This window comes from Anomalospiza imberbis, chromosome 1 (genome assembly GCF_031753505.1).
Source record: "Anomalospiza imberbis isolate Cuckoo-Finch-1a 21T00152 chromosome 1, ASM3175350v1, whole genome shotgun sequence".
NCBI lineage: Eukaryota > Metazoa > Chordata > Aves > Passeriformes > Viduidae > Anomalospiza > Anomalospiza imberbis.
In genome coordinates, this window is record NC_089681.1 from 86,868,561 (window position 1) to 86,983,610 (window position 115,050).

General features: G+C 37.4%; 1 protein-coding gene and 2 long non-coding RNA genes across 9 annotated transcripts; 2 read left to right on the plus strand and 1 right to left on the minus strand.

The window, feature by feature from the left end:
* The first annotated feature begins 4,623 nt into the window (after positions 1 to 4,623).
* LOC137479034 (uncharacterized) lies at positions 4,624 to 8,091 on the plus strand. Of its 2 annotated transcripts, XR_011001942.1 has the most exons (4): positions 4,624 to 4,714; positions 4,851 to 4,971; positions 6,033 to 6,102; positions 6,592 to 8,091. It is a non-coding gene; the product is annotated as an uncharacterized lncRNA (long non-coding RNA). The 2 variants fall into 2 exon arrangements; XR_011001943.1 differs by lacking the exon at positions 4,851 to 4,971.
* A 9,199-nt stretch (positions 8,092 to 17,290) lies between these two features.
* LOC137479039 (uncharacterized) lies at positions 17,291 to 21,135 on the plus strand. The gene is made up of 4 exons (XR_011001947.1): positions 17,291 to 17,336; positions 18,408 to 18,537; positions 19,214 to 19,381; positions 20,165 to 21,135. It is a non-coding gene; the product is annotated as an uncharacterized lncRNA (long non-coding RNA).
* A 5,881-nt stretch (positions 21,136 to 27,016) lies between these two features.
* On the minus strand, positions 27,017 to 63,025 carry SLC35B3 (solute carrier family 35 member B3). Of its 6 annotated transcripts, none has more exons than XM_068199268.1 (11): positions 62,902 to 62,959; positions 61,961 to 62,081; positions 59,131 to 59,409; positions 57,734 to 57,855; positions 55,718 to 55,872; positions 54,106 to 54,213; positions 51,920 to 52,017; positions 49,454 to 49,546; positions 48,935 to 49,046; positions 45,960 to 46,029; positions 27,017 to 27,580 (listed from the first exon to the last, which is right to left on the minus strand). In XM_068199268.1, the coding sequence occupies exons 3-11, from the start codon at positions 59,329 to 59,331 to the stop codon at positions 27,418 to 27,420; spliced, it is 1,122 nt and encodes a 373-aa protein (XP_068055369.1). In that variant the 5' UTR covers positions 59,332 to 59,409; positions 61,961 to 62,081; positions 62,902 to 62,959; the 3' UTR covers positions 27,017 to 27,417. The 6 variants fall into 6 exon arrangements, with proteins under 6 accessions (XP_068055369.1, XP_068055375.1, XP_068055386.1 ...); XM_068199274.1 differs by lacking the exon at positions 62,902 to 62,959 and adding an exon at positions 62,774 to 62,833; XM_068199285.1 differs by lacking the exon at positions 61,961 to 62,081 and having other exon boundaries at positions 62,902 to 63,025.
* Positions 63,026 to 115,050: the final 52,025 nt, after the last annotated feature.

Here is a 115,050-nt window from a genome sequence, read left to right on the forward strand (position 1 = left end):
AAAAGTGTGTGCCTATAGGCAATTTCTGAAAGCATGCATTCTATCGACAATAATAAAATATTATATCTTTTATTTTGTTACTGGAAATGGCCTGATAAGGAGAAGAGCATTTTAAAGATTTCTAATACCTCTTATTTGATAATGTCAGTTAGCTTTCTTCCAAGTTTAGATTGTGCATTCTTTTGAATCTTTAATTTGAATCATGTTTGAATTGGGCAAAACAGATTTGTCTGTTTGGCAACTCCATTTTGTGTAAAAACTGCAATAACATTGTGATATAAATTAACACTACAATTTCATCTATCACTTGTTTGTCATTTAGCCAGTTACTGAAAAAAACATTTCTAACTTTAAGAACACACATTGTCCCTATAAAATTTACATAAAGACAAGGTAATGGATTTGATTTGACAGAGGTCATTGACCGAGCAATCTCAGTGCACTACACTTAAAGAAGAACTCTGAAAGAAGAGACAAACATGACTATTCATACTACTTTGTGCTAGCAGCTTCTCAAGTGGGCCTGGAACAAACAAACAAAAAAGACTAAAAAATAAAATAGAGTAATAAAAATCCCAAACTGTCTAGAAAAGACAGTCCAAGGTAGTCTAGTCTTCTACAGGACACCTCAGCAATGGGATGCCTTTATTATCTGCTTCTAATTTGTGATGTCATTTTGCTATAAAATTAATATAAGCCATATTTTAATAAGTGAAGGACTGCAAAAAGTCACATAAGGAAGGAGAAACAGGGCTTAGGAGTTATTTAAATGACCATATTTCTCTCAATTTCATCATTCAGATAAGTAATTAAGTATGTGCAGCCATCACATTCTATTTGAACAGTACCTGCACGTTGCCTCAGCACTTACTGAATTCTTTACTGCGGATGTCCAAGCATGTGAGTAACAGGGCCAGGAATATGGGTTATTTCAACCTTCATGACCACTTGGAAGGCAACCGGTATTCCTTGTAAGTTTTGGTTGTCTTCCCTAGAACCACCGACTTCAAAGACTACTGAGCAGCTACGAGGGACACAGCCAGATGCTCCCTGCAGTTATGAATGACAGACTGGCAAGAATATGTTTCCATAATCTCTGTTTCCAGCTCTTTCACTTCCAGATGAGAGGAGCGGGGGGTGATCAATGATTTGAATAGCCTTTTTGTCCGTGCCCCATCACAAATAACCTTACTTGGAATCCTGCAGTCTAATCAGGCGTGTGTGGGAGGTTAGTGTTAGTTTTGCCATCTGTAAAATTAGGATGTTAATATTTCACAATAACCCCATTTTATAATGATGAAACAAGCAGTTCTTGAAACATTTTTAAAGGGAATAAAGAGGTTATAAAAGTATTAATTGCTGTTACTAAACAAGGATTCTGAGGTGAGCAACTTCCATCGGTATAATTTCAAAAACATTTAGCAACAACTTCTCTATGGGAGCTGGAAGAATATAATTCATAAAAAAGGTGTGGAAATACTACAGCTAACTAAGAGAGACTCCAAAAAGCTGTTTTACTTTGGGAAGAACTGCAAGCCATCAGTGATAAAAAGGATCTTTTAAGTTGTCAAGTAAGGCCAGAAAGGTATTGCAGGGAAATAAGAGCCATCCTGGAAATGGTTCAGAAAAGAGAATGTGGAATCTCCCACCTGTAAAGGGACAAACAAAGCAAGTAATGGAAAAATGAGAGCTGACATGTGTGTCATATGTGAAGAAGACAGAGTGGATAACAAGAACTGACATGTGGGAAGATGCCTTTGTCAAATTGCCAGAAGTTCCAGAGCTGTGACACCTTGCTGAAGGCAGATGAGGTTGGGAAAGATGAATGCACCAAGCCACCTTTCAAAGGTCAAGACTTTGCAACGGCATTGATGAAACACTGCCGCGGCTGCCACACAATCTAGGTAGGGAAAGAAAGCTTTCATTCCTTCCTGCAACACAAAAATTGAAGGGAAATCTAATAATTAGCCTATTACAGGATAGTCAATCATTTAACTACTGAAAATCAGGGGAGACATATTCTAATCTCATTTCACTTGAGAAATCCTGTTGCCTTTATTGGCAGAATTCGTGCCACTGATGGGAAATCTCTCATTCTGACTTCAAGAGCAGTTGTTCTCTGGCGACCTGATTCATTAAGTTAATGGGACACTTTCTCTTGAGTCCTCTGAGAATAAGATCTGTGCACTGATAAATTTCAGTAGTTTCAAAAGTTCATCTAATCAAAGGTGGTCTGAATGTCTTCCATCCAATTACTGCACCAAAGACAATCAGTTTCATAATACTTCCAGATACTGCTCTTTCAGCTGGGCCCATCAAGCCAGGAAAACCAGTTCCTTGCACTTTACTGTACACCTGTATCCTTGCCTGTAGCTCCTGACAACCCAGAGAAAAAAAGGGCAGGATATGGGGAAGGGGAACAGTGGAACAGTCTCTGTTATGCCAGCACAAAGAAGTGGGGTTAAGAGTTTAGGAAAGATTTGGAATCTGATGTCATTTTGTTTAAACCACTACAATCATTCCTGGATTTTGAACCACAAAATGCATAATCCTTTTCTGTGAAAATTCCATATTTTCTTGTCTCCCACGGCATCTTTGTCTCAGACACTGGTTCGGTGCTTACTTGTCACTCTTTCCTCACATTTTTTACCTTCCTATCCTTGGTGTCCACTTGTTTTTCCTAAGTTACTAATATATGGAGTTTATTCCAAACAGTTTCTTTGTTGATTTTCTTCTATTATCAGGGATGTTGTCTCTTTTGTGCACCTACACTATCCACGACTGCTGCATTTAGACAGCTACACACGTCTGAGGCACCCTCTCCTGATTGCCAAAATGTCAAAGTGATCTTTGCTTCTAATACATGATAATTCATTGTCCTTACATTCCAAACTATGACCAAGACACTACGTTTTGGTATGACTTTTATGATGTCTAATATACTCACATGATATACAGGAAAGGTCTTGCAATAAAAGCAGTAATCCCCATTTCACCAATGGAAACTCAATCAGCAAAACCCACCTGCTTTGTACTTCCCTAGCATTGGTGATTAGATTATGTTAATGGCAGTGTAGGGGAGAATAGGTTATCTGAAACTGATATGTAAGCAGTCTCACTGTTTGTAGGAACCCAGTGCAGACTTCATGGCTCCTTGTCATACTGCTTCAAGTTGCTTGTCTTTGTCTGCGGCACTGGGCAGCTCTGATTTTCTTGAGAGGCACTGGAAACTAGGCAGAGCACATTGGAAACTACTGCTGCACAAAAACAAAGGGAAGGTGCTTTGCTAGTCAAATTTGGCTGTTCAGATTGCTAAGTGCTGGTGGGCGTGAAGATGGCTGTACAAAAGATGGGATAAAAAACCATCATACTGCATTGGTCTTCTTCAGCACTGACTGACTGCTAATCTTTCCCATTTCAGTGCACCTGATGGAGATGAGAGATGGAACAGCTAAACTGCTCTCAGTTACAATGGGTGACCTCACTGGGGTCATGTGCTTGGTCTGAGTAATTGTCTACGTGTTAACAAGACCTGTATTTAAAGGAACAGAGAACAAAAGGGGTAAATTGCCAAAATTTATCTGCCTATACTATCCATTCTTGCTAGGGACCAGCTAGAGCAAATGTTCCTAATTCCATCAAGGGCATTTCTTCCGTTTAATGAGCACATAGGAAAGAGAGGCATTGTTCAAGTACAAGGGTTCAGTTTGCAGCAAGCCACAAATCACATTTCATTTATCAGGCCTACAGATGACAGGATATCATCAAATCCCCTGAGAGTCATATTCATTAAAAAGAAATCTTAAGTAATTACAACAATTAATTGACTTGAAACAGTTTCGGGTGGAGAAGGTTTACATAATTCATTTGCCAGACAAAACAAGCCTTATGAAGTCGGGGCAACATATTATTTAGAAGCATCCTCCCCTTCCTGTCGTCTTGAAAAGCACAGGATAACACCAAACACCTGGAGACAACTGAAATAGGCAAACAAACAAGCAGAAGACAGGAAAAGAACCTGAACTTTTATAACTTTATCAAAGGGATAATGTTTCATTGACCTGCTCTGATCATTACTTAGAAATTGGAGAATAAAACATTCTCCCATTTCTCCTTGTTTATTCTAAATAGGCAGAGGATTTCTAAGGATTAATTATGTAATAATAAAATTGGAAAACTGCACAAATTAAATCACTTCACACAGCCTCTGTACAATGCAAACATAATGTGTGTCTAGTTGCAAATTTATGCTGAATCTTCCTCCTGGTTGTGAAATGTGCAGACTTATTTTGCTGCTTCCTGTTGATTGATCCTGAATTTCTAGACATCAGAATGCCATTCTCATGCCCATACTATGAATAAAAAGAAATATTCCTCAGATGAAACCTATTATGCTATCCACTATTTTCTTGTGTCCCCTAACCTGCCTGTTTCCCAGTTTTACTTCTTGCTTTATATTCATTTTACACAGAGATTTTTCCTTTTCCATGTGTGTTTAGGCTCTAATACTCATGGATTAATGGTATCAATCCATGAGTAGGGCTTTTAGGTATTACAGCAAACAGGCATAGCACTGAGATTTCCACAGTAACTCCAACTTCTTGTCCTGGATCCTGGATCCTGTCCATGGCAGCAGCCAGGATTTGGGCTGCCTTAGCTGGTGGGACAGGGCTCTTCCTCACAGCCACCACCGTGCTCTGCCCCTCACAAATAGGTATGGGGACCTGGGCAAGCTGCAGCTCTCTGATGAAGGGAGCTTCTTTCTCTCCAAAGCCCTTGAGGGAGACGGATCATTGTTAAAGAACTATACTGATTTTTTAATATGTACTTTGCTTTGTTTAATAAAAAAGGAGGCAGTGTCCTAACTGGTGTGATCCAGCCTCTTCAGTCACACAGGTGGAGATCAAATGAAGTCCAGAGCAGCGAAGGCCTTTGCTTTGTCTAAGTGGTTATTGCTGGACGATGCTGCTGGTAAGTGTTCATCTACACTGCCTGTGAAAAGAATAAAATCCATTTTGTGTCTGTATAATTCCATTCATCAGGTACTGTTTGATTTCAGGAGACAGTCCTTCTATAGCCTTCTGTACTTCTTTTTCTTCTCAATTCTTTTAAGGCATTCACAAATTAAAATGAAGAAAACCACAACAGCACTTCTTTGGAGGCTTCAGTTTTAAAACAGAACAAAAGAGAAAAAAGGCCTGGAACAGAAAACATCTTTATTTTTGCAGAGAAAACTCAAGGTCAGCAGCCATTCCAGAAGGTTTATGGAAAAACACTGCAATTCTAGACTGTGGGTTCAGAAGTAGTTTAACTCCCATTGAAAGGGTGTGGGACAAATTCCTCCCTTGCTGAGAAGACAAAGAGGTTTAAGAAATGTATGTAAGTCAAAGAACACATAAAATCAAAGTAATACAAAAAGAGAAAAAGGACTGCTTGGTGTAATTCACCTTTGCCAAGTATAACCCTGACAGAAGAGGCAGCTTTTCAAGTGGTGTAAACCATTGTCACTCTGCTGACCTCAGTAAAGTTGCTCTGTCAGGGGATATGACCCTCTTGGTAGTTCTCAAGGCATAACAATAATAACTAAAAATGTAGAAAATTACCTAGAGTTATTCACATTTTTAATATTGTGCTTCATAAATCCAAAATCCATGGAACTCAATAGGAGATTTTAATTTAATCTATCAGTTTTGCATTGCCACGTTCAAACTAAGCATGAGTCTACAGTCATGTTACAAACCCTAAAAAAATAGTGTTTGCAATGGAATTGCTAACAGATCCTTAACCATAGTGGTGCTAGGGAGTCACTATAATATTGTAAATAAGGTGAATAGGTTCTTATCTCATTTCACAGCTGAGCAGTGTATTGCCAGATAAATCAAATCAGGGTAAACGGTTTCATCTAATAAACTGGGTCAACATATAATGTATTTTTCAGGTTTGCACTTTCATTGATTCTCATTTGATTTAAGAAGAGATATTTCAGTTTGTGTTTACAACATTTTAAAATATCTCTTTTGCCCCTTCTCTAGAGAACAAGTAAACAAGAGAGAGACTATGCAAGCTGGTAGCATCACAATACTGTCAAGTTTTCTCTTTTCTGTAAGTTCTGCTTTACATTTTTATGCATCTGGGAGAGAGTGGGGGTATGGAATGAGGGAGTTACTATCTCATATCTGCATTTTCTCAATAATGTTTTAGTGATGTTTGCTAATGTATCATTCATTAACCATCAGCCACTATAAAAAACATAATCTATCTCACAAAGTGGACATTATTATCGCATTAAATCATTTCACAATATACCTGAACGGTTCCACATGAGGGGCCTGGCCTGACTGAGCTCAAATGCCTTGGGGGCAAACTCTTCAGTAGTAATGAGATACGAGGTCTGTCTGTGATGAATATGATATTACTCGTGTCAGTGGCTGTGGACTGCACCCAGAATATTTTTTCTTACAGGTTTTTTTTTTTTTCCCTATTGCAAAGGAACTCAGGCAAAGCACTATTAACCCAGTAAATGAAGCTCTAAAGATCACAGAGTGTGCCCATTAGTCGACAAGATTGTGACTAATCCAATTTTTCTTGCAGGGAGCAATTCGAATGCTTCTGTAACATCTGGGGATGGCAGGGCTTGCATTACTGATGAAGCTGGATATTTTTTCTTCTACCTTTTTCTTCATAGAAGAACAATTATTGCACTTACTTATTCCACTGCTTCTCCCCACTCCTCCACATTTTCCCTCTGACTGCTTCTGCCCTGATGACCTCTTTGAAGATGGGTAAAATAATATTCCAGGCTTGACAGAAGAACCAGAAAGGGTGACTGTGAATGAGGCTAAAAAATATATCCCTTGTGTTTATTGGACTGTGGGCAGAAAATGTGCTTGTTTAATGAAGAAAAAAAAAAAGAATTAGGTTCCCTCAAAACAAGAATAAAAAGGACCTAGAACACTTATCATTCACCACTAATGACATGCTGTCTTAAATTGTCCCAGAACTGAAAGAGAATGTCATCTTGCTTCTACTTTGGTAAAACCATTGACTATTACTCTTTGAGTGACAGCATTAAACATCAGGAACAGGAAAATTCTGCTTTTCTGAATTATTTATTGCCAGTTATGGAATTTTATTCTAATATATAGTGCCACTGAGGACAGGCTGGAGCAATTTTGATTCAATATAACGTCAAAAAATGTTTTACAATAATAAAAAAACCTATCAAATTCTGATGGCTAACATATATAGATTTTAGAGGTTGATTTTCCTGTGTTCAGAAATCTTCACCTGATCAAAGATGGAAAATATCCTAAATATCAAAAGAGTACTGTTCTTACCGGTAGGATGGAAGAGGAAGGACGGTTTAAGGCCAGTTGGCTGTAGCTTCATTTACAGAGTTGCAACATAGGGAAGAAGTTCAGGGATAGAAAATAAGTCAGGGAATTCTGCACCTAACTGCTTAGATCTTTGATTGAAGAAAGTTATTGTTCTCAAAATCAGCTGCAAGCCTGTGAATTTTAGTAGTGGTTATATTCGGTGTTTCATGCTGAATATCTCTTGTGTATCTCCCCTGTAAAACTATTTTGTTGAGTTCCACACTGAGAATTAAAGTTTGTCCAACATTCAGAGCAGCTGAGCTAGAGCTCTACTTCTCTCATCAGCTGCTATTTCATTTTTGTTATTTTATTACAGTACCACACACTGTGGCTGTATCTCTGCGGGAAGTATTGTCTCCAACATATCACAGGTAGTCCAGATTCTGGAAGCAGAAACACATTTTTCACAACATATTTCTTCTTCTAACTGAAACCAGAATCCAGAGTTGTACATAAACAAAAAAGAACGATAAAAGGTTTCAGACTATGTCTTTTCTTCTCTTTTCTAGAGTCACAGGGTGTGATGAGGACTCTGTCAGCTGTCAGTAACAATTCTACTGTGGCTCACAGCATTAAATATCTGGAGAATATCACCAAATTATTTGATCAAGAGTCCTTGAAGAGCTGGTGCTAATGAACATGAGGAGATTCATAAAGGAAGTGAGAGACTAAGATCAGCATTTGCTAGTATTTGTAACAGTGTAAGTATAGCAAATAGAAAAGGGTAGAATATTTGAAGGTATGCTAGCCACCTAGATGTCTGGGCCATTATGGCATGTTAATTTAGATAAACAGAATAAAGTTAGAGATGCAAAGAATCACAGAAAAAGTAAAAAAAAAAACAGATGGGGGAGTATTTCTTATTTAGAAGAGTTGAGACAAAGGAAAGGTTCAAGGCATGAAATATCTTTGATGCTATCAGTCCAGCTGAAATACTAAAACCTGGCAATGCAGACAGTGACTTTCATCAAGAGGAAATGGAGAGAAAAGCAACACAAAAAGGAAATGCCGTTACTGTCTTTAGGAAGCTGTAGTTTAGTTTCGCAGAGAAAAATCACATTTAATTTGAGGCACTATTTATCATTCAACAAGAAGGCAAACCATGAAGTCTGCAGTATTTTGTTATGCAGTTAAGAAAGAATGTAGCAAAATATGCATTTTGTTACAATCCCCCTGTCAGGGCTTAGCCTAAGTAAATTACATATATTTTGAACTCTTCTTTAATTACCTGTGTAGTCTGGAAAATCTGTTTCTCCGGTTTGAGATTACAGGGAAGCTTAAGGTAGGTACTGCTGAGATGCATACATTATGTATAACCAATACTGGTAGCTGAAGTTAGAGTGAAGCCCTCCAAGTCCACTCCAAACCAGCAACAAAACGGCTCTTGGACCCACTGAGCAGAGATTTCACAGGCAGATTCATTTTGGCACTTGTCAATGTGCCCATCTATTTCTGTTGCTCTTGGGTGTTCCCTGAAACAACCAAAACAGAACCCACCCAGTGGTGTGACAGGATGATACACAGAATGAGGCTATTGCCATGCCACTTTCCAGAACAGATTAGCCAGGAACTTGGCCAAATGTGTCTTACATGCCTTTCCTGACAGATGCATGCATGTAGTATTGAAAAGGAGTCTGCAAGACAGGGAACGCTTGTGCTTGTGACTGAAGTGATTAAGTATGCAGGTGTTTGTTGGATTAGGCCTTTAAAGCAGATCTTGCCTAACGGCCCTAAGTGTTATAGATGTAACTCATGAATCAAATGGAATTAGTAGATGTATGATCATGTTACAGCACTGGCAGAAGAGAGGTACTTATTTTTGCCTTTGAAGCGATAACAAACACCATAAATTTTAATGTCAACTTTAGCTATTATTATCTCAGCAATTTAATTTTATTTAAATAGTTTAATTTTTTTTTGGTTGGTTATTTGTCAAAAGTTACCTTTGACTTTCTTTGGAATAGCTGAATCTGGTAAGCTGTCAGCTAGCTTGTATGAGGCCATAGCAAAACTGCTGTTGACTTCAATGGTATCAGGTTTTCACTCACAGCTTCCAGCATGGTTTGAACTGACATGCAAATCCAAATTCAGCTATAAGATGACAGAAGTAGGATTTTTTCAGCCTACAGATTGCTAAACTGCCCGAAGCGTGCTACTTTCTTATGTATATGTCTATAAAAACATTTTGAGAACCTTTGTTGTGCCTGGGTAATTCCAGCAGTGATAGAACTGGAGAATAGTCCTTGTAGACAGTGTTTATTACAATATATGTAATTGAAAATCAAAGCCTTAAAAGCTGTTTTGGTGGTGGGTCATCAAAAATTGACCAATGGTATAATTCAATAATTGTGAAGTTTATTTTTTCCACTGGTATTTATCATCATATTTTATAATTGACACCTGGTACACTTTTGCTGTATCAAAACCTATTGGGTTTTCTTTTTTAAGTTTCAAGAGAACAGTTGCAACTCACTTTGGTATTGACTCCAAAGCATAATTTTACATTTTTCATGTCCAAGCCTTGAAATACTTTCTTGATAGTTAAATTGGCAATAACTGCAGCCACTGCAGGGTCCTGAACAGAACCTAAGGGGTCACTGCACTACTAAATATGCTTAGACATTAAACTAGTAGTTACTGAATTTTACTGCTAACAATTTTATCACTGCAGAATGTTATTTTAATGCTTCTAAAAAAACCACAAGTATTTGGGAATAAACTGTGTCCCAGCTATTGAGGTACAAGAGTATTCCTAAAGATGGTTCTTAGGCAAACTTGGCAGCATGGAGCTGGGAATAAAAGCTGGGCGGCACCAAGGCTAAATAGCTCCATCTGCCACCATGCATCTCAACTAACATTTTTCAGGTGACCCTGTTAGGGCACCCATCCTAGAAATAAAGTGCTGCATAGGCAATAGGAACCTTTCATGCTTTTTTTGAATTGGCCTGGTAACAGTATAGCTACACTTACTGCTACAGGTAAGTGGGTGTGTGGAATTGCTGTGCTTTAGCCTCAGCAGCGTAAAGTAATCTATTTCAAAAGCTACAGTTAAGAATAAGCACAAAACTAGCATATTTCCCACTTGACTTCAGTGGGAACCTTTTTCTTCTTCCCTTGAAAAAAAAAAAAAAGACACACTGTATTTTGTTACCTAATATTGAAAAATGTTCTTCTCTTCAGTTAGAGGCATTGGAAGTTAGAACAGGAGTCACAGGACAGCAGGTGGAAGGGAATATTTAGGAGCGCTGTTATCCAGAGTTACAGGCAAATGGCTTTTCAGATGTTGTGGCATCAGTGTAAAGCAGCAACCCACATGAAAATGATCATAAAGGAATGATCACAAGAGATATGCAAGAGGAAAGCAGTTAGACTTATGGGATGCAGTTGTGCTAAACTAATGGGAGCTTCACCCCTTTTTTCAGGAATAACTACAGTTCTCTCAGTGTTATCTCAAAAAAATGATTGAGTGAAGTTTGTACCTGATTCTGACAGGGCTAATGGGAAAAGAGGCAAGCAACATATTTTTAAATGATAGTACAGTAAATGGAAGTGGATCTGCTCCTGTAGTAATGCTCTATTAATTAAGATCATCAGGAGGCATGAGGAAGGAGAAGTAGAAGAGACGGAAATGTTTAAAAAAATTATTCAAGGTATTATTTATGAGTTCTATTTCTAGGACTGCTGCTAGTGTGGTACCTCTCTCAAAAATAAATGATGGAGACTGGTGCTGCATAATGGAACAATTTACAAATAGAAATGAAAGAAATGTTTATAATTTTGACCTCAGCGACTCCAGTAAGATCAGTCCTTTGCTGGTTTAATATTGTTTCACAGTTTGTGCTGTTAAATCAAAAGGTTATCTATAATACATCTGGCACTATTAATGCAAAGGATCGGGGGTATTCAACAGACATTTATTCATTATTAATATAGATAATAAAGGATCATTTATGAGGTTACAGATGAGATTTTTATCATCAAAAGCTTAAAAAGGGAAATGTATTTTTGCTCTAGGACAGAGATGAAAAGAGTCAGTAATGGGAAATGTAAAAGTCAACATGAAACTGTCAAATTCATTCTTTTCCTGAAGACAGCTAGGACTTGATGGCAATGAATGAAAAACAAAATAAAATTAAATGTTTTTGCTGTAAAACTGCTTTATTGACAGGGAGGGGCTTTCAGTGGCAGTGTGGTTTGCTTTGTTTTTATCCTTTAGCAAGACAGTTGTGATGTTTTTCCCTCATACAGCTGAACTTCCCAATGCTTTTTAAGAAGACCTAGAGTGGTAAAACATACCTGTGTCTCAAGAACTTCTGGAAGCTGTTTGAAATTGAACTTGACAAGAGTGGAAGTCAGAGCTCTAAGGGTCCTTCATTTTTGGGTACAGACATCCCACTTGTATGTGTTGTGTTGTAGATGTGTAAATCTGTGCCTTCAGGTGGTACAATTGCAGTTAGTAGTAGAAGGATATGCATTTGTGAAACAGGAGTAACAAGAAGGGAAAAATATTGAATTTTTTGCTGTCTTGTAGTTGCTGGTATTACAGAGGTAGAACTACCCCCTGGTGCTATTGAGGTGGCTTATGAAGTGACAGAACTTGATTCATTGAGCCAGTGGAGATTTCTTAATATCACAGGACTCATAACATTAGTGGAGACTGCCCCCTGCATTCCCAAGGCTGTAGTTGCCTAGTGAAGTATTGCCTGTATGAATGGTGAATGCAGGGATATTCAGAGTTAAGGCTAAAATTCTCTCCTCGTTTCACCTATCAGGCTTATCTAGGGCAGTTGCTTGAATCGGCTTCTAGGGTTCTCAGAACATTCAATTATCTTGTTTCCCATATGATCTGCAATACCCAAGGGTGGATTTGGAATCTGATGAAGTTGTTTCTGATCTGAGGGTATGGACTGACCAGTCTGCTTGAGATGACCTCAAATCCTCACTAGGAACAGCGGTATTAGTAAAATAGAAATAGTTGCATCGGAAAATTAATTTCATTACTTAGATAATTTGTGTTGTCTAGAGTTTGGGTACAATTCTGAAAATCCTCATTTGCGATCCCCTTTTCCCTTGTTTGCTTAGGCCTTTTCCATGCCAAAAAAAAAAAAAAAAAAAAAAAAAAAAAAAAAAAAAAAAGAGTCTGTATTCCCCTTGGTATTTGTGAGATCTTGCAGAAATTGTGTAGCCTTTTCTCAATCTTGGCAGGCATTACAGAAATGAGCTAGTATGAGTTATGTGATCCAAAGGGTTTTGTTTGTTTGTTTTTAAGTTTCTGCCTTTTTGCTCACAATCTCATTGAAAAAAATATTCGAAGGATGTGGAAAACCAGCCCTTTTTTGAAACTTGATGCAATCGAGAAAAAACAGCATCATTATCTGGATGTGAAAACTGGATCCACTTTCCCCTTCCTCCAAACCAAATAGGGTTTGAATGTTTTACATTTGAAAATGTGAATAACACTTGAACATAAAATAAATATTTTATAAGCAAACAAATTAATTTTCCCTGAAGGTGAAGAAGGGAGAATAATCCCTGGATGAGTTTGAGAACTCAGATTCTTCATCACTTGTCAGAATTTGTTGCAACATGACGTATCACAGGGCGTCAATGAGAAATGGAGCAGGCACAATGGGAATTTCCTTGTCGAACTTACTTTCTTTTAGTTGGCATTCCAGCCTCTAACTCAAACATGATGACAGGTAAGCCCTGACTAATCTAGCAGAACCTTACAAGTTACCTCCCCAGCTTCCATTTCAGCATTTTATAGATATTACTGTTACCATGAGTTGGCAGGATTTAATTTGCATGTGTCTCACTCAGCTGCTTTTCCGCAAAATCCACTAAACTGAGTTACTCATCTGAGTTACTGGAAAAGCAGCTGTAGGGTGACCACTCTTCAGGCTCTGATGTGGGATTTTTAATCCTTACACAACTTGTAAAATCTTGTAAAATTGATCTTCCTTGAATATATGACACAGAACAGAAATGTTTGTAAACAAACATTTGGCTGCAGAACTTCCCTGGTATTGCAGATGAGTTTTAACTTTCGATTAACCATTAGTTTATATAGACAACAGAGCATTTTGAATAACATTTATTTAGACAGTTCATCAAGATTTATAAGTTCCTTCTTTCTCACCTCAAGTCTTTAACAGCAATAGATTAATATATTACAGAAAGTCATTGTTAATCCCAGGTGCAGCATATTCTGCCAATGAACAGCTACATATCTAATTAAAGAAATCACCTTAGCAACATCTGTAGTCACTCCTGGATGCTGATGGAGACCTGTGAACATGCACAGATGACCTCCAAGCTGCAGAAGCCATGAGAGGGCATCAGAAAGACAAAGAAGCAAAGCAGCTGGCAAGTTTAAGAATGTGCGCTTATGTTTTAGCTGGGCAGTGCCCTGTATTTCAGTCACAAAACATTAAATCCTACATGACATGAAATACAGGTGCCAAGGTCTTTTCTATCAAAGGAGCTTCTTAAAATTCATGAGAAGCAATCAGAAAGACTTTATATGTGTAGAAAGTGAGGAGAAAGTGATTGATACATCAGGCAAATACATACCTGCCCAAGTCATTAACATCAGGGAGGGAGAAAGGATACCATGGTTCACAGAGAAAATGCAGTTTATAGAAATACCTCTGAAAGCATTCAGCTAATTAAAGGTCTGGCACATGAAAGTATTACTCACATGAGTAGTCAAAATGGTAATCAAACCACCACTGTAAGGACAACTCATGAGTAAAGGTTTGCTGTCAAGGCCTGAATGAAGCAAATGCATGAAAAGCCTGCACTGATGATTAAATCCTGTGCTTGTTAAAACGTAATAATTCCAGTGACAGGGAAGAGATTTGATTAGTGTACTTGGACAGGAAGGCATTATTATGGAGGAGTGATTTATAGTATAGAGAGGTACAAAATTTGCAGATTTTTTTGTACATATTTAAACATAATCCAAGGGTATTCTTTTTTTACAAAGTAAGGCCTTGTGCAATTGAAAGCATTCTTTGATTTTACTGAAGAGGATAGAAATTTCTACAGGTTTCTAGTAAAAAAAAAAAAAAAAAAACTTTCTAGCTTGTAAATGTTGGGTTGGTGGTTTGATCGATTTATTTTCCATATTAAAGAAAGTTCAAAAGGAATTTGCTCTTGAATAATTGAGACTCCATGCAGATAGGTGGCATAAGATCTGTGCCAGAGTGACTTCTTGTGCTGTAGATTATGAGGAATAATACTACCTGATAATTGAGTGTAAATTTCATTAAAAAGTCAAATGTAGTCCACTTAAATCTCTGGGAATCTTTCTGCTGGTGCAGTGGACTTTTCTTCAAGTCAGCAGATCTACTAGATCTTTGGAGAGTATTTTCTTCTACATTTAAATGCAAATTAATAAGGATTTACTCTGTTATGGGGTCACAGAGAAAAAGAAATAGAGTTTCTGTGACTGGCTTTAGAATGCTCCCATGGCTTGGGCAGCACATCACCTTCTCAGATAATATAAATTTGCATGCTTCCATAGCCTTGAATATAGCTGTGATAATAATACCAGATGAGGCTCAGGGTCTGCTGTGCTCTTGGAAACTGGCCTCCAGTTACTTCATCCAGTGAGCCAATAACTTTTTCTTTCTGTTCTCATTCCATGCCTGCTCACTAACAACAAATATAAAACTTTTGTCTAGGGGTCTGGGGGCCCTGGGACACTACTTGAAAATAAAAATAATGTCCCTATAATTACCCATGAGACTGCATTTTGAGCACTGTGTTCAGTTTTGGTCTTCCCACTATAAAAAGGACATTGTCATACTGACACGAGTTCAGTGCAGGGCCAATGAGATGGTTGGAGGTGGAAACACAGGATATATGAGGGGTGGCTGAGGAGCTCACTAGGTGATTTCATTTGGAAAGAGGCTGTTTTAGGTGAGATTTCATTTCTGTCTTCTACCATCCAAGAAAGCATAAGGATTGTTCATACTTAAAGGATTACGGGCAGTAGGACCAAGCTGCAATGAGAAAAATTCTGTTTAGATATTAGAAAACAAATTTTCACAATGAAAACAGTCAAATATTGGAACACATTGCCAGAGAAGCTACACACCCTTCATATTTGGTCATATTCCAAACTTGCCAGGCCAAGTCTCTGAGCACCTAGTTGGACCTGCTTTGTGCTAGGGTTAAACCATGCCACCACATAGGTCCTTTCTAGTCTAAATTATTCTATAGTTCTGTGTCTTTTTAATCTCACAAGCAGAGATTTGTTACAACTGAAATACCACTTCCATATATATCATGCATTAGAAGAACATCATATGTTCATCTCTGGGTTTTCACTAAACTCAAGTTCTGTTTGTGCAGAATGAAAGTTAAAACCATAGACAGGTTTGTTCATCTTCCAATACAACAGCTATTGGGATATTAAAATAATAGGAACAAATTGAAAGCAAAGGAAAAAGGGTTTTTCATAGCAATTCTTTCTGTACTATGGAAGCTTGAGGTTCACATCGAGTCCAGGACTGGACAAGCTTATTGAGGGGAAATCTGGTGGTGATTTTATAAACATAAACTACCTCTGACTCCAGAAATCCCAGAGCTGCAAATTTTCAGAAAACTGAAGTATATTCTAGGCTACTATTGTTTCATACTTACTTTATTTTTATACTTTTCCTTATGCATCTACTATTTATCGCCTTCAGAAAAAAGGTATTGGATTAGATGATCTTTTGATCTGACTTAATATAGCTGTTCTTTTGTTCTTTTCCCCTTTTCTGATATGTTGAGATAATTTTTTTCCTTCTCCCCTGGAGCTCTTGGCTAAAGAATGCCCAGCCCTCTGGGAGCAGTGCATGTGCACCTTGCTCATTGCGTGGGGCCGCTTAATGCAGTCAGGCTCTTCAGAGATTTCAGCTGTCAAAATCTTTCCAATTCTTGACAGCAGACTTCACAGAGGGTTTATAGAGATTTGAGATTTGATCAAATTTGTGCTAAAGGCATATATCTAGTATGTTCTTCCCACTTTCCAACTTTTGCACTAGAGCATAAAATGTGGGGCATATAATCAACGAATAACTGCAAGATTCGTTTATTAGAACCAGAAAACCACATTTTCTCTCAAAAATATTTATCCTTTTTTGCTTTAAAATTATTAGTGAGACAGATTCTTTCCCTGAAAAATTATTTCACTGCAATTACTTAATTAATTAAATGAAAAAAGGTGATGAGCAAATGAAAAATATGGTTTCATACTGGAAGGTGTTGGACAGGTTTAATATCATATATCACGTATACCAATACTTTGAGTTATGCTGGTTTCTAAACCATACAAGTTAGTCTGGACTTCCAGGGCTCACAGTCTGTAGAACAGTGCAGTTTAAATGCCATTTAGTTTAGTAAACAAGATGCAGAACTGGGATTAAGAAGCTACAGACTGAAAACAAACTAAAATAAGGAGAACAGGCCTTTAAGCTTGTGCTGTTCATGACCATCCAATATTTTGAATAATGTTCAGCTTCAGATTCATCAAGTAGGGTTACAAGAGAGGCACACCCATGTTAGTTCTACGTAATAATTTCTGGGGGGGCTGGGTTGAGGGAAGAAGAGACTTCATGAACCTTCTGAAGCCATTTTTGGTGACTACATGGTCATGAGAGATTGGACACTTTGCAGGCTATCCAGAAACAGCAACCACAAACCAATTTTGCCACGCAGAATCTTTGGTCTGGCCAGCCAGCCCACAGTCCACAGGTCCACAGCCCACCAGCCTGCCGACCAGGCAACAAGAGGTTGTGATGCAGGTATGACAGCCACACTACGGGACACGGTGCCATAGAAAGCCAGGCCTTTTCACAGCTGCAGATTGTGTAACTTCTGACTGTTCACACACCTCAGTGGAGCCCTGTAGTCTAGGGTTAAGTCCCTGTCGATTTGAGAGGGATTCTGAGTTTATAGCATATTATAGTTTATAGTAAGAAGGCTAGTAATAAATTTCTCCTAGTCCTTCTCTTTGTAGAGCTAGCCTAGGTTTTGGTGGGAACTATTTCTTAATGGGTATTAATGTAGTGTAGGTCCCATTATGGTTATGATTTCATGTGAGGCCAGAAATGCAAGTAAACTAGTAAGTTTACAAGTAAAATAAAGTTTGCAAGTAAATATGATGCTACTAATATGTTATGGGTAGTTGAGAAGAAGACATATAAAATATACTGACCTGATATCATTTATTCAAACATTTTTCATGGGAAAATATCTCTTGATGTGCATCCTCTGTGGCCTAATCTAACCTGTTTTTTGTGAAATGCTGTTAAAATAAACGATGGTTCAATCAGCTTCATGTAGGCAAACAGGTGGCAGAGCCCAGTGCAGTTATATACTGTTTATAACAGAAAAGAAAATCAGCTGTGTGGAGAAAAAAAATTTCATTTTGTTTATTTTTTGATTTTTTTTAAAGTTCTGATAACAGATAAAACAAGAACTTGTTTTGTAAAATATTGTAGTGCCCTACTGAGGTATATGCTAAATTGAGGGAAAACCAGTCATTCAGTTTATTCAGTCCTCTTTTCCTTTTAACTCTGGATCCCAGTTTCCAATTTCAAAGGAGCTCATTTTGGTCCACAAGCCAAACAGAATTTGGACATTATATCACACTGGAATAACCCTTTGTGACAAAGAGGTATTCAAAGCTCAGTGAAGTGAGAAGTATATTAAAACTGGTATATCCAACATATCCATGTGTATTCCTGACATATATATCTATATATTTTTTATTACTAATACTAATAAAGGCAGGGCACGGGTGCAGCAGGCCTTAGTTTCTGTCTTTGGGGACTTTCATCTTTAATATAGTCTCTTAAAAATACATGCATTGCTACATTTTTCATTACCCTTAATTTTTTCATCAATCACGTTAATTTATACAGGGGGCACTTAATAATAGCTAATTAACACTTATGACTTTTTAAATTAAAAGACCTTTGGAGAGATTACTGCTGATTGCAAAAAGGTTTTTGTTCCTCCCATTAAAAGAGAAAGAAAGAAAAACTGAAGATCTGGTTTGGGTGTATGAGGGGAACTTCTCTCTTGCTTCATTGATCATAGAACAAATGAAAACAGCAAAGGCCTGTGCAAAGGCAATACTGCTATTAGCCTACACTCCTGAAAGGTGCCTTTATTTTAACTGATTATTAAGCAGCATATATATTATTCAGAGTGACCTTTAAATAGCTGAAAATTAAATTATAATTTACTGGAGAGATATCTAAACCCATGTAGCTATTATTACAAAAGAAAAAAAAAATCCATGATGTCATACAATGTCCTGAAAAAATATTTATATTATTACCAAATGAAGTGAAGAGAGAAAAAGCATTGAATTTTGATGGTGGATTTGACAGTGGATTATTGCAATCTCATAGATTGCAATAATATTTTTAATAACTCCCCTATTATTTCAGTGGAATTATAGACCATGTTTAGTTTTTGACTGCAATCACTTTTGGATATATCAGGGAGCTCTTGGGATTCACACCACTTTCCTTCTCTAGTAAGGACAGTATGATTCCTTCCTTTTAATAAACACTTGTGTCCCTGAAAATTGAGCATATATGTTAAACACTTCCAGTGTTCTCTAAATATCAATGATCTTGCTAGAAAACCTTGTTTGTAAGCATCAGTGAGGACTCTTTTTTTCTTTTTTTGTGGTTGCCGGTGTCATTGTTATAATAACTATTACTATAATAACAGCAATATTTTATGAGGATAATGATCATGATGAAGATGATGAAGAAGATGATGATGATGATTATATCCCACCAATTGGTGTCTCCATTCCCTGAAAGAGCCCACAGAAATACTCGGTGTCTGGAACACCTGTAAGATTCTACCTCAGTCTGGTGATGACAGGAGGGAATCCAGTCTAGAAGGACAATATTCCATCCCTGGGGTGACCTCTGACCACCTCCCTTGTAATGGCTTCCCTTCAGCTGCCCAGGGCCTGAGGGAAGGCTGTCTAACACAAACAATGCTTCCTACCAAATTCACTCTGGGTCACGATGCTTTTACTCTTTACAGGTGAGCATATCTAGCTGCCAGTAACAGCTACTGTTTTATTAATAACTTTTCTTGATAAGATGAAAGCAGGCTCATGCAGTATAAAAAGACCAACATCATCCCTGTTTGGGAATGTCATTCCTTTTTTCAGGCACATAGCAAAAAGTGCCACCTTGGTGGCAGCAGCATTCTGTAGGCCACATCTCAGAGTAAGGCCTGCGTTTTGCACGGTCTGCCTATCAGGAATTAAATCAGACATGATGGTGTGCTGCTGCACCTCAGACTCAATGAAAATGGAAGCCAATTGAAATGACTTCAGTTGCTCCTTGTAAGGCTTTCCCTCCAGATCCTTCACCATCTTTGTAACCCTCCTTTGGACCCTCTCTAACAGCTTCATATCCTTTTACATTGTGGCACCCAAAACTGCCCCCAGCACTCGAGGTGAGGCCGCCCCAGCTCAGAGCAGAGCAGGACAATGCCCTCCCTTGCCCAGCTGGCCATGCTGTGCCTGATGCCCCCCAGGGCAGGCTTGGCCCTCCTGGCTGCCAGGGCACTGCTGACTCATGTTCAACTTGCCACTGACCAGGACCCCCAGGGCCCTTTCCATGGGGCTGCTTTCCAGCCTCTCATTCCCCAGTCTGTCTGTACATCCAGTTGTTCTGCCCCAGGTGCAGAATCTGTCACCTTCCCTTGTGGAATTTCATACAGCTGGGGATTGCCCAGTCCTCTATTTTGTCGAGGTGTCTTTGCAGGACCTCCCTGCCCTTGAGGAAGTTGACAGCTCCTCCAATTTAGTGTTATCTGCAAACTTAGTATTTCTTCAGGTCCCACATCCAAGTTGTTTATGAAGACATCAAAGAGCACAGGGCTGAGGATGGACGCCTGCAGAATCCCACTAGGGACTGTGCTACACAAGGTGATGTCTAAGCTCTCTCACAGCTCCAAAGTGGAGAAAGGAGACAGCCAACAGGCGTGCCAGTTCAGAACACTGAATGCCTGTTCTCCTCATTCAGTCAAGATTTTCTGCGGTAAAGGAGTACCAAGTCACCAAAAAAATTATGGGAAAATTATTCGCAGATGCCAAGATAGTCTTAGAGCTGGGCCAGCAGGAGTCAGCAGCAGTGTTATGAGAGGGAACATGTACCAGCCCAGCTGAGCGATGGGACTTGAAGTATGGTGGGGGCATTTGCTCACTTCTCATCTGAGGAAGGAGGCCAGCCTGTATCAGGAATCAAAGCAGTGTAACAGAAGAAACTCCTGCGAGAGGGTAGCAAGGCAGTGCAGCATGGCTCTGAAATTGCCTAACATCTTGATGAACTGGAGCAGGATTTACATATAAATGATGTCAAACAAACATATTCTCTGTAATGCTTTGCTAGTAACCACCTTAACATTATTCATTTTGATATCATTCCATGCTGTGAAAACATGCATAAGCAAGAAGAGCTTTACTGTGTTCTACAAGGTAGAAAAAACAATTATAAATAAAACCAAAAAGAAAACAGTCATTATTATATATTGGCAATTTACTTGATAATGACCCACATAGTTACAACCAACATCCCTTATGTCAGAATTTCATGCCACAAGTGCCCTCACAGTTTAAAATAGAACTGATCTGGTATGTTCTGTTGAATTACCAAATAACTGAATTAAAATAATTAAAAAGGAATTTGAAAAAACTAAGTTTCAATTTGCAATGATTTGCAATTGAACACTGAAATTTTTAAATCTCTCAGGCTCTTTAAGCTATATTTCCAGAAGGTTCCTGATTTTTTCTCTCCCTACAAACACACAAACATTTTTGCATCATTATCAGTAACAGCGCCAGTGATTCATACTTACTTTACTCTCCCAGAAAGTCTCAAATGCTCTGCAGATGGAAGTGTATGAAATTCTGACACTGCATATAACACCGGGCAGTGGAAACATTATCTGTTAAAGATCAGGAAGAGGGACATATGTTTAATCTCTTGATTTTCTACAGAGAGGAAGGTTATAGCAATACTTAACACAGCTTGAGACAACAAGGGAAGATGGAATTCATGGTAATTGGTATTGTGTTCTCAAAGAATGGATTTTTTTTCCCATACTGTCTTCATAAGTAAAGAGCAAAGACACTTTACCAACTAATTCATCTCTCTGCTTATCTGTTCAACAATTTAAAATCATGAGCCACTGTTTTTTTATATGACAGCAATAGACAAGGTGAAAGTCCTGGTGGATTTCATTAAGTCTTTGGCAAATCTTCCCTTTTTAGGATTAAATCTCTTCTTTGTCTCTTTTTGGGAAGTGGATGAACATTTAAGGCTTACAGTGAGTAGGCAGTTAAGCTTCAGGGGCTTAAACTACATGTATGGCTCAAAGTGGAGTTTCTCAGAAGGCTTGGCTGTTTTCCCTGGAGACTGAGCATCTGTTTGATCTCTACTGGAAGACCACGCACTGTGAGATCCCCTTAACTGAAGATGTCCCCACCATTTATATGCTGCTTCTGGGGCTTTGTGAACTGCCTTGTCCCCAGGAAGCACTGCTATCATGGCAGTGCATAAATCAGAACTGGAACTTTGATGTAAATGGGGCTGAATCCATTAATTGCTTTAAAAGTCTTTGTGATTTGCATTGTCCCAGAGGATATGCAGTTATAGTGATTCAAAGATCATACCACACTTTGATGTTGCCAGGGCTGGATTCATTATTGCCTGAAATTGTAAGAACAAAGCTTTACATGGACACTGGAAATTAGCTGGGAGCCAGTGCAAGGATGGGAACCATGCTATTTCCTTCTCCAGGCTTAATGAGCCTTGGAAGACCCCAACACTTTCCTGGTACACAGGAGTTTAGTTTCTTTTCTGGATTGCTGTCAGCCTAGTTTGTGAAGTATCAGGATAACAGCCTGTGCACAAGTCTGCCTTATTGCACACATGAGGCGGTCTCTCTGAACATCTTTTAGCTGTAAATCACCTTTCAACTCTGTGCTTAGAGTCTCCAAAAGCTGTAGAGATATCTTTGCTCATAGATAGATCCTTAAACTCCATAGTTCAAGTCCCATTTTTCAGAAATTGTAGTCAGACTTCAGAGCCCAAAGTTGTACTGTATGTGCAAATTTAAGTTTAGCTCTGTGGACCAGAAAAACAAGTCTATTACTTTCCCAGGATTCAGATAATTCATTATACTGTGTAGAAAGCTGACACACATGTAAGAAAGAAATCAGATTGATTTTGTAGCCTGTCTAGAAATAATTTTAAAATATACACATAGAATGGAAAAATGGGCAACAAAATAACAGTAATCAAATCAATAACAATAATAGTAATTAGCAATTCCTTTCAGTTTTCCAGACTGGGCAAAGAAGGGTTAAAACAGTTTGTACCAATTATTGACTACAAGATCTGCAAATGATTGCATAAAATTTCCAAAATATGCCTGCAAGCTTCTATTATTGATGTTGTGCCCCAGGACATGCACATATGGATTTAATTGTCTAAAGTGTTTTATTAATTAAATTGCTATGATTTACCTCTCCCATGTTAGCATTTACAGTTTATGAAACAGCTCGTAATTAGGAAATAACTATACTGATGTTGCTTGTTTACTTTGCAAGCAATACATAATAGTGCCACATTCTTCTTTTTAAACCCACCCTCCCAGGCTACCTTTTTTTCTAGCCCGATTAATAGGCAACTGCTGCTGGTGCGTTAAATTGCTTTTTGGATATATTTAGGGGCGAAGATAACTGCCAGGGCTACTACTGCTGTTGGTGTGCACAGCAGCATCCTTCCTCCTAGACTGGAAGCTTCACCCAGAGCTCAGTGAAGTTGAAGGGCCTCTTACGTTGGTGTGTTTTGGATCTGTCCCAACAAGCAAAAATTAGTCTTTTTTTCCCCTAAATACAGTATCATGTTGATTGTGGAACATCCTGAATACTCTAACCAGATACATACTGCTTTATTCTCAGAGACAAGGTTTTGTGTTTTCTTTACTGGCTCTCAGATTTTCTAAGATACTCATAAATAAATGCCCTGAAGTTGTACAATTGAATTCATCCAAATGAAAGAGAGGCTATAAGTTTAATGTGGAAGAATATTTGCAAATGAATAGATCAAAGGTGCATCAAAAGGTTACTTAGCTGATGAAATGGATAATCCATCTCTGTCTGGAAGTTAGTATAATTAAATTTATAATTAAATTCTATAGTCTCAAATTTTGCACATTTTTTGTTTACTTGGAGAATGCAGACACCATATAAATGACTCATATGTATATGTGGAGGAAGAGAGAGAAGAATGGAGTGTTATTATAGCAGGCAGTTGGACTTGATGATTATTGTGAGTCCCTTCCAAATGAAATTTCTATTCTATTCTATTCTATTCTATTCTATTCTAGTCTAGTCTAGTCTAGTCTAGTCTAGTGTATGTGTTAAGACCAGAAAGGAAGAGAATGATCTCTTGAGAAAAATTTGCTACAAAATATCACTTGCTAGTGTATATAAATATTCCTATTATTTTTCCATTCTCCTTCTCTTCAAACTGGGGTAAGATCTTACATAGGCATGGCCTCTTGTGCTCCCATAAATTCCAAAAACCCTTACAATCCTTGCTGATGCCAAACAAATCAGTACTCTGCTCTCACCAGCCTCCTACTGAGTTCAGGGAGAGTAGGGATGGGCACAATGCAATTGATGGCATTAGTTCAACTTAAATGTATGCTGGCTCATTTGTTGTGCAAGATAAAACTCACATGCATCTTTGGTTAAAAGTTGCATTTTAAAAAATATATTTTGCAAAGGAAAGAAGATATGAGGGGTGAGAAACAGGACTTGATATGTTCATATAAAAATTGGTGCTTTCCTCTGAAAGTGAATTTAACCCTTCATATGAAACAAAATTCTTGCCCTGCTTAAGATTTTGTGTTATGAGTCTAGCAGTGCAGTAGATATCTGGATAGTGTCAGAGCTTGGATTCCCCTGCCAATGTAATGTTTAATAGAGGCCTTTCATCAGACACCAGAATATAAAGTGATCTTTCAACTAGCTACTGTCATTGTTCTTAGCAGCCTTGGACTGTTTTAGCGGTTTTGGTAGAACATGAAGTTCTCTTAGAAATTTTTGCTACCCCAATGGCTTATTGTGCCTTTGGTGTGCACTGAATTATATCTCAAAGTGGTACATTAATAAAGGAGCTTTTGTGAGAGACCATTAAATGGGATTTACTGATTCCGTTGTCTCGACTTTGGTTCTGTTTGATGAATGAGTGAGGTCATGCTCATCTTCAGCTCGGCTGATAAGTTAGTTTCTTCCTCCTTCTTTGCTATCTCTCTAATAGGAATGGAAAATTTCTGTGATCAGACAATGCACTAGAAGAGAGTTAAAATCAGATAAATAGGGAGTTTTCAGGTGGAGCCTTATTTAATGTCTCTCATTTAGTATCTCAAAATGTTCATCAAAGCCTATTCTGCTAAGTCCTATGAAGCCTGCTAGGCAGGCAACATCTTTCATAACCAGATGCTCATTGTAGGTGCAAAAACCCTGAGAATGCTGACCAAAATACCACTGTTCCCTCAGAGGCAGACTCCCATGTGACACAAATATTCCTTATTCCAGGCCAAGGTTTTCAAACGTTAACAAATTAGTCTCATTCTGGTTTACTCTTGTAAGTACACTAGTACTCTTATTGGTACAATCACAGTTATGGAAATAGCGATTTCATATGAGTCAGGATAGATCCTCCTGCATAAAACCACTGGCAGAAAAATAAAAAGTCTAATCTTTTTCTGCCATTGCCAAAGTTGCAGTGGACGGACATACCCTAGACTTACCTATCTTTAGGGAATGAAAAATGGTGGTTATTATTCTACACTTGCAGGAGTACCCAAGCCATACTGATTTAGTGTTAGCTGTTATCCCTTATTCCTCTTTGATTGATGGAGAGTGACAGGAAGGTCATTTGGAGGAAAAGCCTGATCTGGGTCTAGGTTATTGCTGTTAAGCCCTGGAAAATTCTCCTGTGTACTGAGCTGGGTACAGGCTATGTTCTGTATCAGCTTTTCATTCCATCTGAAAATCAGCCATGCACATCTACTTGGTGCTCCAGCTTTCCTAAGGGTAAACACATGAATGAAAGCCAAAGAGTCCCATCGCATCTCACAGGGTCCTTACCTGTAGCCACTGCTGCTTCTTGGAGGAATGTCTCTTTTCCCACCCACTGCTGAGAAAACCTAGAAAGATGTACTGGAAAGCTCAGATTACTGCTCTTGGAGTGGCAAAGTTTGCTTTCCCCACAGCTGGGAAGCTTTGAGTAGACTGCTCCTAAACCATGTCAAAGGCTGTTATCTTTGTGAATGCTAATGCACAGAGTCACCTCCTTCGCCATCACGTACATGCTTCAGGCATCCCACACCTTCACAAGGTGATTTCATTAGGATTCCAATTAAAAGCCTGCGAAGAAATATCTCTATTGCTTTTTTCCCTGTAAATATTGTAACTTCGGTTTGCTGCTGGAATTTCAAAGCCTGTATCTGTGCAATTAAAGTACCAATTAACTGCTTTTCAGTTTCATTTTCTCATTCACTTCTGGGTAAAGTCCCTTACTATAGCTAATAATAATAAAAAAAATGAACTAATCAGAAAAAGAAAAAAAGAAATGCATGAATCCTCAAAGATATGATCTAACCTTTATGGGACTCAGAAAACCACTTAGTACCACCACTTGTTGTAATGTTTAGCTCCATGAGGGCAGCACCAGTATACCTACTACTGCAATGGTTTTGCCTCTTTAGAATATTAATTGATTGAATTTAAAATGGCAACATCAGTGTCAGCGTGACATCTTGAAATCCCTGCCATGATTTTCGGTGTGTGTACAGAGCATTTCTGGCTGGAGCAGCATGTGGACAGCCTCTGGCTGGTGCAGAGCTTTGCTTGATCTCTCTGCTTGGCTGCTGGAAGCCCTAAAGTGTTTTCTTCCCCTTATGGAACAACTCACCTTTGCTATAATGGACAATGTAGCAAGCAACAAGCACGGGATATGGGTAATGCTGCCATGACTCCTGCACCCTGTTGAAGCTGTTTGCTTCTCAACTAAAAATGACAGAGGAAAATTAATCTAGTATGTTTTAACAGAAGACTGTTTTTAAAGGCATGCATACATATCTTGCCACAAAACAACTTTTTTTTTTTTTTCACCAAAAAATGTCATTCCTAACTGAGGTCTTGTTACAAAGCCCAAGAGAATCAAGGAGAGTGATTTCTGCTTATTTCCTTAGGCTATGGATGAAGCTCTTCAAGCAAATATTTTTTTCTCTCATCCACAACTCATGTAAGTGACATGTAGAATCCCTGATCCAAAAAAATATTCCGTAAATTGTGCTTTATAAGAAATAAGGAGCAGAAGTTTTTCCCATGTTTTGTTACATCTAAAATATACCTGAAGCTGTGAAGTCCTGCATATTACTGTGGCCATAAATGTAAAAATATCTCATCTGTTTATAGGCAGGACCAGATGTTCAGAAATGCTCATCTTGCACAGGAGGACCAAATTAAGTAGCCAGAGCTGTGAGACCAGTCCTTGGATGAGTGGTTGTAGCAGTCCTGTGGTGGCCTTAGGGCAGGATATGATGGCTGTGGATCCATCCCATGGCTTCTAGCATCCATCACCACATTAGTCCATATTTACTATGGTCTCTTTTCTAAGCCACAGATAAAGGTTGTCATTTCAGGTGCCCAGAAGCAGAAGTTAAGTCCTTTTTTCTTTTGAGCCTTCACTTGAAAATTTAGCCTCATATATGCCTCTGCCAGGCAGCCGTGAATAAATGCTACAGTAACAGGAAGGCTCCAGCACAAGTGGAAGCCACATTTGGCACCCAGGAAAAGATAAATCTATGTCATTTTCCTTTTCCATTTTATCTCTTGCGACAATATTCATCAGCCCCAAGTGACATATTTTATGGTGCTCTTTTTTTATTAAGCACTAAGCAAAACCTGTATTTCTCCAGAGCACTAAGGGGCCACCAGTGTGAATATCATTAACATACTAAAGAGTTCTGCTTCCAGAATAGTGTGACCTGTTCGTTTGTATGTTAATGTATGCTCATGTCTAGAAAGATTGGAAGGCAGTCTTCCACCAGGCATAAGCTGCTCCTGAGAACAGTGGACAGGGCTCCTGTGAAATAACAACAGCAATAATAATAAAGTCGGTACCTTTCTCCTTCTATAGCACCTTTCATTCAAACAACTCCAAGCACCCTGAAAATTAATTAGGCCTGACAGCAATTCTGGTACATTGCATTCCCAACAATCTGTTGTGGGATCTGAGAGAGTGTAGGTGGGAAAAGAGTGAGATTTGCCCTAAACTCCAAGGGAAGTCAATGGGAGAGCACCATAAAATATGTCACTTGGGGTTGATGAAGTCCCAATTCATAATTCCCCAAAGTCAGACTATAAGGCAACTTTGTCTATACAGTGCAAAGAACACAGGGAGTTTAGAAGATGCAGAAAGAAATGTCTCAGAAATAAAAGATTCATATCAGTTATTAATTTTCAGCTTATATAGAAGCTGAAAACAGCTTCTATATAAACACATAAATAAAACTGCCCTGCTTTTCAGTGACACTGAGCATACACAGCTAGATCTCAGTTTAGGTCTAGGCATCTCAGTATGAATTTAAACTTCTTGTTGAAAGGATCTGGGATTCAAACTGGTGACAATTCAGCATCAAAGCTAATGGAATCTGGTTATTTTCTTGATGTACAACTGACCTGTCTGTGTTGTGGTTAAGGTGCAACATGTATGTGTTAGAGTAATAGAACCATAGGTCTATAATAGGTCTATTTTACTCATAGGACCAGGTTATGCTGCAAAGACATTTGGCTGACAGGCAGAACGACTGCTGAGAGCTCCAAGTCCTGTGCAGCTTCAGTGGCATTACCTGAGTGCAGGAGTGACAAAAGTCTGTGGAACTTTTTCTCATACTGACCCAGGAACCCAAATCCTTCTATAAGCACAAATCCATCCCCTTTTCGTGTGGGTACATTTCTCCTGTAGCTTATCCCCTGTAGGGTTTAAATGGATATTAAATACTTTTGAAATTAACTCAGAAGACTCACTGCAGAGAATGGAAAAGGTTGTCTCTGCTTCTTACCCCAGTTTGTTACGTAGATAGAATTAAGGGGAAGGATCAAATAAATTGTTCTTCCTTTGATCCAGATTTAAAAATACGCCTCCTCAGGAAAGCTGTGAATTGCACACTCCCAGCTCAGTACTGGCTCTAGATAGATTTTGTATCACACAAGCAGTGTAAATGGGCTAACTGAAATTTAGTAGGGCAGGGCAGCAAAGTTCAAGTTTTGCTCTGTCTCCAGATTTGCATGTTTTGTAACTTAAGATATCCTTGATTTTCCTTGTCAGTCATTCATGGGAACTGATAAACAGAACAAAGCAGGTGCTTCTGTGTAGCAGCAAAAGTTACATCTTTAATCAGAAGGAGATTATGTGGCTCAGCTCTGTACCTGTGCTCATTTGTGCACTTGCTGTTGTGTTGACAGTGGATGCAGAGCAGACCATGAAACCAACAGCATCTTTGCCCTGAAGAGCATTTAATCTGAGGGACAAGGAGAAGCAACAAGTCTTACAAATAACTACTTCACCATAGGAATAAGGTGGCTTCATCTGGCTGATTACAAGGATATGTATCTAAATGAAGAATTTAGGGTAAAAAAGTAATTGCTTTACTGAAATAATGGCAGGTACCTGGGAAGAGATGCATAAAATAGACTAAAAATGGTTCAATAGGCAGGAATCAGAAGAGACCTCAAACACACACAAAGGATTTTCTCACTGCATTCAGATGAAGCCAAAAGTTGGCACTGTATAATTACAAGTTTTCTTTTTTTAATTCAGATGGAAAGTGTCTAAAACTGCTGCATAATCTGCACTTTTGGTTCTCATCCATGCCATGGTCTAGCCACATTGTGTAGAAATTCTTCCTGTTTTTCAAGAATTTCCTATTTTATGCTAAGGATTAATGTTGTCTGTCACTCAACAACATATCAAATGACCTAATTTACCCAGCAAGGTAAATATTAGACAATGACCAGAAATACCATTTGATAAAGTAACAGTAGAGTCTAATAACAGGGGACTTTATCAAAAGAAAAAAAAGGAACATTGGGTAATTTCCACTTGATTCCCTTTAAGGCTGGAATGGGTTGAATTCAAGTTTACTTGAATTCAAGGAAATAAAATCAACTGAATCATACTCTGTCTGTGGGAATTGAAATCCATTATGTCTAACAATAAAGGGAAAGTTTTGAGAACCCAAGAGATGTGAAAGAAAAAAGCATAATGATAAAAAAAAAAAAAAAGAAAAAACAAGCAGAATGGAGGAGACCTAAAATAGGGAAACTGCAAGAGAACACAACATTTTGGAGAGGGCTTTATGTAAACAAAATTTTTTAGATACATCTTTACTTCCATACATGTTCACATCTTACAGAGTTCATTCAGGCCAATTGAACCTAGAATGTTTTTAAACGTTATTTTGCTAATTATTATATTCAGAGCTTCCCATCAGCCATGCAAGGCTATGCCACTTTAGGCCATTTGATATATCTCAGCCTACTGGTAAAACTAGCAATAAAATTTACTTAACTGATAGAGTCATATCAAAACCAGCAACGCATTGCTAATTGCAACAATCCAATTTAGAAGTGACAAACCAGCTAAGGAAAAGTTAGCATCAGCACATGATAGCATTTTTGACCTTCTTCCAAAGGGCAACGACACAGCATTTTGGTAAAAGAATTAATGTGAGTTAGATTAGGGTTACAAATTGCTCTGAGAATTACCTGTCAACTAGAAGTAGAAGAAATGATGCCTGAAGTCCAGAGATGTAAATTTTGTTGCAGGTTGTGTTAAATGGTATCCCTAGGTATTTTTTAACTTGAGAAACAAACATTTTTACATTTTTACATTATTTAAAGAGCATATAACTATGTAGCCAGGTTTCCATCTTGTTTAAGAGGGCAAAACCCCTCCAAAAGCTCCTGCATGAGCTTGTCTCAAAGGGTGACATAGGAGCACAGTATGCGGGGGTGGAAAAAAAAAAAAAGGAAAAAACAGAAAATGTTTAACATTCAGAATTTGTCCACAGCTGATAATTTATTGGAACTCATCTGTAACAAGGTCTGGCACTGATTTATAAGTTGATTTGAAAAATAAATAAAAGTGATAGAAACCTGCATTTGGTTTTAATGATAGACTGTTGCAGCATGAAAAGTAAGGATATGAAACATTGCAAGGAAATTAGATATTATGCCCTGAAGACAACTGCAGCTACCAGCCCATTAATTGTTAGATATTTATTATTAAAAATTTCTTTTCATGAGTGACTGCAGAATATTTGCACTCTTAAAGTTGTTGAGTTCTGACATGAATGAAGCATATGAAGCTCAATTTTTCTTCCCTCTCTGTGTGTCCATGTGCATGTGTTTGTGGAACTGACAAGGTAGCTGACCCAAGAATGTGATGAATCTTTCCTGCACAAACCAAACACACAAGTGCTGCTTCTGAATTGAGACTGAATAGAATAATGAATACTGGGGAGTTTGCTACTGTTCTGAATTTCAATAGCAAGGGGCCTGGCAGTGCTTGGAAAAAAGTCTTTCTGAAAGTAGAGAGGGCCCCACTCTGTTTCCAGTGAGATGAACAGCATCCCCCAAAAGCTCTGACAATAAGCATGGATAGTGTATCATCTCCTGTGTGTTCCCAGAGCTGAAGCAATTATACACCAAGTGCTGCAGAAAGGGGGAGACAGGTAATGAGTCAAAACCAGCAGTGTATATTTAAAAAGCCAAAAAGAATGGAAATAAAATATCTCTTTAAAAGTCTTCTAAAGTTCTTTGCAAACTGAGGTATTATATCATGCCTTAAAAGTACAGAGGAAATTCAATGAAATTAACTCTGAAACAAACCAAGTTCATGGAAAGACAAGACTTTCTAACACATCCTCCAGCATCTCCATTCCCACATTAGTAAACAGCCAGCACTGATGGCCTTGTGACAAAGCAGTATCTAAGGAAAAGAGCACACACAGGAGGCACAGGAGGTGTGTGAGTGTTAATTGCCACATTGACCTGCTGACTGACTGTAGGTTCTGACCTGCCTGTAGGAATACAGATACTAACATGCCCTTTCTTTTAAAAGCATTTTGACGACAACTAAGGAAAATGGGAAAGGCACAGGGAGAGAAAAACATAAAGTTTTATTATTACATGGTTGTTAGATTGTATTAACATCTAGACTCACAAAACATTGCCCAAATACATAAAGAGAAATGGTCCCTATTTCAATCTGTCTATGATTTTACCTCAGAATTTGCTATGAATTATTAATAGCAGTTATAATAATTAGGTATGCTAATAATGTGACGACAGAGGCTAGGTGGAGGAAGAAAGGATTTAAAATCCTTGCTACTTAGATTGTCTGAGGCAAACCATGATGAGCCTGTACAGCATTTGGATCATAGGAGGTAGCTATTGACTCTCACTAGGAAGCAGTACATGCCTCCTTGTTCCTCTTTTCCCTTCAAGGTTGTATAAACAGTTTATCTGCATTTCTCCATCCTCATTTCACTTTGAAAACTTTAAGATTTCATGCTCAACACAACAGGACTTCTGAAAGCAGGGATGTGTTCAACTCATTTCTTTCTCCATAATGAAATATAACTTACAGTTTACATTACTATTCTTTCTTTGCTGATATGTCTGAGTTGTTTCTATTGAAGATAAAATCAGAGAGGCCAATACTTCCTTTCAGAACACTGATTTAAAAACAGAGGAACATTTTATGCAGTGCAAAAAAAGACAGGCAGCTATTAAAGAAGATTCACAGTTATAGGCAAATATATTAGTAGTGGGGTTAGCTCTTGAAATGAGAATTTATAACATGCCTTAACCTAATCCCTCATTAAGATAATTTATTCCCACCCTCAAGGTCTCACATAACAGCTAGCACTAGGCAAATAATTAGTAACAAACAATTCATTTGATCAATTTCAACTCCTCTTTTAAAATTAATTGCTAGCCAGTGCAGTACAGTTTTCTCAAATATATTTATAATTCAACATTATTTTCCATTTCTTGTGACGTATTTGTAGTGTGGTGTTTATCCAGGAAGAGTTGAGTGCTTGATGGTAGCTAGTCAAGGCATTTTGAATTTTACTTGCTGAACACTCATGCTTTCAAGATTCAAATATTATTTCCCTTAAATTAAGTTGAGTACATGAACCTTTTAATCCAAAACTCACAGATGACAATGGGAGCTCTTTGCTCTGAGGTCACATTGTCCAAGAGACTCACAGCTTCCTTTGTAGTAAGGTGAGAGGGAGACCTGTTTTTATCCTGCTGCTGAGAGAGCATCCTTGCATAGTGAAGTTGCAAGCCTAGGTGCTAATTAAGGTAGCCTTAGGAAGTTACTGCACCAGAAGCATTTCCTGATGAAACTCCATCAAGTATCCAAACACTTGCTGAAGTACTGACTACGCTTCTTGCTCATCTGCCCTTCTGCCTGCTGTGGAGAAACCTGTGGGAGTCTAGTTGGTACACGTGGCATCCAGAGGACTGAGAGGCTGTGAAATGAATTGGGGTCCCTGACACAGCCCTATCTGGGCCACCACAACAGCCCTGGAAGGTATTTTCAAACTACATTTTTTCATGTTATATCAGTCAGAATGAGAGCAGTTATCAAGCTATTGAAACTGATAAAATAAATAATTAATAAGACAAAGGAGAGCAATACAGAAGTTATGGTACAAAGGCACCAGGCTGGGATCCAGCAGGTCCACATTAGCGTCACTCTCTTTTCTTTTCCTCTGAAGTGGGGAGAAATATATTGTCATTCTTCACGTGTGGCTGACTGCCTGTTGGTTTGGTTTGCTTCCCATGACAAAGGTAACTTTGCACCACAGGGCTGTTTGCAAAGCAGAGCTGGGTATGTGTTACCCCAACACAAACAACCAAAGCTACGTGGTTCAAATAATCTCCTTAAGACAGGTACTATAAATCCAGAAAATTCAATTAAAGTTACACTTATGAAACTATGGAGAACAAAGCAGAGAATGTAACTAAAGCCCTCAGCCTCTCCTCAGCCTGCAGAGACATGAAGCTGACAGACAGGCATTCAGTGACAGACAGGCATTTTAAATCTTCAAATTAAAGACTTTTAAAACAACAGGATACATTTTCTCTTCAGTGTTTTACCCTTTGCATGCCTGGATGCAAAGCAGGGAAAAGGTGTGGGGTGTTTGGGATAAGAGGGTAGGTAGGTGGGTAAAGTGATAAACTGGGTTGTTCTGGTTGAGATAGTTATAACCTCCCCACAAAATTTGTATTATGTGCATTTACATTATCAAAATGTGAACTTAAATTTAATTTAGCTCAAGACTCCTTAGGATAAACTATTAAAAACCTGTTATATTAATGCCAATTATGAAACTCTACTAAGTACTAGCACTTAATATTCCTAATGAAGGCACCATTAAAAATTAAAAATCCTGAACTCTCATGCAGACCTTTACTCCAAAAAAAAAAAAAAAAAGCTAGAGCAAAATCAAAGGAAAACAAGTATGCATTTTGACAATTTTTTGTCCCATTTACTTGCTGTTTTAGAAGACTTTCAGAGTGGCAAGATCTTGAAAGGACAGGTAAAACAAAACCCTGGTATTTCTCCACATTGAGAATACACTCTGAATCCCCTGCTAAACTGCCATGTCAGCCTTAATTTGGAGGAGTAACAGAAATGTGAAGATCAGATTCCCAGGTGTTGATGCTCCAACTATAATGCTAGTAAAATACAAAGAATAAAATTGGAAAGAATATTTTGTGCTGATTCTATTTTGTTCTGTAAAACTGGTAAGATACAATGTACCTTTAATATAAGACCTACATAGAAGACCTAATTCTTTTATTTCAGTTCTCTCCTAGCTACAAAACTGCCCAAGTAAATTATGTTCCACAATGTGGTGGGAAAGTGCCCATCTTTTCATCCTCTTATTTAAACCTCCTCTACGAACTTGTAACATTACAGCCTTCTCAAGTAAAAGGGTCTGAAAGAGACTCCAGGAGCCAGGATGACTGGTGTGGTAACTCATATCACTGGATAAAGATCTATTCCAGCACTTAACTAAAAATGTAACATCTTGTCTTAGATCAAACACTATTTCCAGTAAGTCTGAACTGTTCTTCCTTGGCTTGTCTTTTCTACCACCAAAATATTCCCTGCACTTTCCCTAAGGATGAAATTTGTCCTCAGCCCAAGCCAAATCATACACATGATTACTCCAGTTTGGCTGTTGAGTTTGAAGGAGTTTAAATTGCTTAAACTCAGCCTCAGGGATGAGCTGGTTGATCTCATTTTGTGGTAATGTGTACATTTTTGCTTTTCTTCAAGAATTTCTTCAAGTCTCATTTTTTATTCATGGTTTCTTTAAAAATCATTAATTGTTGTTCATTATTCTGCAAAACCCCACTAATTTCATGCATATTAAACAAATGAGCTCATACAAGTGTGCTGTCCTCCATTTACAAGGCAAGGTCTCAAAAACTTTCTTTTTCTTTAGGAAAAATGTTATTTTTTGGCAGAACACAAGCACTAATTCCGCTTCAGCAGGAGATCTCAATGATATGAGATTCTGTTCTCTTCTGAAATGTAAGTAGCAGTTACAGTCTTCTTGCAGTGAAATAACAATAGATCTGCAGTCCATGCAGCTCATATGTGCCAACAAGCTTCATAGGACACTATGCAATGCACTACATTCAATAGAATTTGGACAAATTTGTAGTTAATACACTTCTTGCAAACTAACAATACAGATTTTCACAGTTAGCTGTGGAGAAACAGGGAGTTGTGTCTGAACAGAACTTTATTAATACATTGAATAAAAAATAAGATGCGGTAGTGCCAGACACAGACTTCTGAGCAACAAATACAAGTAAATCACTTGGTTTGCTTTTGGATACCAGAATTCCAGAGGCAAAGAGATGAAATTAAGTTAGACTCATAAGTGTCAGTTATTTCACTGTCAAAAAAATCTGCAATTGACTATATGGTAGTTAAGAGAGTCAGGATGTAGCTTACACTTTAATGGAAATTAAATTACACCTGATTGAAAAATGTGTTGGTTTTATTTATTGGCAGGATAATATAACACGTATAAATTCAGACTTAATATTAACTGGTTTAGCAGAGAGGGAAAATGTTCATCCCTACAGCAGTGAGCAACTCACAGGCTACCGGTACTGCTGTTTTGATAGCTGGACATTAAAAGATCGCAAGCAGTGGGCTTTGCTGTGATTTTTCACCATCTTTTCTGCTAAAGAGACTGCTGAGGTTATGAGGCTACATATATATTCAAGGAAGTATTATCTGCATCCCTCTGCTTACTCCCAGATATTCTCCAGCTTTTTGCAAAGTGTAACTGAGTGCAGTTCACAGACACATCAAAGCTGTTGCAAGGTATGGAAGAATGTGATTTTATACTGTCAGCTATTCCACAGTAACATCCTATGTGCTCAATACATATGAGAAAATTTATGGGTTTTTCCAGTGAGAAGTGTGCACACATGGGCAGTTCCTACTGCGTGGAATTTTTCTGAGTCTCACATCACAGGAATTTGTGGACACAAACTCTTTGCTGTCTGTCATCCATTTTAAGGAGCAAAACATTTACATACTTTTGAGGATCTGGTCCTTATTTTTAATAATTCAAGACCTTTGCACAAAGAAATAATCCATGTATCTTTTGCTCAAAAGGAGAACAAAATGAACGTTCAATGAAGGCATAGTTGTCATGGTGAAAGGAATACAAAACTATAAAAAAAATCTTGCACAGTACAAAATTAGTAACTAGGATGCCAGGTTTTTAAATGTATTCTCCAGTTATGAGAAAATGAAAAGTGAAAGGGCAGAGGAGCAAATATGGAGCTAAAGCCACAAGCAATCCAGTGTGGGTTGCACCTCTGACTAAAATAAAACAACATTCTCCCAAAGGCTCATGTCCCCATACAGCTACCTCAGCTCTTTTTCTGTTGCTGCCTTAAAACATCAAAGAGCAGAAAAATCAAGCCTTTTGCAAGAAATAACAGAGGTAATGGATGTACTGCCAGGCCTCCCTGCTGTGGCAGTTTGGAAAGGATGATGCACTATGCCCCATCTTACTTGCTGTTGTGATGAGTTTCAGACATGTACCATTATTTACTGCATGATGCTGAGAAAATAATGCAGGTAACCAATTCTCTTGAAGACAGATTGCAATAATAGAAATGAACATGGACAAGAAGAGATGTAGTTTTTACTGTGAGTCTCAATAAATAAACTAAACAGAGGACAAAAGCCTAATATTGAAAACTACTTATAAATAACCCCCTGCACCATAAAATCCTAATTAGGAAAAATAAATAAAAAAGAATCAATCTGAACTTCCTAAACTGTGCAAAACACAAGTATCTGCATTTTCCAAAAAACACATTTTAACACCCTAAGTCATTAGCAGAAAGAGAACAGTTAATCTGATCAAACAACCACAGCTCCAGAAGAAGAAATCTAGCATATTGAAGAAATTGCACATTAAATCATAAACAGCTCCCTTTGGCCACCTGTGCACCTATCAAACATGGTTCAGTAATTTTCAGTTTTGCACAGATATTCTCAGATTTGGAGGACCTGCACTGAAGATGACCAACAGAAGCCATCCTTTTTCCAATCACAAAGTCTCAGCATACCTACATCAAGCAAGATACACATTTAAGATGAATCTGTCTTCACAGTGGGTCTCCACAGACAGGAAGACAAGTGTTCCACAGAGAGGGGCAGCCTGATGCTCTTCTGTGGTTGTTGAATTTGATATTTTCAGAACAGTATAGTAAAGGCTCAACAGTATTTAAATTGTCTTCAATTCCTTTGAAAAATCCCTGTCCTGAGCCTTAGTTTGATTACTGAAAATTGCTTTGTATCTGTTGCATTCAATATTATGCAATGTAAAAGTAGGATGGCCAAGAATTAGTACTATTGCTGTCCAACACATCTTGATTTTCATTCCTTTCTTTATCCTACCACAGTGCAGAATGCAGAAATATAATCTGGTAAAAGATATCACATTGCACCTTTCTGATACACAGCTACACCTGTTCTCCATACAAATTTAGCTCTCAGTAGGAAGACAGCTCTTCATTAGTGACATTTTTACTGAGAAGCCAAACTATATATCATTTATACACAGCCTGTGCTTCAACTTCCTGGAAAAAACCCCAAACTCTCATCTATCAAAGAACAGATTCTATTGAAGCTGTACTTCAATACAAAATTTACCAAGTCTAAGATGGTCGATTCAAGCAGCCTTTAGTTATGTGCCTGGGGATCCAAAAGCTTCAGGCAATAGTGGTCTCAGACCTGGCAAGCATGCAAGCATGATAGCTTAATCTCAGGCTGTTTTAATCCCAGGAAAGATGAAGTCTGCAAGCCAAGCTTGTACAGCCAGGCAAGAGCCATTTATTAATAAGGAGTCCAGGGAAATCAGGTGTGACTCAAAGTAAGGATTAACTACCTTTAAACCAGTTCTTATCTACAAAGTTACACCGAATTTGTTTTCTTTTATATATTTCCTAACAGCAAGAATACAGTCTTCATTTGAAGAAGCCAAGCACTCACTCAGTTTTTTGTCTATAAACTGCACTGCACAGGATGGTGTAAACTAGGTATATAGCACTACCAGCTATTAGCTTGAACTGCTTATTAAGGGCAACTTCTAGTGTATTTGTCACGAAAAAGATTTTCCAGTACCAAAATTTGGATAGTACATAAAATAAATAATCCTAACTTAAGGCTAAATCAACAAAAGATTAAAGGCATATTAAAGCCTAAAGAGCTTAAATTCTGCTTGCTGCTGCCTGAAGCCTATACAAACTCTTCTTTATGCATTAAAGCCTTCCAGAGGCCTCAAATTGTCTTTGAGAACATATAATACTTTGGTTTAGAAGAGAACTTTAAAGGTCACTTGGTCTAACCCTCTGCAATGAGCAGGAACACCTTAAATGAGATCAGGTGTCTCAGAGTCCTGTCCAACATAACCCTGAATGTTTCCAGGGACAGGGCATCTACCACCTCTCTGGGCAACTGTTCCACTGGTTTGCCACTCTCATTGTAAACAGTTTCTTCCTTATACCCAATTCAAATCTACCCTCTTTTAGTTTAAAACCAGTATCCCAGCACAATAGCCCCCAATAAACAGTTTGTCCATGTTTCTTGCAGACCCCATTATGTACTGGACTTTTCACATGCTCCCATGAATGCCTGTTACTACAGAACTGTATTTAAGAGGAGTTTATACTCAGGTTCTGAACAAGTGAGAGGGCATCTACCACAGCTGTCCATGTTCATGCAGAATGCTCATGAGAAGGCAGCAACCAGCATAGTGGCACTTCCAGCGTATCTGCGGATCAAGTGCCGCACCAGACCAGCAGAGAGCTTTGCAAGATCTAAATGTAGAAAATAAAAAAGCAGCTTTGAACTCCTTCTGTACTGACAGGATCAATTTCATCTACAAGTGTCTTACATTTGCTCAGAGTCACATATCTTGTTTTGTACTGAGCAGCAGTTACCAAATGAAGGTGTCTCCCCACGGGATTGTACTCTGAAGTACTCCCTGTGCAGCCAGAACCACACTATCAGGTTTTTTCAGCATGGCTTTGCCAGCTCCAGCAGTTACTGTAGCCAACTCAGAGATATTTGTTTTAAGTGTATTTATTAACAATTTGTAAACAGAAGAAAAAGTGGAAGATAGACAAAGACAGTAAGATTGAAGATCACACAGTGACTGAGGTTGGAAGGTGCCTTTGGAGGTCATATGGTCTAATCTCTCCTGCTCAAAGCAAAGCCTCCCACAGCCAGCTGCCCAGGACCATATCCAGACAGTTTTTGAATATATCCAATGATGGAGACTTCTCAGCCTCTCTGGACAATCCATGCCAGTGCTCAATCATCTTCACAGTAAGAAAGTATTTCCTCTATTCAGAGGGAACCTCCTGTGTTTCAGTGTGTGCCCACTGCCCCAGTGCTGTCACTCCTGGCTCCCTTATCTTTGTGCCCTCCTTTCAGTGTTTGTACACATTGATGGAATTCTCCCCAGCCTTCTTTTCTCCAGGATGAAAAATCCCAGCTCTCTCAGCCTTTCCTCACAGGTGAGATGGGCAAGCCCATCATCTTCTTGTCACTTTGCTGGACTCTCTCATCGCATCCCATTTCCCTCTTGTGCTGGAGAGCCCAGAACTGGACACGGCACTACAGGTGTAATAAAAATTACAAAGTAAAACTTTACACTTAAAACATAAGTAATAAAAAAAGGAATAAAAAATAAAAAAAGAGAAGAGGAAGCATAAAACTGAGAAATCTAACAAAGAAAACATCTAAATAACCAAAAGTAGTGCCAAGCAATACATTACTAACACATCTCAAAAAACCAGCATAACAGTACAATCCAGGTATAGAGAAGTGTTAAGTCAGCATTGTATTCTAAGCTATTTGTGCATGTATATTCTTTATTGCAATAGTCTTTGCTTCTCTACAAGCAAATGGCAAAGTGATACAGACCCCACAATGCATCATTATGCTTAATTCCTCATGTGGTGACAATTCCTCAGTTTTCCCATGGCAGCAGCTTTTGACTAGTAGCAAGGTGAACCAGTCACCTTAAACTGAAGGATATTATGCTTCTCCTAAAGCTGCTACTGTGTCCGGCTTGCTTCCACAGCACTGCTCACAGAAAACAACAAATCAACAAAAAAATGACAATGCAAAAAGCTTCAAATAAAATGCAGAAAAGCTTTTATGGCTGTCTTATTTTCCCTTTAAATTATACTTGTACAGAACAAGGAACAGAAACAATTTAACATCTCTAATGCTGGGAGTAAATGAAAACTGACCTTACATTGGTACTATTTCATTTAAAGTACAGATGGGCTCTGATGGACTTGGGGCACATTGGACTTAGGGTATTAACATCTATTCCTTGCTCATCAGACTTACCAAGGCAACCTTGGGCAATATACCATTTATGCTACATCTCTGAAATGGAGATAGGGCTTTTCTGCCTCATAGGCAAGACTGAAATTAATCTCTATAAGCTGAAACGTCAGGAGTTTAATATTAAATATTAAAATTAATATAAAGACTTTTAAACAGGTAAAATGTAAAAGAAAACCCCTTCCACCTACAAATTCTGAGCTATTAACTAAACCATATATAAAATCCCTCCAGAAAAAAGGTATTAATCCATTTAATTACTTCCTTAACTTGTGAAGTTTACTTATTATTTCCTGCCCTCCAGAGTCTACATGCAATTTTATACCTCTTTTCAGAACAGTAAACAATTCAAAAAGTTTCCATGATTGAACAAGCAGCAGTCAAACATGAGAGAGGGGCTTGTTTGTGCCTGGGAGCATGGCAGGCAGAAATAAAATAAACAATTAAGACACACCAGGCTAGTGAGGAAGGCACTTAATAAAGGAAAAAAAAAGAGCACTTGAAATAATTTATTTCCCCTTCCTCTAGTTCTCACAGGCAGGCAAGGGAGAAGAGAGATTTTCTTGGAAGATGGAATGAGGTCAAGGAGTTAACTCATATGCGCACTCATCAAGACCTTTCCAAAAATAATGAGAAGTATGAAAGATTTTTTCATGGAGAAAAAAGGATTTACAATAATCACCCAGATGGTTATATATGATATCAAACAAAATCTGGAATGTGACCAACCTGCAACAGTGTGATGTAAGCCCTTAAATGCAGGAAAAAACCTGAAACCATCCACAGGGCATAAAAAGAGCATGTTGAAAAAGGATTTCACACCCAAAAGCAAGAAAGACAAGTAAGGAAGTAAGGAAGACAAGTAGGAATGATATAAAGTCCAAGCTTTAGCTTAAAATGTTTGGTATGTTCAAAGCACAGAAAGCAAGGAGAGGTAAAACAAGATGAAGAAAAACAGTTTAACGCAGGATGAGGAAACACTGTAGGTTTGGAGGGCAGGGCATTAGTTCTTCCACACTTGTATTCCCACAAAGGTACCTGCGTAATCAGTCCTGCTGATACTGAAGTACTAAAACACTGAAGAAATCCACTGGCACAGTCAATTACTTCATTGTTTCATTGTGTGCCAGACAAATGTAAAAATGTAATATGAAAGCAACTGCAAATGCATGCTGATTTAGGAAAACAGAGCTCCCTCAGCTATTCAAAGGAGGCAGAAGTCAGTATCACAGAGGTAGATTGCTGACATCAATGGAGATGCTGGTCAGACTTAAATTTTACTGAGAATTTCAATGCTGTTATAACTAATTCCTACATCATAGACTTTTTTTTTAGAGAGAGGAAAAAGTTGTATAGCACAAGAATAAGAAGCAACTAATTCACATTATATTTAGATAACAAATTTTCTGGTGAGAGAATTGATTGGTTTTTTCCTATAGTTTCACCATGCCTATTGCAGAGCCCAGGAAACAATAAGTATAAAATGCAATATTGTGACCAGCCTTCAACACTGGGAAGGGTTAACCAATATCCCAATAAAAGTGCTCTTACACAATAAATAAATAATTTACAGTTACTTTGTGGACAAGCCCTTATTCATGTTTCACAGACAACACAAAACCAACATACATATACAGTACAGAAGACTCAACCCCAAAATTTTGCAGTAAGAACACTTGCAGGTTTGTAAGGTTTTCTAACTTGCATGCACTATGAAGCTTGTTAAAAAAAACCCACAACCCCACAAACAGCAATTCACTGAAATGAAGGTTTTCTTAAAGAAGGCATGAAACTGCACAGACCATGATGTGTGGCAAATTATTAACTACTCTAACTTGTGTGTGCATTTTCTTTAACATATTGTTGATTGGCAAGTACTAGACTCACACATATGAGAATAAAGGGCTAACTCTTAAATCTATGCCATTAACAGTAAACCTACAATATCCATTTGTATATAAAAATAATTTTGAAGTACACCAGTAACACAAAACATACACTTCTACAGTTAAGAAAATTATTAAAAAAATAAATCAAAACTTCCCCTAATGATAGCTCATTAACTCAGTCCTGTATACAACAGAAAATAAATTAAAAGGTGAATTATTGTGATTACTATTCTCTCCAAAGAGAGACAAAAGAGACAAAACTGGATTATATTAACCCTCCAGAAACATACATACTACATTTGAATTCTAGTCAGAAACTTAGTGATTGACTTCTCATCTATTTAAATAAAACAGACGCCAAATGAATCATATTTACTATGACTTTCTGCATACATTGTTGCTTTTATATAATTTGTTTTCCTGAAGGTTAATAAAATTTAGCAACAGGTAGAGTTTACAGATGGCAGAACGAGGACTGTAAAATTATCTTGACCTCACTGGAAAGACCATTTAGTGAAAAGAATACAAAGGAATGTAAGAGTTGATAAGTATTACAGGGAAAGAAGTGTATCCATCCCCTTGACTTGGTCAAATGCACTCTTATACCAAATTTGAAATTGGAATGCTTTATCATACCTTACCATAAAACTTTGGCTGCAACATGAATATGGACAGCCATGGCAGGCCATCTGGCTCTTTCAAGATGTATCTGGTCATCAAGCTCTCACCTCTCTACCTCATCCAGGACACAATCAATCATGCAGCAGCCGGGAATTTAAAACCTAAAACTGTTCCATGCAATAAATTCTACCAATTTGGCAACAGTGGGTTTGTATGTGTTGAGAGGCTTTGCTGACACCCCAGAGAAGTGTCAGTGCTGGGAACAGTGCAGTTATGACAGCACAGCTCTTCTCTTGGTCATGCCATCGTGTTCAGCTGGCTGTTATTCCATGCTCTATTCCATAACATATTTAACATGGCAGATGCGAGCTACCAAATTAATAAGAAAAATTTAAGGCACATTTTGTGTCTGTGCTTTGATTACAAGCTCCTTTGAACAGCAGTTCTTCCTAAGTGTCTGAAAAACATTTTGTGTATCTCAAATATTTTCATCAACTAGTATTTCTGACAAAAGGCCATCCTGTGAGACTTTAAATTCTTTGTATGTTCTTTCTGACTCTTTATTTTTATTACCTAATTAATTTTTGTCTAAGTTGAAAGAACACACACCAAGATGCATCTAAGGGACACAAAACCAAAAAACCATGACCATGTAAGAACAATGATTTGTAAGGTGATTAGTATTTTTAAAGTGCTGTTGTTAAATATATAAAATGAAAGAGATGGCAAGTGATTCAAAAGCAAGTCGACTATAAAAGAAAGAGCGATAAATGGACTTAGTCTTCCTAAATTCATGATGAAAAAGACAGACTGGTAGCACATTGTCTCCTCCTGTCACAGAAGAAAGAAAACTATAATCTGTACCCTAATCCTCTTAACTTCATCAGAAGCCCACATAGACTGACATAATACATATTCCAATCACATTACCCCAATATTGAAATTGAAGAAATTTGATTTAATTATACAAATTTAAGAACTTCCATGTCTCTTTATACCACTATGATAGAGAGGGCCATAGGCCACTTAAAATTATGTGTTTCACCACAGATTAAGCATATAACAGCTTCTTACCCCACTGTTTCCATCTCACCTCATTTGGGCCTAATTTCCCCCTAGCAAGAGCATAAGTGTTGACTGCACAAACTCAATCTCAGTTTTGTGACTTGCAAGCAATACTCAAAAAGAGTAACACTAGTATTTTAAAAAAATTCAATTATTACAATAAATATCAAGTTCCGTGATGATCTAAACAATAACTTAAACAAACCCCAACATTTTTATTTAAAATGTAAAAGAGTGACAACATACTGTATTCTAAACTTTCCACCTTTAAATTCACAATTTGGTCAATTAGTTGGTGATTAGTACAGTATTACATTTAAATTACCCCACCTAGACAATTAACAAAGAACCACTAATTTCAGATCAGCCATAAGGCCAATATTATTAAAATGCCCAAACTAGTCTTCTACTGTGTCCCACTTGAGTGCAGCTCCTCAGCAGTTTGCCAGGAGCTGCTGTCCTTCATTGCTGATAAAACCATCTGACAATGGTCTACAACACCATTTGTGATGAATTCAAGTGCTCTGAAGAAAGGGCTCAAGAAAGTGTGCATTTACAGCAGTCTGCAAGCAGACAATATGCCTTCAGCTCCTTTGGTTTTAATGACATTCCCTTTGGAAAGTGAATCCGTTGAAGACTCTTCCAATAAAATAGTAAGTCAAAGTCTAGACAAGGCATGAACCACTGTCTATACAGTTTGTGACAACGTCCTTGATTTTCTTTCTTCCACACTTTTTTTCCAAAGACCAAGCAGTGAAGGCAGTTTGATTTTGTCCATATTCTTACTGTAAACATTAAGAAATATACCAAGGACAACCAGTAAGCCTGACCACACGTACCTAGAGGGGAGGCAGAGGGGAGGAAAAAAGTTACCATTAGCATTTTATCTGTAGCAATTACATACCAATATTTGTGGATTAAACAAACCTCATATTAAGAAGAAAAGAGCTGAAGAAAAATCCCCCAAAAATCAATGGGCTCTGAGATATAATTTCTCTGAATCTTTATTATTACTATCCTTCCACCCTTCTTTTTTCCTGTCCTGGCCAGAGAGCTTATTGAAATGCATTTATAAATTAAATAATGACTAAACATTATCTGTTGTTTCTCACATGAATAAAATGGTCCTGAGGGGTTTTAGTATGTTCTTCCTACCTATGGTTGTGAGAGCTATACTATCTGTTACTGGTCCAAAACGTTTTCCCACTCAGTGCCTTATATCTATACTTCCCAGTGTAGGCACATTTTTGTTTCAGCTCTCCATTCTTTTAAGCCTCAATATTTTTAGCTGAGGTAAATTCCATTTGGGATTTGCATGCAAGCTTTTTTCTTAAATCAATTAGTATACAGAAATAAAATAGAATTTTATTTTGTTTCAAACCTGAAGCAATTAAAATCAAAGTAGCAACTTAACTGCATTTTTCAATGTAAGCTCTTCCTTAAAATTTAAAAAAAGGGAATTAACCCAGGCTCAAACATTTGGCAATTTAGTATATCAAGATAAAACAGTTATTTAAAAGGGCTAGCTAAGAATTCAAATCTGAGCTTATAAAAGCAGGAACAATACCATAAAGGAGAAAATCCCTTCCTTTACACCAATTTCCAACACAGAGAAAGTACCCAAACAATTTATAATGTATCATAAGCACTAGATATTATGATTAGTTTTCTTTGTTGTCTTCATTACATTTAGAAAAATGTAAACTCTTTGCTGTAGTATGATTAGCATCAACAAACCAGTCAATATTTACAATAGATTGCCAACATTTGTAGAAGATATAAAAAGACAAGCATTAAACGTCAAATATGATTAATAAGTGTCATTATATTTCCATGATGAAGAATATAATTTTTATAAAATACCTTGTAAACCACTAAGAACTATAAATACTTACTGTAATGTGAATGGCTTTGCAAAGAACAAAAAAGAAAGCACAATGGACATCGCTTTTCTTCCTGTTGTTACTACGGAGGAAAACAAGTATTAACCTCTTTAAGAATTCAGTTACAACAAAAGAACATAACAAAGGCTTAGCAGGTAACCTCATAAAATAATTGTCTCACTAAAATGATGATCACACCCTTGGTGCAAACGCAGACTGCAGGTGCACCAGTGCAGCGCAACACCGCACTGGAACCATGTGATTTTTGGAAACAAGTACACTTTGCCAGTAGTACCATCTCCAGTCACACTACCTGCAGCAAGGAAATTTCCAGAACAAGACTTGCTATTTAATAACTTGATGTTAATCAATCCACAGTCTCTGAGAGCAACATGCAAGTAACTGATGATATAAACTCATCTGTTTAAGCTTGGATGTAGACCAAAAGTCAAATATCTTGCCATTTCCACCTCATGTCATTACAACTCTGTGGTGTTGTGGGCTCTATTTTTGAGTGGAATGGAATTATCCTCTCACCATTTTTTTGAAGTTACTAAAAATTTCCCTAACAGTGCACGGAATTATGATTTTGCTTAGAAGCCTAAGAGACCAAGGATGTCTGACTTCAATCACTGCATTAAGAAGTTTCCCTCAAAACCACTAAGAGACATTCTACATGTGATCTGTTCACTGAAAAGAATCAAGTAATAAGAAGAGTGAAGAACACAATCCTGTTTCCAAAATAGAGACAAACACTTTGGTTGCTCTTAAATTAACTAGAGCTCCAACAATTATTTGAACAATTTCAGTGCTATCTGCAATGAACAAGGATAAAGCATTACTAGCAAATTGTGTACCAGGAAACCTATGTAGTTTATCACTGAAACAAAATCAATAAATGAGTGAAAGTTGTAGGAATTGTTTAAAAACAAAGTAAGAATGGAGACAGACACACAAGTTTAGCTATGGAAGCCAAGGGCCTGAGAAGGTATTATTCTGTATGATGGCACAGGGTTCTCACGTGAGAAAGATCCCAGTACAGGGAGCAGTAGGTCTGCACCTAGAGAATATATATTTTTTATTATCAGAAAATATTTTGCTTACCATGAACTTCCTTTAACTATACCATACTGGGAAGTCCTATTTGCGTAACTACATCCAAATTAGTCTTACTGCAACACAGTGGCAAAAGGAACCAGTGACTACTGATGTATTTCCACAGTGCTTTGGCTAGAAAAGCAAGTTTCATTCTTCCCAACTTTACCCCACTAACAAATATTCACTTAAGAGTGTTTTATAGTAGAAGAAACAGCCTTCACTACTACTACATCTGCCCCAACTTTAACTTCTTAGTAATAATTTTCTTTTTACATTTTAAGAAATTTATGCACATCAAATAAAATTATTTTCTATTACATGAAAAATTAAAGGAGAATGAAAAAGAAAATTGAGTTTTAATTAGAAAACAGTTTACAAATGAATAATTTAAAAAATGGTTAAATTACTTCAGTTTTTCTAATTACAATTATTTCTGTTCTTTCAGTTATTAATTAAAATATTTATGTAACCATTTCCTTCTAAATTAAGTGCCTTTTCTTCTTTTTCCCAATTAAGTCTGATAATTTCTCATTCTGCTAATAGGAATACAATTTTCATTAAACTCTTTCACCCCACTCCCCTCAAGAAGGGGGAGGATGGATGGGGGAGCTGGGAGGGACAGTAATGAATGTGATGTTCTTCCAAGGAACAATAAACATTTTCATATTGCTACAGGCAAGACAGAAAGGGCTCAAGTGGTAGAATTGTCAAGGTCAGACATAAGAAAACTGGGGAAAGGTTTACTATTCTACAGCATTTTTAAACTTTTTTTAGTACAGTAAGACTTTTTTTTTAAAGAGGTACTTCAATACATGAAACAACCCTCTTCTCTGGGTCAATTTCCAGTCAGGAGAGCTACTGAACTTGGTTAAAAGCAAATACGAAACAGATATGCTGCAGAGGAAATAACAGATAGGAAATCAGAGCACGCAACCCTCAGGTCAGAGAACAATGATGTATTTTCCCTTCCACTACTGTGAATGAAGTAGAGCTTCACTTAACAGAAACCAGGGTGCCTTTTAGGGAAGAAGAAAGGAAAGTAGATACATGACATCTTGCTACACCTTCCCCCTATCAGGCCCTTGTGACTAATGTTTGTAGTTTCATGTGCTTAGAAACAACGTCACTGCCAACTATGCCATTCTAGAACATCCTTACTTTTCCTTTTACATTTTAATTGATACACATCTTTTCCTTTCTGTATTTTCCTATGAAGGCAGGCTGAGAGACTTGGGATTGTTCAACCTGGAGAGCCTTCCCAGAAGGCTCTGGGGACACCCTATAGCACCTCACAGTACCTTAAGGGGGCCTGCATGAGGGCTGTAAAGGGACTCTTTACAAGGGCATGTTATTACAGGACAAGGGGGAATGGCTTTAAACTGAAAGAGAGTTGCTTTAGATTAGATATTTTGAAGCAACTCTTCACTGTCAGAGTGGTGAGACACAGATTGTCCAGAGAAGCTGTGTCTGGCTTATCCCTGGAAGCCCCAGTTTGGATGGGGCCTTTGAGCAAACTGGCCTAGTGGAAGGTGTCCCTGTCCACAGCAGGGGAGTTGGAACTACATGGTCTGAAGTTCCTTCCAACCCAAATGATTCTGTGATTCAATTTCAACTCCTTCATTTAGAAGTGTTTGTTTCTGCACTAAAACATAGCACGGACTTTATACACAAGTTTACTTAACAGGCTCTTCACGGTTGAAACTGTGGCACAAAAAGAATCAGGAAAATCTCAGACACATTCAAAACATGTGAAGATCAATGCTACACAAATCAGTCAGCACAAAGAACAAAAAAAAGCCAGAGTAAAAACAATTCTCAAAAGCTCTGTCCTAAATAATAGGATTACTTTGTTTTTATATAAAGGCAGTAAAAATATAATTTGTTCATACCTGTTACAGCGAGAAGGGCACCAAAGATTTTAATCAAAGCTAGAACAAAGGATATACCAAAGTACCCAGTCAGGGAGAAAAGGAATGCATAACCATAAGTCTGAACTGGATGCTGCAACAATAAAAAAAAGCCGGTTAGGAAAATGTAAAACAAACCCTGAGGTATTGCAAAATGACATAAAACTACAGACTTTAATCAACTGCTTGAACAATAATAAGCTGTTCAACAATGCATTCATGCAAAAATCCTTATTTAATTTTAGTTAAATAATGGAAAAATAATAATGAAATTATAAGCTCATAAATCTGGTCCTGTGATTTAGTTGCTTTTCAAAATATTACCTTATCTAACACATCAAAGACTGGAAAAACTTGCTTATTGTATGAATTATATAAGTTAACTTGTTTACATGATGAAAACAGAACTTTAGAGAGAGAAGTGGTAAGATTTTCTGAATCATACAGAGCAAGGTTTTCCAAAGAGGTTCTTCATAGAAAAAGGGAAATCTTTACACTTACCTTTGAGCAAAATGTTACTGCAGGGCTTAATCCACTAGTACATGTTAATCCAAATAAAATATACACAAAACCTATTGAATAGGAATACAAAACCTAGAACAGTGTAAGAGAAAATAATTACTAGATGATACTATACAAAAGGACAAAATCAAATGCTTTCAGATGCTTGGCACTATTAATATGCTTAGCAACTCAGAGCTGAATTTGAAGGGTTTGATGATATTTTTGCTAGTATTTATATAATAGTTGATGTGCAGTGAAAAGACAACATTAAGTGTTAGACACTTTCTTCCTACCTACAATAACATAAAAAGTTTGGAAAGCTAGACAGTTAATTATATCCTGAGGTAAGTGTCAACTGCGGTAAATCCTTCAGGTTCAGGATTTTACAGCCTAAATAAAACTCCCCACAACTATGCAATTTAATAGTCTGAAGAAGACGTTACACATATTTCATTTTCTGCTACTTATCCAGCACAGTAAACACCCCGCACTATATTAAATGTACAAAGGGTAGCACAGAATCACCAGAAGTGTCATATAAGTTTCATCTATGTCACTTCAGTTCACATGCATGGCACACATGCATCATGGTTATAACATGCAGGATTTCCAAATATGACCAGTTTTGGCCTAGTCGAGTGCTCAGAACACTCAAGAAACAGGTAAGCTCTTTATTTTGTCTGCATTCTTACTCAATTCATAGCTGCACTGAGCAACAAAACAATCTTCATCTATCCTTTCCCACACTGAGCCAACAGAGGTAGAAACTGAAACTGTCCATCCATCCATCGGCTTTCAGCTGTTTGGGCAACATTTAGTAGTCTTTTCTTATCAACAGAACTATTCGACACAATATTGGCTAGAATGTGCTGATCTACTATGCTTTCAAAACTCAGTGTCTCGTTATATCTCAGTTATTGAGAAAAGACTATTAAAAATTGTTAGCAATTCCATGAGACAACAGACCACTTATCACTGCTCTATAATAAAGAAGGATGCATACATGTTTAAAGAGCAGACCTGCTTTCAAACACTTAAAAACCAATGACCTGATCCTCAGAACTTTTACTTACACTGTTTATACAAACACAAGTCAGTCCCTAGTTCTTCACTTGCCTCTGCATCCAGCTTGTCTCCCTAAGTACCCAAAGGCTTCTTTTCACAGCCAGGAGTATGCACCACATTGCTATTTCCTTGTTAGGCAGTGTAATATATGTCACTTCCATAAAATGACACATAAGGCAAAAATCAGGTAAAACCTTCCAGAACATTGGTTACTATTTCAGCCACAAAGCATCTTTTATCTTTTCACAATTGCTTAAATCCAGGGCAATTTCCAAATTTGAAAGAGAGACCCCCTGTGGATGACAGGTTCCTTTGTTGTTCAATTTTATTTACAGATCACTGTCCATTAAACATGATCTCCAATTCCAATTCAATTTTTACCCACAGTCTCAAGTATAGAAAATGATTTCCAAAATTCTGCTTGTACTTCTGCACCAAATTCTCTGAACAAAATCCTCAAGTGGAATGTCTAAACCACGAACAAAACCTTTATATACTAAATCATTACACTCATTCCCTACAAATAGCATGAGTATACAGAAATAAGACCAACATTTGTCAGACTAATGCAGAATAAAAAGCAAAGTCCTGGAGACAGCAGGAGTTTTGTAGGTAAGGCAGTAACAACTGTCAAATGCAAAGTGGGCAAGAAAACAGCTACCATGTCAAAAATAGAAAACAAATTGCAGTAACTTTTTACCTGTGGCACATTCATATCATGCCCTTAATAGTAGAAGATTTACTTATTTACTCAACTTCAGAGAAAAATATGCCAAATTCAAACAAGTTTTGTCTAAAAAGAAAAATAACCTCAGACCATATGAATAGATAATCCGCATTCCAAGTAAGTATATTAAAAACATTGGGCAAGACATTTTCACAATTGTATTTCACTGAATCAGGAACAAAAATATTCATCCAGAGTTTTACAGATTTCAAGAGATTTAAAAAAACCTGCCTCCCAAGTGCTAGCACACTCTAGAATATAAAGTATAGCAAGTAAAGTAAACCAACATGTTCCATGCAGCACATGCTCAACTACATCAGAAGAGCACGGTTTATTTTTCAGAGATTAAGCACATGATTATACAAAAAAACACTACATTGATCTCAGGCCTGCAGGGTAGACAACGGAATTGTTGATAGAAATGAGTGTTTCTGTAGCTACAATATACATTTGAAATTGCACATAGAAAGCAGCACCCTTGAAAGGTTAAAAATGAAACAGAAAAATCAGAAGTCCTCAGACAAACAGAAAACCCCAAGAACAGTACACAGTACACCAAGAGCTTTTCCTTCCATAAGCAAGAGAAAAGCACATAAAGTCCCATGCTTTGTCAATGCAGGCCTTGCCTATGATAAAACATGTTCTTTTAAAATTGCAAATGTGGTATTTACCATTTCTGAATTAGAACCATTGTGCAACTTCATAGCTTTTTCCTGTACATTTCCTATAACTGCATCTGCACAGAGGGCAAGGGATATTAGGACCACACCTATTAAAACAAACAAACAAACAAAGCATCTTCAGAATATTCACCAGCAAAATGGTGGCAAAAAGTCCAAGGAATAGAAAAATAATAACCACCTCTCCCCTATAACGTATTCTAAATGTCAGAAAAAATATTTCATGACACCAGTACAAAGAAGTGCCTACCTCCACTCTCTCTCCACCAATTAACCCCTAAGCACTGTGTGACTCTAAGCATGATGGCTTAGATTCACACAGACATTGCTATAAAGAAGCCAGCTGTAGCTTTTGTAGTAGCAAGAGCAACAGAGTATCAGTTACAATCAGTTAACAAAGATAAATAACCAGAGAAAATACTCATTTTGAGTAGTTATTCCAACATTATTTCTTTTCCTGACAAAGGCAAATAGAAACGTTAGATGTAAAGGTAAAACAAATGCAAGAGGATTGACAGTAGAAATCTTCAATTACTGAAACATTGTTTAAAACAAACCCCTACTGTTCAGGTACAAACTCCACGGTTTTAGGTTACCATTTACACTCACAACGAAGTCACTACACAGTCACTACTGTAATCAGCTTTCCAATAACAAAAAACTGATAACTCTAGTCATGGCAGTCACAGTTCATTTTCCGACCTACAAACTTTCATGACTGTTGTATTTAATGATGAACACAGGTTGAAATACCACTTTTCTTACATATACAACATTACAGAAGATACTAATCATCAAAATGCAAGTCAAAACCTGCTCTAGTGCTTGGTTCCTTAAAAGATCATGCAGGGAAGAAACTAGAAGACTAGAAACAAGCAGTGTTTTATTTTCTTAATCCTATGTTCTTACAGTCAGAGGTGGAAGACTTAACATTTTTAAGGCCCATGAAGTTTAAGGTGGTATTTTCTTGGCAAGAACTTTAAACCAGTGTTTTTGGTTTGGGAACCATTTCCTTTCCAAGGCTAGACTTTCTAGGTCTTTTCATCATTCAAGATTATCAGACACTGGAAAGGTATAACTCAGTGGAAAAGACATGATAATATGAATAATATTGGTAATGCTAAAAATATAGATATCTCATCTGCATGGATTCAGCTCTGGTCCAAAGATACAATAACAGCTCCAGCTCAGCAATTTCACTCTGTAAAGTGATGGATCCATGTCTCCATGGGCAATCTCCATCATGATTCATATTCTAGCTGTGCTTAATGGTCCAGGTATACCACTGGACAAATGCATGGTTCAGCACTGGACTGAGATGAAATGGTTACCTGGAACCTGAAGCACCAGTGCACATGGAAAGGGGAAATGTGGGGACAAGAAAAATGTTAATCTTATGCCCATTACACAGTTTGGAGTGTGAGGAGAATTGTTCCACTCATTGTAGCAGTGCTGAGCAGAAGCAGCAGCAGCAAAGCCACAGATAAGACCAGCAGTGTTTTATTGGATGTAAAGCATGAGTAAAAACAACTGGAAAAACTGGACCCCAAATTAGTTCTGAAACAAATCTGCATGGAAACAGTTCTAGGCAAATCATTGAAATGAACTCTGGAATTCACTTACCATTTGTCATTTGACAAAGAAATTCAACTAAGTTTTTAATTCCAAACCGGTTAAATTCCTTGCTTTGCTTCTGATTTTAGTATTATTATTTTAGTATTAAAAGGTTAAAAGGTGAGAACTCCACCTAAAAACTATAGCACATCTGACTGTGATCATCCATTAATATAAAGTAAATGGTTCTGAAATGGAAAAATACTTAAAAATTTAACTAGAAAAGACAACTAATGTTTTTAAGTTTTAAAATGTTCCAACTGGATTTTATCATATTTATTTTAATATATATGTACTGGGGGTAAGTCTTTCTTGAGAATACATGAAACATTTCAACCAAGAGGGTGCAGTTTCTGGAAATTTTAGGAACCTAAGAATTTACGCTTTAAATAAAGGTCTCTTCTGCCACAGACAGAGCTCGGCTAGAGCAAAGCTACAATCAAACTTGCATTTTCAGCAGGATACCTGAAGGCACTCCAGCAAGAACTCAGAACGTCTATGGAATGCTTATTGTAGGAAAACCCAAGCATTTTCTTAAACTCTAAAATACAATATGTCTTTACCTGTCAAGTTGAAGTTTGGTGCAACTGTGCTGTCGGCTAAAGTAAACCATATTAAACCAAGGCTCATACATAGGGCAGCAGACACGTCTACAATATTGTAACGTTTTCCTACAAAATACAAACAGCAAGAATGGACTATTAGCACACTCAAAATTTTGTTTATCCTGTTTAACAGACAAGAAGACAAAGGAAACATTGCTCCCATGTCATTCTTCTACTTAAACAGAAGACTCAATACTCTGGTCTTTTACAACCAGACTTAGATTCTTCTACAGCAGAAATTCCTACCACAGGGGAAGAGGATCCTAATGGGAAATACCTGATTCTTGTAATCAGCTTTGGTTTGAATTCACAGTTACAGCACTGACATAAAGCACATCCTCTTTGACAAAGCATTCCCTTAGTAAGTTCAGGACAGCTCAGATGTTTCTTAATACTTTTTCCTCAAACAAGACATGTCGGCTGCCTTTACTGATCAGAAAGAAGTCAATACCAAACACTAACAGGCAACTTTGGTATTCTGAGAACCCTACACTGTCTTATAGTTTGGGAGAAAGAGGTTGTGGAGGGGAATGGAAAAAGAAAGTAAGGACATGAAAAAGCAGGGGTTAGTATATCTTGTTTAAAATAATGTAGTCTTTGCTCAGAAACTGAACTTTGAACATAAGCTTCCAAGGGAACTGTGTTGAACTGAATTTTTTAAACAATAATATTTTAAAAAATATTTAAAAAATAGCTTCTGAGACTACAAACTACTACAACACAAAAAGTTTCACAAAGCTTTAGGGAAATACCAGTCACTTTGCATTAAAATGATAAAAAAATACTCCTAATAAAAGGTAAATACTGTGTAGGCATGTAGACATGTAAAGTTGAAATATCCTCTGAAAATTCAGCTGTTTTTCAACCAGAAGGCCAGAATTACCTACAGAAACAGAAATACAGCATTCTAGATTTTGTTCTGTAATACTTGTCCCTGTGGAGCTTTACTGATTAAATTTGTGTCTATTGAACACAAACTTTTATAATATGCTTAACCCTTCTAAATCCAGAAACACTGAAGTATATTTATTCACATAACCACAACCTTTTTCTGTTTTTCTCCATATTCCACTTTCTCTTATTGGAATATGAACGATGACTCTAGGACTAACCAGAGACATGCAAAATCAGGTGCATTTCTGATTAAACATTTAATCAAAATTTAGGAATTAATCTTTTCAAACAAGAGTAGATTTTCTTCACAACTCATGGTTGGATTTTTTTTCCATTTCAAGTTTTCCATTTCAATATTGAAATGGTTTAATTTATGAAGTGATTGAGTTTAGACAATAAACTTACACTTTTTAAAAATTAGGAAGTTTTGCAAGTGACCGTATAATGTTTTTGCAAGTGAAGTTTTGCAAGTGACCTGTATAATGTTTTTCCCCATATTTTCTGTTGATCTAATTGTATTTGTACATTTTCTCAGAAGATGCTTCAGACATTCTCATTTTTCCTCCTACAGGAAAAATTCTACCAGTGGAATTATAAAAAGTACAAGATTCTATCTATGACTGCCTCCCAAAGAAACAATTTTAAAAAATCATTTAATAGCAAGACTAACACTTACCTTGTATAAAAACTCCACCTATCATAACTGGAATCAGCTTACAGCACTTGAAGATGACTTGAGTAGGGTAATTCAGATATCCTAAAGAGGTATTTGACAAACCCATCGTTCCCACTGTCAAAAATGCTATTATCATGTAGGTTTTGCCAGGAATTCTACAAAACATAAACAGACAAATCTTGGCATTACAGACTAGAGGAGATTTAGCTTGGAAAATTCAGGTAAAGAAATACTTTTGTAATACAACATCAACATCTTTCTCACTGAATTTCACTTCATAGAAACTTAAAAATGCACAAAAATGTCTGATTTCATATTTCTTTCAATTACTATAAATAATAAGCACAAACACAAGACAATAAAAACTTCATGGCTCATGAAATATTCAAGAAGTAATTCCTTAACCTCCTTCTGAGAAGGAATGTTACTTACACAAGAATCAAGACAAAGGTTTCAGGTCAAAGAAAATGCAGAAGATTGGTATACTGAGATAACCTAGATCTTAATTCTGTCACAGGTCAGTGTGGCAACTTCTTTGGTGAAGTTTTCACATGAACCTTGACATTTTTTTAAATGAAGAAAGTTGAAAAAGGTACCATTTTTTAATGAAACTCAACGAAACTAAGACAGCAGTGATTCAGATACCATGAACAGAGAGGCTTGTTGAACACTTCCAGATGTTTTGTTCACAATCTGATGAAATTATCACCTGACAACAGATGATCCAATCGTTACTTTTGTGCTCACTTTGTGATTTTTTACAGTTATTCCTGTGCATATGTTCAGCTATTTGTCATGCATACTCAGAACCACACTAGGAACATAAGGAGCTGTCTTGCTGCAATCCTGTCTTATCTGTAACGCATTATGTGATGTACACACACTGTGAAGTATGCAAGAAAAAATTTAAATTTAAGAAATATAGATTTCTGCATGTTGACAAGAAGATGCCTAGGTTATAGAAAATAAAATGTAAAATATATTTCAGATCTACATTTCCAACACAACTTACGTGAAGGGTAATAACTCTGTAAGCATTGCCAGCTGGTAATAAAACCCTATAAATACAAGTAACCCAAAAGGTAACTGTGCAATATTATCTGATTCATCTCAAGAAGTCAGATAACTTGAAATATAAGCTGTCAGTGTTTAAAATAAAAGGAATAATTTATCAAAATTATGTTGTTTGGCTAAAAAAGAATTTTATAATCTAAAACCAGCATATGCAAAATCATCCAAGGCTGACTGAAGGTAAGGAAAACTACGTATGTTCAACTAGAATATAAGGCAACTTTAAAATTCATGTACACCATGACAGCCTGTATTCAAGTTTCCAGGGTGCCTCAATAAACTTTGCAGAGACTATAGATGGGTAGGAGGCTGCAGAATGGATACACTGAGTCAGAAAAGATCCCATTTCCATGGGATGCAAGACAAAAATCTCCTTGATCAACTGCAGCAAAAATACAGAATAGTTTCGTGGCAGAGTGTTATGAGTGGTGTCTTAAATGACAACCACAATACTTCAGCACATCCTTTGAAGCAAACCCACTCAGCTACACAGAGTAAGCAGAGAGAAGACCTCTGACGTTCTCCAAGATGCACAGCAAGTTAGAGGAACTCTTGGTTGAGGAGGTGCCAATATTTGAGGAAAACATATTCACTGACAGATGGCTTCAAGTGCTGTGAAGTGCATTGGCTCTATTCTAGATGTGATAATCCCAAGCAACACATACATGACTCTCTGTCAGCCACCTTAAAGATACAGTATGTTCTGTAAGCGGGACAGTGACAGCAGAATCAACAGAACTACTTACAGGTCTGAAATCCAAGTGAGTGTTTCTAAAATATTCTCTTAAAACATACTCATCCAGCAAATTCACTTCCTTTTATTTACAGAACTGCTAGCAATGCCTCACAGTACTCACATTCAAAAAACAGAAGTTAAATTTATGGTAAGTATCAAATACTTCTAATTTCATGGACAGTGGGTAAAATGCTTGGAAAAACACATACCTTCTTCTTTTGTCCTGAATCAACTGCAATTCTATTAGTCCAAAAATGGAATAAAATCCAAATTGCACTAAAGTGAGGTACCAACCAAAAGGTTTAAAACCTTCCACTGAAAATATCAATTCCTATAAAAACAAAAACCCACCAAAGTCATGTACATACACCAAAATATTGAAAATGGACAAAAAAAAAAATCAACAGACCTTTTTCCTTCAAGTACATGCAAATCTAGCCTTTGCAGTTGCTGGTTATTAACTATATTTATCTGCCATATGTAACTTGCAAAAATATTGAAAAAGAAAAGACAATTTAGGTTCTCCAAAATGAAAGAAGAAAACGTACTGTTGTTGTAAATACACTAAAATTAATGGATCAATTAATTAGGGGAATACATTTGATGCATTAGTAATTATCTCATATTACAGATGGCTTCTTGCCTGCCTTTTTGCTCTTCTTCTGTTCATTTACTTCAGTAGACCGTTTTTATTCAGATTTTATAAATATCTCAGGATAAATTTAATACAAATTTTCTCTAACAAACATGCTTACTGATAATTTTCAGCTCTTAGGAATGCACACCAAATATTTTTAGCGATGACATTAAATAGCTCTTGTGACTTCATAAAAATTTGCACACTGTTGGAATATTTCAAACCAGAGCAAGTTGTTATAGACAAATACATACACTGCATAAAGACTTATGTAGGTGTATCAGTTATAGAAACAAAAGGCTACCTAATATCTGTCTTTTTTAGATTCTGCTTTTAATTACTGATCATGTTCTCCTAACTCTTTTGAATTAACTTCATGTTAACAAACGTCTCAGCTGCTTTTGAAAACTGGATTAGAAACATGATTTTTGATGATCAAGTTTTTTAATCACTGCTTCATTGAGAATACTCAATGAATTTAAAAATAATTTTAAAAAGGGAGCAGAAATGTAGCTGCTCAAGATAAGACAGAAAAGATTAGCAGAATGGTAAATGTATAACTAAAATGGCATAAACATTATGCTCTGTTTAACAAATTACCATAGTACATGTTTCAACTCTGTCCTGAAAGCAGAGAGAAAAATAAGACAATTGTAACTGTACAGCACTTATGGAACTTATGGAGATTTAAAGGTTTCAGCATCAATAAAGACTTTGGCGTATCTTGCACACAGAAGTAAAAGATGAAGTTATGAAAATCCAAGTGATCTGAACTTTACAGGCACACAAACCATAATGGCAACTTAGATTATATATTACTTGCTGCTCTTGAATACTGAAAAGCTGACTTTGCAATAAATACCTAGTTTAAACATCTATACATATTAAAATACACCCTCTATTATTATGCTATTGAAAAAGACAAGGGGTAGGAGGAATTGGCCTAAGACATAAGTTCATAATATTTACCTGTAAATATCCATAGATTAGATAAAACATAAAAACTCCAGAAACGCAGATGAAAAATTGAGCAGGTTTGCTAAATTTGCTGAGATTCATGCCAAGAACTACAACATCATCTACTGATTTGATATGGGGAGACATAGCTTGAGATTTGGAAGGTACACTTATGGAAATGTATTTTCTCGATGAAGTGAATTTCAGATCCATGGTTCCTGGTTTGCTGCATTCGGGGCTATTGCTGTCTTCTGCCTGCTTTTCTCCTTCTGTGTGTTTTCTGTCTGAAAGCTGTAAGAAATGCTAAAGTCAGATGGGACATAACATACAGCCTTCCAACAACAAGGGTAAATGAATGTGACATTCATAAGGAAAAAATAAAGGTTTTGGAGTCTTGTTGAATTGTTTTTATTCACAAATTTTACTTATCTTTTCTGATGTCCAAAGTTAACATCAGTTAACTTTGTTAACACCAAAGTGAACACCAGAGGCCATCAACACTTTATGAAAGCAGTTTTGCTTCATTCCTACACTCAACATAGCAAACAAACCAACCAATCAACCCCAAAACACCAGCAACAGAAAACCAGCTTGAGTTTCTCAACAGCTCTAACTGGTGCTATCATGTACTCATGGGAGTTACTGCTTGGGAGAGAAGTGATCTTCGTGACCAATTCACAGGGAAAGAACTGGTACAGAAGCACTGTGGTTCTGCCTACCTTCCTTCATCTTCTCAGCAAAATACACCAAACTAGCTCACAACATGGGAAGCTAAAAACTACAGATTTGCTAAAATCTACAGATTTGAGCCTATGACCAGTTACAAGCATGGAAGCTGAAGAAGTTATCCCCTCATCCTCACGTATATTCGCTATTTCTTGCACAGTTTTTCAGAAAAGAACATGGATATTGAAACAAGTAGACTGAGATGCCAGTCTCAAAAATTAGACTGTTTATCTGATGGGGTCTATGATATGGCAATCCCTTTAGCATTTATCACATGAAGCTATTTCCACATGTAACAGAAAACAAAACTGGATGACTGAAGCCTAGAGAAGGAATGTAGCAGCTTAGCAGACTGAGATGCAAATAATTCTCTTCCCCAGCTCAGCAGACAGTAAACATGATATTTGATGGATTTTTTTAAAGATAAAACACACTAGTCAGCCAATTGTCCCAAGATTTTTGTTTGTCCCAACTGTTTAGTGATTTGTTTTTCCCAACTCAAGAATAATTCTCCTCATCACACATGCATAAAAAATGCTTTCCACATTGTTTTTAAATTGAAAATGTCCCAGTATATTAATACTGGATAATGCAATAAATATAGTCTGCAAAAAGCACTGGTAAATACAATATATTATATAATACTATAAATTTTAAGCTTAGTTGAAAAAATAAGTATTAGTATGACGCTTGCAATGTGCTTATGTTTTCTTTTTCATATGAGCCACTATCAAGTTGGAACAAGACTCCTACTAGAGTTCTAAAAGAACATCTTGAGGAGTATAACAGATGTTTAGGGACCATAATAATTACGTGTGCTTAAATTCATAGTTCTTCACCTCAATATCAGATGTGAGAGGTAGAAAGTTTACCCCTGCGGATTTTTAGCTAATCCCAACATGAAGTGACCATAAAACAACAAAAAAAAACCAACAAAAAAAAACCCCAAAAAAACCAAAAACAAAAACAAACCCAAAAAACCAAAAAGAGTTTTAGACTAATTTTAGTAAAACCAGAAAAGCACTAATGTCAGACAAGGAGGCATGAGTGAGCCTTCACATACAATATAATAGAGTTCTGATCACCCTATCACCCTCAGAGAAAGACTGAAAGAACAATGGCAAACAAGGGTTATCAGGATGGAGGAACAGATTGCCCATCTTAGGAACTGAAATAAAATGAAAGCATAACTTGTCTAGCCTAAAAAAGCCCCAGTGAAAAGGAAATAGATCTGCTCTCAATACAAGTATGGAGTACCACTAAGGAGAAAAAACAGTATTAATTTTAAGGACAGAAGAATGAGAACAAGTGGTTATGAAGTGATCACAAATAAATGTATGCTTTCCAAACTATCTGATTAGCCAGCTTTTGCTCAGGAACTGGCTGGACATGGATCTACCTGTTGGTGGAGTGATCATCTTTACATCACCTGTTTTGGTTTGCTTCTCTTTCCCCATTTTTTTTCTCCACTCCTCAAAAAATATTTATCTTAACCCAAAATGTTTTGTTCTATTCATCCTTTCCTCTCACCCCATAATTTTTTTCTTTTTTTACTCTTCCTTTCCTCTCACCCCATCCCTCTGGGAGTAGTGAGGAAAGTAAGCAAGTGGCTGTGTAATGCTGAGTTGCCTACCAGCATTAAACCACACAATTAACATCATCTTTGATTTTGAACTATTTATATTAAAAATATTTCCTCAGGAACACCGTCAGATTTCACAGTCTCACCACTTAAATTTTGCAGATTATGGAGTATGTCATGAAAGTGGTAAGAAATGATCACTCCAGACACACCCACAACTATCCATAAAACTATGATACATGGTAATTGTTTTTCTCTACATCCTTCAAAGAAAATTATGTAACAGCTGAAGAAACTGTAAATTTATGTATGCATTTGAAACAGTCTCCACCAAGTAATTTCACTAGCAACAGTGACAGAACTCTTCTGATATTCACAATGACTTCTCAAACAGCTATTTTTCTAAGTATGAAAACTGTTATTCCTACTCTTCTCATCAAAATTCCTCAAGCACTTCATTCATGTCTTGAACAAACATACAGCAAAAATCTGTCTTATGAGGAGTTAAGAGCTGTCCTGACTTGTGTAAAATACCAATTTCCCTCTTTTCTTTCTCCTCCTGTGTGTAAAAGTGTAAACAACAGGTTCTTTATATCAAAGACTTCCTGTTTCTTCCCCTTTAAAAAGAAAGTCCCTTGCAGATCAGTACTTTAACCTAGCACACAAAATAGTGATTATTACATAAAGGAGAAACAAATGAACAAGTGAGTAGAAAAGCAAAATTTCTTCCGCCTCCAAAAAGTTAATGTCTTTTACTAAGCGTGGAAAAAACATCAGGAAGGAGCTCGAGCCTGGCTGGCCAAGGTTTTTTAACACTGAAGAACATCTGTTAAACCCATCATTTTGGCAGAAACCAGCGTCTTAGTCCGCTCAGAAAAACTGCTCGCCTGAGACACACAAGGCAAGCTCCACGTTGCCTTTTGCCATGACGCTCCGAAGACTATGCCAGAAATGCTTGGTGGCAGGACAGCAGCTGGCACCGCAACAGGGATGCGCCAGGTGACAGGGAAGCCAAAGTCCACCTGCGGGAAACCTGAGGAGATACTCTGCTTGACGCTACCTGCCTCCTGCTCCGGAGGCAAAAGAGGGAAGGGGATAGGGTTCTGCATGATCCCCGAGGCTTCCTTCCTGCCCATTCGCCCGCGCCAGGCGCGTCCCCTCCCGAGCGCCTGGCAGCCGTCCCGGGCAGGGCTGCCACAGGCTCTCCAGCCGCCACAGGCCGCCATTCCCCGCCCTTCCCCCGGGAAAGGAACCCGCGGCACGCCGCCTCCTCGGGCCGGCCGAAACCCTCCGGACACTCAGTGTCAGCCCCCTCCCGCTCCGCATCCTGCCCCCGGCGCCCCTCACCGCCGCGCCCATGGCCCCTCGATGCCGGGCGACGCTTCTCAGGAAGCGACCCCGCCTCCTTTCCGCTCGCCCCCCGTCCCAGAGGGAGGGACGGAGGAAAGGAGTGGGGATCGGTCCCGCCCCCGTACCTGTCCGGCGGGCGAGGAGGGGCACGGCGGCTCCGGCCGGCCGCCCCCGCCAGCGCGTCCCGCCCGCCCGCCGGGACCGCCGCCGCCTCCCGCGGGCTCGCGCCGCCGGAAGTGGCGGCCGGGAGGCGCCAGGGGTCGGCGGGAGCAGCGAGCATATCGGCACGGCGCCGCTCGCTCGCTCGCTCGCTCGCTCGGCGTTCCGCTACCCGGCCTGAGGCGGGCGGGGACGGCGCCCTCCAGCTCACGCGCTTAGGGACCGCCCACCGCGCCTGAGGGGAGGGGCGGGGCCGGGGCCCGGCTCAGCATTCCCGGCTCAGCAGTCCCGGCTCAGCGTTCCCGGCTCAGCAGTCCCGGCTCAGCAGTCCCGGCTCAGCGTTCCCGGCTCAGCGTTCCCGGCTCAGCAGTCCCGGCTCAGCATTCCCGGCTGCCGGGGGCGGCTGCTGAGGGGCTTCCCCACGTGTCTCTGGGGGAGATCATAGAATCACAGAGTCGTTAGGGTTGGAAGGGAACTCTGGAGATCCAGTCCAACCCCCTTGGGCAGGGTGACCTAGTGCAGGTGACACAGGAACACGTCCAGGAGGGTTTGGAATGTCTCCGGGGAGGGAGACTCCGCAACCTCCCTGGGCAGCCTGTTCCAGTGCTCTGCCATCCTCCGTGTAAAGAAGTTCTTCCTCGTGTTGAGGTGGAACTTCTGTTTCAGTTTATGGCCATTGCTCCTCGTCCTCTCTCTGGGCACCACTGAAAAGACTCTGGCACCATCCTCTTGGCACCTGCCTCTGAGATATTTACATGCACTAATGAGATCCCCTCTCAGTCTTCTCCAGACTAACCATCCCCAGCTCCCTCAGTCTTTCCTCGTAAGAGAGATGCTCCAGACCCCAAAACATCTTTGCGTCCCTCTACTGATTCCTCTCCAGGAGCTGCTTGTCTCTCTTGTACTGAGTAGCCCAGAACTGAGCACAGCGCTCCAGATGTGGCCTCACCAGGGCCAAGCAGAGAGGGGGCACCAGCTCCTTCCACCGACTGCACACGCTCTTCCCGGTGCACCCCAGGGTACCACGGGTCCTGCCGGCAGAGCAATAGCTCCGCTGTGCCCTGCCCCGCCCGAGAGCAGCCGGGACGTGGGGAAGGAACCCAGGGTGGCAGGAGCACCGGGAGGGGCTGAGGAGCTCCTTGCCTGCCTGGGCTCCCTGCAGCTGCCAGGGGGAGGGACAGGGACACGTGTGGGAGTGTCACTTCGCTTCCCAGGTGTGCTGCGGTCAGGCGCTGCTGTAGGTCCGCAGCGTCTGGGACTGCCTTGGTACTCTGGAAAAGCCTCCCGGAGCAGGGGATCGTGTTTCACACCATGGTGACATCAAGATTATTTGGAGTCCTGAAAAAGTTTTTTTCCGAGGTTTGCTTGATGCTCTGCTGTTCTGATGTGAGCAATGAATCACCCACCCAAAGCTGCTGCTTTCATTAAAAAAAAAAAAAAAAAAAAAAAAAAAAAAAAAAAAAAAAAAAAAGAAAAAAAAAGAGAAAAATGCATTTAGAGAGAGGTATTGTGATCATTCCACATGAGGCTGCAGGAAGGAAATAATAAAAGTATTTAATAATGACAAGCGAAAAGGTAAATGAGAGCAATAACAGCAGAGTGCATAGAGCATAATGGCCAAAGGAATCAGGTAAGGAACTTAGAAGAAAGGTAGCTAAAGGCATTTTGAGCAAAATGTGCAAATTAGATGTAGCTTGAAAATACATAAAATCCAGTTATTATTCATATCAGTCTATAAAATGGCAGTGCTGTGTTTTCTGTAATTATGTGCAGAGGTATTTACATTGTACATAATGACTACAGGACAAGAGATTTATATTTAGGAAATTCAAGCTTTTATGTTTACAATGTTGTAAAAATTTTTTTACCTTATCCAATGTTAGTGTAGTAAATCAGCGTGTATTATGGATAGTAGCAACATGTGCTCCAATATTTAACATCGTATTTTTAAGGATATTTATTTAGTGGCAAACACCAAAAATTAAATGTGCAATCGTTACTTAAAAATAATTAAACAAACAAAAAAATTGAACCCCCTAAAACCTTTTAGCAACTAGCTATTTCTGAAAAACGGGATTAGTGATTATTGAGAAAAATACTTGCAGCTACCCTGTGAAGTTCCAGTGCTTCTTTGTTCAAGTTTCCTTTACCTGATTGAAAGATTTCACATTTCACAAACAATTGTGCTTTTTTTTGCAACAATATGGATCTCCGTGACAGAAGTAACTACCCCAGTAACTCAAGTAAATGTATTCAAATTTGCGTGTGGTCAGCTGGCATTCTCTAGTCTTGTGTAAATAAATTCTCTGGTTATATCAGCGGTAATAAACTTTACTGTTACAGATGTAAGTGGAGTGATTACACAGGAAGTTCCACCTGAACATGAGGAAGAAGTTATTTTCTGTGTGGAACAGATTGCCCAGAGAGGCTGTGGATTCTCCCTCACTGGAGATATTCAAAAGCCATCTGGACACAATCCTGAGTAATGTGCTCGAGGGGACCCTGCTTGAACAGAGTGGTTGGACTAGATGACCTTCATTGGTCCATTCTAACCTTACCTGTTCTGTTTTTCTCTGAGTGCCTTACTGAGTCAGTGGAGGCAGGCAGATAGCAGGAAAAATCAAACTTCACCACTGAGCTGGATTGACTAAATAACCTGTAGCTGGGTGGAAGGAACCTGAGTATGTGAGGCTCTTGATTAGGAAAAGTATTGAGGAGAAACACACTGGCAGATGTGATCTGACATTCCCTCATATCTGAGACGTTTTGATACCCTATTGTATTTTTTTTTTTTTAATTCAGAAATGTAGAAATTAGGCTGACTGATTTGGGGAGGTCTCCTGCCTGTTGTTAAAGAGCATATATTTTGCTGTTTGCAATGTGTTTTTCTATTTCTATTATTTGGATTCCATCATTCCAACTGGAAAGTGGCAGGTATGCTGGAGAATTTTCTCTTTAAATAAATCAGAAGAGTAAATGATGAGTAGGATGTTTATTATTGATCTCACAGATGCTTTTGCAGTCTGCGATATGAACATGTATGGATTACTGGTAAAGCTGGAAAGCAAATTACATTTTCTTTTATAGTTTGTAAAAATGAAGTTAGGGCTTATGAAAGGTACTGGATTCAGGCTCTGGGGACCTAACTTCTCTGTTTATCCAGGAAATAGATGTTATACATCACAAGCAGAGACAGTGGAAGTATTAAAGATCTCAAAGTTCTCACATTCCCTGTCTGTACTTCTCCTTCTTGACCTACTCAAGGTACCAATAGGAAAGCTTAGTCTGTGCACAAACTTCATCCTATTTTTTTTTCTTCTGGAAGGTACACATTAATGCTGTTGGCTGTAGTTTTATTAACAAAATTTTTTGTTCACTACAGTCTAATTTAGAAATGTCAGCTCCATAATAGGCTTTGTTGCCTTTGTTGTCTAGTCTAGATTGTTTTCATGCCCATTCAATATGAGCAATTCTAATTTTTCTCCAGTGAAATGGTACCCCTGTACCTGCTTCCCATACACCAGATTGGGAATTAATTAGACCAAAGGTGTTAGGCACTTCTTATTTGTGAAGAGAACACAAATATGGAATATTTATAATAGGTACACGTCTCGCATTTTGTCAATGGGCTTTGGACAGTAGTATCTTTGTGGCATAATGTGTGTTGCTATTAAGAACTTAAAGGAATAAAAAATATTTCCTATGTGTGGCAAAATTATCCAATATGGGTATGTTTCCCCATGAAATGTGTGCAGGTATACCATGAGTGACACAAGTATCCAACAACATTTTCACCGGGGTTATAAATAAAATGAAGCTAATGAAGCAGAACTATGAGCGGGGTTTGCTATATTTCAGCATGAAAGGCATATTAACACCACTTTCAAATGCTTGAACCCCTCTCAGAGATGTGTGTTGGATAAATATTTTTAGAATCGTCTATGTTGACTAAATCAGAGCATAAGTCAATGAGGATGCAGTTTGTGAGTCTTGATACAACTAAAGCTGATATAATTTACCGCTTTATCATCTTTATCAAAAATGGTGGAGAATTACATGCAAAGTCAACAATCTTTCTGTGAATTTTGTTTTAGTGTTTACATTTGAGACAAGTTTTACACAAAAGTAAGTATTTTGATTAGATGAAATTGTGTTTTGGCTGTCATAACTGGTCATCTGCTGATTTAGTGGGAGTTAGGTAAACTCAGAAGCTTGACTGACAGAAAAAAGAGCAGCTGTTTACCTCTGTAGCATGGGGAAAAGGGGGAAAACAATAGTTCTCCTCTCCTGTTGACAGACAAAATGGTATTTCTGTTAATTTAATACAGTAAAATTTTTCTGCCAGCCTCATACAGGTTTTGATTGCTGTGACTCTGAGATGCAGTAGAATGTGAACAAAATAAAGACACACACACAAGAAAGACTTGATGGGCTTTTTGCTGGGAATATTTTTAAAATTAGAAATAAGTGCCCATCAAAACTGAGGATAGCTAGTTAATTAAAAATTTTAATATATATGTTATTAAAATGTGTATGTTGTTTAGGCTTCTGTAATAAATATTTTGTGAATACTTTCCTATAATTTTCTCTTACTTAAATTCCAGCTGCAATGATTTTTCTTAGCCTAATTTTAAAAACCGTTTCTAATGTATTCCTTGTACTACTGCATTTTACTGCCTCAGAACCTAAATTGTGGCTTTAACTGTAACAAAAAGCTCTATGATTATAGAATACAAAGCTTTGAATGTGTGATACATCACTTCATATTCAAGGGAAAGCTATTGTATCTAGAATTATAAAGTTAAATTAAAGTTCTGCCTTCTGACATTACAAAGTACTGTAATACTGATTTTTAAATTTTTAAATTGCACTTAAAACATGGAACAAAGGCCCAGACAGATAATCTATCAAGTGTTGATAACAGTCTAGATACAACTTCATTATTTCTGGCTCGTCACCGGTGCATATAAATGCTAGTAGTTAGAAATGCAAATAGTAAGTAATTTGCTCAGAGAGAGTGGATGTCCAGATGTATATTCTACTACTTACTTGGAATAACAATGTAGAGAATTTTGCAATCATAACTGGTTGATATCAGAAAAATTGTGCTTAAATAGTTTTGTACTTTGTGATTGGAAGTGGTTGAAGTGACTTTAACTGGTCAGTTTAGGTCACTAGCAGCCTTCTTTGAAATAACTTCTTTTTATTAATACACAGTTGTGAACGGGCTTATGACTTAGTATTGACGGCATTTCGCTGATGACACTCCAGATCATGGGAGCAAAAGTGGTCTCACTTGTGCCTTGCAGGTCTTGTGGTATGCTGGGGACAATGGCTGAATAAATACTAGTGAGGCAGGTCAATTGACAGAATGTTTTCTATGAAAAAAATTCTCACCATCTATTGGGGTTCCCAATATTCCGACAGAGACCTGCCCGGGCTTGCCTTGCTGCTGAGTCCAATGGCGGCAGCTGGGATGTTTCCTCCCCAGTGACACCCTTGGGTTACTCAGAGGCTGCAAGCGATATTCCTCAGTGGAGAGGCTTCAGGCGATGGTGAAGAAAGGAGGCACTTCTGCTAGAGCTTGATCCAGAGTCTTTATTTCAGCTACAGAGTTGTGGACCTGGTGGCAGCTCCAACAGAAGGGCTGGCCACGTGGCTGGATTGTCCTTTTAACCCGGGGGTAAGGGGAGGGGCAGGGACAGGTAGCCACCAACCAGGTGAGGGGGAGGGGTGCCAGGGGAGAAGGGGCACTTAGGTCTACCAATAGCCACAGGGGGCAGGGGGTATCTTTCAAATCTGCCAATCACTCAACCCCCTGGACCCCCTGTCTCACAGCCAGGGCTCATGGGGGTTGGGGCGGGGGGAGAGGGTTACCTTTGGGAGGGAGGAGACACACCGCAACAACCATCTTATTGCATTATTTTTGAAATAATTTTGGGCCTTCAAGACTGTAAATAATAGAGTATGTTGTGGATGTGCAAGGTTTGAATTCAGGCCCTGCTTCTGAGAAGTGAAGGTGTGATGGGTTTTTTTTCTTGAAGTGTAAGGTTTGGAAGGTTTGCTGAGCAAGAATGAATCTGTTTATATGTCCTGGAGATATCTGGTATGTGTTTTGATACATGTTGAGGGATATCTGAGCGTAAGAAGTAACCTAAGAACAAGTGTTAGGTCAGATCAAAGGTCTGTTTAGCCATTCTCTGTGATGGAGTCTAGGGAGTTGAGGATAGGTTAGGTAGTCCCTCTCTTAGCATAGGCCCCTGACTTGTGCTAGTAACTTTTGTGGAGGTTGTGTGTAGATTGTTTAATGGCCTCTAGTAGACATTTCCTCCTACACTTTGTCTATTGCTTTGAAGTCATTTAAGATTTTGGCCTCTGTAATGCTCAGTTAGGGAGCTTTAACGGATTATCAGTCTGGATGAATCTAGGACCGAACAGTACTGTGAAGGTCATGGAATTGATAAGTGAAGTTACCACAGAATGGTTTGGGTTGGAAAAGACCTTACAGATCATTTAGTTCCAATCACCCTGTCATGTCAGGAACACCCTTCCACTTGACCAGGTTGCTGAAAACCCCATCCAGTTTGGCCTTGAATGTTTCCAGGGATGGGGCATCCACAACTTCTTTGGGCAATGTGTTCCAGTACCTCATAGTAATCACACTAAACAATTTCTTCCTAATATCTGATGTAAACCTACCCTCCTTCAGTTTAAAGCCATTCCACCTTGTCCCGTCACTACATGCCTTTGTAAAAACTCCCTCTTCAGCTCTCATGCAGGCCCCCTTTAGGTACTGGAAGGCTGCCCTAAGGCCTCTCCAGAACCTTCTCTTCTCCAGGCTGAACAACCCCAACTCTCCCAGCCTGTCTTCATAGGAGAGGTGCTCCAGCCCTCTGATATCCTTCATGACCCTCCTCTGGAGTTGCTCCAACAGATCCATGTCCTGCTTATGTTGTGGACCCCAGAGCCTGGACACAGAACTCCAGGTGGGGATATATAAGACTGGAGCAGAGGTGCAGAATCACCTCCCTTGACCTGCTGGACACACGTCTTTTGATGCAGCCCAAGTTATGATTGGCTTTCTGGCCAGCTTGCTGAGGGTGTGCTCAATCCCACTGTCCATGTTATGGACAAAAATGTTAAACAGTGACAGTCCCGAAACTGATCCTTGAGGAATGCCCCTCATCACTGGTCTCCAGTTGGATATTGAGCCATTGATTGCAATTGTTTGAGTGCGACCATCCCTCCAATTCCTTATCCATTAAGCAGTCCATCCATCAAATCGATCTCTCTCCATTTTAGAGACAATGGCATAGTGTGGGACAACATCAAATGCTTTGCACAAGCCCAGGCAGATAGCTTCAATTGCTTTTCTCTTATTCACCACCACTGTAACTCCATTAGAGAAGCCCACCAGATTTGTCAGGCATGGTTTGCCTGTATTGAAGACACATTGGCTGTCACAGGTCACCTCCTTATTTTCTACGTGGCTCAGCATAGTTGCCAGGAGGATCTGCTCCATGATCTTGCTGGGCACAGAGGTGAGACTGACGGGCCTGTACATCCTCAGGTTTTCTTTTTTTTTTTTTTCCTCTCTTTTTTTTTCTCTTTTTCTTTTCCTCCATCATTATACTTACACATTATGTGGTGTTTCCAGGTACATAAACTTGGAAGTTGGTGTTTGGGAAGCAAGGTATATTCCTGGAAAACAAAGAAAACGGGTTTTTTGGTTTCAAGTGTGTGCTGGAAAGACTGATAATTCTCAGAAGAAAAGAAGAATATGGGGGTCTATTTTATACTTCTGATTGTTAACTTTGGGGAGAGAGTAAGTTTGGACAGGCTTGGCTGGAGAATGACACTTTTTTTATGCTTATCTAATCATTACATCTTAATTCCTCTTAAAAGATAATTGAAATAATTTTTATACCACATTGTTTTCTTCTTCTGAATTAGGTTATAAGTTACAATTGGTGTCAAAGAAGTCTGTATACTTTGCTGATGTGCGAGAAAATAAAATCAGCTGGGAATTAGTCAAAATTGAAGTTAAAAGCAATATACTCTATTTATTACTAAAGATGTGGCATAATAAATAATGGATTTTATACGTATTCTCAAATTTTCTGAAGGCAAAATTGTGGAAAACCTCCGTAGCATAATGTAATCTGAAGTAACTAAAGTGTTCTGCATGGGAAGGTATTGAAATGAATTTTCACATCACTTGTTTTGTACTCATGGGTGTTTTAATGATATTTTATAGTGTCTTACTAGTATCTTTCAAAACTAAAGCAGCATTCCTCTAAAGTAGTTTTGTCACTGCTTTATTGGCATCAGAACTGGTATGCTACAAGATACAATGATATGCTCATATTTAAATGGACTCCAGTGTCTAAGGTAAGAAGGTAATGCAGCTCTCCCTCTTGTGTTAACTCTTCCTGGTGTTTTATAAGGGTTGGGAACTCATCCTCTATGTACTGAACCATTTTAATGGTAAATTCTATTAAGGTATTCTAATCTCTATCCTGCAGTTATCTGAGAATGGCTCCGTAAGGCATACTACAGCGAAGAATGACCAGGGAAACTTTTTGCAATTGAGTCTATTTCTCCCTGCCCCAAATCAACATAAAATTATATCTTCCATGTGTGAAAAGACTACAGAGTAATTACCAGAGCAGTCACAGAGCTGATGAAAAAGATGTTGTCTTCTTGTCATTGAGTATGTTTTCTTTTGAACTGACATGTGCTAGGTACAGCTTCCTCCAATCCTTTTGATGAGAAATGTCATTCAATTTCTGCAAAATTCAAGTGATCAAAGCTATCAAAACCAGATACTTCTGTAAGTGCCAGCTTCACTCTCTGGCTATTCTTTTGCTAAAAAGTTCAATTTTGGGTTGGTTTGTATAATTTAGTGTAATCAGGAATGTTTTCTGTTACAAATGTCCTAGAAGACGTCTAAATATTTTATTTACATCATATTTTATTTTAGAGCAATTAAAAAAAAAGTTACATAATAAGTATCTTGTTTGCCCATGCTTGAATCTTTTTTATTACTACGATAACATCTAGATTCTTTCGGCAAGACAGAACTTGAGCTGTGGTCAAATTTGCATAAATTTACAGCAAATAAGCCTCTCTAACCAGGGGAGCTTATAATATGGAATAACTTAGGAAAAAAATATAAATACATACTAATTCATATGATGCACATTCCATTTGGTGTAGTGCACTGTCCGCATGGTCATGTTTTTTTGGCATCTCCTGCTGTGTTGGAGAGAATGCAAGGATGCCTGGAACTTCATTGTCTTTTCAGAGCTTGAGGTTTTCCTGCATTATTGGTGTTTTGTTGGTTTCTTATTATTAGGATTAAATATATTGGTAAATTTTTCTTTTTGCTTTTTAAAGTGTTGGCTTTTCAAAATAGAGTAAGATATGATGTATCCATACTCTATCTAAAATGTTTGAATGGAATAATATTTTGTGCACAATAAATACAACTGGCAAAGATAAATTGATATCTAGGAAGTTAAATGCAATGCCTTAAGACTTGTCCTGTGTCTTATGTGACTTCATGGCCTTCTTAAAAAATCCTCATGGATGCATCCAGCATCTAACTACACAGGGATGATGCCCAAATCTGTGCTCAACTCATTACACAGACAGTCAGGAGAGGACAGTGTAAAAAGAGTTTGAAGTTCTAGATAAGAGCAAGAAATTGGAAAAAAGCGTACTATAGTCCAACATATTTTGGATATAATTTTTATTAAATTTTGAATTTTATTGAATTTTATTTGAGTTCTATTTTGTAATTTTCTTTGCATAATTTTTATAGCAACTGAGTTACTCTTGTAGGCATTAAGTAATTATCAAGCACTACATTTCTTTGAGTATTTATTGAGTTATCATAGGTACTTCATTTTTATTTCTTTTTTTTATTAACAATTCATGCACAAAATAGAAGGGAAAAGTTTACTGATTTTGCATGAAATTGCTAATTCCACAGTCTGTGAGTATCCATTATACCATGAAGCAAAGAATATATATTTTTTTTAATCTTCTACAAAAAAGAATATTTTTTTTTTTGGAAAAGCACGACTATTTCTTCACCTCTTTTTTCTTTTTGGAAATAGTAATTGCAATAAAATGGCATACCATCTCCAAATATGCTGAAATGTCAGATTATTTACTGCCATAGTAGAGATGTAAAAATAAACTAGTTTTGCTTTACTGAGTAAACAACCAAAAATATGTTGATTATGAATATGTAAGTGTCATTTATATATGGGGTGGCTGACTTTTTCCCATCTGTCAAATCTACACAGATTAAGAGTCTGATGTAAATGTCAATATGAATCCAAGTATGACAGCTCTATTTATTTCTAAACATGATGTACACTGTGGTGCCTGTTTCTGTAACGAAGTGTGCCTGAAAATTATGTGTGTCATAGGCATTCATTTAAAGAAACAGCCTACAGTCTGCTAAAGACATCATATAAAGAAAAATATCCTTTTCAATAAGGGACTTTGTTACTTGACTATTTTAATGTGAATTGTTTCTTCTTTGCAGCATGTCTACTATGTCTTCAGTAGCCAACCTGATTACCCCCTATCATAAAAATTTAGTACCTTTCTACTGCAGTAGTTACTGGGTTATTGTTCATTTTGAAGGTATAATCAAGTCCATAAATTGCTAACTCTGCTGCTGAACTTAGGCCAATAATCTAAAGTCTTTTTTTTCCCCTATGGTCCATCTTACAAGTTTTTTTTTCCTTTGCTAAGCAGTTTAAACTGTTATTTACAAATAAGTGAAGCAGCATTATAACATGCATATTATTCTCAGTTTAATACAGTTATATTCTGATTGCTTGGATATATTGAAGGTAGTGTATTTCTGCATATTTTTTTTCTTTTCCTGAACCTACACAGCATTATTATTTGGGGTAATCTGGCCAATTCATCCAAAGCCTTCAGCATGTTCTTTATAGACCCAAATCACATTGCAACATGGCTAGGTTGCAGTGTTCTTGGACTCCATTAATTATATTGTTTAGTGATACCTGGAGCAGTAGCATTATTAATGGTGTGTGAGAAAGATGAAAATTACTTGAGGCACAAAAGCTAGTGGCAGAAAATCCTTCCACAAGCAAGAATCAGCAGAGTTCACTGTAAAGGAGTAAAGATAGTGTTAAATGTTTTTTGTTTAGGTAGAAACTAGTGGCCTTTAGTTCCTGTGTACCCACTGCATGTAATTTTGAAGATTAATCCACTCTTTTAAAGAAAGAGAAAAATAAATTTTGTAGGTTCATTAACATAAAGCAGTGTTTTTTAATGGTAATGGCTGTGGGAAATACTTTGACTGGTAAAATTGGTTAGAATTATTCTGTTTGTTTGCATGAGCAATAATCTCAATCAGTCGTTCTGAAAACATATTATACTACAACTGTATTAGAAGAGCACCTGGTTGTATAGAAAAATTCATTTCATGGTCCTTTGCTTGTAAGATATTACACTTCAGCTATCTTAAAAGCCATTTCTTATAAAAAGTATCTAGAACTGTGCTAGCTTGCAACCTGGTAGTCTGGAACCTCCCTATTAGAAACTCTTTGATAGTTCACTCACCAGAACAATTTTCCCTAATCAGGATCATTGTTTTTGGCTGAGGTCTCTGGACACCTTTCAATGACTCTTCCAAAACAAAAATATCTGTATTTTTTTAGATTGAAGAAAAGTTCCTTTGTGTAATTTTCCATGGGATTCTTTAGTCTCTCAATGTTCAGTGTTTTACATGCTGGACTCTCCATGTAGGTGTTTAATTTGCTCAACTACAAAACTGAACATCTATTTAGCTCAGTTCAAAGGGAGTGTAGTGGTAGGCATGACTTTAAGCGGTGAACACTGATGTTTCACGAGTCACACCATCCATTTTTAACATTTTCTGTTACAAAAGAATGAGAACCATTTTGTTTACTCATTTACTGAAGTGAAAAGTCGTCCGCATAGAAATATGGCCTTTTAGTCTAACCATTTATTTGTAATACTTTAATCTAGTACAGTGCCTGATAATTTCTGAAGCCAATGTAAGGTCTCACAAGTAGTCTTTCAACACCATGCTGTTTTTATTCCAGCTCCTGTTTATAGGTGAGAAAACTGAAGAAGTGTGTGAAGCATTTATAACACAGTGGGCAGTAGTACTGGTGCTGTTAGAGCTCATTAATTCCTTTCACAGCCCAGTGATCATTGTCCCAGAATGCTCCAGCTTTAACGACAGTTTGACTTTACTTTGCCATTTAAAATGTAGGCTGATTCTTATAATATTATTTTTTTAATTTGTTGCCAAAGACAGGCATATTTGTCTTTGTTCTCAAAATTTGGCTGGCTTGGTGCATTTATTATTTTTAAAAAAAATTTACTCATACATGTATGTTTCTGTTCTGAGATTTTTTTTTTTTAAATATTTGTGCATGTAGCATAGTCATGGAAAAAGTTTAATTCAACCTGTTTTTAATTGGATGACATTCAAGAGTTAGTCAGGATCAGTAAGGCTTCTCTGATCATGAATGTGAATAGTACTATTGCATAAGTAAATTTTCCTCTTAATAGTTTGTGTCCATTTCATTACTGGAACATGAAGCCTGTCGATTAAGTAATGAATTTTAAGGAATTAAAATGCAACTGAACAACTAAACAAGCTTTTCATGGAAATTTCAATTTCTGTAATGTTTGTTGAGGAGTAAAGTGTCTGTTTCCCACCAATCTGGAAGAGTCTGTAACACTGATCTACATTTGTGGCCATGTCCTTGAATGCTATTAGACTCAGCAAATGTTGCCTGAATTTAATATTCTTTGGCAAAAATAGTTTTCATTTCAAGCAATTGGATTATCAGTGTGAGGTTACTAAAAATGATGATTTTCACCTACTACTGAAGTGGAAGTGTGGTAGAAGAGCGCACAGTTTTCTCTGCTGCACATAATACTTGGCAGTCTGTGCCTGGACTTGTGCTAGATTTAATTTTGCTGTGCTTGAGCCTTGCTTGGTGCTTCCTGCTGCTCTGCAGACCTGGAGAAAGACTTTTTCATTCATCTGTTTTGTTGAAAAATTGCTTGGTTTTGGGGATTTTTTTTAAGTGAAAATGCAGAAAGATCTGCTCAGTGAGGCACTTGATTCTGTATTTTCTTGGGTTCATTATTTTTTGTTGTTCTTCAGAGCTGAAAGTGACTAACCTAATTTCACCTATGAACGTATTTTCTGGTATATTTTGCTCACTTAGTTGCTTTGGATATTTGGCTGCTTGAACAGAAGGGAAAGGGAGATGAGGGATGCACTTTTCCATGCCCTGGAGAGATGTGCCTAGAGGCAGCTTTTTCATAGTTTCTGGTGATAAGTGAATATAATGCTGACAGACAAGGTATTTTGCTGTATGTTTGTCATGAACATAAAAGAGTGGACAATCTTGATGGAGCAGAGAAGAATAACTCAATAGTTATATTCATAATGTAATCTGTTAGATAAGCATGCCCAAAGCTTTCCAAACTCATTCAAGTCCTTCTATTGTTGACCGCTGAATAGATTTTGAGGAAGATAATGCATTCATGATGAGTGGAAAATACTTTATTATTATTACTTTTATTTTCTATTGCTTTCTTATGTTAATAAATCCTCTGTGTAAATACAAGTACACTGTTTCACAAAAGCTTGTCTAAGAAGGGATATCTGCAGAAATGTCAGTTGCAATCTTTGTTTTCTTTATGTTAGTTTGATGAAGGAAAGGATAGCCTGCACTAAGCCCTCTGAAATTTAAATAAAATAGTAATTCTTACTAAACTATCTTGGTTAAACTAAAACTGTGTTCACATGCTGAGAGTCAGAAGTGCTAGGGGCTGGACTGGGGAGATTTTCCAGTGGGGAACAACCACCAGCAGTACCATCTCAAGTTGGTGACTGAACATGAGCTATTAAGGGAGATGGCTTACACCACAAGTCATGTGCCCTTCCTCTCATGGCAGTGGCTGACTAGGAAACGTACTCTTTTTGGTAAATTCTGTTGGCAGCAACAAGGAGACTTTGCGTTCTTGCATTTTTCAACTTGATTTTGTCTGCTTGATGAGCTACAGTATGCAGCAATGGATGATAACTAAAATTTCCTCACAAAGTAAGAATTCTTGGAAAATTATAGTACATTTTAAAATATTTGTTAAACTTGCATATTGATTTTGTAATTCTGCCTACTTCTACTAGTCAGAATAAAAATTTCGGAGACCTTCCCCAAACGATGCTTTTCTAGTGCTTGCTTTATATAGTGATGCTGCAACTAGATGGTCTTAGGTCTTACTGCACAGTTACATGTTCTGCTTTGAGGTAGTGGTGAACAATTCTTTTATGAGGAAGGCAGCCTTAAGAATAGAAGGATACTTTTAAACAAAACATCAGGTGTGAGCCCACTCTTCATGTCCTTTACCTAGACTTGTGGGTCACTATAGATATGTGTGTCCATCCAAGATTTTTCTTATGCTAGACTTCATTGGTGTCACTCGTCATTGTGAGTTTTGTATATGCGAGAGGTTTGGGCTGAGTAGAAATCATTTACTTCCAGACTCTGTCCATAATTTCCATAATGAATGGCTCTAGGAAAAATTTTTTCTTGTGTAAGATGACGAAGAAAAAACTTTCCACGCTCCTACAGAGCAGAAATGTACTGTATGACTTTCACAGCCTCTTTCTTGACTCGCATGTTACTAAAGAGATTTAGGTCAAAGCAAACTTGTTAAACTTGGTATGGATTATTTCCTCCTTGGTGGAGTCCTCTCATATGGTTGCCTCAATACCAACAGTGCAAATTTCTGTGGCTTGTTATTTACTGGAAATGCCAGCATTGCTTCATAGGGAATTGACGCCAAGGAAACCAGATTAAACTGCATGGTGTGATATAGACATATGTATAAATGTAACATGGTATATAAGTCTTTCATGCCTTTTTGAGTATTAATTGCCCCAGAAGACTCTCTGTTCTATCACAAGGCTAGAAACAAAAAACATTTTAGAAATTAATGCCATGTGGTTAGCCAGCACCACCTAATAACTGAAAGTATGAATAAATGTATTCCAATTACTGACTAATGCAGGTAATGGGTTTATGGTACTTAGAGGGCTGGATCTATTCCCTGACAGCCTGCAGACATTAGGGGCCCCTCATGACCAGCCTGCAATGTAGGCATTATGGAGTGATTTTTACTTTACTGCCTTTTCCATCAGATCATCCCCTCTCTTTCACACACAAGGTTAATTCACTTCTTGATCACATTATTTCCTCGCTGCTCTTTGACAATATAAAAATTCTGAGTGGACAGCTCAATCCCTCTTCCATCTCAGATTTGATTGTTATGGTATTGCCTGGCGTCCCTCAGAGGCCTCCAGCAGCCTTTGCTGCACTTTATGACACTTAAATGGCTGGGCTACAATTTCTCCATCTATTCACAAAATGCTGTTAATAACTCATTTTCAAAGAGGCCCTTCTTTATGTCTTGGCATTAAAGGATTTTTTATTAGGTGCCAGGATAGGTGACACACAGCCCCAGTAACCAAAGAGTTAATTAATCTGTTGAAATTTATTGCCTTTTATACTGCACTCAGTGTGACAGTCCCTAAGAGAAACAGATACTATATTTACAACTGAGCTGAAATATTCAGTAATATAGTCTGCATACTGACCCACTCCATCAGTGTATGCTGGAGTACCCATTAATCAACTAAGATGTATTTGTGTAATCTGTCTTCTTTCTTATTCTGAGATTCCAATAAATATTGAAATAATAATTTATTGATTACTCTGCAATATAAATGTGTAGTAAAGCCACCCAAGATATTTGCATATTAATGCATTTCAAAGCTCTTGGCATGCTGTAGGTATGAGGAAGAGAGAAATTGTAACAGGGGTTAGGATGGAATTCCTCTGGAATGTAGTACACTAAATTCTGTGTTAGCAGGATGTGGTGGTCCTCTAAGGTAATTTTTGAGATTTTATGTTGAGGGAAAACGTAACTTGTATTATTGGCCTTTCATTGGGTTGACAATAAACACAAGAGTGTGTGTTTTGTTTTGCAAACAAAAATTTTTCAATTCCCTTCCAGAGAGGCGTTGATCAGAAGATTCTGGCTTTGTTCTTTCTGAAAATAACAGTCTGGGCTGCCCACTATATTGAAGTCCTGCTGTAAAGGATGTGTGTGCCTGTAATATGCATGACTCAGTGCAACAGATTATTTGATGCAACTCTCCTGAGAGTTGAAATAAAGAAGGTTCTGTCAAAGGGAGGGATTATGACAGCTTCTGGCATAAATTAGAGAATTTATGTGGAGTGCTGTAATTCATTGCAGCCTTTCTTCAGCAGTGGGATGCAATATACTATGTATCTCCCGTAGCACTGAGATCCAAGGTTTTCACACACCTAATCCTGCTCTGTACTATGGCCTGGCATGGACCATAAGGCAGTTTTGTTTATTCTGTGTTGCCTTCCTGTGGTAATTTCTCCCTACCTCCTTTTGATTTACTCATTTTTCTTGTTCATCACATTAGTAATGGTTAATCCAAGCAGCTCTGCTTAACTACTGAAATGTTACGTCCAAGTAGAACAGTTTGCATTCATTTGCAAAGAAAAGCTCTTTGTTTATGACCTTGTATGGTACATAGCACTAAATAGGATTCAAACTATGATAAATTTTAATTCTGTTTAAAAAAAAATACTGCACCAAACAGTTAAGGCTGGACAATCTACTTGGAGTATCACCTGAGAAATATTGAATTACTCTTGTGAGGTAGTAACAATGTACCTCTTTATGCTTTGTTTTCTCTTCCTCATTTCTTTATGACTATGACAGCTGGAAGCCCCCTTACTGTAGACAGTGGGACTCTGGTATTTTTGCCAGAGAAAGCTGCAAGAGAAAAGCTGAGCAAGGTTTTTGCATCTCTTGGAGATGTATTCTTTTATCAACTTCAGTTAGAATATTTGCCTTTACTTCATAAAGGCTTCTCCCTTTGTCAACAATGGAGAAATGATTAGGTAACATTTTCCTTGCTGCCATTTAGAAAAAGCAGGTCACTGTGTTTTCTTTGAGAATGCCTACAAGTAAAAAAGTCTGCCCTGGAAAAGTATTTTTCCCAGAGGAATTAGGAGAACCAGTCACTATGCCTGATGACTTGGACTTCACTTTCTACCATGGACTAAATTTGTTCTAAAGTTTCAGTGGCCTGTTTAGGAGACTCTACTGTTTCAAACACTGATAAAGATCATTTTCAAGAATTAAAACAGAAATACATCCTTTAGAAAGTAGCTTTCTTAATAGGAGATTACTAATGATCATCAGCATCACTGTCATGTGGTGTATGAGATATTTAGTTCTGCTTAGCTCTTATGCTATACATTCAAGAGTATTCTCTCTCATGTGTATATGGATAACCACTGTGTGAGACTTGCGATGTAACTGTTGACCGATAGGACAAACATGTCCATTTTGCCCTGAAGAATAAAATGCAAAATTTAATTGCTGCTTATCTTTTCTATCCAAAGAAGTTACCGAGACAGGAATGTTTGTGGGTTTTTTGCATATGAAGAGCTTTAACCTGCTTCTGAGTGCTCTTCTTTCTCAGTACTTTGGTACTAACCAGTGTTATCTATTTGTCTAGTATCAAACATAGCATATACTCACTCATGAAAACCATGATCATGAGTGGAGTTTTGGGGGATAATATTTTTCCTTGAACAGTTCAGGAGCCCTTAGTTCAATTCAATCACAAGTGGTTTATGCAGCACATTTCAACTCTCCATAACAATTTTTCATAGTTTTGGGAAACTGCTTCTGATCAGAATAACTGAAGTATAGATAAAATTGTACTGCACAGGATTTGTTTTCTAGTGTCTTGCTGATAAGGTTAACCAGATGGTGAAGTATAATCATCTAGGCAGCACCATAGATCATCACACACACACACAAATAGACAAAAACAGAGAATGATAAATTTTCCATTAGTTTTATTTGTACATGAATCAACAAAGACTCAAAACCTACAGAAAGCCAACCTTCTGAAACTAAAGAAAACCAACGCTATTTGTTTCTATATTTCTGTCTATAGTTCAACATTCTAAGGAAGTCTAAACCTATTGGTTGCCTTTTTTTCTTTAATGAAATTTCACCTATTGTGAATTTTATATCAATTTTCAGGAATGTGTATTCTCTTTAATAATTCATGACATTAAGTATCTTAATAGCAAAATAAAAGTGGTTAAAAATAAACTACTTAGTGTGTGATTTTTTTCTGCCATGTTGCTTGAAGTGATCTGAAGTCAGCTATGTAGGAAGGTCGCAGGATTAAACTGCTTTGCACCATGATTTGGCTAACCTCAAAACTGGGTTAGCAATAATGATAATGATTCTATAAATATACAAATTTATTTTTGCTTTTGAGGGTTTTCCCCTATTTTATCCTTGTTCTCAGGAACAGCAACTTCTAGTGATAGCAAAAATACCAGCAGTGGTCTTAGAGTATCTGGTGAGATTATGCATTTTGAATATTAAGTTATCAGTTGTTTCTTTAGTCAGTAGCATTCCCCAGGGTGGCCTGGTGATTACACGGGCTTGATATAAAAATGATTGCAGCACATAGCATTGCAAGATGCACATCACTCAGTAACTGTGCTTCTTCAGCCACAAATTAAGTTGTTTTGAGATTGACTGTACTGATTGGATATGAAAGACTTTGGGTGTCATGAGATATGTTGCTGTGTCTGCTCAGTGTTGTGGGAATTTTGGTTTATTGAAGCCCTTTTTGGAATGCAAGATCAGGTCTTGTATCACATATATGTAATTGTGTTAAATATTGTGGGACTGGGCTTTGCAAGCGTTTCAAGGGTGTACAAATTTGGGGTTTGTGGTGAGTTTGTGTGTGAATTATAACACAAAGACTGCTGTTTCAGTGCAAAGGATGAACAAAATGAATGAAAACAAACTATAGCGAAGTATTGCTTGTGGGAGAATTGATGTGAGTTGGCTGTTAGGAATGTGCTGGGATTTGACTGGAAGAGAGGAGTTGGAAAGAAGACTGCTGTAGGGGTAGATGTGAAAATTGTGGCGATTTATTGCATTCTATCGGTACACTACTGTTTCATGACGGTTTGTAGGAGGAGACCAATTATTTCAATTTCACAGGTGGTTGAATTTCTGGAAATACTTCTCTGTCGGCACAAGTTAATAGTAATTGGGAGTGGGGCTGTGGCTGAGCCTTATCCCTAATGGGCTACAGCTGTGCAGGACAGGTGAACAGCATTGAAGGTAAGGAAACATGGAGTGCCAAGGTGTACTGACCTATCACAAAAGGGAACTGAGGGCACACAGGTGTAAGGCATGTGAGATGAGGGGTATAAAAGGTTGGACTGAAGGGCAATAAAGAGCAGCTGCTTGAAGCCTTCTGGTGTGGTATGGTGTTGCTTTGTCTGGGCTGATGCTTGAAGCCTTCTGAAATTGTATGGTGGTACACTGTGTATGGTGGCTGTCTCATCTGAGACATGTGCTGTGGTGTATGCTGTGACGCTTCTCTAATTTTATGCAGAACTTTTTAAATGTTTGTTCATACTCAGATTAAAAATATAATCTTTTATAAGTTCAGAAGCTTATACATCTGTTATTTTCAGCTGTTATGTATTATTGCACTTGAGTGGGACAAAGCATTTTCTAACCAGCTATTTTTGCAGGAAATGTATTATTTCTATTTCCAGATGTGTACCTATATGGAACATTTTAAAAATTTACTTTTAGGGAAGTTACAGTGTAGTAAGAATTGTTGTGGGTGAGTGAACACGTCACTTAAACACTGAAACAACATATATGTTTTAAAATGAGACTACTCAGGAAAAAGCCATTCAATGGCTTAAAGGTGATTTCTGCTTCTAATGATTTCATAATAAGCCTGAAAGAAATTAATTTTATGTATATATGTCTTTACTCTTATGTCTGTGATTAACACAGATTGTGGTATTTCTTTAATGGAGAATAGTATTTCTTTAAATTGGAAGTCACTTGGGGACCATGTGCAGCTGTGGTGTGAGGAAGTGTTACACCATCCAAAGTCAATGGCAGCTGTGACCTTATATGGCAGGCTTGCCTATGGCCTCTGTCTCCTTAGCCATACTGTATTAATATCATTTGGATATTCCCAGAGGTTATTTTTTCTTACAAGTTATGTATTATGGTTGGCAACTTGTGACAGGTGAGTTCTGGTTCTCATATGTTGTATGCAAGACTGCAGGAAAATATATCCATGTTCTTCACATCAAACTGCCAAAATGTCAGCAGTCACATCTTAGCATGAAGACCCTCAGAAATACAAAATAAAAGTGCTTAGCATCTTGCCTGGTAAATGCAAGCCTGTCTGAGAAGCTGTTTGCAGAGCTAGATCTGTCAGTCAGTGTGGAGTCTGGTGTGTGAGGGAACACGGCACAAAGCTGTCGCAGCTTGAGCACTGCACTTTCCTCCCAGGGTGTGATGCATCTGGCACCAAGGCCAGCTGACCACAAAATTGAATGACACTCAAGGTGACTGTCATTGACTGCTGGCTGTTATTAAGCCATCTTCTAATGGGGTAAAACTGAAGCTGGGCAAGTTGTAATGAAACCCACAACCATTGAAAATTCTGATTTGGAAGGGACCCACAAGGATCATTGAGTCCAGCTCTTAAATTTCTCCACAGATCTTCACCTTCCTTAGGTTTGCCTCCTTAAAATTTTTTTAAGCTTTGATGTATGCATCTGAGCTGTATTTTCTGGTCTTTATTCAAGAAAAAAAACCTTGTAAATCTGTGTTAAGTAGAGTTAAATTAGATCTCTTAAAAAAACAAAAAAAAAAAAAAAAAAAAAAAAAAAAAAAAAAACAAAAAACAAAAAAAAACCCCAAAAAAAACCAAAAAAAAACCAAAAAAAAAACCCAACTAATCTGTGTGGTAGTTGATGTTGTTATCTTACCCAACTCTGAGCTCCTTTTTTTGTTATGTTTCTCCATGGTTGCTACTAATTAGGAATACTTTGTATAGCATTAAGTTTAGAAAGCCAAACTGAAAGGCAATAATGCATGTAATATTTAAATCTGATTAGAAAGAAATTAAAATAATGGAATCAAGTTACAGTCTATGTTCATACCACCAAGAATTAAAAATTAAATTATAACAAACTCTAACATCCATAATCTTGACAGAAAGAAGAACTGTCATTTAAAAGTCAGCAAAAACTAATAATACTATCTGGAGGTCTGATTTTTAGGAGTTAAGGTTTTTGGGGTTTTGTTTCTTTGATTGTTTTTCTTTTTTAATATTATAATTTAAATTTTTTCATTGAAAATGCTGAGAAATTGGGATATGTAACATGCATTTTGAGCTTTCTACTGTTGAGATCTACTTCAATTCTAAAATTGTCATATACTGAAAACTGGCAGCTATTTTGTGGAAAAACAAACAAAAAAATGGAAATACTGCTTGAGTGTGGCATGTGAAAATTTCAAATTGCAGATGTATGAACCTTTATCTTTTGGATTTGTTGTTTGTATTTCAGTTATATTCATAAAATTCCATGTTTATTTGGGCAAGTAACAGTATCAGATTTAAAATATTCTGGTTGACTATTTTTCCGTCCAAAGAGAAAATCCTGGGAACAAGGTACAGAAGGGTATAAAACAGCTGATACCTAATACAATGTTCCTTAGAGATTCAGAAATTTGGGTTGTAGTTTGCCCATGCTTACTCTTGCTATTTATCACTTTCTTGACTTTATTTTTTTTTTTGTTGAATCGATTCTTTATTTAATGCTTGTCATCACTGAAGCTTGCAAAAATTTTCCTGAATTCCTCTTTGTTCAGCTGGGCTTCATGTGTGGGGAAAGATGGTCATCTACCAATGTTAGCATTGCTAATGTGAGTGTTGTTGGGGGATTTAAGATTCAGTAAGCAGATCATCTGAGACAAAAGAAATTTATAAAAGCTTGTTTTAATATTCAAAACATTGTTTCTCTGTGCTCTGTAGAAACTTTCTCTGTCATTCTCTTAAGCAACAATAATAAGTGAGGAAGTCAAACTTGCAGAAAAAGAAAACTAGCATTTTATTCATGGGGTTTTCTAAAAAGTTGTATTTTTATGAGCTTGCCATTATAAGAAAATTTTGGTGCTGTCTCAAAGCATATGTTGAAGGAAAACCTTTTAATATCATTCTACCATTAAAATTCATTGTAATTCAATGCAAACGAAACACAAAAATAAGAATAATTTAAGTCCCCTTTTGGCTCATAACATAAATTTCACCAGCAAAATATTTTTTCTTATGTTTCTGAATAGTTCACAATTTTTTCAGTAAAAATTAAATTTATTTATTTATTTTTGTAAAATTAGTGATTGACTTGAACTTCCAGGACAATATTTTTTAGAGGAGGCCAAGTGGTTTTTATTTTTTCCTCCTGACTTTATATTTCTCCAAGGGAAAAAAATAGTGATGTATAAATTATTGTTCATATGGAGGGATACATATGGTGTATGTATCCATATTCCAGACACATATTCCAGAACTAGTTCTAGCTAAACTAACTTTTGTATGATTTACTGATATAAAACTGTTTTTATTTGCCAATAAATTGGAAGAAATCCCTTTCTCTTGACTGCGAATGTGTGACCCTCCTCTTAGGCATTAACTTCCTCCAAGGTTCAGCGCTGATAAGGTAGTGTAGCAACTTAGACTCCAGAGAAAATCTGAGTTGTAAGAAAGTACCTAAACAAGAATTGCACCAGAGAGGGAAGGTAAAGTGGCAGATGGAGGTAAGCTAGATTAACTGGATTTAGATAAAAGTTTTCAGGGATTCAAGAGAAAAACTGGTAACATGGAAAAATGCGTTTGGCAGATAGGAGATCAGTAACATCAAAGAGTAACAGAGACCAACCTTTCCCCACCAGGCTGATGCCTGCCTGGCTGGAAAAGACTCATTATTACTGAGGTGTATTATTAAGAATGCTGACAATATTCATGCTTAGTTTAGTAACTCATTTCTCCTTGCTGTCTTTTTGTGTGTGTTAGCCAATAAATGTAATTTAAACTCCTGAGTTGTGTGTGAAATATACCTTAGCAAAGTGATGCCGAGAAGGCAGAAATACAAATGCAAATTAGTTGTTTCTGTTTGTAAAGCTAAATTCATTCTTACCACTTCCTTGCCTGCCTTCTCCCAGAACAGGCTGTCCTTATTCACGTTGTGCATTGAGAACAAGCCCTGTGCTGTGTTGCACCACAGATGAAGTCTGGGAATGGTCTTGGAGATTGCTTCTTAGCATGGCATGAAGCTGTAGTGGACAACACCCAGCAGCTATGTATTAATAGATGGTTATATGTTAGTATTCAATCCTGTGCCTCAGCTGAGCTCTGTATGCTGCTGTACATGTAGCTCTTCATTATAAATAAGACTTGGATTGGGTTTTTATATCACAGGTTTTTATTGAACTCGGAGTGGCAACTTTTTCATCTTGTGTGCACACAAGATTGCACCTTGTTCAAAGTCTTCCTTTTCTCTGTCCATGTCATTTCTTCCTGGTTCTCTGTGCAGTGCTGCAGAGCCAAAATTGGTTTTTCTGTTTGCTTTTACCAGTGTTGGTTTTATTGCTGTTTTAACACTAAACTTTGATTACTTTGCTATGATTTTCCCTGAACAAAAATAGGTAGGGCACAAACTGGAGTTAATAGTCTCAGTGTATGATTAATAAAAGAAGCAAGGCAACTTAAGGGAAAATGAATGTTATTAAAATGATTCAGGATTATGTGGCCACATCTACTTGGTGGAGGGGGAGAGGATCTTTTTATGAAGAAATTTATTGCTATGAGTTCCTACCAAAAGAGTAGAAGTCTTAAAGTACAAGAGAAGAGAATAAATTTTTTTTTCCCGTCCTCCCCTGTTTGCCGTCATTAACCAGGTAACTCCCTTGCCTTGAGTGACATGTGCTGCACAGTGAAACCTCTGTTGTTTATTTTTTTAGAAGATAGGGCTGATAGGATTTACAGTGAATGAGAAGCTGAAAGTGTCCTAGGAGAAGCAATATAATGTCCCAGAAAAGCATCAGTTTGGAAAGCACTTTGTCTTAGCTCCAAATGTTGGCTCTTAATATCAGCTTTTGTTGGGAATGTTTTTCAGTAATTGGGACTGTGGGGAAAAAAAAATTGTATTTCATCAAATTTCTCCAGGGTGCAATTCAAAAAGAGGGATGGACATGGGAGAAATGGCACCCAGAAACAAGTGGACGGTGATCCAAATAGGCAAATGTCTGAACTTAGTCTGCTTTTAACAAACTAACATGAAGCAGCCAATATACTGTTCTATGACAATCCTTACCTCCATGTGCATTTCAATAGAAGAATCTTTCTGTTCACATCAACCCCACATTCTGCATTATTTGTTGGAGCTTTAGAATCAGAATAAAGCTTTGGGCCCTTTGAAAGTCCTGTCCTTTCCATTTTCCCTTCTTTTCATGGGAGTTATCTAGGAAATTTTTGTTGCTGCTTTTCGGCCATTTCTTGTTTCTTAGTCTACTCTTTAGCTGGACTTTCGTCGGTGTACTTTTGTCTCACGGATGAGGTAAGAAACAGCTTTTGAACACACGAGACTGGACAATTATGCATTGAACGCTGAAATTATGTTCTCAATGGCAATAATTTTCGCTGATTTCCCAAGGAGTTGCTCATTCAGTTCAGTGTGGTATTGCTTGTCTTTTTGGTACAAATTAATTTTTTTTAAATTTACCTTCTGTAAAAAACATAATATATGCTCTTGAACAACAGCACTGGTACTGTTAGTGGTGTAGTTTGGTTATTGGGTGAAATATGTAGAAAGGAGATATTCTGGTTTGGGGCCTTTCTTTATAAAAAGTCCCTTTTAAGCTTCCATAAATACCAACAGGTATTTGGATTGCAGCATTGTTGGGAATTAAAAGGTTAGCCAGGGCCAAATGAGGAATGATTATTTTTTAATATAATACTAAATTAGCTTTCAGTTTAGCTTTAACTGCTTTGGTAGGAGTTTTTTATAGTTTATTTCTTTTCAAGAATGCATATTATTCATGTGATAAATGAGCTGGCTGCATGTTTCTGAGACCTGTGCTAATATTCCGTTATCAGTAATCTCTACGTGAAGCTCCAGAAAGCAGATATAGTACAACCTTTCCTAAATAATTTTGTGCAAATTTCTTATCTCAGAACTAATTTCTGAAAATAAATTATAAAAATATTTAGATGATTTTTTTGTAAAGTAAAATTAGATTCATATTTAAATTTTAAATTCTACAAATTATGTGATTTCAATTAAAAAAGTAAAATCAGTGTTTATTTTCCTCCAGTTTTGGCCAGAAGAGGGAACCATCTCACTGTATCAACCACTTATGTGATGGCACTTAAAAACTTTTTTTTCTTTTGTCTTTATTCCTGCATTGCAACTAAATGCAAGTCTAAGACTACTGAACCATCTCAGGACTCTTTCAGAATCATAAAGATATTTCTATACTTTAAGGCTTAGTAACTCTTTAGAATCACAGTGAGCATATTGTGTTCTGCAATTACAAATGGGGAGGAAAGAAAGAGGAAAAAAGTTGCTTAATGCAGACTTGTTAGCTTGATTGCTTTGCATGTGAAGATCTTACATCCTCGTTGTTTATGCACCATTAAAATAATATAATTTTCAATAGTCATGTCTTTGAGAAGTACAGCAAATTGAAAAGAAAAAAAAAGGTGAATATGAGAATTTGAGCAATCCGGCAGAGGGGGTGGGGGTGGGGTCTATTAGTGCTGTTTCTGTTATGCAGCTAGTCCACACAATCCAGAGAATTTCTAGATTGCAGAGAATTTAAAGTACTCAGGAATGACTGAGTGTTACAGGCTTTAAGCCTGGAATGTTGCTGCCAGAAACATGTAATTCTTCCTTACTGCATAGAAACATCCCTGTAGGTAATTGCAGACACTGGGTTTCATTGATTGGAAAGGGGCAAGAATTGTGTTTTCCCTCAGCACACAAGCATTATTTTAAAAATATATTGGAATCTCATTTACTTTGCTTGGGTTTTGGCACTGGAGACCTCTGCCCAGTTCCTGCAGTTGTTATGAGATTGTCAGGCAGAACAACACCAGGTATAATTCTCGGGCATCCTTCAGCTGCCTGACACTGCTACAGCTCCTTTTCTGCAAGTAGATGAGTGGAGGGAAAATGATTTCACAGGTCAGTTTTTCCTCAGTTGGGGAAGGATGTAACTTGCAGGTAGGCAGAGAGATAAAATATTATTTCCTTACTCTTTTTCCCAATAGCCCAAAGTTTTGGCACCTGGGAAGTGAAACATGCCATGGTAGAGTATTTTGCAAGTTTTCTAGCCTTAATCCACAATATAAGTAATGCAAGTGCCTAAATAGCAAGATAACTCTTTAAGAAAAAATATCAGTCAGCTTTGAACTGGTCTTTACTTGTTGAGTCTCATTGTGTTGCTGAGATTATTTGCTTGTCAGGATGCCACTTTGGTCTGAGATGAGTTGCAGAAGCCCTTGTACATTGTGCCCTCAGGGACAGCAAGGCTTTGTGTATTGGATGACACTGGAATGCATTAGTGTGTTATGTCAAGGTACCTTTTGCTTTTAGTTTTGTTTTTGGGCTTCTGTTTACTAGTTTGGCTCAACTAATTTAAAATTGCTGATAATGATAAGAGGTAATCAACACTCAAATACAGAATTTGACTGATCTTCTGTTTCTTAGGGTCAATGGCTCTGAACTGAAAGCAACTAGAGCGGATTGTTGGCTGATGAAATTTTACAATTGCATTCGTTGCATCAAAAGATCTCAAATTCTGTGAATAATTAGTGTTTGGACTGAGGTTTTGTCAGATATTGTTCATAGTATGCCAAAATTATCAAACTTATTTTTAGAGAAATTTAATTTTCTGTTTGTAGTGACTAGATCGCCCATGTATATTTACTGAAGTCAGCTGGAGCTGTAATACCTTGCATTCAGAGGAATAAAATGACTCTGAAGCTCTAAAACATGTGTAGAAGTATTGCTTCAAGCACCTAGTTGTAAAAATATAAAACATACTGATAGACATAACATTAAAATGAGACAGAAACACTCTTAGGAGGACCATCCACTTTAAGAAAATGGAGTCAAGAAAAGGTTATGACCAATTGAAAATGCTGTACTGAGAATAAGTGGGAGAAAATTTAATTGTCCAAGATGTACATTTCCTAGGGCACACGATTAATTGTAGTAGAAATGTTCAATTGCTTGTAATTTTGCAGAAAATTCCCTCGTGGGCTCTGAAACTTTACATGCTTAGTCATAGCCTAGCAGAGCATTTTCTTACAAAGTTCAGCTATTTTTTTTAGTTATATGTATATGGAAATAAAAAGAATTTTGGGGGACTTAGCTAAAAATGGTTCAAGTTGACAATAAAAACTTTAGATTTACATGAAACTAGTAGAGATCAAAATTATGTTTATTTTGTTTGGGTTATTTTTTGTGTTTTATTGGTTATGGTTGAAAGAAATTGATGTCTTTTGATGTAATTTTGGGGAGAAAGAAACATAATAAATAGATTTTTATAAATAAATACATAATCCGTGCTGTAACAGTTTGTATTTCCAGTGACTTCTCACAGCATTAATATGGCATATGTTCAACTGTGCACTGAAATACGCACTCACTGTCTCATATAACATCTATAAGTATTTAGAATATCCTTATTTAAGGAGTATGTAGCATTCACAAGATGTTCCTCACTTCAAGAAAATCTTGGGAAGTTTTGCTTGAAAAAAGTTACTGGCTAGACCAGCACACCTTGTGCACAATAGGTAGATTGTGTGAATGTTCAAATGACTGTATTTGTTTTTGAGAATACCCTGATGGGGATCTTGCATTGAAATATGGTCTCTGTCTGTCCCTTCACTGACCTATGCTCCATTTTCAGTTTATATCACACTGGAATTAAGGTTGTGATTATTTAATGATCAATCTTATTTTGTCACTATCTTTTTAGTTGGAAGTCTACATATTCAACAAACATTCCTTTCCAGAATTTCTTTGTCACAGAACTATGCAATCTTCTAAAAAGCATTAAGATTATGTGAGTGATTTTGAGAACTGATCAAGCTGAGATGCATGTTATATTTGGATTTCGCAGGATATTTTCAGCATCTAAATTGAAATGTTGCTCATCTTTTAATGCTGTGTTTAATAAATATTTTTATTCTTCTAATACATTTGTAGCACTTTGCAATGTTTCATGTTGTGAATTGAAGTAGAGTTTTAAATAAGTTGAGTACTTTTAATGGCGAACTAATCTTTTTAAAGCAGGGTATTATGAAACTAGAGGGCATGATAGGATGTAAAAGTCTGTCTACTTGTGGTGTGTTATATCAGAGTTTATCATTTGGTATAATATAATTCTTAGAGAGTATGCCTATATGGAATAAATTTTATTATCTACTTTGGAAGTTTTCACAGTAATTTTGCTGCAACTTAGTTAAAAATGACCTTGGATGAGATGAGTCTAGTGTGTTTTTTTTTTTTTTTTTTTTTTGGTCCTCCTGTGGTTACCTAAGGCAAGTTTCATCATGTATCCTGCATCAAAACTTTGTGGCAAATCTCAAGTTAATGGAAGAGAGAATTTTGCTCTAAATGCTGGTAATTATAGTTGTTAAATACACATATGATAATATATAGTTTGTTTTGTGTTTCTCCTCCATGATTGTAAAACTCTAGTTGCAATCATTTTATTGAGCATTTTTGCAAGTTTAGGTAATGGAGGATTTAGAGTCAGAGTTGTCAGTATTTATTGTCGGAGTTAAAAGTGGCTGGATTTGCACAGAGTTTAGGGATGGAGAGAGTAACTGTGTTCCTGGTGGGGGCTATTTTACCTCTCCGTTCAAGTTGTTTTTTTTCCCAAGTGGGGAACTGTAGAACAAATTTTGAGCTCACGAGATGCCATGATTCATGAAGCCTCTGTAACCATCACCTCCCTTCACCAGCTTGTTTGAGCCTCTGCAGCACATTTAGCCATAAATACTCAGTACCACACTGACTTGAAATAATATTTGCTTAGGTTCTGAAAATGCAGGAAATATTCTTCACCTGCGGCTAGCATTTGTGGGAGCAAGATCATTTGGATTAATTTGTTTCTAAACTTTGCAAAAGTGGTTTTGCTGGTTAAAAAGAAGACTCAACACCTAGATGTATATAAAGCTGTCTACACTCTACTTCATCTGGTTTTAAATGGCTATTAAAAGTGTCATTAGCACAAAACAAACTTCTTCCCTCCTAGGATGCTTGTTAAATGCTAACCACTGTTGAGAATGGAATAAATACAGAAGAAAAAATAGAGCTAGTAAACCAGAGTATTTATGGTGGTGTGTGCTTTGCTTTTCTGTAAAATAAGAAAGTGACTAATAATGAAATTGGAAACTAACATGCATAAGTAGTTGTGCAATATGCAGATGAATGATTTACATGCTCAAGCATAGTGTTTGCTTCCCTTTCTGTGCTGTTAATTAATGTTAGAGTGGGTACAATTTTTATTGTATTATTTCAAGACAGTAATTCAAGAAAACATGTTCAGAAAGGCCCGGTATTTTGTGTGCTCTGCTTCTGGTATGCCTGCTTTGAAAGGTCTTCAGTGTGATTTTTTTGTAGGAGGTGAATGATCTCAGCTGCTGTTGAGCTCAGAGCAGTGGGTACTGATTACCTTTAAAAGTTATGCTTTGGGAGTCTCAAAATGAGAATCCAGGTACTGAATTACTCAAATTTAGCAAATGGTTTTAAATTCATAGCCTGTGATATCTGTCTTTCCATTCCTTCATTTACAAAGAGGCAGAACAGCAATTCCCCTGTCTCATTAGGGTGTTAAAAGGTTTAGTTGAGAGTCTCTAGGATACTTTGAAAATGTAGAACATCATCAAAGACGAATTTAATATAAATCAGAATCAATTGTAACCTGCTTGCTGGAGACAGAGAAATGAGGGTCTTCTTCCTCTTCTGTGCAAGGGGTAGCAGTTTTGCAAGCTCTGAGGAGTATGAGAATGTGTAATAATGTGCCTCAATCTGGATACCCAGTATAGCCACTGAATGAGGGCAAATCTCTGCAATGAGTTCTGGATTCCTTCCCCTCGTTCTTGCAGACACTGTTACCTCCGATTATTCTATATAACAAACTCATCATATAGCTTGTATATTCTTTATTAATTTCTGTTAAGATTGAGTGAAAGAAAGTATTGACCGCAGTCTAAACTTCCTTAATACCTTTGGGGGGAATTCATCTTGTCTTTAGAATACTGAACCTGATCCTGTAGTGTCCGCTCTTAGTCAGCATAAATAAATGGGCATCTAGGACATGATTCATTTTGACCATCTTAGGTGGAGCAATAGGTTAAAAGTAGTACTACCACTTCTGGGGTCATGAGCAGGCATGTACCTTCTGAATGTCTGAAGTCAGAAAAGATGCATCCCCTCATTGCTTTCTGGATATCCCCTCATTGCTTTCTGGATATCCCCTGAGGCTGACTACTGCATAGCCACCAGATTCACACACCTCAGCTGGGCTCAGGTGAACTGTGAATGTTGTCTCACTTAGACTGACCAGTCCATCTGCAAGAGGAGAACTACACTCATCCAAGGAAATTCAAAGCCAAACCCAGGATGTTTACTGGGTTTGTCTAGCTAACTGGTTGACTAGGAAATTATTTCAACTGAAGATTTTTTTACAGGAGCACTATTGTTCTGTCCAGTTTTTGTGCTAACTGCCTACAACTTGCACTGGCTTTAGACCACTTTGCTTTTCCCTCACATTTATAAGCAGGTAAATGCATATCAAAATCTAGAGTCCCTTGAAAACGTTCATCAACTTTCAGTATGGGCTCTGAGCTCTCTCGTGGCTTGAGACTATCAGAGAAGAACAGGATTCAATCTGTGGTAATCTTAGTAAGAGACACACTAAGAAAAATGCATTAATTTTCTGTCTACTAAATAAAATGGCCTGCTAAGTGTATTTGAACTCAATTTTTTTTTTCATTGGTAGACTTAAGAAAACCTACTCATTTGAACAACTAAAAAAATCAGCAGAAGAAAGTAAAAATGAAAAAGAGAAAACCATAGGATGAATTGCTCATTATTAGGTTAATTGTCGGATTCTGATGTGAGTTTTTTCCCAAGGGTAAGTTCCTAATCAGAATTTCTGTGAAAATATCCTTATAGTGTGAAAATTGCTTGAAAGGGTCTTTTATTTAAAAGCCTTTTGTTTAGTACTGAATTGAAGAACAAACAGTCAAATAAACTGAGATTTTCTGAGAAAAATATATGTGAACATGTAGGCTCCATGGGTGCTTCCCCAGCATGTATTTGAGAGGATGCTTGTCATTGAACTAATCGTACAAGTTCTTAAATATGTGATGCTAAGGTTTTGTTTCTCCCATTGTCTTTTAGAAGTAGTCCAGCTAATATCAATCAATATTGTGAGCTGCTATGCAATATTGTATCCTGCTTGTCTACTTAATGGCTGGATCCTGCTCCCTTTGTATGTCCTGCCAGGAAAGCGTAGTTGATGGAAGCTGCTGCTCATCATAAGGGAATAGTGGTATTTTCTACCTCAGCAGAAATCTGTTCCTGTAAGAGGCACCATGTCCCACACAAAGTCCTTTTTATTTTAATGCAAATATCTTTGAATATGTTATTATTTAGTGTCACAGAGAAAGAGACTCTGGCACCCTTGAAGGGTGAAATAAAAATAATTTTGATAAATCAGATGAAAGCTGATGACAGTGAGTTGTGAAAAGCAAAGATAACAGTTAAATATTTAAATTAAATCAAAAGAGGAGTAAAAAGTTTGAAATCATAAAGAATTTTTTTTCACTCCTCTGATACCTTATGTTGAATAGCCAGATCATTTTATTATTGAAAATACTGTGGCAGTAATCTTTTATTGCTTGCAGTATAGGCCTACAGCATTAAGTTAGTATAAAATTACGTATGGTTTAATATATCTGTACAACACCTTTAAACAAGCTTCTCTAGGCAGGAAGGTTATCCGTCTTATAAATCTATTATTTCATTGTACATCTTGATAGCCTAGCATTGCTTCTAGCCATGTTTAAGCATTAAATAGTGCATTATTATTTCACATAAATCAACCAGAGATGTGTGAATTCATAAATTTTGCATTTGCACAGACAGTATTTTAAACGTTTTATGGCTTCGTGGGAACTTGGTATAAAAGCCTGTACACAAATCAGTGCCCAAGAAATTTAAGCAAAATTTAATATTGCAATTACTGCTTTTCAAAGTCATTGCTTGTATATGTTAGAAATGTTTTAACAGAGTCTAAAAATAAAGAAAAAAACCCTGGAAACAAGGTGTTCAGTCAGATTTTGCTGGATAGGTCCTTTGCTGCAGTGGAGTGTATGATTGTTTTGTCTGATGTTTGCTCTGGTATAATTTGTATTGTTTTTTCTGCTTTATTTGTACTTTGTTTAATGCTCTAACTTTTTGCAGCTTCTTGTCTTTCATCTCAATTCTTCTAGGCTCCTAAACTGTAAAGAATCATGCACAAGCCTGATGTTTTAAAGAAACTTTACTGATGGAAACTAAATATATTTGTGAGGTTTCTCAGGTTTGGGTTATTTTGAACAAAACCTTGAAAATACCTTCTCAAGAGATTTTATTTTCAGACAATATGTCAATATTCTGCTGCTAAAAAGTATAATGTCAAGAAAGGAAAAAATTACATATCAGGTATTGCACCATTATATCACATGATAAAGTAGCTTCTTGTTTTACAGAGAATAAACAAGAACATTGGGGCAAGTTGTCAACAAAAAAGTTGAATTGTTGCTTCTGACTCCACTATGTTTCCCATGTCAAGTTTTCAAAATTGGACAATTGTTTTATTTATCTGTAGTTAAACTTTGTTAATTCTCTACTGCTTACAATTGCAGTACCCCTTTCCTTTGTAGCCAGGAATCAGAGTCAGGGATGCTAGAAGCTGTGTGTTCCTATGCCCATTCTGCTACAGGAATTACCTTTACTTCTTTTGGACAACCCAAAGAGCACCAGTAGCTAGTTTGTAGGGAATGAAGCCCAGCTGTATTGGATCTCCAAATGAATGGAGATAAGAGGAATATGGGAAATTACTCACAGGTCTCTTGCACTTTGTGGAGAATTATGGATCTTTGTTTCTGCTGCCATTCAGCCTCTTTCTACTCACCCTTGTATGTGCATGAAGAGACCTCAGTTCCAGACAGAACACCAGCGAGCTGAATCAGGCTCTGAGTATTTTACTTGCAGGTTGCACAAGTAATTTGTTGCAGGGATAGCAATGGAATCTGCATTTAGAAGGACTGAATTCCATTGTCTCTTCTTCTTCCTTAACACTGTCCTATGTCAAGTGAATGGGAATTTTGCCGTAAAATTTAATGGCAATAGAATAAGATCCCATTATTATCTTTTGTGTCTATGCAAAAGTTATCTTTAATCATTTGACTAAAAACCTAGAATAGTTTTGACTTCTTGTTTTTTTGTTTTGCTTGTTTTTCTTTTGCACTTTGTTCTTCCATATGGTTTAGAATTCTTTGTGTCTGCAAATTATAATTGAGGTAGAAATGCCTATGCATATTTAAATCATACTCTCATGTACCTAGTTTAAACATTCTCAGCTTCCATCATTTTAGCTGTGGTTAAAAATCTGGGTAGATTTTCTTTTACCAATTTGGAATGCTTTTTATTTTACCTTCCCACAAATAAGGGTCTGAAAAGAATTTAATTAAATATTAGAATTTTTCAACATTGGGTGAAGACCTAGGATGGAAAATTTTACCCCAAAAAATTAGAGCATGTTTTTTGCTTTTCATTAGGGCAGCCATAACTGAATAGCTGGTAGAATACTTGGTTTGTCTTGAAGCTAGACATACAGTAGAGGATTAGCTTTTTACAGGATGGAGATCATGGGGCAAATTTGGTAGAGATTCTGCTCCTGGATAACTCTGGGCAACCCTGTTTTACTGATTAAATGGGCAATAAGAGTGACAAAGAGAAGACCTTGCTCCAAGATTTTATCTGGTCTGCATAATTTGGGAAGCAGTAGTTTTTATATGTGATACTGACAAAACATGTCAGGTGACTCCTATAAATACTTTCTCTTGAGCATGTTGCTCTTTTCTTTTCCCTTTTTTCCCAGAGCTGTGGGGTTGCTCGTGAGGAGAGAAGGAAAAAAATCATCTGCATACACGTATTTGAATAGCATTGACTTTACTCATAAGAAAAAGAGTGTAGTAGCTGCGTGGGTGGCACACTGTGAGAATTTACCTGAATGTGAAAGAGTAGATCTAGCCAGGAAGTTATATAGAGGAACTTACACCAGTTGGGAAGAGGGAAAGGTGAAAGGTGTTTTGAAATTGACGGGTGAAAATTGTAACACTTCTCAGAAACAAAAGTTTTGAAAGTTTTGTTTGCTGCATCAAAGTTTCAGTATTTTTATAACCTCTTTCTTTTTATTTTTAAAATGTTGTGTTTTGTTGAATGTACTAAAGACAATCTATGCCTATGTGACATACATATTATTAAATTAATTTCTCCAATGCTTGGAACTCTAAGGAGCCAAGATATCCTGAATAGAAGAAGAACACAGTTAAGAGTTTTGTCATGAACAAGCTTAAATATATTAGCACTGTTTCACCAGCAGCTCTGAGGAAGAGAACACTACACTACCTCATACAGAAAGCTTAGATTTGGAAGCCATATAGCTGACTTTTATCTGAGTGAATAATCCCCTGCTAGACATGGGTTAACTTGTGTGAAGCAGCATTGCTGTCTGGAGAACTGGATTTTCCAGTGAATTTGGTGTTAATGGAAAATAATCTATATGAAAGAAAATGGAAAAAATGGAAAATGTAACTTTTCAATTTTTAGTGTGTTTAAATTTCTGCTAAGAATAAGATTTTTTTTTTCCTGGAAAGTACAGATGAAAATTACTTGCCAATGTTTCTGGAGCAAGGAATATTTTTTCCTTATTTCTAATTAATATTATTTTAAAGCTGTGGAAATGAAAGTATATAAGTGACAAGCTTCATAGAGAGGTGAGTTCTGGAGTTTTTATTGAGGGCAAAATATGTGAGCAGCTGAACATTTGAGCAGTAATTCTGGAAAAACTTATTGCCCTTTGCCACAGAAAGGGTCTCTGTCTTTCTGTAATACAAAGAAGAGGAATATATTTGTGGTATAGTGCTGGACTGCAGAGCCATCTGTGTCATGGAGTGCATGTGGCACTGAAACCCTGGCACTGTTTTCTACTCTGGCAGCAGCTATAATTATATTAACATAAGCAGATTTGGCTTGGTACAAAAATGGGGCAGTGATGTAGAGAACAAGGATGTCTCACCTGGGTTGCTATCTTGCATTGGTGTTGTGCTGCAGTGAAAAATTACTCCAAGTGCTGGGTCCCAACAAATCAGGTCCCTGTTGTTTTTGAAGGAAAGGCATTTTTTGTCACTGTTCATTACTGGGCAAGAACAACAAAGAAGTTCAAGACTAAGATTAATGAGATCAGCAGATCATTGTCTAAAGATTAATCTTTTTAAAATGATGAGAAGGGTAGAGACACAGTGAGCTTCTAGATGCCTACAGCTACAAAGAATAATAATAAACATCACTATGGCAGGGCTGGCTCTGGAATACTAACAGAAGCATATCTAGTTATCATCAGTAAACACTAATGGTAGGTTTGTGCTGTTTTTTGGCTACTGATGATGTTGAAAATGATGTGGCTTTTCCCCTCTCCTTCCTAAAGCAACAATTGTGTACTTTCTTTTGATGTCTAGCTATTTAATATTCATTTGTTTGGAATCAATTCTCTCCTTCATGATATTGCCAATGTACTACTTTCTCTTACAAAAACTTCTACCTTATAGCCTGGGTCTAAAGCTATCAGAATTTTTTAAAATAAAGGTTCATTATAGAAATTACATTTGCCCTGTAAACCCAGGAGGCATTGTCTTTCTGTTAGCTCCCCTGTAACTAATCCTTAGTGCATGTGTATTTTTGTGCATGCCTGCTGTTTTTATATTTAGCAGAGTATCTATTTATACCACACAGGAGGTCTGTGTAGCAATTGCATAAATCTGTTTATTTTTCAAGGGCTGCGTGTCAGCAACTGATGGTATAGGAATAGTCTGTGTAAGCTAAAATATACTCATATTCTTTCTTTTTAATCTCATCACTATTTATGCATCATTTGCCAATTTTACAAATTTTGTAGTTTGAAAAGGAGTTGCAGACTTTTGTTCAGGATAGTCTGAGCTGAGAAGTCTTCAAATTTTGAAATTTGTTTATGCCAAGCAGTTACTTTTTCTCATAAACTTAAAAAGACAAATACTGATAGAAGCAGCCCGTTTTCATATCTGACAATGGCATCAACAGTGATGATCTAAACGTCCATGAGAATCATAATCTGTCAGTCTCACCATTGAACAGAGAAAGATTTAATAGCAGGAGCAGCTCCACTGACTCTGACCAAGCTCTTGGGGGAGTAAAATGTTAGTGTGACTTGGTGTTGGTTGCACATTGGATCTTTATAACCCATGACATGAGAGGTTGTTTTCAGAATTTGCTTACATGAAAGAAGGTTTCTGTTCTTGCATTGAGACACAATTTTGATTCAGGTTTAAAATGAGATGTTTAAGTATTATGTAGTTTGAATTTTACCTACATTATGTCCTGAGGGCTGAGTCGTGCTCACTACCCTTCAGATTTAGGTATATTGTTAGACTACATGAAGTTTTATCATGATGATCAACTTCAAGCCAAGTATGGTCATAAGTGAATGGGTATGGTCAGAGGGAAGTAATTACTGTGGTATCTGTGAATGTATAATCATAGAATCATCTTTGACAAGACCTCTAAGATCATTGGGTCCACCCATTATCCCAGGACTGCCATTTGCACTGCTAAGCCATGCTCTCAAGTGCCACATTACAACATATTTCACATCTTTCTAGGGATGGTGATTCCACCATTTAATTTAGCAGGTGACTGTGCAATGACTGTCAACCCTTCCAGTGAAAATAAATTCTTAATATTCAGTCTAAACCTCCCCTGGCAAAACTTGAGGCTATATCCTCACAGCCTGCCACTTGTTACCTGGGGGTCTGATCTCCATCTCATTACAACCTCACTTCAGGTAGTTATAGGGAGGGTCAAGGTCTCCTGAGAACCCTTTTTCCAGGCTAAACAAACCCAGCTCCCTCAGCTGCTCCACATCACATTTCAGTTCTCATCCTTTCACCAACTCCACTGCTCTTTTTTGGACTTCAATATCTTTCTTGTAGTGAGGGGGCCCCCATATCATTGTCATTTGTCAGAGCTTGCAGTGTTTCCCAAACATGGAAGTACTGCTGATTAAGCATGAAAATGTTGGAAAATTTAAATATTTGGGTTTACAACTCTTTCCCTGAACCATTTCCTTTCTTCAGGACTAGATGAGGGCTGTTGCTCCCTTTGAAATAACCCAAAGGCTAATTGCTCCATCTTTGAACAAGGAAAGCTTAAATTTGAATTGTTACAGCATGGTGAATGCTTAGCAATGCATGACTAAGTCGGAGGAGTACCTATATGAAAATTTATTTCATTTTAAAAGTCTGTAAACTTATCTGTAATGGACTTTATGCAATGCATGTCTCTTGTGGCTAAAATTCAGTTCAGCATTTCATTGTTGGTATGTGTGACTGTGAATTCAGTATAGGAAATTCTTCAATAAGGAACGAATAAATTATACCTCAGGGTCTTCTCTAGCTTTATTGCAGGTAGTCTTAAAACTGAAATCCATGATGCGTTTTGTTGTATGCAGAGTTAGGCAAATTAGGTATGCAGCTTATAGAGAGAGATCTAGATTTGTTTTATAAGTCACCATGGTGGAGATACCAGCTGGAATAAAAGTAATGGAAAAAAAGCAATAATTGGGAAGGTAATCCAGATCATTCCAAAGGTACTGCAGTGGTCCCTTCGATTAGTGGGTCTTTAAAAATTCAAACTCACGCTCTTTCAGTGATTTTAGTAGTTCCATGATATAAAAAAATGGAAAGATGCAGTGCTTGGACAGGTCTTTTGTTTAAAAAATCTTTTTTATGTAAAAGAAAAAGCCCAAAACAGTTTACCAGAAGCATACAAAAGTGCTTGTAGAGCTCATACCAGTTTTGCTTGCCATCTGTCACACTTGATTTATAACATCTGACTTGGTCACCCTGGTTCAAATTCCTGTATGCCACTATAGCTCAGTGAAAAGCTCTTTTAAATGTCATTGACTTCATGGCGACACTGTAACATTTCCATAATTTTTGTCCTGTGAGGAGAACTGGACAAGATTGAGTTAGACAATCCTAAATTGTCAAAAAATGTTGTTGTGGTAAAACTTTGTCAAAATTTGGGATAAGTAATGAGTCTTTGGGTTGGAAGTTCTTTGAATGATCCCACCACCAAGTGTAAGAGTCACTTCAGTGTGTAAGTGTGCATTGCCTGAGACATTGTGTATCACATTTAAAATATACTGAACATTTATATTTGGAAAATATCTCCCTAATTGTATATATTGTTCTGGGTCATTATTTTCTCATTGTTTAAATTGCAGCTCATTTATTTAAAAGAATACTTGTCAAAGGAAAGCTTTAAGTACTGATTTAAGAAAGCAGTGTTAAATAATTTAAATGACTGTGATAAAATTGCCTTAGTTTAAACAGACCAGTTTTATCATTCTGTTTAATGAATTGTGCTTTTATAGGGTGAGATAAATGTAATGTGAATTCAAGTGGTTGCACTAGAAATACAGCTCTAGGTGTGATCTCTGGTGGGTTTAGCTAGCAGAATTAGAGGAAAAAATGGCATCTCTACTCCTGCATTTCCTTTCAAAAACACTTCATGTACAATAAACAATGCTGATATCTTGCAGAGCTTTTTAGCATAGTGTATGTACCTGTAATGTCTGTGTATTTACATTTGGATTGTGTATTGGTGACCAAGTGTCTTGGTCATTACTTCGAAAATATTTGTGACTCTTGATGTAGAAGTAAACTTAGCGTTTCATCCAGTCCTGGAATGATTAATTTTCATGCACCAGAATAGTGACACAATCAATTTCTTTGTAGACTGAGGGGACTTGGCAGGCAGGTCTTGCTACTTACTGGTAGTTTAGAAGGATGTTTCTTGCACAAAACCTATCCTATCTGCCTTGCAACCAGGCTGAAGACAGCCATTCATCACTGGTTGACACAGGAGAATCCTGGGATATTTTGTATTCTGTTTTTTATGCTTCTGTACATTGTGAGAACACATCTTGTACACAAGAAGAGAATTAATCATTAAAAATATGTAAGTCCTTTAGTACTTCATCTGCTTCATTCATTTAAATAACCTATGCAGCAGGGATGGTACCTAATTTAGGGGCATAAGTGTTTCTTGTAGGATGCAGTCACTTGTATGCCTTCCCATAAAGGACAAGCATGCATGCTGCCATGTGTTTCCATAGAAATTCTAGGAAGGTAGCATACAATGTGTGAGACAATGCCACGTCCTGGTCCCAAAACGATGGTGAAATTCTTGTCTAGTAGGACAAGGACTAAGCAGTTGGTGTTGCATAACTCAAAGGAGATCACTGAACCAGTTACTAGTAGTTTTTATAGCTGGACTTACCCACATTAAGTGTTTCTTAAATTCTGTTAAGCTGATTTGGGGCGCAGTTTGCCCTATTAGCAATCGTTGTAGAACTGAGGGTAACTCAGGAGCCAAGGCAATGCTCTGAGTGGGGCATATATCCCACATGTCCCTTCAACAGCTTTCAGTCTTGGTAGTCTATTTAATGAAAGAAATACAAACTTGCAGCGTGAGCAGAATTTATCAGACAGTATATGACTGACTTCCCAGGAAATTTTACACTAGCATCAGTTGAATGCATTCAGATATTTCTTATTCTCAACAAGGCCTTCATCACTAGTCTTGTGTAACTGGTCTATACTGTCAACTCTGCAACCTCACTTGCAGCGCTGGAAATTATGATGATTACTTTGGGGGAAAAAAAGAAAAAGAGGTTGGAGTATCACTGCTTTATGCAAAACACTTCCCAGGGGAAGGCCATGCTATAAGACACTTGCATATCTTTTCATTTTGCTCCAACCAAACAGGCATGTATATTTCAAAATGTTGGGTATCTTCATGCCTTACAATTTTAGTTTATTATCCTTAGGTGTGCCATTCCCACTCAGGTTGTTTTCTGCAACATCGTTGTGTCTACTGCCTGACACCAGGGTGTTGAAAAAAGCCCCAGTTCACCTGAAAGAAATTTTGTGAGATTTCAATTGTTGCTGTTCTGAAAGGTGAGGGGAAATGCTCTTTATTGCAGAAGTTGTGAAATAGGAAATTTTATAAATTGAGCTAGCTATTATTGCTCCTCTTTTTCTTCCCCAAAACAATCTATCTCCAAGGTTGTGCTTTCCTGTTCTGTGTCTGCTACTGGCAGAAAATGGTCTTGCAGTTTTTATTACAGACTATCATCTTGTCCACCTACAGAAAAACAGACAGGATTCTTGTATCACTTAGCAGCTGTCTAGGGAATTCAGCTTAAGTTTTGAGATTGTTGAAATCAAGTGCTTTGAAGAACAGCTTGATTCTGATGGATTCTAATAAGGGAAAGAAACAGGTCTATATAGATGTCTTCCATACTGGATTTATGATATGAGAATGAATCAGAAAAAAGAAAAAGTGAGTGTATAAAATGGCACTTGAAGTACAAGAGGCTAACATTTTTACAGTTCAAAAAGTACTTATATATTTATTGGACAGTAGACTTTTCTGTCTTTGTTTTCTAGCCATTTCATATTTCTACTACAAAATATTAAATAGTTGAAGGATATATTAAATACCAAGGAATATTATTTTTAAAAGCTATTTTAAAAATTAATTTAAATGTAGACAGACATAATATTATGGCATTAAAACACCCCAGGGTCTTTTTCATTGGTCCATTAATACTTGCCTCGAGTGGTAGAACACACCTGAGGCAAGATTTAATGAACCAATAAAACATGCCCTAGAGTGCCCTAATGCTATATTGCAAACCATTCCTATTACATAAATGCACTGTTTTCATACTTCCTTTGTATATTTCAGAAAAAGCTTCAATTAAGTGAAGACCATATGACAATTCTTATCCAGAGTTTCCTTCAGCATATTTTGAAGTTATTAAAATGATTATTTGAGATATTCTTAATCAGCCAAAGAAATACATTGTGCCTAGAACTTTACAGACTGCCCAGCTGGCAAATCCTTTAGGTGTAGTTATGTGTTAAGTCAGTGTGTTTTCTTTCAGTTACTGAGAATTTTCTAAAGTCTTCCTAAAGTATTTAAATGGGATGCTGTTCTATTTCTTTTTTTATCTTGAAACTACCCCACTTGTTTGTCTGGAATCCACCCCAAAGCAGAAATCTGGCAGAGGAACTGGTCATATGTCCATTCCATTAAAATCTTTAAGGATTTACTAAAATGGTTGTGACCAAAACCTCTGACATTGTTTAATCAGAGTCATTTTAGTCCTTCTTAAGGAGGGAGATTTTGAGTGTTGTAAATCAGCTTTAATGGATTTAAGATGATCTAGATCAGCTGATAGTCCAGCTCTTTGCTTTCCAGCACATTCAGTTGGATTAGAAATGTTATTTTCATATTAAATCCGACAGCTGAGATGGAAGAAAGTACGACAGATGCTTACTGTATTTTGCAATTGTTAATTTAAAGCCTTTGACTGAAGTTAGCTTTTGCCCTAATGATTTAGAATTCATAACCATGAGCAAAAATTGATAAACATACCAAAGTGTATATGTACTTAGTAATAGGAAAAAGAATGAGAAGATTGGTTTTGAATGTCATTTCATGAAGAATAATAACCCTTCATCAAAAAATGGGAGATTTTGTGCATTATTAATTTTGCTTTCCAGCATTGTTTTGAGGCAGGATGATATTATCTTATACAAAGAAGACTGAGATATATAGATGTAGATTGTAAAAATGGCTTATGACTTTTACATAACTGACAATCTAACATGAAATAATTTTTGCCTTAATGTAACTTCATAGTAGTCAGCGCCAAATTAGATATGACTTCAGAGGTATGCATTTAGCAGAATCCTTACTTGAAGGCTTAGGAGGGGAGAAAGAGAATCCCATGTTGTTAAATTGATATATAAAAATTGACGTAATTACCACTCGGATATTTTCAGGCATGGGGAATCTTTGCAGGCCAGGCTTGATCTTTGCAGGAGTATTTGACAAGTTGAGCATACATGAGAATATGAGCCACATATACTTGTTAGGGCAGAAATAACTTCACTTACTTATGAGTCTAGATCCTCAGCTATTGTGAGCTGGCATAGTTCCATGTAAGGCAATGAAATTATACCAGCTTATACCAGAGGATGCACTGGCCCCTAATCTTTCAAGTAACATGCTCATTAAATGCTTAGGGCCAAATACTTTGCTGGCATGAGTCCATTGCTCTTAATGGAATTAAGCCAGGAGAGCATTTGGCCATTATTTGAAACAGATCATAATCTAAGGGGAACCAGGTTTCTCTCTTTTTCTTTTGATATGTAGCATTAGTAAACAGTATGTGATTTTTTTAAAGACATAATATATGAAATACTGGCTAAAAGAGTTTACACAGAGATCTCACAGGTACACCTCCATATGTTGTTGATGTGCTACCTTCTTTGGAACAAATAATATTGACTTGATCACAGGTTCAAACTTTTTATTCTCTTCTGGAAATGTACTGTCCAGACTGTCATCTCTTGTCACTGTTTCTACTTTTCTTGTCATTTCATTGTACAGTCATCTCAGAAATTTAAGCAGGGTTAAGCTTATTGTGGGAGTTAAGACTATCTGAAAAATGATGCTGTTTTAATTCTCGGACCAAATAACTGATGTACATTTTCCAGAGTCATTACTAGCATAGAGTTCTTCCTTTCAAAAGCATAGTTGCACATTCTGTTTAACATTTTTTGCTGCATCAAGCAGCTAAAAAGCTTGAAAGAGTTAAGTAGAGTATTTGTTACCAGAAATTGTTTCCTAGAGACAATTTCATTCTTTTTAAAGCTTGAGGTATTTGTCTAAGCTTTACCATCCTGTCTTTCCAGCAGCCTAGTTATGGTTAGCTAGGACTTATTCTTTTGGCTCAGTGTGTGGATGACCTGAGCTTGTTAATGCTGGACATAAAATGTGTCTGAGAATTAGTCATGAACATTTAAATGTAACATTTAAACAAAATGTTGTTTTGGTTTTTTTTCCCCTTTTTTCTGCATTACACCCCCTCCCTCCCTATCCCTCCTGCCCCCCATCCCCCCCCCCCCAGTTACCTCAAACATTACTTAACTTTTTTTGTCTTCTTTACTATTGTGACATCTCTTTTTTTATTAGTTGCTCTGTTATATACTACTCTCAGCAGCAGTTAGGTCTAGACCTTTGGGGGAAAAAAGCTCTTTGCTGTATTTTTGGAGGACAGTTTTGCAAAGGTGAATGTTACTGCCCACCCTAACACATAATTAGTATTTACTAAAGAACAAAAGCATTTTTGAAATAAATATTTGCCATTGAAGGGCTTGAAGCCTTGATAAAGTGCTTTGTGGCTGAGTTCAGGCACAGCAGGAATCCTATCTCAGGGAAGATGGACTTCCCATATAAAGGTTATAATTCCAGTTCAGTGGTTGCTTTGTGACCTGCATGCAGTTTTATGGAAACATGAGTAACCCAAACACTAAAATCCAAAACAGAGTCACCAGCCCTTTCTACAGCATTCTTATTACAGCTGGGCCAAGAGAGATCACTGCAAACTATTTGCAGTTGTGAGTGATGTAACACAGCTCAAGGGTATTCAGTGCATGGCAAGCAAAACTGTCTTTGAATGGGCTTAGATAAAGGACCACCATGAAAACACAGAATGAAAAACAATGGAAGGGAAATCCTGTGCCAATTAGTACCCAAAACATTCAGATGAACAAGAAGAACTCCTAAAGCAAACCAAGTTGGGTGATGAAGTGTCTGGAAACCAGGTGGTAGGATAAAATGACTCATTTGAAGTTATGAATGAAAACATAATCGAATGTCAAGGAGTCAGTAAAACTTCTGGCTTGTATAAGCAGGGGTAATGTTTTCACATATCTTTCATGTTTTGGACTTGACCTAGGGCATGTAAAAGAAGCAGGTATCTTTCCATGGAAGGGGAAGGGCACTATTACTGTTACAAATAATACCTTAACAGCCTTCTTTAGTGGGAGCCCCTGCCTTCTCTCTTTGCTCAACAGCATGTATTGAATTACTCTAAATCAAAATCTAGCCAAATAATTTATGACAAGTAAATGTGATAGAGGGAGAAGGAGCTGTGTGACTGCCCTGATAACACCAGCCTGCAGAGTTGTTTGCTTGTAGAAATGAGTTTCCCAAATCTCTGATGAAGTGATACCGTGGAAGCAACAGAGCACAATAGCAGCACGAGTTCTTTGTTGGGGCTGGTGAGTGGCTTAATGACACAGTCTGAGTCTGTTTATTTGATTTTTCTTTTGTTTCAAAGAGGGCATCGGCATGTGAGCGTGTTTTCAGTTCTACTGAGCAGCAGAGTAGTAATCTTGCAATAACAGTCAATGCATGTGCAGGACTGTGTGTTTGCAAAGAATATATTTATTTTTTCCTGGAAAATCAAGTATAGAGATGTATACCAAGTTTAAATTAATGGCTGTGCTGTAAAACTGGTGTTTTTTCCCCCTCAATGCTTGCTTGAGTTGATGGTTACTTTTTCTATTCCTAAACACAACTTATGGGAAAAATATTTGTGTGAGATGGCCCAAGTAATTAGCTGGTTTACTCATGCAAATAAATATTTTTTATTCAACTTGGAACATCTTTTTGGCAGCATTGCCTTTAATTACAGAAACATCTAAAGGATGACAAGGATGTAGTGCATACTAAAAATGTTCTGTGCAAATAGTGAGAGGATTTAGGTGAGAAGCAGCAGCTCTGTAATTACCTTGCAGCGAGAAAGACCCTCACGTTGTTCGAAGGCTGTTAAAAATAAGGAAAGAAATAATTTTCTTCTCATGGGAAAGGAATTAATTAACAGTGTGCTGAAGGCCTTGGGATTGGTTCTCATCCAAAGTAGATAAATAAACCAAGCATTATTTCAGATTACTCAACATGAGCAAATGTTACACTGGGAGATCACCTTTGTAGGGCTGAACAGCAAATCTGGCCCATGAAGGAAATGACTAAGGGAATTTTAAAGCACCTTTGCACCTTTCCAGCATGGCTTATTCCAGAGGTCACTGAGATGCTCTACTAAGTAGAGGCAGCCTGAAGGCCTGTCTAAGTAACTCCATCCCTTTGGCTGACCTGCCAACTGACCTACTCCTCTTTTTTAATCTGCGTTCTGTCAGTTTGGGCTTGCACTGAGGTCTGCAGAAGGCAGCTTCAAAAATAAGTTTGTGAGACATCTGCTGTGAAGGAGACAATCCTTAGCCACATCATTAGATCTGGAGTTTGATTGTGTTCCAGTGTTTTTAGCTGACCTCAGAGGTCTAGATCCTAGGATCATAGACCTATCCCTAAATACCAGTGTAATTAAGTCTTTGTAAATGACCTGATATTTATTAATGAATGAAAACTGAAAAACCTTTGCCTGCTATAGCTTAGCATGGCCTCAGAAGGAAATACAACTTATCCCTGTAAGCATCTGTTTTCCAGGGCTAAATTTTTTACTATTTGCTGGATTTCAACCATGCAATTTGACAAAAACCTAGAGGCATCAAAGATGATAATTTTGTGGACGTTTCTCGCAAAGCATCTGGATAGAGAAGAAAACAATTATTAATGCCTCTGCAGGAAAGAATTGATGTTGGAAGCATGTTTATGACCAAAAGTGAATCTGTGCAGTAGGGAGAAATTATAAATGCCCTAACTTTTAGAATTGCAATTGGAAGTCACATCGCACTAGAAAATCCCAATCATGAAACACAGACTCCTGTGAGGTATTCTTGAATCTGCTGCTCAGAGAACTTAAATTTTTTTATATATTTATAGGTTTTTCTCCTCTCCATATACTGAAGCCTTACCTTTAGGCCTGGTTGCCTTTGTTAAAGTGAAGGATATTCATCAGTATCTCCTTACAATTTTTTCTAGCAAGTTGCTTTATCTGGTGTTGGAGTTCTCAGGGGATCAGACCATGGATAAAATTTGCTACGTAAGCAGTGATAGGTATCCCCCTAAAATTTATAGTGTTTTCCATATGTTGTCATTCACAATTATTCAATTCTGATACTGTAATAGCTGCTAATAGAGACAATTAAAGTCTCAATATGCAAGATCCTGTGAAAACGCAACACAGAAGTATCAGATGTTCTGTCTTTAAGCCTGCAGCTGATCTCACAGGCTTCTTTTTTAACTAACTTCTGTGTTATAATTTACTAGCAAATATCCAACAGTCTCTTTCAGCATTAGGATTACAAAGGTGGACATTTGGGCAAAGCCTTGTCATAGCTCTTTAGTTGTCAAATTTAGAATCTGAAAATTTCTTAGTTCTACAGAAACAAGAAGAGAAAGGCGTTGACAAGGTTTTGGATTTATATGACAGAAGTGTCAAAGGCTATTAGTTTATAAGGAAGAGCCAATTTACAAAACTGTTTTTGATTATTTTCTTTTCTCTTCAGTAGGGATTGCATTTTTGGATACTTTAACATAGTTTTGTGCTGTTTCTTAGCTGTCTAATTTGTGTAAATTGAGTTAACTTTGTATTTTGTTTAGTGCAAGAAAAGCACCCTGTAAAGCAGAAATAGTTTTCAATGCCAGTTCAAAGGAGAGGAACATCTGGAATTCTTGAAAAGACTTAGTATAAAATATTAATGAAATATTCATGCTAAGATACTGATCTACTAATATTTTGCCCCGTGTCAACACTGAGTCTCTATAATGTGTATTTCTTGAGAATTTTTCTGACTAGAACTAGAAGATCAATTTGGTATTCCTGCTATGAAATATGCTTAAAATAATTTGCAAAATTAATGAATTATTAACTTTTTTTATTAATAATTTTTTCCTATGTTCATTTAAATTTGTTGTATGTGGAAATTTGAGTATCTGATGTCCATGTCTAGCCAATATTCAGGCTTACATTTAATTTAAGAAAACATTAAGCCAAAAGGGAAATATTATTTTGCGGATAACTTGCCTTCTTTTTGTGGAGAAACAATATGATTAGTTCATAATTTTGGAAAAATGGAAAAAAGCGCAATTTCTGCATGAATATATAAAAATGTAAAGATAATAAAAATGAAGAAGAGATTAAAAAATTCAATAGGCATGTTAGCAGAAGATATATGTATAAATGCATTATGATGGATTTTTAAAGACTTTTTAGCCATTAGGGCAATATAGATTTTGAGTGGTAAGGACAAAAAGCTTACTTATTTAATTGTAAAAACCTTAGAATAGGATTGAGTTACTTAGCCCAAGAGGGCTTGGTTTTGGTGACAAAAGATATCTCTGTCATTCATTTATTCCTAATGAATTCTGGTAAACAAGCAATATTTAGAACAGTATTTTGGTCAGATAGGTCATTGCAAATATTTGTCCAATGCTTTTTACTGGGTTAACTCTTAGAAAAATTTTGAAATACTTTGATTCTTGTGAAGCTGCTTATCACCTTAAGAGTTTAGAATGGAATATACTCAAAATGTCCTAGTTATTTTTATAGGGCCAGGTTTTTCAATATGATAGATGTTTTTTTCTTTCATGTACTATTCTCTGAACCTTTTAAAATTCAAATAATTTTTATTTGTTCACATGAGCATGAACACATTCCTAGCCAACTGGATCCAAAGTCCACTGATACCAGGATTTCTATTTAATTTTTGGACAGGATCTAACAAAAGACTTTTTTTTTTTTTTCTGTCTTTGCAGGGGAAAAATTAAATTCAGGAAAGAGCCAACTCTCTTGTCTAAGCTTGTACTGTCCTGATCTTCTCTTTGCTCATATATATTCCTGCTGTTATAAACTAAATTCTTGTTTGAAACAAAAATTCAAGGCCCCTCTTACTAACTTGCATTGTTTATTGCACCTTCAGGCTATAACTAGTGTGTACACCAGAATTGATGCAGAACTATGAATCCAGAAGATCTATCACAGTGATATGATTTTGGAAGCATCTTTGCTCCAAATTACTTGGTATACATTTTCAGGGGCCCAGAAACCTAATATTCTCTCAGACTTCAACTTAATGGGTAAAGCTTCAACACATAAGAATAAAAGATATTTACTGTATGGGTGTATATATGTAAATACTTAAGTCTGTTCATTGAAGGCAATGGTGTTTTACCACTGAATGCAGTGGGACCAAGCTTTTGTTCATATGCTTATACTGTGTGACAGCAAAAAATACACTCAGACAAATGTCTCTAAATATATAAATACAGAATGTTTTTCAGTTATTCATTACATTCACCATATTAAACAATGATTGCAAACCCATACGCCCATGACCGTATATTTTCTGTAACTGTGAGTCTGTGGCATGTAGTATAATTACTAAGTCTTCGCAATCTTCCTTTCTTTGTCTAAACGGAAAAGCAGGAACCTGTTAAATATTTTAAAATTGTTTCTCCAATTGATATTAGTAACATCTTGCATTTTTAAGGCTTTTGTTTTTGCAGGACTTTAATTTTTAACACAATATTGCTTACAGCATTTTCTTTGCTTTCGAGATGACATTAAAAATGGTTTTCCTTGTCTCTGCTTTCCTAAGATGCAGACAGTATCTAATTTCACTGAAAACTAACTTTTTAACCTTAAGTTAAAAAGTTATTGGACAATGGCTGGGGGGCTTCAGCAATAACACACAGTTCCTTTTGCCACTGAGATGATTCCGGGCTGAGGAATGTAGCATTTATTAGTAGCAGGAATTGTGATGAGTTTAGATGGACAAGGCAGGCTTAGGTAACTGTTTTGTGAAAGATATTGACACACCTTAAAATGACCATGTTATGTGCAGCCCAGCTAAAGGCAGAATTCTCCCTGGCAGACAAAAATGGGAAGGAGCATCCATTGTCTACATTTTGCAGACCTCTGAGACAGATCCTTTTTTGATACTTTAAATGAGATCTATCTGTACATTTCTGCACTGTCAGCCTATTGGTGAAGTAGTATTTGCCCTCTGTGCTTTTCAAAGTTCATTCTTACCAGTGGTGGGCATTTGGAGGGGATATATGTGGATTCTGGAAGAAGAGTGAAAACAGTTTCAGAATTTCTGCCAAGCCCTCTGGAATCTCTTGGCTTTCACATGGAGAGGAAATGTTTTCTTCTTTCTCCTTTAGTGAGGGCAATTTTCAATGTTGGTATTCCTAGTGCATGTGGCATTCATGTGCAGGTCTACTGACAGAGAATGGTCCCTGCCACTCTGAGGAATCTGCACTGACATTGACCGTGAACTTGGACTCTAGAGCGCTTGAGATACTGGAAATGCCAGTGGTGGCAAACTGAATTGGGTCTCCCATTGTTTATATGGCAAAAAGAAAATGAGAGGAACAAAAGAGCCCCTTAAAAAGATATTGTTTGTATTGGAAAACTAATATGGGAGATTTGTTTATATTGGTTAAATTTGGGTATATTAAATACATCTGTAATTCAGATTCCTGTCTCTCCTGTGGGATATGGTAACTAAATTACTAGGAGTTTCACCTGGAAAATTTCATATCTAAAGCCATCTAGGATTTATCAATTTAATTCTTCTCTCTTTTTCGAGTTAGTGTCTTGCACAGCACCATCTCTAAATGTGGCTCACAATGTGATTTCATTTCTCATTGTTGATTCTTTCCAGGACTGACTTACAATCCAGAGCTTATGAACCTGCATTATTTTTTCTGGAATCTGCTTTGACATCCTTTTAAACACAGAACTCCCTTCAGGGTTTAACCATCTCCTTTTCCTTTCAAGGCTTCCTCTTCTGGCATTCAGGCTGTGGCTTTCTCTTTCCTCTGATCCAAGGAAAAAAATCTTCATTTTTTTTTTCTCTCTGGTCTTCCTGGGTAGTATTTTCTGCAGATGGAGATAGATATATTAATTCAGTGCAAGGTGTACTCCTTTTTCCAAGACAGAGTTATTTGATTCTTGCTGTAGTTCTGTTTCTTCACTGTTCCTGGGACAGGTTCTTAATAGAGCCAGGACAGGTCTCTCCATGCTGTGGCTGAGCCAGGACTTGTGGTGCATGACAGGGCAAGCACAGCAGTGTCCTCACAATCTGGTGATGCAGTTCCACAGCATGTAGTGAAGAGGAGGAAGCTGATGGCAAGTGGGATCATCTAATAGTGCACTGATTGTCAGACATGTCCTATTGATGTGTAAGCTGAACTGCAGTTGAATAGTCTCCCCCTTGAATCAGAGTAGTGCACCAAAAACCAAATCCCATTTGGACCTCTGTCTGCCAAGGTCTGGAGAGGACTCACAACCCACCCTCAAGGGCTTTGGTTGCCTGTGATTAAGGTCTGCCACAATGTGATAGAGCCCTACAACCCTGTGTCAGACCTGTGAGAAGTCTCGTTGGAATCACGCACCCTGAGGCTTGAGAGCCTTGTGGCCTTGCTGTCCCAACCTGCTGGCCTGATTTCCCAGCTCAGCTTTATTCCCAGCTCTTAAGTGTTGGGTCTGCTTGCTAATTTACAGCCAGCACTTAGCTTTATGTAATGCGAAGTTTGATTCTAAGATTAGCCAAGATGTAAATGATTCACTGTTCTTTCTTGATTGCTGAAGTTTGCAGCACCCAAACCTTGGTTTGTGTCATAGTTTTATTTTAGATGGGCACACAGCTGAGGTTCAGTGAGTTAGGTTTTGTATCAAATCATCAGAAAGTCTTGCCAGAGCTTTAGGAATGAGAGCTGTGCCATTTGCTTATCTCTGTCACAGTCCTGGAGAGCTAAGATATTTGTATATACCCGAATAGATTGCCAGAATCAATCCAGTTTCCAGAGATGAAAGTGGACATGTCCTCTTTTCCACAGTAATGTGAATACTCAAATCTTTCCACATAAGAAACTCAAATATATGACTTTCACAGCACTCCCTAATAAGGTTTTATAGCCATTAGTGTCAGTGCCATATATCACTGAGGCATTGAAAAAGTGGAGTTTCTTTCCCAAACCACCTTTCTAAGCATCCAAGATGAAGTGATTTTATAGCTTACACTTCCACAGATCTTTCAAATCCCACAACACAACTTGTTTCACCTGAGCCTCAAAGATTTTGTAGCTCTTGAGGGGGTCTTTTCTCTCTTTCTTTATTTAAATTTATGCTTAAAATATGATTAGATTCTGTTCAACACAAAATTGCTTTAGAATACATTGCAAGAAATGTGTGTACAAAAGGTAATCTACACTATCTAATAAATAAAATCATGTAACAGTTTGAAATTTCAAATGTGATCATTTGCTTTAATATTGCGGAGTGTTTGTTGAACCTTTAAGCTTGTGACATTTTTCCACACTGACAGCTAAATAATGAATTAATGGCTTTAAAGTCCATGGCAGCCTGAGGGTTTCACATACATGTTTAGTCAAAATAATTGGTGCTTTAATCATTCACTATGAACCAATATTGTTCCTTAGTTATACAGGAGCAGTGTTAAAGCAAATATCTATGCTGTGAATGTTCTTTTGTATTTATAAAATTATCTGCTAAGTTGGGAAATGGTGTCTGGATGCATTTTCTTGTCTGGAGTTTGAGGGGTTTTTTAACTCCCTTAATGACCACCTACATAGCTACAGTCTGTGCTGCCCCTTCACTGACAGTGAACATCTTATTTTATATTTTGTATGTGTGTACAGAGACAACCAAGTTTTGAAAGCAGATTGGAGGGTGATGGGGTGGGTGGTGGGGGGAGTCCTCAGCCCCTGCACTGTCAGATACAGTGTTTAGGACATAGGTAACTAACTAAGTTAGGGGATCTGTTTGCAGCAAACTGAATCTCACCCAAACTGTGACACAATTAAAAG

What these genes read in the sequence shown, in the direction of transcription:
- SLC35B3 (XM_068199248.1), bottom strand. An exon ending in ATTCAGGACAAAAGAAGAAG is followed by an intron (nt 55,873 to 57,733) that starts GTATGTGTTTTT and finishes TATGTTTTGTAG; the next exon opens with AATTCCTGGCAAAACCTACA. An exon ending in ATGGTTCTAATTCAGAAATG is followed by an intron (nt 49,547 to 51,919) that starts GTAAATACCACA and finishes ACACTGTTCTAG; the next exon opens with GTTTTGTATTCCTATTCAAT.